Source organism: Rana temporaria, chromosome 2 (genome assembly GCF_905171775.1).
Source record: "Rana temporaria chromosome 2, aRanTem1.1, whole genome shotgun sequence".
Taxonomy (NCBI): Eukaryota; Metazoa; Chordata; class Amphibia; order Anura; family Ranidae; genus Rana; species Rana temporaria.
The window spans coordinates 20592441-20729751 of NC_053490.1; the positions used below are offsets into that span (position 1 = coordinate 20592441).

Sequence of the window (137311 nt, forward strand, 5' to 3'; positions counted from 1 at the left end):
AAAGCGACGCAGTGCCGAATCGCCAAAAGTGCTCTGGTCAGCAATATGGTCCGGGGCTTAAGTGGTTAAGATCATTTGGCAGAGTTGACATTACAAAAGAATCAAAAAGATGCCAACTTTGTACAGGCATTACTCACTGGGTCACTTAATTCTATGACTGGTATGCTTCACCTTCCCCCTGGAATAACTGGCACAGATATCACTTTGCACTCTGTGTATGTTACAGTCTGGGAATCCCCGTCATAATTTAGGGTCTGAGCAGTTCCTTATTACATCCTGGCGCCCTCCTCTCTGATAACGCACATCTCTGTCTTGTATTCTAGTTCTCTATTCAGCAGAAAAGCTTTGGTTCCAGGCCTTTCATGTCATTGGAATGTGTTCTAAAGTGCTTTTATAGTGACCAGGGCCAACTGACCAGCCAGTTCAAGAAAACAAACTGCTTGAGTTAAAGTGGAGGTTCACCCGGAAATGACCATTTTTAACATTAGATTGATGCTCATTTTGTGAAGGGGAATCGGGTATTTTTTTTAAAATCGAAGCAGTACTTACCGTTTTAGAGAGCGATCTTCTCCGCCGCTTCTGGGTATGGGCTGCGGGACTGGGCGTTCCTTCTTGATTGACGGTCTTCCGACAGTCGCATCTATCGCGTCACGATTTTCTGAAAGTAGCCGAACGTCGGTGCGGCTCTATGCGGCGCCTGCGCACCGACGCTCGGCTACTTTCGGACAGCTTAAAAAAAAAAAAAAAAACTAGCCGATTCCCCTAGACAAAATGAGCATCAATCTAAGGTTAAACATTTTTTTTAGGGTGAACTCCCGCTTTAAGATTGCCCAACTTGTGTGATGACATTTTGGCCCCTTTCACACGGGGCAGATCAGTAATGATCCGCCCCGTGAACCTCCACTTGCTCAGCGGGGATCGCTCCGTTGATCCCCGCTGAGCTGGCGGATGACAGGACGGTCCCCGCACACTGTAGGGACCGCCCTGTCTTTTATCCGCTCTCCCCTATGGGGGGGATTGGATTAACATGGACCGTCTGTCTGTGTTCATCCGATCCGCCAGACGGATGGAAAAGTCGTTTTTTTCCTCCGTCACACTTTGGCGGATCGGAGCGGGTCGGATGTCAGCGGGCATGTCATCACTGACATCCGCGGCTCCATAGAGGAGCACGGAGCCCCCGTTCAGGTCCGCCTAAAAAACTGGCAGGCGGACCTGAACGGGCCACCCGTGTGAAAGAGCCCTTTGGATGCCTTTTCTACCTGCATATTAACAAAATACATTTTATTAAAGGCCTCCAAATTGTATCTTTCTATACAACAAAACAAATTGGATGAATGTGGTGGAGAGAGAGCAGAATATGGCGTTTCAGATCTTCTGACCATGGAGTAGCTGTACCCTTCTTCATACTCTTGAAAAAAAAATGTAATCACATAAAAAGAGTTTTCCCACTATCTCCTTTTTCTTTATCAAATGCCCCATCTAGGTAGAATTGTTTTAATATATATATATATATTCGGGATTGCTTTATTGTAGTATCAGAAAAAACAAAAGGAAAACCAATTAAAATGAGCAGAACAAACAATAAGCAGATGATATGGCATTAAGGAGATATGCATTAAAGGGTGAGCCCTGCTATAGCTGCGTCACAGGTTTGGGGGCTTAAAAAAAAAAAAATCGCCTTGGCTTTCACTCTTCTTCCCTGCTGACAAAATGGGCTATGCAGGTTCTGATTGGTCGGTGCCACCTATGTGACGCCGCGCAATTGTAATGCTCCTAAACGTACCTCCTGACTGGGTATGTTTTGGTTGCAGGGATTTCTAAGCCCCGGACCTGTGATGGCTATAGCAGGGCCTCCGGCGGAGGCTCTTTCAGCCGTGTCCAATCACGGCTGATCACGATGTAAACAGGAAGAGCCGTTGATGGCTCTTCCTCACTCGCGTCTGACAGACGCGAGTAGAGGAGAGACGATCGGCGGCTCTCCTGACAGGGGGGGTTTGCGCTGATTGTTTATCAGCGCAGCCCCCCCTCGGATGCCCACACTGGACCACCAGGGAAGGGGGCAGTAAAAAAAAAAGAAAGATGCAAATCAGTGCCCACAAATGGGCACTGGGATAAACAAGTAATGTCCTCAGTGCCACCCCTCAGTGTCATCAGTGCCACCTCTCAGTGCCCATCCATGCCCAGTGCCCACCTATCTGTGCCACCCATAAGTACCCATCAGTGCCGCCCATGAGTGCCGCATACCAGCGCCGCCTATCAGTGCCCGTAATCAAAGAAGAAAACATACTTATTCACAAAAAAAATAACAGAAAAAAATAAAAACTTTATTTTTTTTCAAAATTTTCGGTCTTTTTTTAGTTGTTGCGCAATAAATAAAAATCGTAGAGGTGATCAAATACCACCAAAAGAAATCTCTATTTGTGGGAACAAAATGATAAAAAAAATTGTTTGGCTACAGTGTAGCACGACCGCGCAATTGTCATTCAAAGTGCGACAGCGCTGAAAGCTGAAAATTGGCTTGGGCGGGAAGGTGCGTAAGTGCCTGGTATGGAAGTGGTTAAAGCATGACATGTTAGATATCTGTTTACTCTGTGTAACATTATCTTTCACTAACTTTACGTTTTTTTTTTTTTTTTTTATTATTCATGAAAGTGTATTTTTTCCCCCAAAAAATCGCGTTTGAAAGACCACTGCGCAAATACCGTGTGACATAAAATATTGCAACGGTCGCCATTTTCTTCTCTAGGATCTCTGATTATATATATATATACACACACAGATTTTTACTTGTTAGCAACAAATGTCAGAAAAAGACTTGGGCTGCTTTCACATTGCAGCGTCGAGCCGCGGTGACGGTATAGCCGCGCTATTTGTAGCGCGGCTATACCATCGTGTTTACCGCGATATTCGGGCGCTAGCGGTGAGGTCTTAACCCCCGCTAGCGGCCGAAAAAGGGTTAATACCACCCGCGTTTTCCCATTAATTTCAATGGGAAGGCGCGGTATAGGAGCGGTTATCAAACCGCTCCTATACCGCGGTAAAGATGCGGCTAGCAGGACTTTTGGAGCGTTCCTGCTAGTGCACCGCTTCAGTCTGAAAGCCTTCGGGCTTTCACATTGAAGACTACAGGGCAGGTTTTTTCATGCGGTATAGCAGCGCTATTTTTAGCGCTGTACCGCATGAAAAACGCCCTAATGTGAAAGGGGCCTTAGGCATGGAGGGGTTAACCTTCCCCTTGGAATAACGGGCACGGATCTCACTTTGCTCTTTGAGCTCTGTTCATGTTCCAGTTCTTGAATTCCTCATCACGATTACAGATCACTTTAACTGTAAACAAAAGGTTTTTTTCCTGTCTGTGTTTCTGTTGAAGAATTTCCTTCACTCCGTGTCTATTAAAAAGGTTGTCCCCAGGACTCCGAGGGAACAGCTTTGGCTATAGATACGCTTTACGATGTGTAATGATAAAAATTGTACATAATCATTTGTCCAGTAAAACTGTTGGTACATTACGAATTGGACAAAATTGAATGCTCTCCTTCTATTTCCTGCTCAGGTTGAATGTTATTCATTCATTATAAATACAGTGGCCTGAGAAATGCAACAATATGACCACTAGATGGAATTGAGGATCTTACCAGACAGGTCAGGGATAAAGTTGTGGAAAATTATAAAGCAGGGTTCGGTTATTAAAAAATTTACCAAGCTTTGAACATCTCACAGAGCTCTGTTCAATCCATCATCCGAAAATGGAAAGAGTATGGCACAACTGCAAATCTACCAAGACATGGCCGTCCACCCAAACTGACAGGCCGGGCAAGGAGACCATTCATCAGAGAAGCAGCCAAGAGGCCCATGGTAACTCTGGAGGAGCTGCAGAGATCCACAGCTCAGGAGGGAGAATCTGTCCACAGGACAACTATTAGTTGTGTTCTCCACAAATCTGCCCTTTATGGAAGAGTGGCAAGAAGAAAGACATAAGAAGTTCAGTTTGCGTATGGGGGACACAGCAAACGTGGAAGAAGGTGCTCTGGTCAAATGAGACCAAAATGTAAAGTTTTGGCCTAAAAGAAAAACGCTATTAGGTAGATTCAGAGACAATAGCTTAACTTTGCGGCGGCGTAGCTTAGCCTGTTTAGGCTACGCCGCCGTAAGTTAGGTAGGCAAGTACATGATTCACAATGTACTTGCCTGCTAAGTTACGGCGGCGTAGCCTAAAGCGGGCGGGCGTAAGGGCGCCGAATTCAAATGTGTGTTGAGGGGGGCGTGTTTTATGTTAATAAGGCTTGACCTCACGTTTTTACGTTTTTTTTTTTTTACTGCGCATGAGCCGGGCGCCTACATTTCCCAGTGTGCATTGCGGCTAAGTACGCCATACGGGCCTATTGATTTCGACATTGACGTATACGACGTAAATCCCGGTTCACGGACGACTTACGCAAACAACGTAAAAAGTTCGAATTTCGACGCGGGAACGGCGGCCATACTTGACATTACTATTCCAACTAGGGCTAAGCTCTAACTTTACGCGGCCTATCTCTTACGTAAACGGCGTAAAAGTACTGCATCGACCGGGCGTGCTTTCGTGAATCGGCGTATCTCCTCATTTACATATTCTACGCCGACCGCAATGGAAGCGCCACCTAGCGGCCATCCAAAATATTGCAATCTAAGATAGGACGGCGCAAGCCGTCCTATCTTAGATATGTTTAAGCGTATCTCTGTTTGAGGATACACTTAAACATAAGTCGGTGTAGATTCTGAGTTAGGTTGGCTTATCTACTGATAAGCCGGCCTAACTCTTTCTGAATCTAGCTATATGTGTGGTGGAAAACTAACACTGCACATCACCCTGAACACACCATCCCCACCGTGAAACATGGTGGTGGCAGCATCATGTTGTGGGGATGCTTTTCTTCAGCAGGGACAGGGAAGCTGGTCAGAGTTGATGGGAAGATGGATGGAGCCAAATACAGGGCAATCTTAGAAGAAAACCTGTTAGTGTCTGCAAAAGACTTGAGACTGGGGCGGAGGTTCACCTTCCAGCAGGACAACGACCCTAAACATACAGCCAGAGCTACAATGGAATGGTTTAGATCAAAGCATATTCATGTGTTGGAATGGCCCAGTCACAGTCCAGACCTAAATCACATTGAGAATCTGTGGCAAGACTTGAAAATTGCTGTTCACAGACGCTCTCCATCCAATCTGACAGAGCTTGAGATATTTTACAAAGAAAAATGGATACAAATGTCCCTCTCTAGATGTGCAAAGCTGGTAGAGATATCCCCAAAAAGACTTGCAGCTGTAATTGCAGAGAAAGGAGGTTCTACAAAGTATTTACTCCGGGGGGCACCATACAAATGCACCCCCCACACTTTTCACATATTTATTTGTAAAAAATGTTGAAAACCATTAATAATTTTCCTTCCACTTCACAATTATGTGCCACTTTATTAATTAACAATATGGAAAGTAAATAAGAGAAATCCAAATCAAGTTAATATTTGGGTCTGATCATGGAAATATTCTAGAACATCGACGAGGGCATTGATCTCCTTTTTTAGACAATTTATTCTTAAACTGGTGGTGAGCTTTACATTTAGTTTACGGCAGGCACATTGAATTCCAAGTGTAATAGAGAAATGTTCTAGTGCTAACACGGGTTGTCGGTTCATACTAACATAGTTAGTGTATTTTCTTTTCTTTTTTTCTTACTTTCTTTTGGTTTTGATTTTTCCTGGCTGGTTAGTGGCCGGCCTCCTGTCCCGGAATACAGGACCTCTCTACTATGTAGTCCTAGATATACTCATTTAGAGACGGGTGTTAGCCACAGCGTTATGCACAAGCAAGCCTTACCTGTTCATGTCTATTGTTCTCATACAACTTGTAACTGTCTGTAATGGGGAACCTTCTTTTTTTTTTCCCATTGCTCCTTATATGTTTGTACTGTTGTAACTTTTGTCCTAAGCACTTATCACACCCAATGCCTGCCCTCTCATGGTCGTGGTCCGCTATTCCATCAGGGAGGTGTGTAATTGGCCCCAAAATTATTCTGCAGCAGGACAACGACCCCAAACATCCAGCCAATGTCATTAAGACCTATCTTCAGTGTAAAGAAGAAGAAGAAGTCCTGGAAGCAGGGCTGTCTTAATGAGTGGTCACACCTGGGCACAGCCCAGGGGCCCCAGCTGCATGGGGGGCCCTGCACTTTCCCCAAAGCAGCTGGTCCTTGAGCCCACGCTGCCCGGAGTGATGGATACACAGGAGGAGGCAGGCTGGCAGCGGTGCCCCATGCTGTGCAGAACAATACCTATTATTCACAGCCAGCAGGGAGGGCGGGGCCTGGAGCACCAGTGATTCTCTGACCTCACCTAATGCAGCTTGAATGATCGAGACTCGAAGGCTGCGGGGTAGGAGCTGGAGTGGGAGTCATCAGTACTGAGAGCCCACCTGAGAAAGTAGCATTGTGGATGGTGTCATGGTGAGCCCAGCTGTCCAGCACTGTTTGCAACGCAGGGCTTGGAATGCCCCGGAGGGATGCTCTCTCCTCCGCCCCTCCTTTCGCCTGCTTGATGGGTATAGATGAGTCCAGTGCTGGAGGTGGGCACAGGACCAAACGTTTACATGCACTGTATCTCCACTGGAAAAGGGGGTACTACATGGATGGAATAATGGTGCTGGGGGATATCAAGGGTGCATGGGGGAAAACATGGCTGGGGGGGGGGTATCGGGGGTAGCAATGATTGTGTGATTGTGGTATCTTGGGTGGCTATAATGCTAGAGGTATCAGGGATGTAGAGAGGCCACAGTGTAGGGGGTATCAGGGATGTAGTGGGGTCACAATACCAGGGGTATCTTATGGTATATGGTAACAGTGCTGGGCAAATAACTAGGGTGTAGAGGGGTCAGAGTGCTGGGGGGGATATCTGGGGTGTAGAGGGTCAGGGTGTTGGGGGGATATCTGGGGTGTAGAGGGGTCAGAGTGTTGGGGGGATATCTGGGGTGTAGAGGGGTCAGAGTGCTGGGGGGATATCTGGGGTGTAGAGGGGTCAGAGTGCTGGGGGGATATCTGGGATGTAGAGGGGTGAGAGTTCTGGGATGTAGAGGGGTGAGAGTGCTGGGGGGATATCTGGGGTGAGAGTGCTGGGGGGGATATCTGGGGTGTGGGGTGTAGAGGGGTCAGAGTGCTGGGGGGATATCTGGGGTGTAGAGGGGTCAGAGATCTGGGGGAGATTTCTGGGGTGTAGAGGGGTCAGAGTGCTGGGGGAGATTTCTGGGGTGTAGAAGGATCAGAGTGCTGGGGGGGAATTTGGGGTGTAGAGGGGTAAGAGTGCTGGGGGGATATCTGGGGTGTAGAGGGGTGAGAGTGCTGGGGGGATATCTGAGGGGTGAGAGTGCTGGGGGGGATTTTTGGGATGTAGAGGGGTCAGAGTGCTGGGAGGATATACGGGGCGTAGAGGGGTCAGAGTGCTGGGGGGATATCTGGGGTGTAGAGGGGTCAGAGTGCTGGGGGGATATCTGGGGTGTAGAGGGGTCAGAGTGCTGGGGGGATATCTGGAGTGGAGAGGGGTCAGAGTGTTGGGGGGATATCTGGGGTGTAGAGGGGTCAGAGTGCTGGGGGGACATCTGGGGTGTAGAGGGGTCAGAGAGCTGGGGGGATATCTGAGATGTAGAATGGTCAGAGTGCTGGGGGGATATCTGAGGGGTGAGAGTGCTGGGGGGGATTTTTGGGATGTAGAGGGGTCAGAGTGCTGGGAGGATATACGGGGCATAGAGGGGTCAGAGTGCTGGGGGGATATCTGGGGTGTAGAGGGGTCAGAGAGCTGGGGGGATATCTGGGGTGTAGAGCGGTCAGAGTGCTGGGGGGATATCTGGAGTTGAGAGGGGTCAGAGTGCTGGGGGGATATCTGGGGTGTAGAGGGGTCAGAGTGCTGGGGGGACATCTGGGGTGTAGAGGGGTCAGAGTGCTGGGGGGATATCTTGGGTGTAGAGGGGTGAGAGTGCTGGGGGGGATATCTGGGTTGTAGAGGGGCGAGAGTGCTGGGGGGATATCTGGGGTGTAGAGGGGTGAGAGTGCTGGGGGATATCTGGGATGTAGAGGGGTCAGAGTGCTGGGGGATATCTGGGATGTAGAGGGGTCAGAGTGCTGGGGGGATATCTGGGGTGTAGAGGGGTCAGAGTGCTGGGGGGATATCTGGGGTGTAGGGAGGTCAGAGTGCTGGGGGGATATCTGGGGTGTAGAGAGGTCAGAGTGCTGGGGGGATATCTGAGATGTAGAATGGTCAGAGTGCTGGGAGGATATCTGGGGTGTAGAGGGGTGAGAGTGCTGGGGGGGATTTCTGGGGTGTAGAGGGGTGAGAGTGCTGGGGGGGATTTCTGGGGTGTAGAGGGGTCAGAGTGATGGGGGGATATCTGGGGTGTAGAGGGGTCAGAGTGCTGGGGGGATATCTGGGGTGTAGAGGGGTCAGAGTGCTGGGGGGATATCTGGGGTGTAGAGGGGTCAGAGTGTTGGGGGGATATCTGGGGTGTAGAGGGGTCAGAGTGCTGGGGGGATATCTGGGGTGTAGAGGGGTCAGAGTGCTGGGGGGATATCTGGGGTGTAGAGGGGTCAGAGTGTTGGGGGGATATCTCGGGTGTAGAGGGGTCAGAGTGTTGGGGGGGATATCGGGTGTAGAGGGGTCAGAGTGCTGGGGGGATATCTGGGGTGTAGAGGGGTCAGAGTGCTGGGGGGATATCTGGGGTGTAGAGGGGTCAGAGTGCTGGGGGGATATCTGGGGTGTAGAGGGGTCAGAGTGTTGGGGGGATATCTCGGGTGTAGAGGGGTCAGAGTGTTGGGGGGGATATCGGGTGTAGAGGGGTCAGAGTGCTGGGGGGATATCTGGGGTGTAGAGGGGTCAGAGTGCTGGGGGGATATCTGGGGTGTAGAGGGGTCAGAGTGCTGGGGGGATATCTAGGATGTAGAGGGGTCAGAGTGTTGGGGGGGATATCGGGTGTAGAGGGGTCAGAGTGCTGGGGGGATATCTGGGGTGGAGAGGGGTCAGAGTGCTGGGGGGATATCTGGGGGTGTAGAGGGGTCAGAGTTCTGGGGGGATATCTGGGGTGTAGAGGGGTCAGAGTGCTGGGGGGGATATCTGGGGTGTAGAGGGTTCAGAGTGCTGGGGGGGATATCTGGGTTGTAGAGGGGTGAGAGTGCTGGGGGGATATCTGGGGTGAGTGAGTGAAGAACTTATATAGCGCAGCACATGCAAATTAAATCGCCTCTGGGCGCTCGTAGAGGGGTCAGAGTGCTGGGGGGATATCTATAAGATATATTATATGCTCAGGACAGCTTTGTTACTTTATGTAGTATTTTCCCATTTGCTGTACAGAATGACTGTTCATGTAGGTAATTAGGAGCTCCACCCAAAAGAGGAAGCTCTGCTTGTGTGCCTCCTACCTACTTGATGTCTGATTACCTGCGCTGCTTCCATTGTAGGGGCCCCAGAGCATTACTTTGCCCAGGGGCCCATGATGCTATTAAGACAGCCCTGCCTGGAAGTGATGGTTTGGCCCCTACAGAGCCCTGATCTCAACATCATGGAGTCTGTCTGGGATTACATGAAAAGCCAGAAGGATTTGAGGCAGCCGACATCCACAGAAGATCTGAGGTTAGTTCTCCAAGATGTTTACAACAACCTACCTGCTGAGTTCCTTCAACAACTGTGTGAGTCTACCTAGAAGAACTGATGCTGTTTTGAAGGCAAAGGGCGGTCACACCAAATATTGATTGGATTTGGATTTCTCTTCTGTTCATTTACTTTTTTTTTTTTTTTGTCAATTGTTGAATTGTTAAAAGTAAACTATTAAAGTATAACTAAAGGCAAAACTTATTTTTTCCCGTTTTGGATGGGGTGGTGAGGGATTAGAACACCTGTCAGTTATTATTGCTGTCTGTGCCCCCTTTAAGGAGACGCACCCCCTCACTATTTGTCCTGTGTAACATTATCGTTGAAAGTGAAAGTAAAAGAGAATCCTACATTTTGGGTTGTCTCCTAAAAAGTAATAGAGGGGAACATCTTCCAATGGGGACACTAGTTCTGGTAACCTGGGGATTCCCTTAATTTGCAAGAATTTACGAATTTTCAAATTTACGAATTCCGAATTTTCAAATTCCGACATTTAGAATTGACGACAGCGGCGGTTCGTCCATAGAGGGCGCTGGAGCGTCGCCCCCTCTGGCTCTCACCGCCACTGAGTCTAATAACATAGATTCATGCATTGCACGAATCTATGTTATTGTCGCCGCTGCCGCTGTTCTATTCAGATGGCCGGACATGAGGCGCCGACCATCTGAATAACGGCAGCTGGTTGGCTGTACGTAAATGCCTATCAGAGCCAGCGGCTCTGATGGGCTTTCCGAGTACAGCCCTCGGGTCCCCGGAAGCTTATCCTCGGAACGCACGGTGTGTGCGTTCCTTGGATAAGACTGAAAGGCGTCTCAGCAAATCAAGTTAGCCGGTTCTGGCTACCAGTAACCTGACTGGCTGAAGCGTCATCGAGGGCGGGAGAAGACGTCGAGGACGTGGATGGCTGACTCCAGTAAAGGTAAGTGCCAGGCTGGGGGGGGGGGGAAAGGGGCACAGCGGCGACAATGGGCACAGTGGCGACAATAGGCACGGTGGGGACAATTGGCACAGCGGCATGAATGGGCACAGTGGTGACAATTAAAGGGCACAGTGACGACAATTAAAGGGCACAGTGGTGACAATTGGCACATTGGCGACAATTAAAAGGCACAGTGGCGACAATTAAAAGGCACAGTGGCGACAATTAAAAGGCACAGTGGCGACAATTAAAGGGCACAGTGGTGACAATTGGCACATTGGCGACAATTGATGGCACAGTGGCTGTGTTTGATGGCATGGCACAGTGGCTGCATTTGATGGCATGGCACAGTGGTGCGAATTGATGGCACAGTGGCTGCGTTTGATGGCATGGCATAGTGACTGCATTTGATGGCATGGAACAGTGGTGACAATTCATGGCACAGTGGCTGCGTTTGATGGCATGGCATAGTGACTGCATTTGATGGCATGGCACAGTGGCTGCGTTTGATGGCATGGAACGGTGGTGACAATTGATGGCACAGTGGCTGCGTTTGATGGCATGGAACGGTGGTGACAATTGATGGCACAGTGGCTGCGTTTGATGGCATGGCACAGTGGTGACAATTGATGGCACAGTGGCTGCATTTGATGGGCACATTTTTGAATTTACAAATTCTCGAATTTCCGAAAAAAGAAAAGAAAAAACAAATGAAACGAAAACGAACCCATTTTTCAGCAGTGCACATGTCTACACGGTACCATGCTTGAATTCCCCGAGCTCCTTTTCACAAATGTTTGCAGAAGCCGTCCGCATGCCTAGGCACTTGCCCTTATACATCTGTGTCCATGGAGGTGATTGAAACACTTGAATCCAATGATTTGGAGGGGGTTACATAGTAGGCATAGGCGTGCGCACAGGGTGTGCCAGGTGTGCCTGGGCACACCCTAATTACCCTGTGTGGCATAGATTCAAGCTGTTAAACCTCTGATATTTCAGCAAAGCCCCCCCTATTGGCTCCTAAAAAAAATTGTAAAAAAATAATTAAACAAATAAAATGGTAAAAATAAAAAATAAACTACTGACACCATCCACTGCCCTAGTGACACTGTCAGTATATATACACATTCATGTGTTTGAGCTTTGAGGTGCACACTCCAATGCAATAGGCTGTGCACACCTACGATAGTAGGTGAGGTTGAAAAAAGTCCATCAAGTCCAACCTATGTGTGTGATTATATGTCAGTATTACATTGTATATCCCTGTATGTTGTGGTCATTCTGGTGCTTATCTATCGATGACGCCCTCCCCCCCCCCCCCCCCCTGCTGAGACCACCGCCTGTGTCCCAAAACTTTTGGCAATTTACACACAGCCTGCAGAAACTGTTTTATTTTAAAAAAAGTGGTCATTCCAAAAATCAAGTTCAAGTCAGCCTGATGCTTTATACGGAATTCTGAGTATGAAGGGATGACAGAGAGAAACCGGATTTTGGAGGGCGTCCAGAAAGGTCATTTTCAGATTTATTTATGGAAATATCGTCCCAGGAAACATTCACTCCACAATGTTTAGAAACAATGGCCTGGATTCAGAGAGCAATTGCGCCTGCGTAACCATAGTTACGCAGCGCAAATGCTGACTTGCTCCGGCGTTACGAATGCTCCTGATTCAGGAACATCGTAACGCCGACTGCAGCCTAAAATCTGCGTGGCATAAGGCTCTTATGCCCGCATATTTTAGGCTGCATTCTTGCGATGCCCGCTAGGGGGCGCTCCCATTGTGCTCAGTGTATAGTATGCAAATTGCATACTAACACCGATTCACAATGTTGCGCGAGCCCTGCGTACGCAAGTTACGTTGTTTCCGTACGGCGTCTTTAGCGTAAGGCTGCCCCTTCTAATAGTAGGGGCAGCCAATGCTAAAGTATACCCGTCGTTCCCGCGTCGCGATATTTGAATGTTACGTCGTTTGCGTAAGTGATTCGTGAATGGTGCTGGACGCCATTCACGTTCACTCTGAAGCAAATGACGTCCTTGCGACGTCATTTGCCGCAATGCACGTCGGGAAAGTTTCCCGACGGAGCATGCGCTCTACTCTCGGCGCGGGAGCGCGCCTAATTTAAATGATTCCCGCCCCCTACGGAATCATTTAAATTGCGTGCTCTAGCGACGGGCAATTTTGCCGGCGCGCCCTCGCAATTTACGGAGCTACTGCTCCGTGAATCGAGGGCAGCGGAGCAAATTTGTGGGGGCGCAGGGCAAAATCGTTGCCCTGCGCCTCCGCAAAAAAAGCGCAATTCTCTTTGAATCCGGGCCAATGCTCATGAAATACACATTTAGATGACAAGATGTGTTTCATTTTTCCAGGTTGCAAAAAAAAAAAAAGAAATAAAAGAAAAAATAGCCATTTGAACAACACGTGGACAATAAATATGCCGAGAGCACCACGTATTGGAGAGCACCACGTATTGGAGAGCACCACGTATTGGAGAGCACCACGTATTGGAGAGCACCACGTATTGGAGAGCACCACGTATTGGAGAGCACCACGTATTGGAGAGCACCACGTATTGGGGAGCACCACGTATTGGAGAGCACCACGTATTGGATGGCTACTAGCACCTTCATAGAGAGGAGACTCGTGGCAATCAGAGGACTTGCTGAACATGGAAGGCAGTGATCGCCTAGTCCCTCTTCACTCTCCCAGGCCGGAGCTTCGGAAATATGTACTCCAATAACAGGAAAGAGAGCAACATCCCTGAAATGAGAGGAAGTAAACAAAACTAGAATAGTGTCGGGTCAACTTTTTTATTATTTTAAACTTGACCTTTCGGTAACGCCGCACTTAAAGTGATTCTAAAGGAATCTTTATTTTTTATAAACACGTCATATTTATCTGCTTTGTGCAATGGTTTTGCACAAAGCAGCCCTGATCCTCCTCTACCTGCCCCCCACCTCCTCCTAAAATATGATACCCTGCCCCCAGCCCCTCTTACAATATGGTGCCCAGCTCCTTCTAAAATATGGTACTCTGCCCCCAGACCCTCTTACAATATTGTACCCTGCCCCCAGCTCCTCAAAATATGGTGCCCTGCCCCCAGACCCTCTTACAATATGGTACCCTGCCCCCAGCTCCTCCTAAAATATGGTGCCCTGCCCCCAGACCCTCTTACAATATGGTACCCTGCCCCCAGCTCCTCCTAAAATATGGTGCCCTGCCCCCAGACCCTCTTACAATATGGTACCCTGCCCCCAGCTCCTCTTAAAATATGGTACCCTGCCCCCAGCCCCTCTTACAATATGGTGCCCAGCTCCTTCTAATATATGGTACCCTGCCCCCAGCCCCTCTTACAATATGGTGCCCTGTGCCCAGCTCCTCCTAAAATATGGTACTCTGCCCCCAGCCCCTCTTCTTATATGGTTACCTGCCCCCAGCCCCTCTTAAAATATGGTACCCTGCCCCCAGACCCTCTTACAATATTGTACCCTGCCCCCAGCCCCTCTTAAAATATGGTACCCTGCCCCAGCCCCTCTTAAAATATGGTACCCTGCCCCCAGACCCTCTTACAATATGGTACCCTGCCCCCAGCTCCTCCTAAAATATGGTGCCCTGCCCCCAGACCCTCTTACAATATGGTGCCCTGTCCCCAGCTCCTCCTAAAATATGGTGCCCTGCCCGCAGCCCCTCTTACAATATGGTACCCTGACCCCAGCTCCTCCTAAAATATTTTACTCTGCCCCCAGCCCCTCTTAAAATATGGTACCCTGCCCCCAGCTCCTCCTAAAATATTTTACTCTGCCCCCAGCCCCTCTTACAATATGGTTTCCTGCCCCCACCTCCTCCTAAAATATGGTACCCTGCCCCCAGACCCTCTTACAATATGGTACCCTGTCCCCAGCTCCTCCTAAAATATGGTGCCCTGCCCCCAGACCCTCTTACAATATGGTACCCTGCCCCCAGACCCTCTTACAATATGGTACCCTGCCCCCAGCCCCTCCTAAAATATGGTGCCCTGCACCCAGACCCTCTTACAATATGGTACCTTGTCCCCAGCTCCTCCTAAAATATTTTTCTCTGCCCCCTGCCCCTCTTACAATATGGTTACCTGCCCCCACCTCCTCCTAAAATATGGTACCCTGCCCCCAGCCCCTCTTAAGATATGGTACCCTGTGCCCAGCTCCTCCTAAAATATGGTACTCTGCCCCCAGCCCCTCTTCTTATATGGTTACCTGCCCGAACCACCTCCTAAAATATGGTACCCTGCCCCAGCCCCTCTTAAAATATGGTACCCTGCCCCCAGACCCTCTTACAATATGGTACCCTGCCCCCAGCTCCTCCTAAAATATGGTACCCTGCCCCCAGCCCCTCTTAAAATATGGTACCCTGCCCCCAGACCCTCTTACAATATGGTACCCTGCCCCCAGCTCCTCCTAAAATATGGTACCCTGCCCCGAGCACCTCTTACGATATGGTACCCTGTGCCCAGCTCCTCCTAAAATATGGTACTCTGCCCCCAGCCCCTCTACTTATATGTTTACCTGCCCCCACCATCTCCTAAAATATGGTACTCTGCCCCCAGCCCCTCTTACAATATGGTTTCCTGCCCCCACCTCCTCCTAAAATATGGTACCCTGCCCCCAGCCCCTTGTACAATATGGTACCCTGCCCCCAGCCCCTTGTACAATATGGTACCCTGCCCCCAGCCCCTCTTACGATATGGTACCCTGTGCCCAGCTCCTCCTAAAATATGGTACTCTGCCCCCAGCCCCTCTTCTTATATGGTTTCCTGCCCCCACCTCCTCCTAAAATATGACACCCTGCCCCCAGCCCCTTGTACAATATGGTACCCTGCCCCCAGCTCCTCCTACAATTCTTGACATCTTATAACCCATGAAATACAGAAAACACTCACCAATAAGAGGTCCAAACCAGTAGACGATGATATACTGCAGGTAGCTGTGACCATGGCACAAGAAGACAACTGCAAAGGCCAACACAGGGTTGAAGATGGCTCCAGTCAGTGGTCCACCTTAAAGTCCATAAAACATTCCTGGATTTAGTACAGATTTAGTGCAAAAAAAACAATAGGTACCGTAATTAAAGGAAAATGGGGATGTTGTGATTCATTCGGTGCTGTCAAGTATTCAGAAAACTGATGTAAGAACTTTGGAAAACCTTGAAGCCAGAAGGTAAAAATGACAACTGACCCCCATGTGACCACCTGACAGAGCAGTGATGAGGAGGTTGTCATAAGAAACCATAGAGTGCTAAGGAGGACACGGGAGATGGGACATTCCCAGAGGTTTTGGTTTCTTTAGAATCTTCACCTGGCCATTCCTCTTCAATGCAGCGCCATTCGGCACGACGAGTGTTGAATATTAACGCAGGTACTTACAGGATACACAACTCAGAAGATTGAAAAGGTAAATTATTTCATTGGACAATAATATTATAAGTCCATTATTAATATTATAAGTGCATTATTGTATTGTATTCCAGGCATGTTATTTACCTGCAGACATCCAAAAATCCTGGGCTGGATTCAGGTAGATTTGCGCTTTTTTTACGGAGGCGCTGGGCAACGTTTTTGCCCTCCGCCACCGCAAATTTACTGCGCTGCCCTTGATTCACGGAGCAGTAGCTCCGTAAATTGCGTGGGCGCTCCGACAAAATGCCCGACGTAAGCGCGCGCAATTTAAATGATCCCGTAGGGGGCGGGAATCATTTAAATTAGGCGTGTTGCCGAGCGTAGGGCGCATGCTCCGTCGGGAAACTTTCCCGACGTGCATTGCGGCAAATGACGTCGCAAGGACGTCATTTGCTTCAAAGTGAACGTGAATGGCGTCCAGCGCCATTCACGATTCACTTACGCAAACAACGTAAATTTCAAATTTCGCGACGCGGGAACGACGGGTATACGTAGCATTGGCTGCCGCTGCTATTAGCAGGGGCAGCCTTGCGCAAAAAACGACGTACGCAAACAACGTAAACTGCGTACGCAGGGCTCGCGTAATGTTGTGAATCGGCGTTAGTATGCAATTTGCATACTATACGCTGACCACAACGAGAACGCCACCTAGCGGCCTGCGTAAGAATGCAGCCTAAGATATGACTGCATAAGGAGCCTTATGCCAGTCATTTCTTAGGCTGCAGTCGGCGTAACGAGGTTCCTGAATCAGGAGCATTCGTAACGCCGGCGCAGGTAAGCAATTGCGCTGCGTAACTATGGTTACGCAGACGCAATTGCTCTTTGAATCTACCCCCCTGTTACCAGACCATTCAATAATAATATTATACGTGCATTATTATTATTAATATTATAAGTGCATTATTGTATTCCAGGCATGTTATTTACCTGCAGACATCCAAAAATCCTGAGACTGCTGGGCACCGCCATCTTGGATGTGATGTCAGCTGCCCCAGCAAGCTCAATCAAGTGGCACTCTATAGTATTCCCCTTCACTCCGCCCCCAGCAGCTACATAAAAGGATTATGCAGGAGGGGCAGAGGAGCTAGGCCAGCACAGACAGTCGGTAGACTCTCCCAGAAGAGGAGAGGGCTATGCTGTGTAAGGAAAGGAAGGGGCTGTGCTAGGGAACAAACTCTTCCCGGAGTTTTTCAGATTGCCTATTGAATTTAGAGGCACATTGCATGTGGTTTAACCACTTCAGCCCCGGAAGATTTTACCCCCTTCTTTACCAGAGCACTTTTTGCGCCGCTTTAACTGACAATTGCGCGGTCGTGCGACGTGGCACCCAAACAAAATCGACGTCCTTTATTTCCCACAAATAGAGCTTTGTTTTGGTGGTATTTGATCACCTCTGCGGTTTTTATTTTTTGCGCTATAAACAAAAATAGAGCGTAAATTTAAAAAAAAATGCAATATTCTTTACTTTTTGCTATAATAAATATCCCCCAAAAAATCTATAAAAAAACTATTTTTTTTCTCAGTTTAGGTCGATACGTATTCTACATATTTATGGTAAAAAAAAAAAAAAATCGCAATAAGCGTATATTGATTGGTTTAGCAAAACCGTCTACAAAATAGGGGATAGTTTTATTGCATTTTAATTTTTTTTACTAGTAATGGCGGTGATTTGCGATTTTTATTGTGACCGTGACATTGCGACGGACATATCGGACACCTTTGACACATTTTTTGGGACCATTCATATTTATACAGCGATTAGTGCTATAAAAATTGCAGTTATTACTGTATAAATGTGACTGGCAAGGAAGGGGTTAACACTAGGGGGCGCTGAGGGGGTTAAATATGTTCCCTAATGTGTGATTCTAACTGTAGGGGAGGGGGACTCACAAGGGGAGGAGACCGATGTGTGTTCCTCTGTACTGGGAACACACATCGGTCTCCTCACCTGACAGGACAGCGGATCTGTGTGTTTACGCGCGTGCCCCCCAGACGGTCCTGACAGGACTGTAGATCACGCTCGCCCCCCAGACGGTCCTGACAGGACTGTAGATCACGCGCGCCCCCCAGACGGTCCCGACAGGACTGTAGATCACGCTCGCCCCCCAGACAGCCGTGAAGCCCAGGACATCATATGACGTCCACCCAGGATGGGTGATCCCATCTGTGGACATCATGACAATGGGCGGTAGGGAAGTGGTTAAAAAAGATCATTTATGGAAAGGAAACACTGCAAGTAAGCATTTTAAATACTTAGGGCCAGATTCACATAAGAGATACGACGGCGTATCTGCTGATACTCCGTCGTATCTGCTGATACTCCGTCGTATCTCTGTTTCTATCTATGCGACTGAATCATAGAATCAGTTACGCATAGATATCCATAAGATCCGACCGGTGTAATTGTTTTACACTGTCAGATCTTAGGATGCAGTACCGCGGCCGCCGCTGGGGGGAGTTCGCGTCGTAAATCAGCGTTGGGTATCCAAATTAGGAGTTACGGCGATTCCCGACGGATTTTCGCGTTGGCTACGTCGCCGCTAGTCTAGTTTCCCGTCGCAAAGTTAGTCGGTTTTTTTAGTGCCCTAACTTTACGCAGCAATCATATTGCTGTATAAAGTATGGCCGTCGTTCCCGCGTCGAAATTTAAAAAATAACGTCGTTTGTGTAAGCAATCCGGGAATACGGAATTACACTACGCGCGTCGCCGTTCGAAAAAATGACGTCACGGCGCGCAAAGCACGACGGAAATTACGAAACGGAGCATGCGCAGTAGGTCCGGCGCGGGAGCGCGCCTAATTTAAATGGCACACGCCCATTTAAATTGGCCCGCCTTGCGCCGGAGGATTTCATCGCAAGTGCTTGGTGAATCAGGCACTTGCGATGAAAACTTGCGGCAGTGTAAAGTATCTACGATACGTTACGCCGCCGCAGTTATATGTGAATCTGGCCCTTAAAGCGGGGGTTCACAAGCTCCCCCCGTCGCATAAGCTGCGTCACGATTGCCGAAAGGAGCCGAACGGCGGTGCGCAGGCGCAGTATAGCGCCGACTCACCGGCTTCTTTCGGCAATCGTGACGCAGCTTATGCGACGGGGGGAGCTCGTGAACCCCTGCTTTAAGTATTTAAAATGCTTACTTGCAGTGTTTCCTTTCCATGACGCAGCTTATGCGACGGGGGGAGCTCGTTTTTGGTCATCACGTCAATCACCAGCAAGTTAGGAACGCCCACTCCCGCGGGATTCGCAACCCGGAAGCCGCGGGTGAACTAGCTGTACCGAGGTATACAGCATAAAAAAAAAAAAATAGGCATAATTGTATTGTAATGTGTCGGGACATTGTAATACTAGAAAGTAGTTTTAGGGTGAACCCCCGCTTTAACTTCTCTGTGCGTTCTCTGCAGTTGTCTAAGTTGGTAACGGGGTCACATTGTTGTGGGGTCACATTGTTGTGGGGTCACATTGTTGTGGGGTCACATTGTTGTGTTGATCTTTTGTAAAGGACAATTATTATTTGTTTTAAATCTGTTTAATAATGTAGCTCTTCTAACTGCCAAGTACCGGCACACGGACCATGGACTTTGTTCTGATCACCAAGCTTTGGATTCCTTTGATTATTATTATTAATAATTAAACCATGTTTCTTTGTTTTAGCCAGAAGGAGATATAATGGAAATCTTCAGCGGCAAAAGCATTCATTCAGCCTCAAAATGATGCTAGAAAAAAATAATCATGATACATCAACAAATCCAAGAACAGCAACGGTACAAAGTAGAATCCTGTGTAACCTTTGTTCTTCTAAGCCTTCAGCTAACTTCATACAAATTACTCAGTGCTACATTTGCTAATAATTATGGAGGAGCCCTGGGGCCATCATAAAAAAAAAAAATACTAAATTCTGAGTTTCAAAGTCAGAATTCTGACCAGAGGGCCAGATTCTCAGAAGAGTTACGCCGGTGTATCTACTGATACACCGGCGTAATTCGAATTTCCCGCCGGCGTATCATTGTTTTGTATTCACATAACAAGATACGCCGGATTTAGGCTAGGATCCCACTGGTGTAAATCACTTACACCGTCGGATCCTAAATGCAATACAACGCCGACCGCTAGGTGGCGTTTACGTTCAGGTCTCATTTGTTTATGCAAATGAGCCTGATACGCCGATTCCCGAACGAATTTGCGTTGCGTAGCCGTCGCTTACGTTGTTTGCGTAAGCGTAAGGTTACCCCTGCTATATGAGCTGTAACCTTACGCCAGTCCGCCGTATGCCATGTTAAGTATGGCGTCGGGTCCGCGTCGTCTTTTCCCGTCGGGTAAGTCGTTTTCCTAAGTCGTTCTTGAATACGACTTTACGTCAATGACACACACGTCGGCGTCATTGACGTTTTCCGTCGAGAAATGGAGCATGCGCACTGGGCTATTTTAAGCCCGGCGCATGCGCAGTTCGATCGGCACGGGGGCGCGCTTAATTTAAATACAAGCCGCCCCCTTTGAATTACGCGGGGATACGCCGGGCCTTTTACACTACGCCGCCGCAAACTACAGAGCAAGTGCTTGAGGAATACGGCACTTGCTCCAGTAAGTTGCGGCGGCGTAGTGTAAATGGCTTACGCTACGCCCGCCGCAAAAGTACGAGAATCTGGCCCAGAATTCTGAGATTCAAAGTCAGAATTCTGAGATTAAATCTCAGAATTCTGAGTTTCAAACTCAGAATTACACAGAATTCTGTTTTTTAATCTCAGAATTCTGACTTTGAAACTCAGAATTTAGTATTTTTTTTTTTTAATGATGGCCCCAGGGCTCTTCCATAAATAATAACCTCACATCGAAGTCTCTACCTGAAAACAAAATCCTGGTTGGAAAAGGACTTGAACATGAAGATTCTGCATTTAAAGGAACACTAAAGATAATTAAAAAAAACAAACAAACATGTTATACTTACCTTCACTGTGCGGCTCGTTTTGCACAGAGTGACCTTGAACCCGGTCTTCTGGGGTCCCTCGGCGGCTGTCTCTGGTCCTCCCCGCAAGAACTAACCACCTTCATGAGAGCTCGCATGGTGGTTAGTTCTTGCGGGCGTGCTCCAGTGATACAGCCGGCGGCTATAGCCGCTCACTGTATCACTCGGCCCCGCCCCCTGCGCGCTGCATCATTGGATGTGATTGACAGCAGCATGAGCCAATGGCTGCGCTGCTTTCAATCAACCGATGAATGAGCAAGAAGCTGGCTGAGAAGCCTGCGCGTTCACGGCGCAGGACTTTCGAGGAGTCAGGTAAGTAAACGGGGGGCGCTAATCAACAGATGTTTTTTCACCTTAATAGAATGCATTAAGGTGAAAAAACTTTTACCTTTACAACCCCTTTAACCTGAAACTGATTTTTTTTTTAATAGAGAGGTGAAGGGTCAGCAAATCTGTTGGATTTTATTACTATTTGCATGCCCACTGGGGTGAATTCCCTTTACTTCCTTTCCTAATTAAAGGTTACCTCCATGTTTTATGATAGTATACTCACCAATAATACTGTCAAGGGATGTTGCTAAGATTATGAAAGACCCAGGGCACCCTGGGGCCACCGGTACGAGCAGTTCTGTGGTGTGTGTAGCCTACCTGCAGTACACTCTCTGCACACATATGCCGCAGTCCTTGTAACACATATGCTTTGTCCTGGGGTTTATGTGTGTCTACCATTTGTAAAAATTAAACTGCAGCTGCTACGCAAAATAATCGAGTGATTATAAACAGTGGTGTATGTGGGGATGGGTGCGCTTAATGATTAATACTCTATACATATAATTGGTACTACTATCATATATGTTAGATAAAGTGCATAAATACAACAACACCTAAGAGAATTACAATAGTGATACTAGTGCTCCAGCACAAAAAGTCCGCTATGGCAGTAATCCTACTGACATTGCAACAATGACATGTGCTGGGCCACACAAAATAAAGTCTTGTAATAGTTTAAAGTGCAATAGTGCATGAGTGATTCTTTAAACAAAGTCCATAACCAATCCTGGATGATTGAAGTCAGATGTGTGCTCAGGAAAATCACAGTGGGGTAGATTCAGGTAGGGCTGCGCACTCTTACGGAGGCGCAGCGTGCCGTTTTAACGATACGCCTCCGTAAATTACTTGCGCTACGCTTCATTCACGAAGCAGTAGCTCCGTAATTTGCGTGTGCGCTCCGTAAAACTGTCCGGCGTAAGCGCGCGTAATTTAAATGATCCCGTAGGGGGCGTGGATCATTTCAATTAGGCGCGTTCCCGCGCCGAACGTAGTGCGCATGCTCCGTCGGGAAACTTTCCCGACCTGCATTGCGGTAAATGACGTCGCAAGGACGTCATTTGCTTCAACGTGAACGTAAATGGCGTCCTGTGCCATTCACGATTCACTTACGCAAACGACGTAATTTTCAAAAATCGCGACGCGGGAACGACGGGTATACTTGGCATTGGCTGCTCCTGCTAATAGCATGAGCAGCCTTACGCAGAAACCGACGAACGCAAACAACGTAAAATGCGAACGCCGGGCGCGCGTACGGTTGTGAATCGGCGTGAGTATGCAATTTGCATACTCTACGCTGACCACTACGGGAACGCCACCTAGCGGCCAGCGTAAGAATGCAGCCCACGATACGACGGCATAAGAGCCTTATGCCAGTCATATCTTAGGCTACAGTCGGCGTATTGAGCTTTCTGAATACAGAAAAGTCGATACGCCGGCGCAAATTAGCAATTACGCTGCGTATCTATGGATACGCAGGCGTAATTGCTACTTGAATCTACCCCAATATTTTTAGATGGTTCCTTACCAGATGGTAATTCTCCTTATTTTGATACCAAAAAAGGAGTCATTTAACGCTTATACAGGTAAACCTGTGTAATCGGATGCGTCCTGACACATAGAAGTCTTGCAGTCATATGGATTCCAGTATGTGCATGAAAAAATAGGATAATGCGGTACTCATCCACGCACGTAATTTCGTCACTTCCTGTTCCGCTGGTTTTGACTACCAACGAGGTGGAGCGCACGCCCGGGACATACGTCCAGCGCCCAGGATCTGCGATCCTAAACAACCCACGCGATCAAGCCTCAGTGCCGGGTTTGGGGCACACCAAGCAGTAAGGCCCCGTACACACGACAGAGTTTCTCGGCAGAATTCACCGAGAAACTCGGTCAAAACCCGGATTCTGCCGAGAAACTCTGTCGTCTGTACAGTTTTGGCTCGATGGAGCCGCCGAGCAGCTCGTCGAGAAAATAGAGAACATGTTCTCTATTTTCTCGTTGTTCTATGGGAGAAGGCGGCCTGCCGAGCTCCTCGGCGGCTTCATCCCAGAACTCGACGAGGAACTCGACGTGCTTGGCACGTCGAGTTCCTCGGCCGTGTGTACGGGGGTGTGCAATATGGGAAATAGGAGAGAAGAATAAAAGATATCTTATTATCATTATTATGGAAATCGGCAATCGAGCGCTGATAGATCCCTAAAACGTGAGTGCTATAAAAATATGACATTGCACTGGAAGGATGTTGACCCTTTCACAGCTCATGCTTTTTTCCGTAATGTTCATGGTGATCTACCCAAATTCAAGCTGACATATAAAAGTAGAGCGTGCCCTAAGAAGGTTACCAAAATATGGCAACCATGGTTGGATGTCTCTGATGCTTTCTGGGGAGATGTCTTATCATCAAAGCTTAAAGGAGTTGTAAAGGAATTTTTTTTTTGCCTAAAATAAATGTCTGCAAGGTAGACAGACAGAATAGTGTAATGATTCTGTTAAAAAACGAGTAAACACCTATTAAATTCCTTCATCTATATCGCCTCCGGCATTCTAGTTTCTGTTCTCTCATTTACTTCCTGGTTTGCGGCGCTCGTTCATGTTAGAGCCACATTTCCCAGTATGCATTGCGGCACGCCCAGTAATTCACACCTCCTTGAGGTCTCTAACACGTAGAGAGCGTCCTGCCACACAGATGTAGTTCCCAGGAGGGGGCGCGCATGTCACTGACCCCCACAGTAAAGCCTCCCTTCACGGTGGTCAGTAAAATCAGACAAGCAGGAAGTGAACAGAACAGAGAAGAAATAGAGCAACTTCTGAGCAAAAACGAACAATGAGGAAGTGAAAAGAGGAATGTCTGCAGGTAAAGGATGCTTATTATGAAAAAAAAATGTTTTTCCTTTACAACGCCTTTAAAGCGGGAGTTCACCCATACATTTTTTTTCCCCCTTAGATTGAGGCTTGTTTTGTCTAGGGGAATCGGCTAGTTGTTTTAAAATCCGAGCAGTACTTACCGTTGTAGAGAGCGATCTTCTCCGTCGCTTCCGGGTATGGGTCTTCGGGACTGGGCGTTCCTTCTTGATTGACAGTCTTCCGACAGGCTTCCGAAAGGCTTCCGACGGTCGCATCCATCGCGTCACGAGTAGCCGAAAGAAGCCGAACGTGGGTGCGGCTCTATACTGCGCCTGCGCACCGACGTTCGGCTACTTTCGGAAAATCGTGACGCGATGGATGCGACCGTCGGAAGCCCGTCGGAAGACTGTCAATCAAAATAGGAACGCCCAGTCCCGCAGCCCCATACCCGGCGGAGAAGATCGCTCTCTAAAAAGGTAAGTACTGCTTCGATTTTAAATAAACTAGCCGATTCCCCTAGACAAAATGAGCATGCATCTAAGGTTAAAAATAGCAATTTCCGGGTGAACCTCCACTTTAATTAATCAGGTTCTCTCCACTGATGTAAATCGGTGTGGCATACACAAAGGGCTGTTATTTTTGCTTTGTATTGTATATTTCTGGTTTATTTGCCAAGTTAAAGTGTTTTAGGGACCGTGGCGCTGCTGTGTGGGGAATGTATGTGGCGTTGGTATGAATGTGTACGTGTGGATGTCGTTTGGGGTTCCCTTTTTTGGCACTGTGTATTTTTAAAATTCTGCTTATGACGCTCTCACCTCCTGGGAATCTTTATTTTCTTAAGTGTGCGAGAGCCTGGTGGGCATCTGATTCACTAGTGTTTGGGTTTCCCACAAACACGGTGTATAGAAGAGTAATGTCAATTATTTGCATTCCTCCTATGTATATTGAGTGCCAGAGTTGTTCTTTCTTTTTTTGTGTTTTATTTCTGTAAAATCGAAATAAACACCTAAAAGGTGGAATTGGGCTTTATTGTAGTAATAACAAACCCAGATAATTCAAATTATGTACCGTATTTATTGGCCTATAACACGCACCCTAACTTTGAGGCCGCGTACACACGGCCGAGAAACTCGACGGGCAAAACACATCGTTTTGCTCGTCGAGTTCCTTGTTCGCCTGTCAAAAAACTTGTCGAGCCAAATGTTCCCATTGCCCAAGAACATGCTCTCTTTTTGGCTCGACGAGTTTTCCGACGGGTTTCTCGGCGAAAAGTGTACACACGGTTTTCTCGGCAGAATACGCCTCCGATCGAGTTTCTTGCTGAATTCTGCTGAGAAAACCGGTTGTGTGTATGTGGCCTAAGAGGGAAGTTTCAGGGAAAAAACGCTCCACAGCCCCCTGCGTATAACACGCCGGCACAGTTTAACATCTATTTTCACGGTAAAAAAGTGTTATAGCCAATAAATACAGTATATATATTCTTGATGCATAAACCGAATTTACCTTCTACAAAAACCGCATTTCAGAATGATCAGTAGATCCTGAAATGCAGATAACTGAGTTAGACTTGACAGGCGGTGAGGTGACGGCGACGGGCAGAGTTTTGCTGATTTCCGCCATTACTAGTAAAAAAAATATATACCCCCCCCCCCCGGATTTAATTTGAAAAATCTGGTCACCTTACTATAGGAGGACCAAATTCCCCTCTCTCTCCACTGGCCACTGTTTTGCAGGGGACTATGGGAGGACCAAAATTCCCCTCTCTCTCCGCTGGCCACTGTTTTTCAGGGACTAGGGGAGGTGGATGTCAAGACAGATTCAGATAAGGCAGTTGTATATAAATATATACTTTGATTTTACATTGCTTAACTTTACATGGCTTAACTTTACATGGCTTAACCACTTGCCGACCGCGCACCGTCGAAATACGTCCACAAGGTGGCTCTGCTGGGCGAGAGCACGTAATATGACGTCCTCTCTCCCAGCCGCCACTAGGGGCGCGCGCGCGCCCCCCCCCGACTCCCGTGCGTGTGCCTGGCGGGCGCGATCGCCGCCGGGCACACGCGATCGCTCGGTACAGAGCGGGGACCGGGAGCTGTGTGTGTAAACACACAGCTCCCGGTCCTGTCAGCAGGGGAAATGCTGATCTTCGGTTCATACAATGTATGAACAGAGGATCAGTGTTTCCCCTAGTGAGGCCACCCCCCCCCCCACAGTAAGAACACACCCAGGCATACTTAACCCCTTCCCCGCCCCCTAGTGTTAACCCCTTCACTGCCAGTGGCATTTTTATAGTAATCCAATGCATTTTTATAGCACTGATCGCTATAAAATGCCAATGGTCCCAAAAATGTGTCAAAAGTGTCCGAAGTGTCCGCCATAATGTCGCAGTACCGAAAAAAAAAATCGCTGATCGCCGCCATTACTAGTAAAAAAAATATAATAAAAATGACATAAAACTACCCCCTATTTTGTAAACGCTATAACTTTTGCGCAAACCAATCAATAAACGCTTATTGGGATTTTTTTTACGAAAAATATGTAGAAGAAAACGTATCGGCCTAAACTGAGGAAAAAAAATGTTTTTTTATATATTTTTGGGGGATATTTATTATAGCAAAATGTAAAAAATATTCATTTTTTTCAAAATTGTCGCTCTATTTTTGTTTATAGCGCAAAAACTAAAAACCGCAGAGGTGATCAAATACCACCAAAAGAAAGCTCTATTTGTGGGAAAAAAAGGACGCCAATTTTGTTTGGGAGCCACGTCGCACGACCGCGCAATTGTCTGTTAAAGCGACCAAATCGCAAAAAGTACTCTGGTCTTTGGGCAGCAATATGGTCCGGGGGGGTAAGTGGTTAACTTTACAAGGCTTAACTTTACATGTTAAAGTATGGCCGTCGTTCCCGCTTCGAATTAAATTTTTTTTTTTTTTGCGTAAGACGTCCGGGAATACGAAACGCCGTAACTCACTTCGCCGTTCAAAAAAATGACGTCACATCGCGCAAAGCACGGCGGGAATTTCAAAACTGAGCATGCGCAGTACGTCCGGCGGGGAAGCGCGCCTAATTTAAATGGTACACACCCCATTTGAATTGGGCGGGCTTGCGCCGGACGTGTTTACGATACACTGTCGCAAGTTTACAGGTAAGTGCTTTGTGGATCAGGCACTTACACTGAAAACTTGCGCCGGTGTAACGTAAACGGGTTACGTTGCGCCGCCGCAATTGTACGAGAATCTGGCCCTTTATGTCTGGAAGAAGTAAATACTGGACTGCAAGGGTGGTGAATCCTGGGAAGAGGGCAAATGCAGGGGCACTGTATCCTGGAAAGCGGACATGCTCCTCCATACCACAAAGCAGTCAGTATTTACCAAGGATTCCAATGGGGTTCTTTTCAATTAAAAAAAAAAGTTTAATGAATTAGAGAACAGTACTACAGAACTTGCATGAGCCTCTCATAAGTTCACCCACTTGTCCTGCCCCCTCCCAGCCTTTTCCTTACCTGCATAGGCAATTCCGGTAATGGTCAGAGCCACCATATGAGGTTGCAGAGGGGCGCTGACCCTGGGAAGGGGGTGCAGAATCAGGAAGAGGCTGATAGCACAGGTCATCTCAACCAAGGCCCCAGACAGAGGAGATACTTGCAGGGGGCTCTCACAGTCCTTGCCCAGCTGGTGCAATGGTGACAGTCTCAGTGACCAGAGGTGGGGCATGAGCACCCAAGAAAGTCCAGCACCTGCAAACTGTGCCATCACCTCCAGAACAGTTTGTGACCCCTTTGCCAGGCCCCATAGCCACTGATTGACACTGCCACAGGGATTACAGGAGGCACCTTGGAAGGTCAGGCAGTGCAGGACAGTCAACAGGTAGATGAGGACCAGTACCAGCCAGAGCTCTATGTCAGTTTTAGTGCAGAACAGATTCATCTCCAGGGTACAGCAGCACAGCTGCACAGTGGACACCACTTCCAAGGCCAGTTCTAGCCCTAGACCTGCGGGCACAATCCTGTGGCATGCCCAGCGAAGCAACTCACATAGCAGCACTGTGCAGGCAACCAGGGCAGCAGATCCCAGTAGGAGCTCCGGAACATCCATCTGCTGAGTGCTTTGGTACAGTCCACTCTATCCCTGTTCTATTTTTTGGGTTTTGGGGCACAGTCCACACTAATCTTGTTCTTCTGCTGGGTTCTGGGGCACAGTCCACGCTACCTCCACTCTTCTGCTGGGTTCTGGGGCACAGTCCACACTACCTCCGCTATTCTGCTGGATTCTGGGGCATAGTCCACATTACCTCCGCTCTTCTGCTGGATTCTGGGGCACAGTCCAAGCTACCTCCGCTCTTCTGCTGGATTCTGGGGCACAGTCCACACTACCTCCACTCTTCTGCTGGATTATGGGGCACAGTCCACACTAATCTTGTTCTTCTGCTGGCGTCTGGGGCACAGTCCACTCCACACTACCTCCGCTCTTCTGCTGGGTTCTGGGTCACAGTCAACACTACCTCGGCTCTTCTGCTGGATTCTGGGGCACAGTCCACATTAACTCCGCTCTTCTGCTGGATTCTGGGGCACAGTCCACACTACCTCCGCTCTTCTGCTGGGTTCTGGGGCATAGTCCACACTACCTCCGCTCTTCTGCTGGGTTCTGGGGCACAGTCCACATTACCTCCGCTCTTCTGCTGGCTTCTGGGGCACAGTCCACATTACCTCCGCTATTCTGCTGGATTCTGGGTCACAGTCCACACTACCTCCGCTCTTCTGCTGGGTTCTGGGGCACAGTCCACACTACCTCCGCTCTCTTGCTGGATTCTGGGGCACAGTCCACACTACCTCCGCTCTTCTGCTGGGTTCTGGGGCACAGTCCACACTACGTCCGCTCTTCTGCTGGATTCTGGGGCACAGTCCACATTACTACCGTTCTTCTGCTGGCTTCTGGGGCATAGTCCACATTACCTCTGTTCTTCTGCTGGGTTCTGGGGCACAGTCCACACTAACCCTGTTCTTCTGCTGGGTTCTGAGACACGCAGTTCACACTACACCTGTTGCTATGTTGGGTGCAGAAGTCCAGCCCCCACTACCCCTGTTCCTTTTCTTGGTTCTGGGGCACAGTCTGCACTAGCGCTTTCCTCTGCTGGGTGTTTGGGCACACTCCACAACACTACCCCTGTTCCTCTGCTGGGATGCTCAGGCACAGTGCTCACTACCCTTGTTCCACGACTGGGTCCTAGGGCATAGTCTTTACTCCTCTGTTGTGTTCATGAATAACATCTGTCGTATTCCTGCACTTCGGCTGTGTGTAGACAAGTCTCCTCCGCTCTACTACAAACCTTCTTACAGCTCAGTGCATAGTCTACTCAAACTCCTCCTAGCTGCAGTAGCAAAGATTCCACTACTCAGTCTTCACCGCTGCTGAAGAAAGAGTTGTTTTCTGCTGCCCACTGCTGGTACTGTAGTTCTAGTGGATATAGTACACAGTATATATATATATATATATATATATATATATATATATATATATATATAAATAAATCATATTTATGGATGTTTTGTAGATTCTCAAGTCCATAATTCTGTTTATTGTACATTTGCTAAATTGAAAAAAAAAAAAGAAGGGGGGCAGCAGGGTAAGAGTTAATGCACAGAGAGTTCTTACTATGACACAGCAGAATGCAGAAAGTGCTTAGGTCATTGAAGAAAGCCTTGAAGACTACTACATCAATAATGATCTGTTAATGGGGGCTAAAGTGGAAGATTAACTTTGACCATGTGATCCCAGTGACAGGAACTTAAGCCGCGCATCAGATCAGACACGACGCCGCCTGCCGTTTCATCATCCTCCATCCACAATTTAAAGGAGAACTCCAGTCGGGATGCTAAAGAACCAGTAAACTTGAAGCCAGATTCAGGTAGAGTTACGCCGGCGTATCAGTAGATACGCCGTCGAAACTCCGAATCTGCGCCGTCGTATGTTTAAGCGTATTCTCAAATTGAGATACGCTGTTGCTAAGATACGACCGCCTGCGCCGTCGTATCTTAGCTGTCTATTTACGCTGGCCGCTAGGGGCGTGTACGCTGATTTACGCCTAGAATGCGTAAATCAGCGAGATACGCCTATTCACGAACGCACGCTTGCCTGTCGCAGTAAAGATACGCTGTTTACGTAAGGCGTTTTCAGGCGTAAAGATAAACCACCAAAAAGATGGCGCAGCCAATGTTAAGTATGGACGTCGGACCCGCGTCGAATTTTTAAATTTTTACGTCGTTTGCGTAAGTCGTCCGTGAATGGGGCTGGCCGTAATTTACGTTCACGTCGAAACCAACGAGTCTTTGCGGCGTAATTTGGAGCATGCGCACTGGGTTACGTCCACGGACAGCGCATGCGCCGAACGTTCAAAACGTCAATTACGTGGGGTCATGCCTTATTTGCATAAAACAAGCCCACCTCTTCCCAATTTGAATTAGGCGCGCTTACGCCGGCACATTTGCGCTACGCCGCCGTAACTAAGGACGCAAGTGCTTTGTGAATACAGCACTTGCCTCTCTAACTTGCGGCGGCGTAGCGTAAATACGATACGTTACGCCGGCTCAAACATACGCCGCCCTACGTGAATCTAGGTATTAAAGCGGAGGTTCACCCTAAAACAATTATATACCATTACATCCAGCACACTTCCGACATGTACAGTATGCTGGTATTTTTTTTATTTTTTTTCGCTGTACATACCGTTTTATAGTTATTTTTCTTTTCTCACTCCCGCGGGGAGTAGGCGTTCCTATGAAGAGGCGTAGATGATTGACGTGCGGATAAGGCGCGTCACACTTTCCGAAAATAGCCAAACTGGGACTCGGCTATATACGGCGCCTGCGCAGTCAGCTCTACGCGGCTCTTAGTCTGTGTGCAGGCGCCGTATAGAGCCGAGTCCCAGTCCGGCTATTTTTGGAACGCGTGACGCCCTTTATCTGCACGTCAATCATCTACGCCTCTTCATAGGAACACCTATTCCCCGCGGGAGTGAGAAAAGAAAAATAACTATGGGCCAGATTCACAGAAGAGATACAACGGCGTATCTCCTGATACGCCGCCGTATCTCTGAGATACGCTTGTCGTATCTATGCGGCTGATTCATAGAATCAGTTACGCATAGATAGCCCTAAGATCCGACAGGTGTAATTGACTTATACCGTCGGATCTTAGGATGCAATTCTAGGCCGGCCGCTAGGTGGCGATTCCATTGCGGTCGGCGTAGAATATTCAAATGACTACTTACGGCGATTCACGAACGTACGCTTTACCCGTCGCTCTAACTTTACATTGTTTCCGTCGAGATACGCCGCGTAAAACTAAGGCTGCCCTCTAGGTGGACTAGCCAATGTTAAGTATGGCCGTCGTTCCCGCGTCGAAATTTGAAAAATCACGTCGTTTGCATAAGTCGTCCGTGAATGGCGCTGGACGCCATTTACGTTAACGTCGAAACCAATGAGGTCCTTGCGACGTCATTTAGCACAATGCACGTCGAGTAATTTTCCCGACGGAGCATGCGCAGTATGTTCGGCGCAGGAACGCGCCTAATTTAAATGGTGCCCGCCCCATTTGAATTAGGCGGGCATGCGCCGAGCGGATTTACGTTACACCGCCGCAAGTTTACAGGTAAGAGCTTTGTGAATCAGGCACTTACGCTGTAAACTTGCGGCGGTGTAACGTAAATGGGATACGTTACGCCGCCGCTGCATAACACAAATCTTTGTGAATCTGGCCCTATAAAACTGTATGTACAGCGAAAAAAAAAAAAAAAATACCAGCATACTGTAGCTGTAGGAAGTATGCTGCATGTAATGGTATATCGATGTTTTTTAGGGTGAACCTCCTTTTTAAATTGATTCCATATCCAAGTACCTGCCCTTGATGTGTCACACAGTAGACAAATGACCACTTATCACAAAAATGTAAACAGATATGTGGAGCAAGATGCCTTCTTTGGTCCTCAGTCCTGGTCTGCAATTACAGTGCACACAGCAGACTAGCTGAAAGTAAACAAGCAGTGGCCCAGATTCTCGTAGATGGGCGTAAAACTGCGGCGGCGTAACGTATGTCATTTACGTTACGCTGCCGCAAGTTTTACAGGCAAGTGCTTTATTCACAAAGAACTTGCCTGTAAAGTTGCGGCGGCGTAACGTAAATCCCCCGGCGTAAGCCCGCGTAATTCAAATGAGCCGGGTAGGGGGGCGTAGAGCATTTAAATTAGGCTCGTTCATGCATTGCGCTAAACGACGTCACAAGAACGTCATTGGTTTTGACGTGAACATAAATGGTGTCCAGCCCCCATTCACGGACGAGTTACGCAAACAACGTAAAATTTTCAAATTGCGACGCGGGAACGACGGCCATACTTAAAATTGGAAACGCCACCTAGGGGGCATGTTTATCTTTACGCCGCGTATCTCTTACGAAAACGGCGTATCTTTACTGCGACGGGCAAGCGTACGTTCGTGAATCGGCGTAACGACTCATTTGCATATTCTACGCCGACCTCAATGGAAGCGCCACCTAGCAGCCAGCGTAAATATTGCACCCTAAGATACGACGGCGCAGGCATGTTTAAAGCGGAGGTTCACCGCTAAATTGCTATTTTTACCCTTAGATGGATGCTCATTTTGTCTAGGGGAATCGGCTATTTGTTTTAAAATCGAAGCTGTACTTACCTTTTTAGAGAGCGATCTTCTCCGCCGCTTCCGGGTATGGGCTGCGGGACTGGGCGTTCCTTCTTGATTGACAGTCTTCCGACAGGCTTCCGACGGTCGCATCCATCGCGTCACGATTTTCCGAAAGTAGCCGAACTTCGGTGCGCAGGCGCAGTATAGAGCCGCACCGACGTTCGGCTTCTTTCGGCTACTCGTGACACGATGGATGCGACCGTCGGAAGCCTTTCGGAAGACTGTCAATCAAGAAGGAACGCCCGCTCCCGAAGACCCATACCCGGAAGCGGCGGAGAAGATCGCTCTCTACAACGGTAAGTACTGCTCGGATTTTAAAACAACTAGCCGATTCCCCTAGACAAAATGAGCATCCATCTAAGGGGATCTAAGGGTAAAAAAACATTTATGGGAGAACCCCCTCTTTAAGTGTATCTCAGTTTGAGAATACACTTAAACATATGACGGGCTTAGATTCGGAGTTACGTCGGCGTATCTACTGATACGCCGGCGTAACTCTTTGTGAATCTGTGCCAGTGTTTATAATGACCTAGGGCTGTCATAAAGAAAATAGGAGGTAAGGGGTCTTGTATGTATATTGTCCCTGAATAATTCAAAAGATCTAATGTGTTTTAAAATACAGTTTTCCAGTTATTTGCGCTCCCCCCAATTTTTTTTGGGGGGGGCGCAAACAAACGGAAAAATACTGAAATTAAAAAAAACACATCAATTGCAGCCTCACTGTGCCCATCATATGCAGCCACTTGTGCCCATCATATGCAGCCACAGTGCCCATCAAATGCAGCCACTGTGCCCATCATATGCAGCCACTGTGCCCATCAAATGCAGCCACTAGTGCCCATCAAATGCAGCCACTAGTGCCCATCAAATGCAGCCACTAGTGCCCATCAAATGCAGCCACTGTGCTCAAATGCAGCCACTGTGCCCATCAAATGCAGCCACCGTGCCCATCATATGCAGCCACTTGTGCCCATCATGTGCAGCCACTTGTGCCCATCATGTGCAGCCACTTGTGCCCATCAAATGAAGACACTTGTGCCCATCAAATGAAGACACTTTCCCGACGTGCATTGCGCTAAATGACGTCGCAAGGACTTCATTGGTTTCGACGTGAACGTAAATGGCGTCCAGCCCTATTCACGGACGACTTACGCAAACGACGTCAATTTTTAAATTTCGACGCGGGAACGACGGCCATACTTAACATTGGCTGCGCCTCATATAGCAGGGGCAACTTTACGCGTCGCAAATCTTACGTAAACGTCGTAACTTCACTGCGTCGGTCGGGCGTACGTTCGGGAATTCGCGTATTTTGCTAATTTGCATACTCGATCGGGAAAACGACGTCGGCGACGCCTAGCGGCGGAAAAAAAAATTGCATTTAAGATCCGACAGCGTAAGAGCCTTACGCCTGTCGGATCTAATGGATATCTATGCGTAACTGATTCTAAGAATCAGACGCATAGATACGACGGGCGGACTCAGAGATACGACGGCGTATCAGGCGATACGCCGGCGTATCTCTTTTGAGAATCTGGCCCAGAGTCTTCAGAGTTTTCCCTTTACATCTTAATCCGCAGTGTTCTCCCTTACATATCAGTCTGTAGAATTTCCACCTACACTGTAAGGGCGAGCTCTGTGGAGTCTAATGTAAAGGGGAACTCTGATGTAAGGGGTGCTCTGGGAACCCTATATAAGGGGAACGCTCTGGGCTTTGGTGTAAAGGAGAACTCTGATGTAAGAGGATCTCTGCTCACCAAAGCTCCCTTTACATCAGAGTCTGCAGAGGCCCCCTTACATTAGTGCACTAACTCAGGCCCAGGAGAGAGGGTGGAGACTCAGTCACAGACGGGGGATGGATGGTGAGCTCACTCATCTCGGTGTGGAGGCTCAAACTTCGGCACCTTTCATTCAGGATATAGCTGCGGCTGCTGGTCTTCAAATTTCCCACCAACATCCCCCTGCACAGCACTGCGAGAGGCACAGCACTGCGAGAGGCACAGCACTGTCGGGGATTGAAGTGTGGGCGAGCGGACAAAGGAGGAGAGGGGCAGGGGGAGGGGCAGATCCAGCTCCCCCTCGGGGAGGAGGGGGGGGGGACTGTCAGTGCTGGGTCTGGGCAATGCGAGAGAGGGTGCAACAGACACTGCAGCAAGCAATCCTGCCTGGGAGCCACTGTCTGGGCTGTATAATGTGTCCGGGTATCAGGCAGTCTGAAACCCGGGCACATGATTCCAAACCGGGTAAAATCTCAGACAGGTGGCAACCCCAGCCACGCCTTGTTCTGCGCCAGTGATCGTCTCCACCCCTTATGCAAATGTTGGAGCAAAATGACAAAAAGTGGGTGTGGAAAGTCTATGACCGCTGGGCTGGGCAACCAGCAGAGCTGAAGCCAACATGTCATAGAAAACCCCAGGTTCAGTGCTGTCCCTGCTGTTCTGCAAAAGCCACATGTAGCGCCTGGTTACTGTCAGGTACCGGTGCTATTCTAAATCTAAGGGGGCATGAGAGAGTTAGTTAGCTCTCATCCAGTTGATTGGTTCAAATTGGGTCTCTGCTTTAGCTGGGCTGTGCTGTGGGCTCATTCTGTTGTTGCTGGAGCTACGGGTGGCGCCGGTGGAGCCCAGGCTAGGGTGCCTCTTGCCAGCAGCCAATCAGGAGGGAGTTTCCCTCGCGGGGCATGCTGGGAGAGGGTATTTCTGGAGCAGACGCCATGAGGCGCCCACCTTTAGGGTGACCACACATCACGGCTCCCCGGCGAGATGGCCTACCAGGCCGGGGTTGCGCGCGTGCCACGCGGTGTTCCTGGTTCCGGGACCAGGTTGGCCTGGAACATTTAAAGCTGTGGCGGGGCTCCAGTAATCGACTGCCCCCCCCCCCCAACTCTGAGCAGATCCCAAGCAAGTGTAGCTGTTCGGTGGGGAGTCCGTCTGAGGAGCGCCAATGAGAGGCTGGCGGTCCAACAGGGCCTAGACAATCCACCGGGGATCAGGGTAGCCAGAGACTGAGGGGGTGGATGTTGGCCACCTGTCAGTCGGTCAGGCGTTGCTAGAGGGGTGCGGTATGCACCGGGTGACACCCGCTAGAGGGGTGACACCATCCCGTTTTTATTTATTTTTTTAGGTGACATGCCCAGCCTGCCCTGTGCAATCCCAGCCTGCCCTGTACCACCCCAGCCTGCCCTGTGCAATCCCAGCCTGCCCTGTACCACCCCAGCCTGCCCTGTGCCACCCCAGCCTGCCCTGTACCACCCCAAACAGCCCTATACCACCCCAGTCTGCCCTGTACCCCCCCCCAAACAGCCCTGTACCACTCCAGCCTGCCCTGTACCACCCAGCCTGCCCTGTGCCACCACAGCCTGCCCTGTACCACCCCAGCCTGCCCTGTACCACCCCAGCCTGCCTTGTGCCACCCCAACTTGCCCTGTGCCACCCCAACTTGCCCTGTACCACCCCAATCTGCCCTATGCCACCATAACTTGCCCTATACCACCCCAACCTGCCCAATGCCACCCTAACTTGCCCTGTACCACCCCAACCTTTCCCATGCTTTTCCAACTTGCCCTATGCCACCCTAACTTGCACTATACCACCCCAACCTGCCCTGTACCACCCTAACTTGCCCTATACCACCCCAACCTGCCCTATGCAACCCTAACTTGCCCTATACCACCCCAAACTACCCTATATCACCCCAACATGCCCTATACCACCTTAACCTGTCATATACCATCCCACTACACCAACCTGCCACTATACCACTCTATACTACCCTAACCTGCCACTATACTGCCTTATACTATCATTTACAGGGGCTGGTTTGGGGTGCGCCCTGTGCCCGTGCGCTGCCTGCTTGGTGCTGGGCAGCCTAGACAGAGGGGGGGTGACACCATGTTTTACCGCACCAGGTGACACCAACCCTAGTGACGCCACTGCAGTCGGTAACCTAATTGGAACTACCTGAGGAAGATCTAGGCAAAGTCTACCGAGGAAAATAATCTCCATAATATAAGTTCTGAGGAGGGTCTGTGGCAGAGATCTGTTCCTCTCAAAGTTCCGAGTGATATTCTGGCTGCCAGGTCGGTGTGAGAGGCCTGTCCAGGTACACTATACCCACTCCGGCTGGAGTGGCGACAAAAGCAAAGTGTTGTCGGAAACCGGATTGTTTCTGCACCGTTACGCCTGGATCTGCTTTTCCTTCTCCTATTTCTCCACTCTCTACCTCAAGTTTTATTGTTTGCCATGTTGGGTAAAATAAAAGCACAAGAGAAGACACCCGCTGTTTGGACATTCCATTTGCTAAAGCTCTCATCATCTACCCTAGACGCTCACAGAGGTATCACGCCGTCCCAATCTATAACCAGCGGCTCCTTCGGGGGCGAGCGCTACACACAAAAGACACAAAGGGGTGTATTTGTTAATTGTAAAAATTGCAGAGCTATTCTTCCTATGAAACTGCATGGCGGCAAAACAAATGTTCTCAGGCTATTTTCTTTCCAGGTCAAATGTAATCATGTGTAGGACTCTGAAAATATCACATTATGGCCACTAGATGTAGGAATCTGAAACTATCACATTATGGCCACTAGATGTAGGAATCTGAAACTATCACATTATGGCCACTAGATGTAGGAATCTGAAACTATCACATTATGGCCACTAGATGGAGCTGACAATCACAGTAAACAAGCTTTAATCTTCTATGATTGTCAGCTCCATCTAGTGGCGATAACTCAGTATTTTCCTGATTCCTATGAATGAATACATTTCACCTGGAGAGAGAAAATGGCCCGAGGGCATTTGTTTTTGCTCCCCATTTGCACAGAATGAATGTACATGCAGTTTTACAGGATGGATAGCTCTGCAACGTAATAAATACTTAATAAATACATATTAACTACGTAATAAATACATATTAAATACGTAATAAATACATATTAACTACGTAATAAATACTTAATAAATACTTAATATATACATAATAAATATGTAATAAATATGTAATAAATACGTAATAAATACTTAATAAATACATAATATATACATAATAAATACATAATATATACATAATAAATACTTAAGAAATACTTAATATATACATAATATATACATAATATATACATAATAAAATATATAATAAATACGTAATAAATACTTAATAAATACATAATATATACATAATAAATACGTAATAAATACTTAATAAATACGTAATACTTAATAAATACATAATAAATACTTAATAAATACTTAAGTATTTATTAAGTATTTATTATGTATTTATTAAGTATTTATTACGGATTTTTTAAGTATTTATTATAAATTCATTATGTATATATTAAGTATTTATTAAGTATTTATTATGTATTTATTAATTATTAAGTATTTATTACAGATTTTTTAAAGTGGAAGTAAACCCTTCAATTTCATAGTTACAAAAACAGTTAACATTCCCGGTGATCTGACGTGCTGGTTCCATGTATCATGGAAGTTCCAGCGTATGCGCGAACTGATGCGCTGAGATGGTTCCAGCCATCGGGAAAGTTCCTTCAAACACTGCGCAGGTGCAAACTTGCTGACGGAAATCCCCGAACGGCGGCCGGCATCCAGGGCGACGTGGATTGTGAGGTAAGTGGCCAGTCGGCCTCACGTCCTCGCTGCGCTCGGACGGCTCGCTTCGCTCGCTCGGCCTCCTGGCTCTTTTTTTAACATCCTCCAATCCACGGGGATGTTAAAGAATGAGCCTGGATGCCGGGCGAGGTTCGGGGATTTCCGTCGGGAAGCTTGCGCCTGCGCAGTCAGTGGAGGAACTTCCCCCATAGGGGAACATTCAGGACAAGTCACCGGCATGCCGGAAATGCTAGCTGTCACATTTGTTTGTGCTCTCAACCAAACTGCCAAACCATCCAATGGCTGGTTTCATAACAGGTCACATGTACAGCATCATGGCAGTTGCAGATTAAACAGAGGTCAAGATGGCCGCTTCCTTGGGTGAAAACGATAGGAGGGTTTACTTCCACTTTAAGTATTTATTACGTATTTATTACGTATTTATTACGTATTTATTAAGTATTTATTAAGTATTTATTATGTATTTATTAAGTATTAAGTGTTTATTATGTATTTAGTATTTATTATGTATTTATTACGTATTTATTACGCATTTATTAAGTATTTATTAAGTATTATGTATTTATTAAGTATTTATTACGTATTTATTAAGTATTTATTATGTATTTATTAAGTATTAAGTATTTATTATGTATTTATTAAGTATTAAGTATTTATTATGTATTTATTACATATTTAATATGTATTTATTACGCATTTATTACGCATTTATTAAGTATTATGTATTTATTAAGTATTTATTACGTATTTTTTAAGTATTTATTACGTATTTTTTATGTATTTATTATGTATTTATTACGCATTTCTTAAGTATTTATTATGTATATATTATGTATATATTAAATATTTATTAAGTATTTATTAAGTATTTATTACGTATTTATTACTTATTTATTACGTATTTATTAAGTATTTATTATATATTTATTATGCATTTATTAAGTATTTATTAAGAATTTATTATAAATTTAATAAATGCGTAAAAAATACGTAATAAATACTTAATAAATACTAAATAAATGCGCAATAAATACATAAAAAATATGTAATAAATACTTAAAAAATACGTAATAAATACTTAATAAATACTTAATAAATACACCCTATAGCTTTGCAAGTGTGCATGCATGCATTTTTTTTAACTTACAATTTTAAAGTGGTTGCAATAAAAACTTGGTTCTGCTTTAAAACTTTTTAAAACTTTAATAAAAACATTTTTTTTTTAAATTGTAAAACTTTAAAAGCGAATACTTTTTGAAACGTGAATAACTGTTTTCATAAACAACGTTCTGCATTTTTCAATTTTTTTATTTAGCTTAAAAAAAAAAGAAAACATTTACAGTCATTTTTCAAATGTAGTTCCACATAGAAAATGTGCAGTACACAGTTTAAGGCACCATAGATCACACGAGCGTCCTACAATCAGTCTATGGAAATATCACACAGAGGCACGGAAGTGAAATAAGACTGTGTGCTCATAAGACACTTGGACGTATCACCCGCTGTGATGACCAATGCACAGTCTCCTGCATACATTCATATAACACAATGTTTATGTCTTTATTCCTAAAAGATAAGATATGAAAAGAAAAGTGATATGGATTTACCTGACGCAAGATTTGTAACTCTGTTTGGCTATTCTTGTGATTGCCACACCTCTGTGTCTATATGGCCAGGTAGGCAACACTACTAAGCCTCTACACCCCATGCATTAAGGCAATGTAGCACCAATGCGTTTCGCATACCTCCCAACTTTTTGAGATGGGAATGAGGCACACCTATCAGCAAATGTATGCAGGCATAAGCCACACCCCTTGCCACACATCCTTAACCACTTCGGGCCTATTCTGGCGCTCCTCTCCTACATGTAAAAATCATAATTTTTTTGCTAGAAAATTACTCAGAACCCCCAAATATTATATATGATTTTTTGATTTCACTCCCGCTGGCAGTCCCGATTTCGGCCGCGATTTAAGAGACATCTGTGCAGGTTTCTGCACAGATGTCAATTTAAATCACGGCCCGAAATCGCAAAAAGTAGTACAGGAACTACTTTTTGAAATCGGTGCAGCGCCGCAGATGCGGCGTCGCACCGATTAGGACGGTGTCATTGCCGACAATTGCCGGCAAATGCCGCCGATTTGAGATGCAATTTCACATGTGAAATCGCATCTCAAATCGAAGCAAATCGTACCCAGTGTGAAACTGGGCTCAAGGTGTATGTTTGGTATTTAACCACTTGCTTACTGGGCACATAAACCCCCTTCGTTTCCAGGCGAAATTTCAGCTTCCGGCACTGCATCGCTTTAACTGACAATTGCGCGGTCGTGCGACGTGGCTCCCGAACAAAATTGGTGTCCTTTTTTCCCCACAAATAGAGCTTTATTTTGGTGGTATTTGATCACCTCTGCGGTTTTTATTTTTTGCGCTATAAACAAAAAAAGAGCGACAATTTAAAAAAAAAAATATTTTTTTTTACTTGTTGCTATAATAAATATCCCAATTTTTTTTAAAAAAAACTTTTTTTTTCTCAGTTAAGGCCGATACGTTTTTTTCGACGTATTTTTGTAAAAAAAAAATAATAATCGCAATAAGCGACTGGTTTGCGCAAAAGTTATAGTGCCTACGAAATGGGGGATAGATTTATGTTTTTTTTTTACTAGTAATGACGGCGGTTTGCGATTTTTTTTGTCAGGGCTGCGATATTGCGACAGACGTATCGGACACTTTTGACACAATTTTGGGACCATTCACATTTATACAGCGATCAGTGCTATAAAAATGCACTAATTACTGTATAAATGTGACTGGCAGTGAAGGGGTTAACACTAGGGGGTGAGGAAGGGGTTAAATGTATTCCCTCATTGTGTTCTTACTGTGTGGGGGGAGGGGACTGACTGGGGGAGGGGACCGATGCTGTGTCCCCATGTACAAGGGACACAGATCGGTCTCCTCTCTCCCTCACAGCACGTGGAGCTCTGTGTTTACACCCCATCATTACACACAGAGCTCCACGTCCTGCTGTGTTTACCGACGATCGCGAGTGTCTGGCGGACATCGTGGCCGCCAGGCACTCGCATCGGCTCCCGAGCGATGCGCCGGGCACGTTGTTTCCCCGCTGCGCGCCCCCAGCGGCGCGCACGGGGAACAACAACAGCAGGACGTCCAGGGACGTCCACCCGGCAGTTGAGAGCCGCGCTGTGGACGTCTTTCGACCATAGCGCGGATCTCAACTGGTTAATAAACAGCTTATGCTCTGCATGTTTAACCCTCAACACCTGTGTGGCCTGTCTCGTGATTGAGGGGTTAAAGGCTGGTTATGGCGAATCTGCAGGCCGCGGGTGCGTTTGGAGGACAGGAGACACGGGTCTGGCGGAAGTGCCCAGCAGGGGTATCCGAGATCCGTCACAGTCTCCCTTTAGTTTGAAGAACAGTAAAGTGGCCCTGTGTTTAGAATGTTTGGATCCCCCTGACCTAGATAATGAGAACCATAAGTGACAAACCTTTCTCTGAATATGGTTCTGTTGTTTAGGTTGATGTGGCCAGAGTCTTTATTCTAACAGAGCAAATTTTGAGATGATGGGGTTGCTTTCCCAAAAAGGAAAGGATCTCCGTCTTGTAGGAATCCTCAGTATACATACTGTGACAGGAAGTCAGGTAAATCTGTGGGTGTTGTCACTGATGGGACATACATTTCTGCCTTGTTTACACGATACACAGATGGTTATCGGGCGTCGGCTACAAACGTAGCCAGAGAAAGGCTAAAGGCCGTTGAAAAACTTCAGCTGTTCAGAATGAGGCAATTAAGGCCTCTACAAGTAGCCCAAAGGATTACCACTGAATTGCTGCATCATTCCTAAGGCTTTGTGAGTAGGAGAGCAGCGTACTGAAAGTCTCCTGAGGAGGTGAGGAGACCATTGATTTTTCTGTGTGATAAAAATCAAAAGACTATTGTGTTGTGCTGTATGACCAGCACTGTCTACCCAGCAGTAGGCCGTGTTAGACTTCATAGATAGGTTCCTGTGTGGAAGGTAGACGCCCAGAGTGGCCAGGGTTTATTTTATGTTTGATTTTGTTTATGCTGTTTGGATGCTTGCAATTGTTTTCCAGCAAGATGGAAAAATAAACCAAAAACGTTGTTTTCAACCGTCTTCGACTGCCAGTCTGTATAAATTCAGTGTGTGGTGAACCCATCCAAGGGGTCACACACCCCGCTACCGAGCCAACCCCTTACAATACCAATAAGAATATGAAATATATGACTTTTTTTTTCATAATTGCGGGAATTCCCTTTAAGATGCTAAAACCTGGTAACACTATTATAAAAAGGCAAGCAATATAAAGACCCAAAGTGCTGGAGGTCTCAGCTACCCAAAAATGTTTGCTGCTATGTACTACAATCATAAAAAACAGGTACTTGTATTACTAACTGCATGTCCCCATTAAGATGTCCAAACCTGATACTGCATTATAAGCGGGACAGACAACCTGAGGATCCCCACCAGGACACACAAGCTGCAACATCCTGGGAGTTTTAGTGCCACAGGCACCAAAATGCCACTGCAGCCACCAAAACACAAATTTATCTTGAAAAACATGATACACCCTGTGCAAAATGTAGAAGGCCTTTTTATATATACATTTGACCTTCTAAATTTGGTTATTCAGATTTGCATAGGAACCAACTTAGTCCCAAATTTCACAGTTTATCTGGAAGTAAACAAAACACAGGGCCAGATCCACAAATATCCCGCGTAACTTAAATCTTCCGATTTAAGTTACACCGCCGCAAAATTTCTACCTAAGTGCCCGATCCACAAAGCACTTACCTTGAAATTTGCGGCGGTGTAACTTAAATGTGTCCGGCGCAAGGCGTGCCGAATCTAATGGGGCGAGTCCCATTTAAATTAGGCGCGCTCCCGCGCCGGACGTCCTGCGCATGCTCCGTCGGGTAACTTACCCGACGTGCATTGCGATAACAGACGTCGCTCCGACGTCATTTGCTTAGACGTTAACGTAAATGGCGTCCAGCGCCATTCACGGACGTCTTACGCAAACGACGTAGAGTTTAAAATTTCGACGCGGGAACGACGGCCATACTTAATAGGGCTTAGTCAAATAGGACTTAGCCCTATTTTTACACGGCGTAACTCGACGTAGATTTAGCGCGACGGGCCCGTCGGAACGTTCGTGGATCGCCGTAAGTGTTCATTTGCATATTCTAGGCCGGCCGCAATGGCCTCGCCACCTAGCGGCCAGCCTAGAATTGCATCCTTAAGATCCGACAGTGTAATTCAATTACACATGTCGGATCTTCTGCCTATATATGGTAAACTGATTCTGTGGATCAGTTCCATAGATAGCAATAACCCCCACAGGGCCTATTAGGCTCCAGGTACACGGAACGCTTTTACAAATGCTCCTAAATGATTCAACTTGACAGATAGTAACCCATGTTTAAAACGTCCATTTTGCTTCCTTATAAATGCCGCGTTTATCTGCGTTTGCGTTTAGAAGCGTTTCAATGAAATGCCCAAAAACGGAAAAACGCCTATAAACGAAACGCTGGTTACCGCGTTTAGTCGCGTTTGGCGTCTGAAACGTTGAAATCTTCTGCGTCTGAATCAATTTTTTGGCTTTCAAAGAAACGTTGTTAAACGCAACTGCCTAAAAACGGCAATAAACAAGACTGTGTGCATGGTCACATAGGATAACATTGAATGAGTTCAGGGGGCAGTTGAAAAAAGCATCCAACTTCTTCTGAAAGTTCGTTTAGCAGTGTCCCGTGTACATGGGGCCTTAAAAAAGATAGCTAATAGCTGGATTCAGGTAGATGTGTGCATTTTTACGGCGGCGTAGCGTATCGTATTTACGATACGCCGCCGTAAGTCAGAAAGGCAAGTGCTGTATTCACAAAGCACTTTGTGACTACGGCGGCGTTACGTAAATGGGGCCGGCGTAAGCGCGCCAAATTCAAATGAGGATGAGGGGGGCATGTTTTATGTAAATGGGTGGTGACCCGACGCGCATGCGCCGTCCGTGTACATATCCCAGTGTGCATTGCTCCAAAGTACGCCGCAAGGACGTATTGGTTTCGACGTGAACGTAAATTACGTCCAGCCCCATTCACGGACGACTTACGCAAACAACGTAAAATGTTAAAATTTCGACGCGGGAACGACAGCCTTACTTAACATTGACTAGGCCAGCTATTTGTTCGACTAACTTTACGCCGGAGAAAGCAGTACGTAAACTACGTAAAAAAAATGCGCCGGGCGCACGTACCTTTCTGAATCGGCGTATCTAGTCATTTACATATTCTACGCCGAACTCAACGGAAGCGCCACCTAGCGGCCAGCGTAAATATTGCACCCTAAGATACGACGGCGTAGGAGACTCACGCCGCTCGTATCTTAGCTTAATTTAAGCGTATCTGGTTTCCAGAATACGCTTAAATTTAGGACGGCGTAGATTCAGAGTTACGTCGGCGTATCTACTGATACGCCGGTGTAAAGCTACCTGAATCTAGCTATAAGACAAAGTCTGTTAAAAAAGTTGAGGAACACGTGTACCCTAAACTTCACGGCATTAAGAGGAAACCTATAAAAGCCATTCATTCAGGTCTTGATTGCACAAACTCCAGCCGTAGTCTAATCCTTTTTCATCCGTTCTGAAGATACTTTAGTCAGTCTGAATTTTGGAAGAATGTACTCCAAAAGCAAGAAGGAGATTGCCGCCCCTGGAACAAGATGGAAAAAACTTAATCTTTAGATAAGTAGTATAACAGTAGTAGTATAACATAACATGTACACCTTTTTTTGTCAAATTACATTTACAACTCTTTCTATTATTAAATAACAAAAAAACAAAACCTTTAACAGCCAGTCTGCCAACAATTGATATTTTCGATTTTGGGAAAATGATGGAGATTTTAAACTGCCTGACTGATTCTTATACAGGTGAAACTCTAAAAATTTGAATATTGTACAAAAGTTCATTTATTTCACTAATGCAACTTAAAAAGTGAAACTAATTTATGTGAGAGACTCATTACATGCAAAGCAAGATAGTTCAAACCGTGATTTGTCATAATTGTGATGATTATGGCTTACAGCTCATGAAAACCCCAAATCCACAATCTCAGAAAATTAGAATATTGTGAAAGGGTGCAATATTCTAGGCTCAAAGTGCCCAACTCTAATCAGTTAATTAATCCATAACACCTGCAAAGAATTCCTGAGCCTTTAAATGGAATCTCAGTTTGGTTCAGTAGGAATCACAATCATGGGAAAGACTGCTGACCTGACGTTTGTGCAGAAAACCATCATTGACACCCTCGATAAGGAGGGAAAGCCTCAGGCCCCGTACACACGAGAGGATCTATCCGCTGGAATTGATCTGCGGATCAGTTCCAGCGGATAGATCCGCTGGTGTGTACAACCCAGCGGATCTTTTTCCGTTGATTTTTTTCGGCCCGACCGATTTCCAGCAGATAAAAATTTCTTAGCATGCTAAGAAATCTATCCGCTGGAATCGGCTTCAGCGGATCGATCCGGTGGTCTCTACAGACTCACCGGATCGATCCGTCCGATTCCCTCCCTCGCATGCGTCGTAATGATTCGACGCATGCGTGGATATCCTTATATGACAGCGTCGCCGCGGCGACGGCGCGACACGTCATCGCGATGGGATTTCGGCGCGGATTTCGATCCGATGGTGAGTACACTCCATCGGATCAAAATCCGCGGAAATCCCCGAGAGGATTTATCCGCGGATACGGTCCGGCGGACCGTATCCGCGGATCAATCCTCTCGTGTGTACCCGGCATTAGAAGGTAATTGCAAAAGAAGTTGGATGTTCCCAAAGTCCTGCATCAAAGCACATTAATATAAAGTTATGTGGAAGGGAAAAGTGTGGAAGAAAAAGGTGCACAAGCAGCAGGGATGACCGCAGCCTGGAGAGGATTGTCTGGAAAAGGCAATTCAAAAGTGTCGGGGACGTCCTGTCAGAACAACTGAGCTACTATGCCGCCGTCAATTGACGGCGGCTGGTAGACAAGTGGTTAAAACATTTTTTTACCGCCGGACCTCCGCTTAAAGGAAGTGCTTGCTCTATGAAACCTGAATAAAATAAAAAATAAAAATATGTTTTACTTACCATAAATTGTGGTAATCTGCCTCTTCTGGGGTATGGGGCGTGCTGTCTTCTGGGAACTGTGTGTATCCCAGAGAACAGCCACCCATTCATAAAGCGCTGCACGAATCGCGTAGTAGGAAACGGGCAGTGAAGCAAGGCTCCACTGCCTGTTTCCCTTAGGCGAGGGTGGCAGCGCCGGGACCTGCCACGATCGAGGGATCGGCCTCGGGGGCGACATCGCGGGCGCCTAGGACAGGTAAGTGTGCTTATTAAAAGTCAGCAGAAATCGCGGCTGCACCTCCGCTTTAAGGCCCCATATCCACTATCCATTTTGACCCAACAACATTTGTCTCACCAATAAGCGGTCCGATCCAGTAAACAAAGATATTCTGCAAGTGGGTGTTCCCATGACACCAGAACACAATTGCGAAGGCGAGGGCAGGGTTAAAGACGGCGCCGGTCAGTGGTCCACCTGCAAAAAAACATAAAACAGACCTGGATTTAGTAAAGATTCACAACAAATATAAAGGAAGGTTGATAAAATATTTAGCAATTATCAAAAAAAATTTAACCGCAGTAGTATGGACAAACAACTCAACATACCTTCAGCTGTACAGACTCCTCATACTCTTCCTGGGACCTCAGCGTCGGGAGAAGCCAGAGCTGAGGAGGTAGGGTGACCACGTGTCCCGGATTGCCCGGGACAGTCCCGCATTTTACAGGTCTGTCCCGGGCACCTTCATTCCAGGACAATACAGTGTCCCGGAATGAAACTGATACAGCCACCCCCCCCCCCCCCCGGGCCAATCTGATGCCCCCAAAAAAGTCCGCCACATCACCGCTTTACTCACTGACAGTACTTGTCCTGGCCGGAAATGCCTGGAGAAGCACAATCCCGCCCCTTGCTTGTGATTGGAGAAATAATAAATCCCGCCTCTTGTGTCCAATCACTGTGCTGTGATTCGTTACAGCACAAGCTGATTTTTGGGAAGGGGGGGTGTCCCTGAATGGTAGTTTGGAAATGTGGTCACCCTATGAGGAGGAGCCTATTTGAAACTTCCCTCAGCACTCTCTCACACTACACACTACACTCTTTAGATCCGCGTAACCTATCTCAATTACTATAAGCCGCCGCAAGTTTTTGAGGCAAGTGCTTTATTCAGAAAGCCTGCCTGTAAATTTGTGGCGGCGTATCGTAAATCCCCCGGCGGAAATTCAAATTCCGCAGGTAGGGGGCGTGTAAAATTTAAATCAGGCGCGTCCCCGCGCCGTCCGTAAAATTTCCCAGCGTGCATTGCTCTAAATGACGTCGCTCGGACGTGATTGGTTTCGACGTGAACGTAAATTACGTCCATCCGTATTCGCGAACGACTTACGCAAACAACGTAAAAAAATTCAAAATTCGACCCGGGAACGGTGGCCATACTTAACATAGGATACGCCGCATATAGATTAGCCATGATTAAGCACTAATTACAAGTGCGAAACGCGTCGGCTGTCCTGGTTTTGTTGGTTGCAGTGACTGTGTGTGTACAGTTGAAAATAAAAGACAACTTTTTTTTTTAAAGGAGTTCTCTGACCTAAAACTTTTAACCCGGGTACAGCGGGGGTTAAAAGTTTTAGGTCAGAGAACTCCTTTAAGTCATTTTTGGAGTGCGGCTGTCCAGTTTTCTTTTCTCATTTTGATACGCCGCATATAGCAGGGGTAACTATACGCCGGAAAAAGCCGAACGCAAACGACGTAAAAAAAAAAAGCGGGCGGTCGTTCGTTTCTGAATCAGCGTAACTCCTCATTTGCATATTCCTTGCGTATACAAACGGAAGCGCCACCTAGCGGCCAGCGTGAGATTGCAGCCTAAGATCCGACGGTGTAAGTCTATGCGGATTCTATGAATCAGGCGCATAGATATGACGGCCGGACTCAGAGATACGACGGCGTATCAGGAGATAGAGCTCGCATGGTGGTCACTAATTGCGGGCGCGCTCCAGTGATACTGCGAGCGGCCATAGCCGCTCACTGTATCACTTGGCCACGCCCCTCGGAGCGCCGCATCACTGGATGTGATTGACAGCAGCGCCAGCCAATGGCTGCGCTGCTCTCAATCCATCCGCTTTAGCCAATCAGCGGCCAGGCTGAGCGGTGAAGAGGATCCCGGGACCCCGCGTGGGACTTTCGAGGGGTCAGGTAAGTATAAGGGGGGCACGGGGGGGCTGGCAGCATCAGATGTTTTTTCACCTTAATGCATAGATTGCATTGAGGTGAAAAACATTTTCCTTTACAACTCCTTTAATAGTAAATACCCATTCATCTAAAGTAACAGAACATATTCTTTTTCAAATGCTGCTTTATGTATTGACATTACTCCTTATGCCGCGTACACACCATCACTTTATGCGATGAAAAAAAACGACGTTTTTAAAAACGTCAATTTCAATAACCATGTGTGGGGGAAAACGTTGTTTTATGTCTTGTGAAAAACGACAAAAAAAAATTGAAGCATGCTTCAATTTTATGTGTCGTTTTTCAAAACGTCGTTTTTTGTGTCACAAAAAATCACCGCGTGTAGGCTAAAACAACGTTTTTAAACCCGCGCATGCTCAGAAGCAAGTTATGAAGCAAGCTTCAATGGAAAAGAGTGCTGAACGTAACCGCGCTTTTCTAGAGCATTTTGAAAAAACGATGGTGTGTAGGCAACGTCCTTTTTGAAAATTGAAGTTTCAAAAACGTCGTTTTTTTTCATCACAGAAAATGTCGTTTTTTTTCATCTCATAAAGTGATGGTGTGTACGCGGCATTAGACCCAGTCTGTCTGGACAGTATGGTCACCTGCTGACTTGGCATCATCCACACCTGACAGTATGATCACCTGCTGAATCCACATTGGACAGTATGATCACCTGCTGACTTGGCACCATCCACATTGGACAGTATGATCGTCTGCTGACTTGGCACCATCCACACTGGCCAGTATGGTCACCTGCTGACTTGGCACCATCCACATTGGGCAGTATGATCACCTGCTGACTTGGCACCATCCACATTGGGCAGTATGATCACCTGCTGACTTGGCACCATCCACATTGGGCAGTATGATCACCTGCTGACTTGGCACCTTCCACATTGGACAGTATGATCGTCTGCTGACTTGGCACCATCCACATTGGACAGTATGATCACCTGCTGAATCCACATTGGACAGTATGATCACCTGCTGATGTGGCACCATCCACATTGGACAGTATGATCACCTGCTGACTTGGCATCATCCACACCTGACAGTATGATCGTCTGCTGACTTGGCACCATCCACATTGGACAGTATGATCACCTGCTGATTTGGCAACATCCACATTGGACAGTATGGTCACCTGCTGACTTGGCACCATCCACACCTGACAGTATGATCACCTGCTGACTTGGCACCATCCAAACTCAACATCCAGTTCAATACAACACAGAAAAGATACATACTGTATAATGTAATTTGGCTAGAACAGGAGAGGGAGCTGTGGGAAGACATTAGACAGCGTTGTATCGTACTTGGATCTCCCAGCGGTGCCCTATAGAGGTAACAGAGAGCAGCCGCTGCACAGGAAGCAGCTTGTAAGGCTGGATTCACACCTTTGCATTTTTAGTGCTTTTTGCATTTTGTAGATTTGCACTTCAGTCCATTTAACATGGTTTCCTATGGAACACAATCTGTACTGCAAATCTGCAAAATGCAAAAAGCACTGAAAATGCATAAGTGTGAATCCAGCTCGTGTTAGTGAGCAGTACACATAAATGCACTTATTTCTAGAGTTGAACGGCATTTAGGGCCAGATTCAGGTAGAAGTGCGGCGGCGTAACGTATCGTAGATACGTTACACCGCCGCAAGTTTTCATCGCAAGTGTCTGATTCACAAAGCACTTGCGATGAAAACTATGCCGGCGGCCTCTGGCGTAAGCCCGCGTAATTCAAAGGGGCGTGTGCCATTTAAATTAGGACCTACTGCGCATGCTCCCTTTTGAATTACCCGCCGTGCTTTGCGCGACGTGACGTCATGTTTTCGAACGGCGACGCGCGTAGCGTAATTCCGTATTCCCGGACGGCTTACGCAAACGACGGTAATTTTTAAATTTCAACGCGGGAACGCCGGCCATACTTTAACATGGGCTGTGTAAAGTTAAGGCACCCAAAACGATGACTAACTTTGCGACGGGAAACTAGACTAGCGGCGACGTAGCGAACGCTAAAATCCGTTGTGGATCGCCATAACTCCTAATTTGCATACCCGACGCTGGTTTACGACGCGAACTCCCCCCAGCGGCGGCCGCGGTATTGCATCCTAAGATCCGACAGTGTAAAACAATTACACCTGTCGGATCTTAGGGATATCTATGAATCAGTCGCATAGATACTCTGAGAGATACGACGGAGTATCTGATATACTCCGTCGTATCTCCACTGTGAATCTGGGCCTTAATTTCTAGAGAGTGCTTTTTATAATTATTTTTATTGTGAAAAAATACAAAGACCCGCGGTATGCCAAGCATGCAACAATACAGTTCCAAATTGTGCATGTCAGCAAAATCTGAAAATTCTTTCCAGTAATTCTTTCACCCTGCTAGAAGCCAAGCGCGTGTCTAGAACAGCAAATAACAGCGGGGCATGAAGGTGCAAAGTACAAATATCTGTAACCCCTGGACTACATTGTCAGCTGAGATAATTCCATACAGACCATACTATACACTGTACAGCAAAAAATGTACTGCCAGCAAAAGGCCGGGTTGGGTTTGTTGTGGGGCGCTGGCGCATCACATCGACTTGCATTATTGCAAGCCCCTTCACTTGAATAGCAAAAAAAAAAAAAGGTTTGTGTACTATTTTTTGCAACGCGCGGTAGTACATCACTTTATGGCGCATTGCAACACACATTCAATGGCAAAGCATGTTGGGGCGCCATTAAGAAGCGCACCAATGCATAATTTGGGAGGTGGCACCAGCAGAAAAAGGTGACTTTGCATTTTCATGCAAGGTCTACTGTAACATTTAACCACTTGCTTACTGGGCACATATACCCCCCTCCTGCCCAGGTGAAATTTCAGCTTCCGGCACTGCGTCGCTTTAACTAACAATTGCGCGGTCGTGCGACGTGGCTCCCAAACAAAATTGACGTCCTTTTTCCCCCACAAGTAGAGCTTTCTTTTGGTGGTATTTGATCGCCTCTGCGGTTTTTATTGTTTGCGCTATAAACAAAAAAGAGCGACAATTTTGAAAAAAAAATACAATATTTTTTACTTGTTGCTATAATAAATATGCCAATTTAAAAAAATAAAAACATATTTTTTTCTCAGTTTAGGCCGATACGTATTCTTCTACATATTTTTGGTAAAAAAAAAAAAAAATCGCAATAAGCGCAAAAGTTATAGCGCCTACAAAATAGGGGACATAATTATTATTTTGTATTTATTTTTTTACTAGAAATGGCGGCGATCTGCGTTTTTTATTGGGACTGCAACGTTATGGCGACATTATGGCGGACACATCGGACACTTTTGACACATTTTTGGCGCCATTCACATTTATACTGCAATCAGTGCTATAAATATGCACTAATTACTGTATAAATGTGACTGGCATTGAAGGGGTTAACACTAGGGGGTGAGGAAGGGGTTAAATGTATTCCCTGCATAGTGTTCTAACTGTAGGTGGAGGGGGGGTGACTGGGGGAGGTGACCGATCTGTGTCCCTATGTACAAGAGACACAGATCGGTCTCCTCTCTCCCTGACAGGACGCTGTCTCTGTGTGAGCCGGCAATGAGAGATAATCTCATATGTTTACATATGAGATCATCTCTCATTGGCCGCACAGATCGCATCGCAAACAGCCACTCTGATTGGCCGTTTGCGGCGATCTGTAATTGGCTGTGTCCAAGGGACACGGCCAACACAGAGTTTCCCCGCTGCCCGCTCTGGAGCGCGCACGGGGAACGCCCAAAGGGGCGGGCGTCAATTGACGTCTAGTTGGATTTTCAGATCCGCGCTGTAGCCGTCATTCGACTATAGCGCGGGTCTCAGGAGGTTAAAGGGGGTTGTAAAGGAAAACATTTTTTTTTCATAATAAGCATCCTTTACCTGCAGACATTCCTCTTTTCACTTCCTCATTGTTTGTTTTTGCTCAGAAGTTGCTCTATTTCTTCTCTGTTCTGTTCACTTCCTGCTTGTCTGATTGTTACTGACCACCGTGATGGGAGGCTTTACTGCGGTGGTCAGTGACGTGCTCGCCCCCTCCTGGGTACTACATCTGTGCGGCAGGACGCTCTCTACGTGTTAGAGACTTCAAGGAGGTGTGAATTACTGTGCATGCCGCAATGCATACTGGGAAATGTAGTTCTTACATGAACGAGCGCCGCAAACCAGGAAGTGAATCAGAGAACAGAAACTAGAATGCCGGAGGTGATATAGATGAAGGAATTTAATAGGTATTTACTCGTTTTTTAACAGAATCATTACACTATTCTGTCTGTCTACCTTGCAGACATTCATTTTACAAACCCTTTACAACTCCCCCAAAGGCATTTTTACAATTCGGCACTGCGTCGCTTTAACAGACAATTGCGCGGTCGTGCGACGTGGCTCCCAAACAAAATTGGCGTCCTTTTTTCCCCACAAACAGAGCTTTCTTTTGGTGGTATTTGATCACCTCTGCGGTTTTTATTTCTTGCGCTATAAACAAAAATAGAGCGACAATTTTGAAAAAAATGAAATATTTTTTACTTTTTGCTATAATAAATATCCCTCAAAAATATATATAACATTTTTTGTTTCCTCAGTTTAGACCGATACGTATTCTTCTATATATTTTTGGTAAAAAAAATCGCAATAAGTGTTTATCGATTGGTTTGCGCAAAATTTATAACGTTTACAAAATAGGGGATAGTTTTTTTGCATTTTTATTAATTATTTTTTTTTTACTACTATTGGCGGCGATCAGCGATTTTTTTTGTGACTTGCGACATTATGGCGGACACTTCGGACAATTTTGACACATTTTTGGGACCATTGTCATTTTCACAGCGAAAAATGCATTTAAATTGCATTCTTTATTGTGAAAATGACAGTTGCAGTTTGGGAGTTAACCACAGGGGGGCGCTGTAGGAGTTAGGGTTCACCTAGTGTGTGTTTACAACTGTAGGGGGGTGTGGCTGTAGGTCTGACGTCATCGATTGTGTCTCCCTATAAAGGGGATCACTCGATCGATGCGCCGCCACAGTGAAGAACGGGGAAGCCGTGTTTACATACGGCTCTCCCCGTTCTTCAGCTCCGGGGAGCGATCGCGACGAAGCGGCTATAAACGAATAGCCGCGTCGTCGTCCTGGATCGGCGCGGGAATCCGCCCGCCGCACGCATCGGGGGGGGGTCCCGATCGGACCCTCCACCCGCTAATAGGCAAGGACGTATATATACGCCCATCTGCCTGTCCGTGCCATTTTGCGGACGTAAATAGCCGTGCGGCGGGCGTTAAGGGGTTAATATTGCCTTCTAGCATTTCAGCTTTATGAGAGATTAGCGGTTCTGATTGGGTGAAGGAAGAGTCATATTCCGTCCTCTGCTAGGTTTCAAGAGACAGCTTTGATTTTCCTTGTACAAGTAACATTGATTCTAAATATCTGGCAAGTGTAAATTTCCAGGCCGATGTGTAGAATATTCTGTAGAATCTGTATACAATGTACGTTGCCAGATCATATCCTATCCACTTATGTACAGAGGGGTTTGCATAGCCTGCATCTCATGAGATATTCCATTTATACTTGATTACCTTTATTTTTTTGTCATATCTGCTAATCTGTTAAACTAAGTTTTTGGCAGACGCTGAGAAGGTAAACCCCCTATGGGCTTTCCTGTGATTTGCAGACTCTGAAATCTCTGCAGTGGCATGAGATATATTTTTTATGCTAATGTGTCTGCAGTCTCTGATCATCTCCTGTAGTTTGTCTGTAGTCTCTGATCATCTCCTGGTGTATGCCTGCAGTCTCTGACCATCTCCTTTATTATATCTGCAGTCTCTGACCATCTCCTTTATTATATCTGCAGTCTCTGACCATCTCCTTTATTATATCTGCAGTCTCTGACCATCTCCTTTATTATATCTGCAGTCTCTGACCATCTCCTTTATTATATGTGCAGTCTCTGACCATCTGCTGTAGTATGTCTGCAGTCTCTGACCATCTCCTGTAATATCTGCAGTCTCTGACCATCTCCTATAATGTGTCTGCAGTCTCTGACCATCTCGTGTATTGTGTCTGCAGTCTCTGACCATCTCCTGTAGTGTGTCTGCAGTCTCTTATCATCTCCTGTAGTGTGTCTGTAGTCTCTTATCATGTCCTGTAGTGTGTCTGCAGTCTCTTATCATGTCCTGTAGTGTGTCTGCAGTCTCTTATCATGTCCTGTAGTGTGTCTGCAGTCTCTTATCATGTCCTGTAGTGTGTCTGCAGTCTCTGACCATCTCCTGTAGTATGTCTGCAGTCTGACCATCTCCTCTAATATATCTGCAGTCTCTGATCATCTCCTCTAATATATCTGCAGTCTCTGATCATCTCCTCTAATATATCTGATCATCTCCTCTAATATATCTGCAGTCTCTGATCATCTCCTGTAGTATGTCTGCAGTCTGACCATCTCCTCTTAGGCCGCGTACACACGGTCGGTCCAAACCGATGAGAGTGGACCGAAGTTCAGTTTCATCGGTCCAAACCGTCCGTGTGTACGGCCCATTGGTCTGTTTTCCTTCGGACCAAAATTTTAAAACTTGCTTTAAAATCGAACCGATGGACCGCTGACCGATCAGTCCAAACCGATGCTTAGTACAGAAAAGCATCGGTTCAAAACCCGCGCATGCTCAGAATCAAGTCGACGCATGCTTGGAAGCATTGAACTTTCTTTTTTTTCAGCACGTCGTTGTGTTTTACGTCACCGCGTTCTGACCCGATCGTTTTTTGAACTGATGGTGTGTACGCACATCAGACCATCATGCCACTTCAGCGGTGAACCGATGAAAACGGTCCGTCGGACCATTCTCATCGGTTTCGATCGACCGTGTGTATGCGGCCTAATATATCTGCAGTCTCTGACCATCTCCTGTAGACTTTGCAGTGTCTGACCATCTCCTGTAGTGTGTCCGCAGTCTCTGACCATCTCCTGTATTATATCTGCAGTCTCTTATCATCTCCTGTAGTGTGTCTGCAGTCTCTGACCATCTCCTGTATTGTGTCTGCAGTCTCTGACCATCTCCTGTATTGTGTCTGCAGTCTCTGACCATCTCCTGTATTATATCTGCAGTCTCTTATCATCTCCTGTAGTGTGTCTGCAGTCTCTGACCATCTCCTGTATTGTGTCTGCAGTCTCTGACCATCTCCTGTATTGTGTCTGCAGTCTCTGACCATCTCCTGTATTATATCTGCAGTCTCTTATCATCTCCTGTAGTGTGTCTGCAGTCTCTGACCATCTCCTGTATTGTGTCTGCAGTCTCTGACCATCTCCTGTATTGTGTCTGCAGTCTCTGACCATCTCCTGTATTATATCTGCAGTCTCTTATCATCTCCTGTAGTGTGTCTGCAGTCTCTGACCATCTCCTGTATTATATCTGCCGTCTCTGACCATCTCCTCTAATATATCTGCAGTCTCTTATCATCTCCTGTAGTATGTCTGCAGTCTCTGACCATCTCTGGTAGTATATTGGTCACCACTGCCCGAGGCCCCCAAGCATGTTATCAGCACTGAAAGAAACCTGAAGCAACTTTTCACCAAGAAAGTTTCCCCAGCTGTCAGTAATTCCTTATGTCAGAATAGATCCAGGTCAGTCTTTAGCAGAATATCTAAGACACAGCGGAACATGAAACGTGAAGATCTGCAGAATGTATGTGAGCGGCCAGAACAGAAGTGTGAAGTGTGTGTGAGTAATGCACGCAGTCTTGTGCTTCTGCAAACCCCATTATAGAATTATAGAACTTCACAGACTATTGAGGGTGACAACACCCCTCACACCGCGCAAGTCTTCAGTCTCTAAGGGCCAGATCCTCAAAAGGGATACGCCGGCGTATCTGCTGATACGCCGTCGTATCCCTGGCCCAGATTCAATAAGCAATTGCGCCTGTGTAACCATAGGTTACGCAGCGCAATTGCTTACTTGCTCCGGCGTTACGAATGCTCCTGATTCAGGAACATCGTAACGCAGACTGCAGCCTAAAATCTGCATGGCATAAGGCTCTTATGCACGCATATTTTAGGCTGCATTCTTGCGTTGACCGCTAGGGGGCGCTCCCATTGTGATCAGCGTATAGTATGCAAATTGCATACTAACACCGATTCACAATTGTTGCGCGGGCCCTGCGTACGCAAGTTACGTCGTTTCCGTACGGCGTGCTTAGCGTAAGGTTGCTCCTGCTAATAGCAGGCGCAGCCAATGCTAAGGATACCCGTCGTTCCCGCGTCGCGACGTTCAAATTTTACGTCGTTTGCGTAAGTGAATCGTGAATGGCGCTGGACGCCATTCACGTTCACTTTGAAGCAAATGACGTCCTTGCGACGTCATTTGCCGCAATGCACGTCGGGAAAGTTTCCCGACGGAGCATGCGCTTTACGATCGGCGCGGGAACGCGCCTAATTTAAATGATTCCCGCCCCAGGCGGGATCATTTACATTGCGCGCGCTTACGCCGGGCAATTTTGCCGGCGCGCCCTCGCAATTTACGGAGCTACTGCTCCGTGAATCGAGGGCAGCGGCGCAAATTTGCGGGGGCGCAGGGCAAAATCGTTGCCCTGTGCCTCCGCAAAAAAAGAGCAAATCTCTTTGAATCTGGGCCCCTGTTTCTATCTATGCGGCTGATTCATAGAATCAGTTACACATAGATATCCATAAGATCCGGCAGGTGTAATAGTTTTACACTGTCGGATCTTAGGATGCAGTACCGCGGCCGCCGCTGGGGGCATTTCTCGTCGAAATTCCGCGTCGGGTATGCAAATTAGCACTTACGGAGATCCACGAAGCTTTTTCCCTTCGTGAAGTCTCCGTAAGTTTTTAGTTTGCAAACGCAAAATTAGGGCTGCTTTTACAAAGTGTAAAGTTAGTACACCATGTAAAAGTAGACCCTTCTTTCCCGCGACGCTGTCAAATTTTTTTTTTCATATTTTTTTTTCCCGCCGCATCTCTTTTTTTTCCCGACGCAACTTTTTTTACCCGGCGCGATTCACAAAACTCGGCGCAACGTAACTTCGCGCAAATCGCGTCGGGAGCATGCGCAGTACGTCCGGCGCGGGAGCGCGCCTAATTTAAATGGGACTCGCCCCATTAGATTAGGAGCTCCTTGCGCCGGACGGATTTAAGTTACACCGCTGAAAATTTCTAGGTAAGTGCTTTGTGGATCGGGCACTTAGGTAGAAATTTTGCGGCGGTGTAACTTAAATCCCCAAAATTAAGTTGCGCTCGCTGTACGTGGATCTGGCCCATTGTCATTGATATCTTCTTACTGCTCTATAGTCGAATAATGGACACCGATCATTGGTGCGTCTCACCCGGACCTACCTCCTTCTACAAGGTGGTCTGACCATCACACTAATGTAGATGCTGTTTTTATATTTTTACCTTCCATGGAATCACTTTAGTAATAAATTGATTATTTAGGTGTGTCTTCCTTTTTTATAGTTTTGTTAAATCTAAAGGAGATCATACAAAGATTGTACATACAGGGCCAGATTCAGATAGAGATACGACGGTGTATCTCTGAGTTCCGTCGGTCGGATCTATGCGCCTGATTCATAGAATCAGTTCCGCATTGATCTCCCTAAGATCCGACAGGTGTAAGTGACTTACACTGTCGGATCTTAGGCTGCAATCTCACTCTGGCCGCTAGATGGCGCTTCTGTTTGTATACGCGACGAATATGCAAATGAGGATTTCCGCCGATTCAGAAACGAAGGACCGCCCGGCGCTTTTTTTTTACGTCGTTTGCATTTGGCTTTTTCCGGCGTATAGTTACCCCTGCTATATGAGGGGTAGCTAATGTTAAGTATGGCCGTCGTTCCCGCGCCGAGTTTTAAATTTTTACGTCGTTTGCGTAAGTCGTTCGCGAATACGGCTGGACGTAATTTACGTTCACGTTGAAAGCAATGACGTCCTTGCAACGTCATTTAGAGCAATGCACACTGGGAGATTTTATGGACGGCGCATGCGGCGTTCTAGTAAAACGTAAAAAACGCGGGGTCAAGGGAAATTTAAATAAAACGCGCCCCCTACATCCCCATTTGAATTACGCGGCCTTACGCCGCAACACATACGCTACGCCGCTCTAACTAAGGACGCAAGTTCTTTGTGAATAAAGAACTTGCGCCCAAAGTTAGAGCGGCGTAACGTATCGGAGATACGTTACGCGGGCCTGACAGATACGCCAATGTATCTGAATCCGGCCCATAGGGCTAGATTCAGCATTGATTTACGCCGGCGTATCTATAGATACGCCGCGTAAATTCAAAGCTGCGCCGGCGTATCTTCTTTCTGTATTCAGAAAGCAAGATACGTCGAAATTAGCCTAAGATCCGACTGGCGTAAGTCTCTTACACCGTCGTATCTTAGGGTGCATATTTACGCTGGCCGCTAGGTGGCGCTTCTGTCGTTTTCGGCGTAGAATATGCAAATGACCTAGATACGCCGATTCACAAACGTACGTGCGCCCGGCGGAATTTATTTACGTTGTTTGCGTAAGGCTTTTCCAGTGTAACGTTTCTCCTGCTTCTATGAGGCGTACGCAATGTTAAGCATGGACGTCGTTCCCGCGTCGAATTTAGAATTTTTTACGACGTTTGCGTAAGTCGTTCGCGAATAGGGCTGGACGTAATTTACGTTCACGTCGAAACCAATACGTCCTTGCGCCGTACTTTGGAGCAATGCACACTGGGATATGTACACGGACGGCGCATGCGCCGTTCGTAAAAAACGTCAATCACGTCGGGTCACCAACCATTTACATAAAACACGCCCCCTCATACTCATTTGAATTAGGCGCGCTTACGCCAGCCTCATTTACGCTACACCGCCGTAACTTAGGAGGCAAGTGCTTTGTGAATACAGCACTTGCCTTTCTGATTTACGGCGGCGTAGTGTAAATACGATACGCTACGCCGCCGTAACAATGCGCCCGGCTACCTGAATCTAGCCCATAGTTTATATTCAGCCTTAAAGTTTTACTAAACTCAGTAAAATGTGTCTGTATATGCGGTAAAGCATGCTTGTTATACTCACTGGGGAACCTAAGGGGTTAATACTCTGTATTGTGTAAAAAGGCGGTATGATCCTGTCTTCTCTGATCCTCCCCTTCTTCCACTGTCCCCAGTCAATCTCCTGATAGAACAGAGTCTTGGAGTCACTCTGCACATGTTTAGTTTGTGTGTATTGCTAGAGAGTTTGTGTTTTTTTTTTTGGGGAGAGTGCATGTGATCAGCACAGGGCCAATCAGCACTATCCAGACAGAGGGTCAGGGGTCATGCAGCCTCAGAGGAAAATGAAAACTCCTCCTACAATAGGCTGACCAGACGTCCCTGGTTTCCAGGGACAGTGCCGGACTGAGGACACTGTCATCAGAGCCAGTCTGTCAGGCTGCATAGATGGGCACTGGTGAGGCTTCATTGCTGGGCACTGGTGAGGCTGCATAGATGGGCACTGGAGAGGCTGCATAGATGGGCACTGGTTAGGCTGCATAGATGGGCACTGGTCAGGCTGCATAGATGGGCACTGGTCAGGCTGCATTGCTGGGCACTGGTCAGGCTGCATTGCTGGGCACTGGTCAGGCTGCATTGCTGGGCACTGGTCAGGCTGCATTGCTGGGCACTGGTCAGACTACATTGCTGGGCATAGGTCAGGCTGCATAGATGGGCACTGATGAGGCTGCTATGCTGGGCACTGGTTAGGCTGCACAGATGTGCACTTGTTAGGCTGCATTGCTGGGCACTGGTCAGGCTGCATTGCTGGGCACTGGTCCGGATGCATAGATGGGCACTGGTCCGGATGCATAGATGGGCATAGGTCAGGCTGCATAGATGGGCATAGGTCAGGCTGCATAGATGGGCATAGGTCAGGCTGCATAGATGGGCACTGGTCAGGCTGCTATGCTGGGCACTGGTCAGGCTGCATTGTTGGGCACTGGTCAGGCTGCATAGATGGGCACTGGTCCGGATGCATAGATGGGCATAGGTCAGGCTGCATAGATGGGCATAGGTCAGGCTGCATTGCTGGGCACTGGTCAGGCTGCATTGCTGGGCACTGGTCAGGCTGCATTGCTGGGCACTGGTCAGGCTGCATTGCTGGGCATAGGTCAGCTTTCAGGTGCACACCCTAATGCAGCAGGCTGCGCACACCTATGCAGCACACTTGTCCAATGCCGAGATATTTGCTGTCTATCATAGGTAGGAGCCGACCCAGGAGGGGGGACTTGTGTGATGGCTGACGATTCAAATTAAAGCTGTCACAGCAGGTGATGCCGACCTGTGTGATGATCAGGCCAGCTCTCCTTCTCTTCTCTCTGATCCCCTGCATTCGTGAGGCTGCATTGGATGGGCACTGGTGAGACTGGATAGATGAGCACAGGTGAAGCTGCATTGGATGGGCACTGGTGAAGCTGAATTTCTGGCCACTGGTGAGGCTGCATAGATGGGCACTGGAGAGGCTGCTATGCTGGGCACTGGTTAGGCTGCATAGATGGGCACTGGTTAGGCTACATTGCTGGGCACTGGTCAGGCTGCATTGCTGGGCACTGGTCAGGCTGCATTGCTGGGCACTGGTCCGGATGCATAGATGGGCACTGGTCAGGCTGCATAGATGGGCACTGGTCAGGCTGCATAGATGGGCACAGCTGAGGCTGCAAAGATGTGCACTGGTTAGGCTGCAAAGATGTGCACTGGTTAGGCTGCATTGCTGGGCACTGGTCAGCCTGCATAGATGGGCACTGGTGAGGCTTCATTGCTGGGCAATCGGTCCCCGGAGCTGAAGAACGGGGAGAGCCGTATGTAAACACGGCTTCCCTGTGCTTCACTATGGCGCTGCATCGATCGAGTGATTCCTTTTATAGGGAGACACGATCGATGATGTCATTCCTACAGCCACACCCCCTACAGTTGTAAACACACACTAGGTGAAGCATAACTCCTACAGCGCCCCCTGTGGTTAACTCCCAAACTGCAACTGTCATTTTCACAATAAACAATGCAATTTAAATGCATTTTTTGCTGTGAAAATGACAATGGTCCCAAAAATGTGTCAAAATTGTCCGAAGTGTCCGCCATAATGCCGCAGTCACGAAAAAAAAAAATCGCTGATCGCCGCCATTAGTAGTAAAAAAAAAAAATAATTAATAAAAATGCAAAACTATCCCCTATTTTGTAAACGCTATAAATTTTGCGCAAACCAACCGATAAACGCTTATTGCGATTTTTTTTTACCAAAAATATGTAGAAGAATACGTATCGGCCTAAACTGAGGGAAAAAAACAAACGTTTTTTATATATTTGGGGGATATTTATTATAGGAAAAAGTAAAAAATATTGAATATTCTTCAAAATTGTCGCTCTATTTTTGTTTATAGCGCAAAAAATAAAAAACCGCAGAGGTGATCAAATACCACCAAAAGAAAGCTCTATTTGTGGGAAAAAAAGGACGCCAATTTTGTTTGGGAGCCACGTCGCACGACCGCGCAATTGTCAGTTAAAGCGACGCAGTGCCGAATCGCAAAAAAGGGGCCTGGTCCTTTACCTGCATTTTGGCCCGGGGCTTAAGTGGTTAATGACTTAATCGCAACGGCTCAAATTCGCAAAAGAATTCGCAGCAGTGTGAACCCAGCCTAACAGGCCAGATTTTAAGAATTACCTTGGGGAGATGCAGACTAGAATACTGCAGTCACTGAGCAGCAAATGATGTCACCTGTTATCTTGCATACCTGGCCTGTTAGTGGGTCCTGAGGACAGGAGTGAGGAACCGCTGCCCTACACAGAGCGGATCCAACAATACTAACTGCCTATGAAGACATGTCTATAAGACACTGGGGTAGATTCAGAGAGCAATTGCGTCTGCGTAACCATAGTTACGCAGCGCAATTGCTTACTTGCGCCGGCGTATCGAATGCTCCTGATTCAGGAACCTCGATACGCCGACTGCAGCCTAAGATATGACTGGCATAAGGCTCTTATGCCGTCATATCTTAGGCTGCATTCTTACGCAGGCCGCTAGGTGGCGTTCCCGTAGTGGTCAGCGTAGAGTATGCAAATTGCATACTCACGCCGATTCACAACCCTACGCGAGCCCTGCGTACGCAGTTTACGTTGTTTGTGTACGTCGGTTTTTGCGTAAGGCTGCCCCTGCTATTAGCAGGGGCAGCCAATGCTACGTATACCCGTCGTTCCCGCGTCGCGTTTTTGAAAAATTACGTTGTTTGCGTAAGTGAATCGTGAATGGCGCTGGACGCCATTCGCGTTCACTTTGAAGCAAATGACGTCCTTGCGACGTCATTTACCGCAATGCACGTCGGAAAGTTTCCCGACGGAGCATGCGCACTACGTTCGGCGAGGGAACGCGCCTAATTTAAATGATCCACGCCCCCTATGGGATCATTTAAATTGCGCGCTCTTACGCCGGGCATTTTTCAGGAGCGCCCACGCAATTTACGGAGCTACTGCTCCGCGAATCAAGCGTAGCGCAGGTAATTTACGGAGGCGCAGCGGCAAAACGGTGCGCTGCGCCTCCGTAAGAACTGCGCAAATGTACCTGAATCTACCCCACTATTGCTGGTGACCCTTCTGTACTAAATCCTGTGCTGCGCAGAATATCATACTACAAATTTGCTTTAGAAAAACCAACAACTGAGTCGATGAATGGAAAACACTCCTAAAAAGCACAGTGAGATCCCAACCTCCAAACAACAAAATACTTCAGGGGGAGGGGGGGGGGTGTATTTATCAACCAATAATGTCTTTTGAACATGGATGGCCCTGCAGTTACGCCCGGAGATAACAAAGTCCTGCGTGTTTTTGAAGTTGTTTTCGTTGTTTTCCCAGATAAATGTGTGGCCAAGTCAGTACAGGTCAGACCTGTTTATCTGCTATAGTCAAAAAGTAAGTACACCCCATGGAAATCATTGACCTTTTCAACATATTTGATCAGGCAAACATTAGTTCCTCATTCAAACAGTGCCTACAGATAAAAGGGATATATACTCGAATAAGAACACAAAAAAAAAAAAAAATTGTCAGTTCAACAATTTTGTTCAACAAAAACTCAATAAATATAATAGTGTAATATGGGAAAAGTAAGCACACCCTTGGCATCAGAAGCTGGTATTGTCCCTTCAAGCAAATATTACAGTAGCTGATGAAGAATGTATGGTTGACCTGATGACTGCAATGACCCTGAAGCAACAGAGCAAACTCATAGCATAACATTTCCATCATCAGGCTTCACAGTTGGCATGAGGTTCTTCTCTTTGGTTTGCAGCAAACCTGTCTACTGTGACCAAACAACTCTATATCCGCGTACACACGACCATTTTTCATGTCATGGAAAAAAACTAAGTTTTTCTCGATGTGATTCTTGTCAAGCCTCCCTTGCATACACATGATCGTGGAAAAAAAATGCTCGAGCAAAGCGCGGTGACGTACAACACGTACGACGGCACTATAAAGGCGAAGTTCTATTCAATTGGCACCACCCTTTTGGTTGATTATGCAAATTTCCCTCTCGTCCGAGACCAAGGACGAGAGGGCCTCCGTGATAGGCAAACACTGAACACAGTGTGTCCTGGGAAGCTGAGTGTTCCGCCTATCACAGAACAGCAGAAGGAGGGGGCGTGGCTTTTGAAAAAATGGACGGCCGCGGTCTGACAGATACTGCATGTCTTAGGATAAGGGATCGTCAAGACATGCAGTGACACAGTGAGGCATGTAATGGGGCACAGTGAGTCTGGCATGTAGTGGCACAGTGAAGCATGTAATGGGGCACAGTGAGTCTGGCATGTAGTGGCACAGTGAGGCATGTAGTGGCACAGTGAGGCATGTAATGGGGCACAGTGAGTCTGGCATGTAATGGCACAGTGAGGCATGTAGTGGCACAGTCTGGCATGTAATGGTGGCACAGTCTGGCATGTAATGGCACAGTGAGGCATGTAATGGCACAGTGAGGCGAGGCATGACTAGTGGGAAGGGGGTCATCTTATACGGCGAGTATATCCCAAAACCAACATTTTAGCTGGAAAATTAGGGGGTCGTCTTATACACCCAGTCGTCTTATACGCCGGCAAATACGGTAATTTTCCCCAGAATTGTGGGAAAAAACAACAACTTCAAAAAACTCCCCAATGCCTCTTAATAAATACCTTGGAAATGTCTACTTTCCAAAAAGGGGTCATTTGGGGGGTATTTGTACTTTCCTGACTTGTTAGGGTCTCAAGAAATGAGATCGGCCGTCAGTACATCAGGTGTGATCAATTTTCAATGGATTTGTACCATAGCTTGTAGACTCTATGGGCCAGATCCACGAAGCGCGGCGCTTCTTTCCGGCTGGCGTAGTGTATCTCAGATACACTACGCCGCCGTAACTTACATCGTATTTCCCATATTCTTAAAGAATTTGCGCCGTAAGTTACGGCGGCATAGTGTATCTGTGTCGGCGTAAGGGCGCGCAATTCAAATGGGTGAGATGGGGGCGTGTTTTATGTTAATACGTCTTGACCCGACGTAAATGACGTTTTTTCTGAACGGCGCATGCGCCGTCCGTGGGGGTATCCCAGTGCGCATGCTCGAAATTAACCCGCAACAAGCCAATGCTTACGACGTGAACATCATTCTTCGCAAAGCCCTATTCGCGAACGACTTACGCAAACGACGTAACATTTTCAAATTTCGACGCGGGAACGACGGCCATACTTAACAATGGCTACGCCTCATATAGCAGGGGTAACTATACGTCGAAAAAAGCCTTACGGAAACGACGTAAAAAAATGCGCCGGCCGGACGTACGTTCGTGGATCGCCGTATCTAGATAATTTGCATACTCGACGTGGAAATCGACGGAAACGCCACCTAGCGGCCAGCGTAAATATGCACCTTAGATCCGACGGCGTACTATGACGTACGCCAGTCGGATCTACCGCAGCTTCAGGCGTATCTTGTTTTGTGGATACAAAACAAAGATACGCTGGAGCAAACTATAAGTTACGCGGCGTATCAATAGATACGCCAGCGTAACTTCTTTGTGGATCTGCCCCTATATCTTTCACAAAGACCAAATAATATACACAAATTTGGGTTATTTTTACTAAAGATATTGTAGCAATTTTGCCCTAAATTTATAAAGAAAAATTCCTTTTTTTTTTTTTAATGTTTTGCTCTTTTTATGCTTATATTGCAAAAAATAAACAACTCAGCAGTGATTAAATACCACCAAAAGAAAGCTCTATTTGTGAAAAAAATTATGATAAAAATTTTGTTTGGATACAGTGTAGCAGGACTGAGTAATTGTCACTCACAGTGTGAGAGCGCTGAAATCTGAAAATTGGTCTGGGCAGGAAGGGGGTAGAAGTGCCCGGTATTGAAGTGGTTAATACACCTCCCATACCGGTAGAATTGGTACAATCACTTTCTGATGGTAGGTACATTTTGACACCAACTATAATGCCCTGTACACACAACCGTTTTTCTCAGCAAGAAAAAAAAAACAAAGGGCCAGATTCTCGTAGAACTCCGGTGGCGTAACGTATCGTGTTTACGTTACACCGCCGCAAGTTTTCAGCGTAAGTGCCTGATTCTCAAAACACTTACCTGTAAACTTGCGGCGGTGTATCGTAAAGACGTCCGGCGCAAGCCCGCCTAATTCAAATGGGGCGTGTACCATTTAAATTAGGCGCGCTCCCGCTCCGAACGTTCTGCGCATGCTCCGTTCGCAATTTTCCCGACGTGCTTTGCGCGAAATTACGTTGCCCCGACGTGTTTGTGAATGGCGACGTGCGTAACGTACTTACGCCGTACTTACGCCGAAAAAAAAAAAAATTTAACTCGAAGAACGACGGCCATACTTTAACATGGCTGGTGTAAAGTTAAGCAATGAAAAAGATTGCTTAACTTTGCGACGGGAATAAAGGACGTTACGCACGCGAGTCGGTTCGTGGATCGCCGTAAATGCTAATTTGCATACCCGACGCTGGAAAACGACGCAAACTTCACCTAGCGGCGGTCGAAGTATTGCAGCCTAAGATCCGAAGGCGTACGAAGCCGTAAGCCTGTCGGATCTTAGCCAAAAGCCGTCGTATCTTGTTTGTGAATCACAAACTAAGATACGACGCGGCAAATTTGAAAATACGCCGGAGTATCAGTAGATACTCCTGCGTATTTGTTCTGTGAATCTGGCCCAAAGTTTTTCCAGACGGGATTCCTCTCAAGCCTGCCTTGCATACACACGTTCAGGCCAAATACCGTCTGTCCAAAGCGCGGTGACGTACACCACATACGACGGCACTATAAAGGGGAAGTTCCATTCGGATGGCGCCACCCTTTGTGCTGCTTTTGCTGATTTCGTGTTAGTAAAAGTTTGAGAGACGATTCACGCTTTTCAGTCTTTGTGCTTTTCAGTCCGTTACAGCGTATCGAATGTGCTATCTCCATTACAAACGCTAGTTTTACCAGAACGAGTGCTCTGTCTCATAACTTGATTCTGAGCATGCATGTTTTTTTTTTCCCAAACGGGAAAGCATACACCCAATCGGTTTTCCAGACGGGAAAAAGTCCGCCGGGAATCCCAGTGGGAAAAAAGAAAGCATGTTCTCTTTTTTTCGTGCAGTTTTCCTGCCGCGTACACACGACCGTTATTCATGTCATGGAAAAAAACATAATTTTTCTCGATGTGATTCTTGTCAAGCCTGCCTTGCCTACACACGATCGTGATAAAAAATGCTGGAGCAAAGCGCGGTGACGTACAACACGTACGACGGCACTATAAAGGGGAAGTTTCATCCGATTGGCGCCACCCTTTGGGCTGATTATGCAAATTTCCCCGTCTCAGAACTTGCTTCTGAGCGTGCACGTTTTTTCCCCCTCTCGTTAAAGCCTACACACGACCGTTTTTCACGATGACATCCATAACTTTCTTTCTGAAGGCCTCAAAGAGCTCTGTTGATCTTGGCGTGATTACACAAATGTCAATAGCAAAGAACACAAAGCATTATACAATATGTCTGAATTATAAATAGGACAGGTTCCACCTGTATACTCCCGAAGGAGGATCTGATCATTGGCAGCTAATCCGGAACACCCAAATTCTAATTTCATGGATAGGAAGCCGTGATAAATGTAGGGGTGCACTTACTTTATCCATATGACAAATCTGCATTTTTTGTGTTAGATCGGGGGTCTTCAAAATTTCTGAACAGATATCCACTGCACTGTCCCTCAAACTTTGAGGGGGGGGAGGAGCGGACTGTAGTCAGTGGGAGGAGAAAATGCCTAATGCTGCGTACGCACGATCATTTCTCGGCATGAAAAAAACGTTGGGGTGGATTCAGTAAGCAATTGCGTCTGCCTATCCATAGTTACGCAGCGCAATTGCTAAGTAGTGCCGGCGTAACGACTTTTCTGTATTCAGAAAGCTCGTTACGCCGACTGCAGCCTAAGATATGACTGGCATAAGGCTCTTATGCCGTCGTATCGTAGGCTGCATTCTTACGATGGCCGCTAGGTGGCGTTCCCGTAGTGGTCAGCGTACTCACGCCGATTCACAACCCTACGCGCATTTTACGTCGTTTGCGTTCGTCGGTTTCTGCTATTAGCAGGGGGCAGCCAATGCTAAGTATACCCGTCGTTTCCGCGTCGCGATGTTTGAAAATTACGTCGTTTGCGTAAGTGAATCGTGAATGCCGCTGGACGCCATTTACGTTCACGTTAAAGCAAATGACGTCCCTGCGACGTTATTTGCCGCAATGCACGTCGGGAAAGTTTCCTGACGGAGCATGCGCACTACGTTCGGCGCGGGAACGCGCCTAATTTAAATGATCCACGCCCCCTACGGGATCATTTAAATTACACGCGCTTACGCCGACCATTTTTACGGAGCGCCCACGCAAATTACGGAGCTACTGCTTCGTGAATGAAGCGTAGCGCAGGTAATTTACGGAGGCGTAGCGTTAAAACGGTACGCTGCGCCTCCGTAAGAGTGCGCAGCCCTACCTGAATCTAGGCCGTTTTAAAAAATATGTCATTTAAAATGATCATGTGTGGGCTTCACATCATTTTTCAGGTTCTGAAAAACGCCAAAAAAAAATTCGAACATGCTGCATTTTTTAACGTCGTTTTAAACAATGTCGTTTTTCGGGTTGTAAAAAATGATCGCGTGTGGGCTAAAACGATGTTAAAAAACCTGCACATGCTCAGAAGCAAGTTATGAGACGGGAGCGCTCGTTCTGGTAAAACTACCGTTCATAATGGAGTAAGCACATTCATCACGCTGTAACAGACAAAAAAGCGCGAATCGTCTTTTGCTAACACAGAATCAGCTAAAGCAGCCCCAAGGGTGGCGTCATCTGCATGGAACTTCCCCTTTATAGTGCCGTCGTACGTGTTGTACGTCACCGCGCTTTGCTAGAGCATTTCTTAAAAATGATGGTGTGTGGGCAACGTTGTTTTATTGATGAAGTTGGAAAAACTTCGTTTTTTCAACATGCTGAAAAACAATCTCTCAGGCTTGGTGGTCAGTGGGAGGAGGAATAGTGCCCCATCACTGTCCCATTATTGGTATCAGTAGGAGGAATAGTGCCCCATCATTGGTGTCAGTGGGAGGAATAGTGCCCCATCATTGGTGTCAGTGGGAGGAATAGTGCCCCATCATTGGTGTCAGTGGGAGGAATAGTGCCCCATCATTGGTGTCAATGCAAGTAATAGTGCCCCATCATTGGTGTCAATGCGAGGAATAGCGCCCCATCATTGGTGTCAATGCGAGGAATAGCGCCCCATCATTGGTGTCAATGCGAGGAATAGCGCCCCATCATTGGTGTCAATGCGAGGAATAGCGCACCATCATTGGTGTCAATGCGAGGAATTGTGCCCTGTCATTGGTGTCAGTGGGAGGAATAGTGTCCCATTGTTGGTATTCACAGAACTAATAGTGCCCTATTTTTGGTGTCAGTGGAAGGAATAGTGCCCCATCATTGGGGTCAGCGTGTTAGCGGGAGAAAAGGTGTCCCATCATTGGTATCAGTGGAAGGCATAGTGCCACATTATTGGTGTTCGGGGAAGGAATGGTGGCCCATGGTTGGTGTCAGTGGAAGGAATGGTGCCCCATCATTTTTGCCAGTAAGAGGAATAGTGCCCCATCATTGGTGTCAGTGGGAGGAATAGTGCCCCATCATTAGGGGCCAGTGTGTCAGCGAAGAGAAATAGGGTCCCATCATTGTCGTCAGTGGAAGGAATGGTGCCAGATTATTGGTGTTCAAGGAAGGAATAATATCCCATCATCTGTTTCAGTGGAAGGAATAGCGCCCCATTGTTGGTGTCAGTGGGAGGAGCAGTGCCCCAGTGTTGGTGTCAGTGGGAGGAGCAGTGCCCCAGTGTTGGTGTCAGTGGGAGGAGCAGTGCCCCAGTGTTGGTGTCAGTGGGAGGAGCAGTGCCCCATGGCCCTAATAAAGGTAACAGTTTGGAGACAACTGATTTAAATGATGAGAATAAGTATAGAATGTACATTTTGTGTGTCATTTGTTCACATCGATCTCCCTTCTCTGTAGGCACTATGTGAATCAAGAGCCAATTCTTAGAAGAAAACCTGTTAGAGTCTCCAAAAGACTTGAGACTGGGGCGGAGGTTCACCTTCCAGCAGGACAACGACCCGAAACATACAGCCAGAGCTACAATGGAATGGATTAGATCAAATCATATTCATGTGTTAGAATGGCCCAGTCACAGTTCAGACCTAAATCATATTGAGAATCTGTGGCAAGACGGGAAAATTGCTGATCACAGACGCTCTCCATCCAATCTGACAGAGCTTGAGATATTTTACAAAGAAGAATGGATAGAAATGTCCCTCTCTAGATGTGCAAATCTGGTAGAAACATCCCCAAAAAGACTTGCAGCTGTAATTGCAGTGAAAGGCGGTTCTACAAAGTATTGACTCCGGGGGGCGCCATACAAATGCCCCCCACACTTTTCACAGATTTATTTGTAAAAAAAAAAAATGAAAACCATTTATCATTTTCCTTCCACTTCACAATTATGTGCCACTTTGTGTTGGTCTATCACATAAAATCCCAATAAAATACATTTACGTTTTTGGCTGTAATATGACAAAATGTGAATCATTTCAAGGGGTATGAATACTTTTTCTAGGCACTGTAGCTTAAACAATTAAAATGTAAAGTCTAGCTAAAGAGTAGGAAGTTATAAAATGCAACCCATGGCCCGGATTCAGATACAAGTTACGACAGGGTATCTCCAGATACGCCGTCTTAACTCTGAGTGTGCGGGGTCGTATCTATGCGCCTGATTCATAGAATCAGTTACGCATAGATTTCCCTAAGATCCGACCGGCGTAAGTGTCTTACACCGTCGTATCTTAGGCTGCATATTTACGCTGGCCGCTAGTTGGCGCTTCCGTAGATTTACGCGAGGAATATGCAAATTAGGTAGATACGCCGATTCAGAAACGTACGTCCGCCCGGCGCATTTTTTTTACGTCGTTTACCTAAGGCTTTTTCCGGCGTATAGTTACCCCTTCTATATGAGGCGTATCCTATGTTAAGTATGGACGTCGGGCCAGCGTCAAATTTTCCGTCGATTACGTTGTTTGCGTAAGTCGTTCGCGAATAGGGCTGGGCGTAATTTACGTTCACGTCGAAAGCATTGTTTTTTTGCGGGTTAATTTGGAGCATGCGCACTGGGATACGTTCACAGACGGCGCATGCGCCGTTAGCCAAAAACGTCATTTACGTGGGGTCAGCCTTCATTACCATACAACACGCCCACTGCATGGAGAATTTGAATTCCGCGGGCTTACGCCGGACCACATACGCTACGCCGCCTTAACTTAGGGCGCAAGTTCTTTCTGAATACGGAACTTGCGCCCTAAGTTACGGCGGCACGTATCTGAGATACGTTACGCCCGCCGATAGATACCCAATTGTATCTGAATCCGGGCCCATATGTCTAAACATAAGATCAAGCCGGCAACTCAGTGACATCGAAATATAAAAGACTTTGGACTAGATTCAGATAGCCCGCCGTAACTTAGTGAGGCAGGTTCTGTATTCACAAAGAACCTGCACCCTAAGTTACGGCGGCGTAGCGTAAATCTGCCGGCGTAAGCGCACCTAATTCAAATTGTGAAGAGGTGGGCGTGTTTTATGGAAATAAAACATGACCCCACGTAAATGATGTTTCTAAGGAATGGCGCATGCGCCGGCCGTGAACGTATCCCAGTGCGCATGCTCCTAATCACGTCGCAAATAGTCAATGCTTTCGTCGTGAACGTAATTTACGCTAAGCCCTATTTGCGAATGACTTACGCAAACGACGTAAAATTCGACGCTGTCCCGACGTCCATACTTAACATTGGCTATGTCTCATATAGCAGGAGTAACGTTACAACGGAAAAAGCCTTACGCAAACGACGTAAAAAAATTCGCCGGGCGCACGTACGTTTCTGAATCGGCGTATCTAGCTCATTTGCATATTCTACACTGAAATCAATGGAAGCGCCACCAAGCTGCCAGCGTAAATTTGCACTCTAAGATACGACGGCGTAGGAGACTTACGCCGGTCGTATCTTAGCAACATTTAAGCGAATCTCAATTTGAGCACACACTTAAAGTTGCAACGGCGCGGATTCGGACTTACGACGGCGTATCTACTGTCGTAAGTGTTACTGAATCTAGCCCTTTATTGGCTGCATCGTCAAAAGCAGTACCTGGGTGCCAAAGCATTTCGGCCATCAGGCCCAAGTCATAACATTGTCATTGCTATGACTAAGGCCTGACAGCCGAAACACATTAGAACCCATGTACAAATAATTTTTGTTTCCATTGACTTCTATGGGGAAACTCGCTTTGATATGCGAGTGCTTTGGATTACGAGCATTCTCCTGGAACGGATTATGCTTGTAATCCTAGGTTCCACTGTACTGATTTTGACCATGTAGCCAATAAAGGCCCAGATTCAGGTAGAGCCGCGCAATATTTGCGTGGGCAAAGGGCAACGATTTTTGCTCTGCGCCCACGCAAATATTACGATTTGCCCGCGATTCACGGAGCAGTAGCTCCGTAAATTGCGCGGGCGCTATGCTAATTTGCCCTGCGTAAGGGCGCCTAATGTAAATGATCCCGCCGGGGGCGGGAATCATTTAAATTAGGCGCGCTCCCGCGCCGAGCGAACAGCGCATGCTCCGTCGGGAAACTTTCCCGACGTGCATTGCGGCAAATGACGTCGCAAGGACATCATTTGCTTCTAAGTGAACGTGAATGCCGTCCAGCGCCATTCACGAATCACTTACGTAAACGACGTGAAATTCAAATTTCACGAGCGGGAAGGGTGGCTATACTTTAGCATTGGCTGCGCCTACTATGAGTAGGAGCAGCCTTATGCTAAAGTCGCCGTACGGAAACTCCGTACCTTGCGTGCGCAGGGCCCGCGCAACTTTTGTGAATCGGTGTTAGTATGCAATTTGCATACTAAACACAGATCACAATGGCCGCGCCCCCCAGTCGTACTCATGTCCTTAGATGCCGAAAAAGCATTTGACAGAGTCGACTGGGGGTTTATGATGGAAACTTTACAAAATATAGGCCTGGGACCAAGGTTCATGAAATGGGTAAAGAACCTGTACAGCCACCCGACGGCAAGGGTGAAGGTCAATGGGAGTGTGTCATCTGTGTTCAACATGGAAAACGGAACCAGACAGGGGTGCCCGCTCTCACCTCTCCTATATGTAATAGCCTTGGAACCGTTGTTAGCAAAAATCCGGGAAAACCCGGGGATAGGAGGGGTGAGAGTGGGAGATGAAGAACACAAGGTGGCGGCGTATGCGGATGACATACTCCTATATCTGACCAAACCTAGAGTATCTCTCCCTAATGTTATAAAGGAAATAAAAAGATATGGAGAACTTTCAAATTTTAAAATAAACCCGATAAAAACGGTAATCTTGAATCTGGGGATAGAAAAAAAAGAAGCAGAAGAACTACAGAAAGAGTTTCCATTTACATGGGAAAAAGAAGCTATAACGTACTTGGGTATAAAAATTACATCTAAAGTTGAAAAACTCTATTCGGCCAACTTTGTCCCCTTAATTAACGACATTAACCAAGACCTGAAAAACCTAGCAAAAAAACATATCTCCTGGATAGGCAAGATTAATGCGTTTAAAATGATGATTTTACCAAAGATAACATACAAACTTCAAATGCTCCCAATAAAAATACCGCAAAGCTTCTTTAAAGTAATTAAAACAGTAATTTTGAAATATATATGGGCAGGTAAAAAGGCTAGATTAAGCTATTCATTGTTGAGCAGGAAAAAAAAAGGAGGGGGGATGGGGCTCCCTGATATAAAAAGATATTATTTTGCTGTAAACTTAGCCAGGCTGGTAGAATGGACAAACGCACATACACAAAAAAAATGGGTACGTATGGAAGAAATATTAAGTAGGACACTATTAAACAGAAACGTATGGATACCACCGAAAATGAGGGAATTGAGCACGAACACACACAACATAACAAGGAACGTATTTAGGATATGGGACACAATATTTAGACGGGAAAAATGGGAGTATAACTCCCCATTAATCCCATTAGCAGGCACAAATTTTTTTCCACCAGGTAACGGAACACGTTTTGGAAAACACTTAGGGGAGAAAAAATTAAAAGATATTGTTACACGGGGAAAAATTAAACCTAGACAAGAGATAAAAATAGGGGAAAAGGAACAAAGCATGAGCGAATGGGAGTATTTGCAGTTAAAACATTTTGTGAGCACGCTACCACAACCAATTAGGGAAGACAAGACACTATACCCAATAGAAAAAATATGCAGCATGGACAAGCCCCTGATACACGGTATATCAAAGGTATACGGGATACTAACAGAACTCGAGACCCAGGAAGCATTGCCCTTTTTAGAAAAATGGGAAAGCGACATTGGTAAAAAAATTGATAAAACCCAAATGATAGGCGCAGTATATAACCATGCTGCGGACATTACTACCATAGAAGCAAACTATAAATGTATGGTGCGATGGCACATGACCCCATCAAGAATGAATAAGATCCACCCTAGAAATTCAGAGCTATGTTGGAGAAACTGTAAACAAAAAGGAACAACGCTACATATATGGTGGGACTGCCCGAGAATGCAGGAATTTTGGAAAGAAATCTTGAAATACATTGTAGAAATAACAGGAGAGACGATTCTATGTAGCCCGCTGACCTGTTTGTTTCACGGAACTGAAAAAACAAAAAAACAATATGGAACAACTCTGGTCCCAGTGTTGTTAAATGCAGCTAAGGCTCTGATCCCCAAAAATTGGCTACACCCAAAGAGGCCATCAATTAAAGAGTGGATAGAAAGGGTGGAATATATAGAAGAGATGGAGTATCTTGCCTGCAGAGAGTTAGGAGAAGAGGACAAAAACAGGAGGGTTTGGGAAAAGTGGAAAGTGTTTAAATCCACAGAAAAGTTCGTCCAGGGAACGAAAGAAGCAGAAAGCTGAGAAACCATAAAGAAGATTGCATGGCACACAGATCCGGGGGGGGGGGGGGGAGGAGGGGGGGAAAGGAAAAGGGGGGAGGAAAAAGGGGGAAAAAAAAAAAAAAAAAAAAAGGGGGGGGATTAATTATGATATGCTAATTATGATATGCTATCAAAGAATGCAGTTGGATTCGTTAAGCGGGAAAATACTAACCTAACAGTTTAAAAATGTTAAATCCGTAATGTCAAAGAAAAAAAGAAAGAAAAAAAAAAAAAAAAAAAGGGGAAAAAGACAAAAACCCACGAATGATGCGAAGCCGCAAGAGAGACGCTAAGGGCGGGCGAACCGTGAGCTAGTCTCTCGGCTATATGTGAGCAGAGTCTGACGTGAAAAAAAAAAAAAAAGGAAAAAAAAAAAAAAAAAAAAAAAAAAAAAACAATGGCCGCGCCCCCTAGCGGCCAACGCAAGAATGCAGCCAAAGATATGAAGGCATAAGGAGGCTTATGCCTGTCATATCTTAGGCTGCAGTCGGTGTAACGAGGTTCCTGAATCAGGAGCACTCGTTACACCGGAGCAAGTAAGCACTTGCGCCGCGCAACCTATGGTTGCGCGGGCGCAAGTGCTTCTTGAATCTGGGCCAAAGTCTTTTATTTTTGGATGTCACGAAGTTGTCGGCTTGATCTTACTTTTGACTGTTAGGCCCTGTACACACGGCCTGGGAATCCGTTCAGGAAAAAAACTTTGGTTTTCCTGAAGGGATTTCTGGCAAGCTTGTCTTGCAAAGCCGTGCATACAGACGGCCATTCAAAAGAACCGCCTTTCTTTTGAATGGCAAGAACGCGGTGACGTCATTGACTACGACAAGCCGGCGCTCGTCACATTCGATGCCGTCGCCGCCATCTTGCTACACCCCACACTAAACTTGTATGCTACGCGCATGCGTCAAACTCTTATCGAGCATGCGCGAGTTTACCTGGGACAGGTAAGCATACAGACGACCAGTTTTCTCGGCAGGAAACACTCTGCCGGGAATCCCGACGGGGAAAATAGAGAGCAGGGTTCTCTATTTTCCTGTCGGGATTCTTGGCTGTTTTCCTGACGGGAAAGCTGCTAGGGAGCATACACATGGCCGGGATTCCCGGCCAAATGCACTCCTGACAGTTTTCCTGCCGGGAAAACCGGTTGTGTTTACGAGGCTTGACACTAATGTCCCGTACACACGATCGGAAATTCCGACAGCAAAAGTCCGATGTGAACTTTTGGACGCAAATTCCGGACTTTTGCTGTCGGAATTTCTGCCAACAAAAGATTGAGAGCTGGTTCTCAAATTTTCAGATGGAAAAAATTCCTATCGGAAAAACAGATCGTCTGTAGCAATTCCAACGCATGCTCGGAAACAATTCAATGCATGCTTGGAAGCATTGAACTTCATTTTCTCGGCTCGTCGTAGTGTTGTACGTCACCCCGTTCTTGACGGTCGAAAGTTCAGAGAACTTTTGTGTGGCCGTGTGTATGCAAGCCAAGATTGAGCGGAATTCCGTCGGAAAAAACATCCAAGGTTTTCCCGACGGAAAATCTGATCGTGTGTATGCGACATAAGTGTGGAGTCACTAAGCCTGATCACCGGTTTTTCCAGCCCTAGGTCAGGTTATGGTTGTGTAGTGCTGGTTACTCTCTGTCACCCAATATGTCTATACTGTATTCTTCTAGTCTAACAGGTTTTCAGGCACTGGGGGTTGGAGTATGAGGTTCTTAGGTAGCTTCCAGAAAGGAACTAAGCAATGTGATGATGCTCACCCATGGTCCAATGAAGGAGAGCTACAGCAGTCTTGTGATTTCTTATTGGACGTGGAATTCACAAGAATGGTTGACCAGAAGTGTAGCACTACCCCCTCCTTGGTGAACTTGAGGAAAAGTCTCTGCCACAGACCCTCCTTGGTGAACTTGAGGAAAAGTCTCTGCCACAGACCCTCCTTGGTGAACTTGAGGAAAAGTCTCTGCCACAGACCCTCCTTGGTGAACTTGAGGAAAAGTCTCTGCCACAGACCCTCCTTGGTGAATGTCAGGGAGACACCTCTGCCACAGGCCCTCTCTGATTTGTAGTTATGGAGGCAATCCTCCTTAGGTGAATTACGCCTGGATCTCCTTCAACTTGTCGCCCAGGTACCGACTGACAGGGGATCAATCCTTCAGTGTCCGGCTACCTCGATCCCCGGTGGTTTGTCGAGGCCCTTTTGGACCGCCAGCCTCTCAATGGCGCTCCTCAGACGGACTCCCCACCGAACAGCAATACAGCTTGGGATCCTCAAAGGTGGGAACCCAGTCGCTCACTGGGTCCCCGTCGCTGTTCAGACGCTCCAGGCCATTGTGGCCCTGAAACCAGGAACACCGCGTGGCACGCAAGCCCCAGGCCAGGTAGGCCATAACGCCGGGGCGCCGTGATGTGGTCACTCTAAAGGTGGGTGCCACACTCGAAGAAGAGGACCCAGAACCAATGGCGTCTGCCCCATAAATACCCTCCCCCAGCATGCACAGCGAGTAGGGGTGCAACGGATCACAGTTGATCTGTGATCCGAACGGGTCACCCCCTTCGGATCGGAACACACTGTGATCCGCGGATTGCCACGGCTCTGGAGCTAGGCCGAAGCTGCGGCCTTTCCTAATGTTACGGCGGCGGCTCCGGAGCTAGGCCGAAGCCGCAGCCTTTCCTAATGTTATGGCCGCGGCTTCGGCCTACCTCCGGAGCCATGACCATAATGCTAGGAAAGGCCGCGGCTTCGGCCTAGCTCCGGAGCCGCCGCCGTAACATTAGGAAAGGCCGCGGCTTTGGCCTAGCTCCGGAGCCGCGGCCATCTTGGTACACCCGGCGGCGGCCCTCCTCTGTTTACACCCACAGAGGAGCCCGCACTCGTGGGACACACCGCTCGTCTGTCGGTACTAGCTGGGGGGGGGTCACTGTACTGAGAGGAGGGGGGTCACTGTATTGAGAGGAGGGGGGTCACTGTACTGAGAGAAGGGGGGTCACTGTACTGAGAGGAGGGGGGTCACTGTACTGAGAAGGGGGGTCACTGTACTGAGAAGGGGGGTCACTGTACTAGGAGGGGGGGGGTCACTGTACTGAGAGGAGGGGGGTCACTGTACTCTGATTGGCTGCTGGGAAAGAGCACCCAAACCTTGACTCCACTGCTGCCATCTACTGCACTGGGGTTGGAAGAACACCCCAGCACAACAGAATAAGCCCACAGCACAGCCCAGCTGAGACAGAGACCCTGTTTAACCCCTTAACGCCCGCTGCACGACTATTTAGGTCCACAGAATGGCACGGACAGGCAGAAGGGCGTATATATACGTCCTTGCCTTCTAGCGGGTGGGGGGTCCGATCGGGACCCCCTCCGCTGCGTGCGGCAGGCGGATTCCCTCGAAGAGCGATCCGGGACGACGGCGTGGCTATTCGTTTATAGCCGCTCCGTCGCGATCGCTCCCCGAAGCTGAAGAACGGGGAGAGCCGTATGTAAACACGGCTTCCCCGTGCTTCACTGTGGCGGCGTATCGATCGAGTGATCCTTTTTATAGGGAGACTCAATCGATGACGTCACTCCTACAGCCACACCCCCCTACAGTTGTAAACACACACTAGGTGAACCCTAACTCCTACAGCGCCCCCTGTGGTTAACTCCCAAACTGCAACTGTCATTTTCACAATAAACAATGCAATTTAACCTGTTCCTTACCGCACCATTGACAAATGACGTCCGCAGGAACCCTTCGTCTTACAGAGTGGACGTCATATGACGTCCACCGCGTCTCACTGCTCCTGCGGCCCCCTGGGGGCTCGTATTGCGGCGATCGGGGAAGAGGCGTGTCCCCCGGACACAGCGCAACCCCGCACAGCACATCCCATCCCCGATCCGGAGCCGTTCGTGCCGCTCTTCGGTTGTTTATGTGACCGGCTGCATTCCATCACAGCCGGTCACATTGCATCCTTCCGTCTTGCATGCCGCTCGTGCGCGGCCCCCGGGGGCGCGCACGCGCGGCGATCGGGGACGAGGCTCGTCCCTTGGACATAGCCCAGCCCCGATCAGGGTAAAGAGCCAATGAAATTTGGCTCTTTACCACGTGACCGGCTGTGTCCAATCACAGCCGGTCACAAGTGTAAACAAAGCAGACTGTAACTGCTGTTGCTGTGTCTTTCTCCTCACACACCGATCCTGTGTGAGGAGAAAATCTGAAACAGTGAGTTACAGTGCAATTGTAAAAAAGTGTCACCTACTGTGCCCAGATTGTCCCCCCCTGGAATAAAGAGTACCTGTCACCCCTCCATCAACAGTACCAGAGTACCTGTCACCCCTCCATCAACAGTACCAGAGTACCTGTCACCCCTCCATCAACAGTACCAGAGTACCTGTCACCCACCCCAAACAAAAGTACCTGCACCCCCCCCCCCCCCCATCAAGAGTACCTGTCACCCCACCATCAAAAGTACCTAAGTACCTGTCACCCCACCATCAAAAGTACCTAAGTACCTGTCACCCACCCCAATCAAAAGTACCTGAGTACCCGTCACCCCCCCATCAAGAGTACCCGAGTACCGTCACCTCCATCAGGAGTACCGTCACCTCCATCAGGAGTACCCGAGTACCGTCACCTCCATCAGGAGTACCGTCACCTCCATCAGGAGTACCCGAGTACCGTCACCTCCATCAGGAGTACCCGAGTACCCGTCACCCCCATCGGGAGTACCGTCACCTCAATCAGGAGTACCCGAGTACCGTCACCTCCATCAGGAGTACCCGAGTACCGTCAACCCCCATCAGTAGTACCGTCACCTCCATCAGGAGTACCCGAGTACCGCCACCTCCATCAGGAGTACCCGAGTACCCGTCACCCCCATCGGGAGTACCTGAGAACCGTCACTTCCAATCAGAAGTACCTGAGTACCGTCACCTCCATCAGGTGTACCCGAGTACCCGTCACCCCCATCAGGTGTACCTGAGAACCGTCACCTCCATCAGAAGTACCCGAGTTCCGTCACCTCCATCAGGAGTACCCGTCACCTCCATCAGGAGTACCCGTCACCTCCATCAGGAGTACCTGTCCCGTGAGCCCAGCAGTCCTTGTCGTGCAGCCCTGTCCTACAGCCAGCCACCATGTCCAAAAGATTTTACACCACAGAACAGGCATACCAAGTGTATGCAGTATATCTGAATCAGAGGAGGAAGTAGTCCGTCCAAAAAAACGACGGACTGAACCCCAGGCAGCTACCAGCAGAGCCGGACACCCCAATGGCCAATCAGCAAATGCCAATGGCGCTAGACCCCAGGAGGAGAGGCCAAGTACAAGCACTTCTAGACCCCAGGAGGAGATGCCAAGTACAAGCACTTCTAGACCTCAGGAGGAAAGACCCAGTACCAGCTCTGAAATTCCACGCCAAAGAATTAGGGCCCAAACCCATCTTCCGGATGCCTTGGCCAACCCATTGTGGCTGCCTTCTAGCACAGGGTCAGCCACAATCCCCCCTTTTACAGCACAGCCAGGTGTGCAGGCCAACACCGAAGGTTTCTCTGAAATAGATTATTTTAATTTATTTTTCACTGATGAGTTACTTCACAGCATCTTAGACCAAACAAATGTTTTTGCACATCAGTTCATTGAAACCAACCCCAACTCATGCTATGCCCGCCCCTTTGTATGGAGACCCCTAACAATCCAGGAGCTTAGATTGTTTTTAGGCCTTACGCTAAACATGGGGCTTACAAAAAAAAATGAATTACATTCATACTGGTCTAAAAAGCCCATCCACCATATGCCACTTTTTTCTTCTACAATGCCCAGGTCCCGCTATGACATGATCATGCGGTTTTTGCATTTCAGCGATAACTCACAGTGCCCCCCCCCGAAATCATACGGACTTTGATAGATTGTATAAAGTTCGCCCCCTAATTGATTTTTTTAACAAGAAGTTTGCCGAAGTTTACATCCCGGAACAGAACATCTCTGTGGACGAATCCCTGGTCCATTTCACAGGCCGGCTGGGAATCAAACAATATATTCCCAGTAAAAGAGCGAGGTACGGCTTGAAGCTAAACAAGCTCTGCGAAAGCTCCTCCGGCTATGTGAATGCCTTTCGTGTGTACGAAGGCAAGGACTCCCAGCTCCAGCCCCCTGAGTGTCCATCGTATATGGGAATAAGCGGGAAAATTGTATGGGAGTTGGCATTCCCACTTTTCCAAAAGGGGTATCACATATACATGGACAATTACTACACCAGTCTGCCCCTTTATCGCCACCTATTCCTAAATAAAACTTTGGCCTGTGGTACTGTACGTAAAAACAGGAAAGGCTTCCCACAGTGTCTAGTTACCACAAGGCTACAAAGGGGGGAATCGGCAAGCCTGAGGAACGAAGAAGTTTTGGCCCTGAAGTGGAGGGATAAGAAAGACGTTTACGTCATGTCCACCATCCATGATGACACCTCAGTGGAAATTCACAGGAGACGCCGCACCGTTCAAAAGCCTTACTCTATCAGCGAATACAATAAATTCATGGGGGGGGGTGGATTTAAATGATCAAATGCTGCAGCCCTATCTCTCAACACGCAAGTACCTCTTTTGGTACAAAAAAATTGCAATATACTTGATCCATATGGCCCTTTATAATGCATATGTCACTTACCACAAAACAACGGAAATGCCCATCCCCTTCATCAGATTTATTGAAAAAATTGTCACTGCCCTGATCTATCCGCAAGTCTCCCCCCCAGAAAGCATTCGCTCTGATTGTGTCAGCAGATTGCACGAGCGTCATTTTCCTGAAAATATTCCACCATCAGCAACCGGAAGAAGACGCCAAAAAAAATGTCGGGTTTGCAGCAAAAGTGGAATTAGGAAAGACACCAGTAACTATTGCCCCGACTGTCCCAGCCAACCTGGCCTATGTAACGGAAAATGCTTCAGACGATATCACACTCTCGAAGACTATTAACCAAAATTTCTAATAGACTGCCATTTCCCCAGTTTCAAATTATGTGCTGATTATTTCCCTGCTGCCTCAACCAACCAACCTAATGCCTCAACTCAACTGACCCTGGCCTGTTAATCGACTATGCCTCTGCCTGCCGTCTGCATTGTTTATCCGCCATTTTTCTGCCTTTCACGTGAACTGACCCTGGACTGTTTCTCGACTATGCCTCTGCCTGCCGTCTGCATTGTTTATCCGCCATGTTTCTGCCTTTCACGTGAACTGACCCTGGACTGCTTCTCGACTATGCCTCTGCCTACCGTCTATTTATGCCTTTTACCTGCACTGACCTCGGCTTGTTGACCATGTTTTTGCCTGCCCCTTGGACTGATCTTTTACCCTGCTACACAGGGGTCTCACATATGTGAGGGGCCCCAGAATAGTGTTCGGAGTTCAGAAAACCAGTTTTTGGTTTTCTGTGTTCCCAGAACAGGGTCTGGTTGCCCGGAGGCTTCAAAGCGATTTGGGTGGGAGAAGCCTCTACCCCTGTCCCCATTCTTCCCTGACCGAGGCCCTAAACTTGATGGTCCTGCCTGCTGCCTGGACTTTGGCTGCACTAACCATACCTCTGACTGCACTATGGACAGTATTCCTGTCTGCTGCATGGACGATCCTTTCGCTGCTGCTGACCGCATCTGCCTGCTACCTGGACCGATGCACTCCTCTGTGGACCACTGCACTACAAAGACAGCAGGTAATCTTTCTTTACTCTTTACTCAGAAGAATGTATTTTGGTTTATAATTGGTATGTACAGTACATGCTATGGGTTAGAAATATGAAGGACCTTCAACAATGTCATAGGTTGGCAGGAATTTGTGTGTGTAATTTATGCTCCTAGAACGCCTGTAGGTGCTACTTCAATGTTGGACCTCTGTATATGGCCAGGCTGTGTAAAAGTCTCACACATTTGGTATCGTTTTACTCAGGAGGAGTAGCAGAATGTATTTTGGGGTGTCATTTTTGCTGTGTACATGCTATGTGTTAGAAATATCTTATAAATTGACAACTTTGTGTAAAAAAAAATGTGTTTTCATTTTTTTCCCCATTTTCCAAAAACGTCTGGAAAAAAAATGAACCGTTCAAAAGACTCATTATGCCTCATATATTATACGTTGGGGTGTTAGCTTTCCAAAATGGGGTCACTTTGTGGACAATTCCATTGTCCTGGTGCTCCAGGGCCTTCAAAAGTGTAACATATGGTTGAGAGATTAGATGTGTAATTTATGCTCCTAGAACACCTGTAGGTGCTACTTCAATGTTGGACCTCTGTATATGGCCAGGCTGTGTAAAAGTCTCACACATTTGGTATCGTTTTACTCAGGAGGAGTAGCAGAATGTATTTTGGGGTGTCATTTTTGCTGTGTACATGCTATGTGTTAGAAATATCTTATAAATGGACAACTTTGTATAAAAAAAAATGTGTTTTCATTTTTTTCCCCATTTTCCAAAAACGTCTGGAAAAAAATGAACCATTCAAAAGACTCATTATGCCTCATAGATTATACGTTGGGGTGTTAGCTTTCCAAAATGGGGTCACTTTGTGGACAATTCCACTGTCCTGGTGCTCCAGGGCCTTCAAAAGTGTAACAGGTGGTTGAGAGATTAGATGTGTAATTTATGCTCCTAGAACGCCTGTAGGTGCTACTTCAATGTTGGACCTCTGTATATGGCCAGGCTGTGTAAAAGTCTCACACATTTGGTATCGTTTTACTCAGGAGGAGTAGCAGAATGTATTTTGGGGTGTCATTTTTGCTGTGTACATGCTATGTGTTAGAAATATCTTATAAATGGACAACTTTGTGTAAAAAAAAATGCGTTTTCATTTTTTTCCCCATTTTCCAAAAACGTCTGGAAAAAAATGAACCGTTCAAAAGACTCATTATGCCTCATAGATTATACGTTGGGGTGTTAGCTTTCCAAAATGGGGTCATTTTGTGGGAAGTTCCGTTGTCATAGTGCTCCAGGGCCTTCAAAAGTGTGATAGGTTGTCATCTAATGAGATGTGTAATTTCTGCTCCTAGAACTCCTGGAGGCGCTACTTACATGTTGGGCCTCTATATGTGGCCAGGCTGTGTAAAAGTCCCACACATGTGGTATCACTATACTCAGGAGAAGCAGCAGAATGTATTTTGGGGCGTCATTGTAAGTTTGCATGTGCTGTGTGAGAGAACTAACTTATTATGACAATTTTGTCATAAAAAAAACAAATCTTAATTTTCCCAAGAATTGTGGGAAAAAAAATACAACTTAAAAAAATTCACCATGCCTCTTACTAAATACCTTGGAATGTCTACTTTCCAAAATGGGGTCATTTGGGGGGTATTTGTACTTTGCTGGCTTGTTAGGATCTCAAGAATTAGATAGGACGTCAGTACTTCAGGTGTGATCAGATGTGATCATTTTTCAATGATTTGCACCATAGCTTGTAGACTCTATAACGTTCACAGAGACCAAATAATACACACTAATTTGGGTTATTTTTACAAAAGATATGTAGCAGTATACATTTTGGCCCAAATTTATGAAGAAAACATTTTTTTTTGCAAAATTTTAAGATAGAAACGAAAAAAAAGTGTTTTTTTTTCGAAAATTTCTCTCTTTTTTTGCTTATATTGCAAAAAATAATAAACCCAGCAGTGATTAAATACCACCAAACGAAAGCTCTGTTTGTGAGAACAAAATGATAAAAAATTTGTTTGGATACAATGTAGCATGACTGAGTAATTGTCATTCAAAGTGTGAGAGCACTGAAAGCTGAAAATTGGTCTGGGCAGGAAGGGTATATTAATGCCCTGTATGGAAGTGGTTAAATGCATTTTTTGCTGTGAAAATTACAATGGTCCCAAAAATGTGTCAAAATTGTCCGAAGTGTCCACCATAATGTCGCAGTCACGAAAAAAAATCGATGATCGCCGCCAATAGTAGTAAAAAATAAATAATTAATAAAAATGCAATAAAACTATCCCCTATTTTGTAAACGCTATAAATTTTGCGCAAACCAATCGATAAACGCTTATTGCGGTTTTTTTTGTTTACCAAAAATAGGTAGAAGAATACGTATCGGCCTAAACTGAGGAAAAAAAAAATGTATATATGTTTTTGGGGGATATTTATTATTAGTGTTGCTCACGAATATTCGGCTTGAATATGGCATATTCGAGTATTCGCGAATATATCGAATTTCACGGCCAATATTCGCTATTCCGAATATTCGCATTTTTCAATTTTATTTTTAAAACAGATCACATCCTAGTGATCTCCATCGACGTCTAAAAGCATTGCTGGTATGATTAGAGACACTGGGCCGAGTAGCTGAAGCGATCATTTTATATTGCCGAATATTCGCAATGCGAATATTCGGCAATAGGAATATTGCGCGATTATTTTCTCCGCCCTTCTTTTGCATCAGAGTTCTCCTACCACAGTTGTTAAAATTTTGCTATCATTTTTGCATCCGCATTAGCGCAATTTCGCAATATTGTTTTTTGGATAAAATGTCATGAATATTCGATTTCAGAATATTAGCGAATACTTTTTCCGCCCTTCTTTTGCATCGGAGCCAATCAGAGTTCTCCTACCACAGTTGTCGAAATTCCGCAATCAATTTCGCATTTGCGAAATTTCGATAATATATCACGAATATTCGATTTCAGCATGAGCCAATCAGAGTTCTCCTACCGCACTTGTCGAAATTTCGCAATTATTTTCGCATTCGCAATAGCGAAATTTCGCAAAAATGTCATTTGGATTAAAATATCACGAATATTCGATTTTAGCAAATATTTCTCGAATATTCGGCTATATATTCGTGATATATTGCGAAATCGAATATGGCGTATTCCCGCTCAACACTATTTATTATAGCAAAAAGTAAAAAATATTGAATTTTTTTCAAAATTGTCGCTCTATTTTTGTTTATAGCGCAAAAAATAAAAACCGCAGAGGTGATCAAAAACCACCAAAAGAAAGTTCTATTTGTGGGGAAAAAAGGACGCCAATTTTGTTTGGGAGCCACGTCGCACGACCGCGCAATTGTCTACAGACCAGGAGGACAAGAAAGCTCAATGCTCAGCACTTCTCTTCAGTTGAGATGAACTCTTACCTTCATAGACGATGACAGTGATGGCCGTAGCCACAACGTGTGGTTGGAGAGGGGCACTGACCCCGGGCAACAGATGTAGTATAAGGAACAGGCTCAGGGAACAGGTCATCTCCACCAAAACCCCAGACAGGGAGGTGATCTTCAGGAAGCTCTCACAGTCCTTGTCCAGCAAATGTAGTGGTGATAGTCCTAGTGACCAGAAATGAGGCATCAGAACCCGGGACAGTGCAGCGCCCGCAAACTGCGCCAGGACACGGAGAGGGGTGTGTGAACTCCGCACCAGTCCCCGGAGCCATTGGTCCAAACTGCCACAAGGGTTACAGGTGGCTCCTTGGGAGGTCGCACAGTGTAGCACAGTCAAAAGGTAGGTGAGAGACAGGGACTGCCAGAGCTGAAAAGTAACCTTAGTGCCCAGGAGTACATTCTCTCTGGTGCAGCAACAGAGCTGCAGAGTGGACACCACTTCCATTGCCAGATCCCGTCCCAGACCAGCGGGCACTGCCCTCCGGAATATCCATCGGAGCAACTCACACAGCAGCACTGTGCAGCCCACCACTGCCGCAGAGCCCAGCAGCAACTCCATGGTGCCCATTATCTACTGGGTGCAGGGGCACAGTCTGTGATATCTCTGATCTTTTGATGGGTACAGGGGCACAGTCTGTGATATCTCTGATCTCCTGATAGGTACAGGGCCACAGTCTTCTTATGGGTACAGGGGCATAATCTATAATATTTCTGATGGGTACAGTCTATAATCTTCTGATGGGTACAGGGGCACAGTCTGTTATATCTCTGCCCTTCTAATGGGCATGGTCTGTACTAGTATCTCCGCTTTTCTTATGGGTACCGTCTACAATCTTTGATCTTCTGATGGGTACAGTGTGTAATATCTCTGATCTTCTGATGGGTACAGGGGCACAGTCTGTTATATCGCTGCCCCTCTAATGGGCACGGTCTGTAATATCTCAGTTTTTCTGGTGGGCACGGTCTGTAATATCTCCGGTCTTCTGATGGGTACAGTCTGTATTATCTTTGATCTTCTGATGAGTACAGTTCGTAATATCTCTGATCTTCTGAGGGGTACAGGGGCACAGTCTGTAATATCTCTGTCCTTCTGATGGGCACAGTCTAATATCTCCACTCTTCTGATGGGCACATTCTAATATCTCCACTTTTCTGATGGGCACAGTCTAATATCTCCACTCTTCTGATGGGCACAGTCTAATATCTCCACTCTTCTGATGGGCACAGTCTTCAAAGTTTCTGATGGGCACAGTCAGTAATATCTCCACTCTTCTGATGGGCACAGTCAGTAATATCTCCACTCTTCTGATAGGCACAGTCAGTAATATCTCTGCTCTTCCGATGGGCACAGTCTGTAAAATTTCTGATGGGCACAGTCTGTAAAATTTCTGATGGGCACAGTCAGTAATATCTCCACTCTTCTGATGGGCACAGTCAGTAATATCTCCACTCTTCTGATGGGCACAGTCAGTAATATCTCTGCTCTTCCAATGGGCACAATCTGTTATATTTCTCATGGGCACAGTCTGTAAAATTTCTGATGGGCACAGTCAGTAATATCTTTGATCTTCTGATGAGCACAGCTTCTACAGAATGCTTCTCTTGGCTGCAGCTTTCACTACAACTCCTCTTGTGCCCAGTTCAGGGGTAAAGTTTTCAGTAGTGCTGGGATCAGTGCCAGTCCTCTTTCTCTGCTGGGCACAACGCCTGTCCTCCTCCTCCTATGACGGACACAAGCACCCCTCCTGTGCTCCCAGCAGCTCCATGCTCTCCTCCTGCAGTCCTCCCCAGTAGTAGCTCTGATCCTACCAGCTGCACAGTCCCATTCACTGCAAGCAATGTGTGACAAGGCAAGAGGGGGGTGTGTGGGTGACTTCATAGTCACATGACCGGTGGGTGGGGCCACGCTGTGCAGAGTATATAGCAGCATGCTCTCCATGGATTGTGTGTACTTTTAGAGCGGATCCTTTAACCTTTTCATCACCAGGCAATTTTTTATTTTTTTTTACATTTAAATGCATGCTACCAGGTTACCTGGTGATCACACTTATATTAGACCTCAGATCAGCCCCATAATACGCTAACAGAGCTGCACTTGGCACGGGGCACTTTCTGAAACTCAGCACTTTGATACAGAGAATACAGCCACATATGGACTTTTATATATATTGGGCCAGATTCACAGTCTGTTAAAACGCCGCGTAAGTTCTGTGATGCGCCGTCGTATCTATGCGCCGTATTCAGGGAACAATATACGCCTGAATTTTGCCAAGATACGACCGACGTAAGTCTTCTGCGCCGTCGTATCTTGGGTGCATATTTACGCTGGCCGCTAGGGGCGCTTCCGTTGATTTACGCGTCAAATATGTAAATGAGCTAGATACGCCGATTCACGAACGTACTTGCGCCCGTCGCAGTAAGCTACGCCGTTTACGTAAGGCGTACGTCCGGCGTAACGTTACGACTCATAATGCAGGTGTAAGTCATGTTAGGGTATGGACGTCGGAACAGCCGTCGGATTTTACGTCGTTTACGTAAGTCGTCCGTGAATGGGGCTGGGCGTAAGTTACGTTCACGTCGAAAGCATTGAGCCGACATATCATAGGGAGTATATGCGACGTGATTCTGAGCATGCGTGCGCATGCGCCGTTCGTACGGCCATGCATTTACATGGGGTCACGATTCATTTTAATACAACATGCCCACTACCAGCCTACTTTGAATTACGCGGGCTTACGCCGGCCCATTTACGTTACGCCGGCGCACATATGGGAGCAAGTGCTTTGTGAATACTCAGCTTGCCTCTCAATGTTACGTCGGCGTAGCGCATATGAGATGCACTACGCCGGCACAAAGATGCGCGGAGCTACGTGAATCGGGCCCATTGTATTCACTTGTATCTAAATCAATATTAATTATCGTTTTTTAATTGCATATCACTTTTAGTGCACGTATTGGATAATTTATTTATTTCATATTTATATATTTATTCAAATATCACTATTCATTTTTCTCACTAATATCTGTGGCCCAGATTCAGGTACGACTTGCGCTTTATTTGCGGAGGCACAGGGCAACGATTTTGCCCTGCGCCCACGCAAATATTTTGCGCTGCCCTCGATTCACGGAGCAGTAGCTCCGTAAATTGCGAGGGCGCGCCGGCAAAATTGCCCGGCGTAAGCGCGCGCAATGTAAATGATCCCGCGGGGGGCGGGAATCATTTAAATTAGGCGCGTTCCCGCGCCGATCGTAAAGCGCATGCTCCGTCAGGAAACTTTCCCGACGTGCATTGTGGCAAATGACGTCGCAAGGACGTCATTTGCTTCAAAGTGAACGTGAATGGCATCCAGCGCCATTCACGATTCACTTACGCAAACGACGTAGATTTTAAATATCGCGACGCGGGAACGTGGGTATCCTATAGCATTGGCTGCGCCTGCTATTAGGATGTGTAACCTTACGTGAAACCCGACGTACGCAAACTACGTAATTTGCGTACGCAGGGCTCGCGCAACGTTGTGAATCGGTGTTAGTATGCAATTTGCATACTATACACAGATCACAATGGGAGCGCCCCCTAGCGGTCATCGCTAGAATGCAGCCTAAAATCTGCGTGGCATAAGAGCCTTATGCCACGCAGATTTTAGGCTGCAGTCGGCGTAACGAGTTCTCTGAATCAGGAGAACTCGTTACGCCGGCGCAAGTCAGCAATTGCGCTGCGTAACTATGGTTACGCAGGCGCAATTGCTACCTGAATCTGGGCCTATGATTTTATTAAGGTAGCGCCATTTCTACTTCCTAATTTATTCATCCATTATTCCTCCTTGGTGGAATAAACACATCGAGGCAGCTGCTGCTTTATAAAATTCTTGATTGGGCGTCAAACCCCACACACATTTATAATTTATATTTATATTCCTTTCTGGAACTACACTGGCAATATATTTTCTGTTTCTATTGCGCGGATTCATTTATCACCTCTCCTAGTGGTTTTGCTTCGCTATTGGAGTGCCATTATCCCCATCCCCTCCTATTACAAAGCTTCTTTCCCTACCAGCACAAATCCCCCAATACCCCCATGGCAGTCGATAGGGCGTATCATGGTGCCCCCTGTCAGTGGCACTGGTGTCCGGGTCTCAGGTAGAGGGAAACCCGGGCACAGCATTCTAAACCCGTACTGTCCGGGTCAAAACCGGACCGGTGACAACCCTATGTATGGGTGAACAGCATTACATGCACACTGTCTATATTTGGGGCCGTACACAGGGCCGACTTTAATGTTGATTGGACCCTGGGCAAAAAGATTCTTGGGGCCCCCCCCCCCCCATGAAATTTTGCTCTCCACCTGCTCTGAGACATACAATAAATATCAGCTAGACTTAAATTCAGTTTACTAGATCAGATCAGGCAGTGATTGCGATTAGTTGCCAGAAGTTACAGCATATCATTACCACTCACTGACTGGTTGCTAGAGGTTACAGCACACATTACTACTCACTGATTAGTTGCTAGTGGTTACAGCACATGATTTCTTCTTGTTGATTGGTTGCTAGAGATTACTGTACAGTAATACTGCTCACTGATTGGTTGCTCGAGGTTACAGCACATCATCTCTTCACTGCAGAGGGGAATGATATACATATGAATGCCGCCTTTATTTACATATGAATGCTGCTGGGCCTCAGCTATTTACATATGAATTCTCCCGATATTTAAAATATGAATGACGGTTATTTACATGTAAATACAGGGTCTGCAGGTGAGTCATCAGGGCAGAGCTGGGCAGTATTAGTAGCAGCACTTCGCACTGAGATATCAGGACACAGCACAGGACTAAAACTTCAAGGGAAAAGGGAATTTAAACTGGGATAGTTGGCAAGTATGAGGCAGCTGCTTTGGGCCCCCACAACAATGAAAGGGCCCAGGGCAGCTTTCCCTTTTGCCCTGCCCTAAAGACGGCCCTGGCCGTACACCTGCACCCACACACCTGGGGGGGTCCTGACATGTAGGCTTTATGGGGCCCCATAACAGCAGCCTTGTGCCCCCATTAGGGCTTAGTCATAGAGACAGGGAAGGGCAAAGGAGGGCTTCTTATATACACATACCAACGAGCATTATGGGGAACCTGGTACATCTCAAGGCATTATCCGTAGTATGTGCCAGCAATGTATTGCATAGCAATAACTGTTCGATCCTCAAGTAGTATACCAGGGCTACAATTTAAAATCTACATAAAAATGACAACAAAAATTTAAATATTCATGAAAATATGCATACACCCAAACCCCACCTTGTATACAGAATTTTAAAAACCTACATTTTATTAAGCCTTCTTTTAAAAACATTAGGTGCCAAAAAACTATTAAAGCGGTGGTTCGGCGGGATGTGGGTTTTTTTTTTTTTTCTGTAATGTGCAGCACTTACCTTTCCTCCTTCCCTAACAGGGTGTCCCACACGTCCAGCCGTCCGATGCGCTGTTTTTCGCAAAAAGATAACTTTGATTTGCATGCGATGGACGTTTCCATCTTGCCTGTGGGCATACTGAAGCCGACGGGGTCTTCTTCCGGGATCGGGCGAATGCTGGCCTCCCAGCATTCACCGCTCGATCCCGCGCATGTGCAGTGTTGACGGCGAGCGTCGCCGTCAACACTGCATGGTTGCTATAACAACGGCTGGCGTCAGAAGTTCACGCCCCGTTGTATTACCTTAGCTATCAGCTGCAGCTCCATACATTCACTGAGCAGTCACATGACACCCTTCAGGACTCAGCTGACCGACGAGATGTCGCGCGAATACAGAAGAGCGCGTAGACAGATGAGGTCAGAATTCTGAGTGACAGGATGGGGGAGAAGGGACGAACACGCCCATTCCCCGCGGGAGATAGTGATTGACAGATCACTACAGCGAGCGAAGAACGGGTAAGCAGCGCGCAAAAAAAAATAAATAAATTTGTCAGTGCATTATTTTTGCAGGGGAGTCCATTTGATAACAACATGTAAAAGAGGGTGAACCACCGCTTTAACTAAGTCATATACTAAAGGTGTAGCCTAAACATCACAAGAAGAGATTCAACAAACAATAGTCATAGACATCACAAGAAGAGACATGAAGGAAATGATATGTAAATACTGTAATATTGAAAAACTATGGGCCAAATCGTCAAAAGAGATACGACGGAGTAATTGCTGTAACGCCGTCGTATCCCTGTTCCTAACTATGGAACTGATCCACAGAATCAGTTTTCCATAGTTAGGGAGAAGATCCGGCATGTGTAATTGAATTACACTGCCGGATCTTAGGATGCAGTACCGCATCCGCCGCTGGGGGCATTTCGTGTCGAAATGCCGCCTCGGGTATGCAAATTAGCACTTACGGAGATCCACAAAGCTTTTCAGCTTCGTTTTTTCTCCGTAAGTATTAAGTTGCATGTGTAAAATTAGGGCTGCTTTTACAAGGTGTAAAGTTAGTACACCATGTAAAAGCAGACCCTTCTGTCTAGCGACGCGTTTTTTTTTCGAATTTGAATTTTTTTTTTCACGCCGTATCTTTTTTTTTTCCCGACGCAACTTTATTGACCCGTCGCAATCCACAAAGCCCGGCGTAACGTAATTTCGCGCTATGCACGTCGGGAAAATGACGTCACGAGCATGCGCAGTACGGCCGGCGCGGGAGCGCGCCTTATTTAAATGGGAATCGCCCCCATGAAATGAGGAACGCCTTGCGCCGGCGGAATTTAAGTTACACGGCCAGAAATTTCTAGGTAAGTGCTTTGTGGATCGGGCACTTAGGTAGAAATTTTAAGGCAGTGTAACTTAAATTAGAATTTCGCCGTTACGCCGGGTCTTTGTGGATTTGGCCCTATATCAGCATTAGACATGTGCACAGAATTTTTTTTCGTTTTTTTTTGTTCTGTTTCGTATCGTTCCGTAGGTTCGTTCCCGTTCGTTTTTCGTAAGACGCCCGTTTTCCTGTTCATTCCCGTTAGTTTTTCGTACGACGCGATTTTTTCGTATTCCGATCGTTTCGTATTTTGGTTACCGTTTTATTTTCGTACATGCGGGATGGTTCGTTATTCTGTTTAATTCATGTTCGTTACTTGTTAGACAATAATTTTCGTGAATTTTCGTAATTTTGTACTTTCGTAAATATATCGCGGGATTCGCGGCACTTTCAACACGCGGCTCATCCATATTAACTATTGTTAAGTCCCATACACTTGGTCAGACTTTTTTAACAACAAACATAAAAACGATCGTTTTACCGAACGTTCGTTCGTTTTTAAACTCCATCAGAAAACCATTTTTGGGTTCCAGGTTCAAAAGTCTGGCCAACTGATCTCCCTTCAGACGAAAATCCACAGAAAAGTTTATTTGGCTTTACTGTACTACTGTACTCAGCACAAAAGAGAAGCTGCTTCACTAACTAACTACACTCACTGCCCATTCAAAAAAACGAAAATTACATCTTATAACAAAAGATTTGCATTCTGTATTTTGAAACCAAATTACGAACAGAAAAAAGGAATTCAGAATACAGAATACAAATCTTTTGTTAGATGTCATATGAACATACAAACAGAAAAAGGAATCAAACAAAATACAGAATGAAAATCTTTTGTTAGATGTCATATGAACATACGACTGAAAATCAAAATACGAACAGAACAAGGATTCAAACAAAATAAAGAATGCAAGTCTTTTGTTATAGATGTCATATTCGTTCTTTTGCCGTTTTCGTCGGATCGTTCGTTCGTATTTGCGGTTGTTCGTTATGCGACTCATTCGTAATCCCGTCGTTTTCGTATTTTGGTGCTTACATTTTTTCGTATGTACACATTATTCTGCGGGTACGAAAATGAACATTTTCGTACGAAAATAACATTCGTACGAACGGGAATGCACATATCTAATCAGCATGATCATATAACTATAACAATATACAACCATATGTAGCACTACCCCCGAAGGAGCTGCTGGTTTGATTTGGGTGGCATATTACCTCTAATTCTCCGCCGTCTAGGGTACTGGATGAGAGTTGTAAGAAAGTCAATGTCCACACTGTAGGTATCTTTTTCTGTGCTTTATTACCCAATGGGGTAAAAATGGTAAAAGTAGTATTAGATGGGAACTAGAAGAGGTGGTAGGTAATGGATTCAGGCGAATAATTGGGTTTCGGAAACAGTCCTGCTTCCAACTTTCGTCGCAACTCTAGCCAGAGTGGGTATAGTGCATCTGGATAGGCAGCTCTCACTGGACCAGCAGCCAGAGTGTCACTCGGAACTTTAGATAAGTCTCTGCCACTTCCCAAAGGTGGAGATATTCTCGGTCCAAAATCCTTCTCAAACTGGATTAAGCACCCGATCTCCCTTAAACAGTTTTAGTAATCTCGGGACTGATAGGCTATCATCGTCCAGCCTCTCAGAAACGGTGTCCTGCGATGAAGCAGTAGGCCTCTCCTGGGATACCAGCCTCGTGCTCGCTGTTCCCTCAGACAGGTTCTTCATCGGTCGGCTTCCCCCCTCGGGACGGACAGCACAGGACAACTCTGCAACCGCAGACTCAGTCTACACACTGAGCCTACCAGGTAGATTATTTGCTCCGGACCAATGTGGTCCCGGAGCCAGGAACACTGAAACACACACACCCCGGCCAGGAGGGCCACACACGGGGGTGGTGGGACGACTGCCCAGGCGGATGGCGGCGAAGACGACTCCAAACCAATGGGTTCCGCCCCATAAATACCCTTCCCCAGCATGCACAGCGAGGCGATCAACCCTCCTGATTGGCTGCCCAGAAAGGCTTGTCTACCTTCAAATAGTCCCAAACGACATCTCTGCACCATTCCTCCCGATTCTTCACAATTTCTTTCATGAGATCCTCGGGCACATAAGGGAACTCCCATCCATAATCAAGGGCCACCTTCTTGATGATGATCCTTTGCAGACGAGCAAGCTTGGGTAGCGTGCGGGAGTGTCCCAGTCCTGGCATAATGCAGGTATCAGGAGACCTTTTCAAAACAGGCAATACAGATGGAGGTACAGCAGTCTCTTTAATGGAAGCACCTTTCTCTACTGTGACCTCCCATCTTGTTTGCGTGGTATCCCCAAAATCCATCTGAGAGCATGCTCTTGAATTGCGGGCAGTCGCAGCACGGAACCCTTTGCCCCATGTCAATTCGGGCAGCTCCGATTCGAACCACTGGTCATCCTCCGCAGGCAAACAAGTGCGCACAACTTTTGAATTACTGTCCCTGGCCTGCTTACCAGTCTTCCGTTTGGCCTCGACAGGGCAACATCCTCCCTGGAGCCCAATCCTGGTATGCGCCAGACTCGGCCTCGACCACAGCCGTGGGAGGCCTTCATGTATCCCACCTTCTTAAATGCAAAACAAGAGGGCACCATTGCCGTGCACGTGGTCTCCATGGTGGCATCCACTTTCGCGGCGAGCACAGTTCTCTCACTGGTATCAGTCACTCACAGTGGGGGATACAATTGGCGTGGTGATTGAAGTCAAAGTAGCAGTAGTACTAGTAGTAGTAGCAGCAGGCCAGGGAGTAACTTCCTCCGCAGTCACAGTCCCTATAACCCAGTCTACCTGATAAGCGTGGGGCGACTCTGTGGGCTGATCCACTTGAAAGAGGTACTCACCGCACCTCGCACATCGGACGGATGGTTGGATCCGGATCATTAGCTCTGTGCACCTGGGGCAAGACACGCCGACTACCTCCACGCTGCCAATTGTGTACAGCACGAACCGCCCCCGCGTCTTCATGCGAATTCCAGTGTCCGTCATGGAAGCTCCGGTGAGGACAGGAATCGGGTTAACTTCCGTGAGAGGCATGATAGGCCTCAGCCTCTCGAATGGCGTTGGATACGCGGACATACTGGCATGATCTTCTCTCAAATCACACTGTCCTTTGGCACCAAACTCGCCCACATCTCACGGAGGGGTGGGTAACTCCTCCCACTTCAAGTTCTTTTCTGGGCACGTTGCTGGGACACGTCACTCTGCTGCACGTGCGCCCAGAACTTTTCAACACTTGACCTTAACCCCTTCTTCACCAGCACAGTGACACCTTGACAATTTCAGACTCTCAATGGCGGAATAAAACACTCAGTTCAGTTGCCAGAGGTAACAGCCAATCCCGGACGAGCCCCCATGTGTAGCACTACCCCCGAAGGAGCTGCTGGTTTGATTTGGGTGGCATGTTACCTCTAATTCTCCGCCGTCTAGGGTACTGGATGAAAGCTGTAAGAAAGTCAATGTATCTTTTTCTGTGCTTTATTACCCAGCGGGGTAAAAATGGTAAAAGTAGTATTAGGTGGGAAGATAGAAGAGGTGGTAGGTAATGGATTCAGGCGTATAACTGGGTTTCGCAAAGAGTCCTGCTTCCAACGTCAACTTTCGTCGCCACTCTAGCCAGAGTGGGTATAGTGCATCTGGATAGGCCGCGCTCACCGGACCAACAGCCAGAGTGTCACTCGGAACTTTAGTAAAGTCTCTGCCACAGACCTTCCCAAAGGTGGAAATATTCTCGGTCCAAAATCCTTCTCAAACTGGATTAAGCACCCGGATCTCCCTTAACCACTTAAGCCCCGGACCTTTAGGCAGCTAAATGCCCAGGCCAGGTTTTGCGATTCGGCACTGCGTCGCTTTAACAGACAATTGCGCGGTCGTGCGACGTGGCTCCCAAACAAAATTGGCGTCCTTTTTCCCCCACAAATAGAGCTTTCTTTTGGTGGTATTTGATCACCTCTGCGGTTTTTATTTTTTGCGCTATAAACAAAAATAGAGCGACAATTTTGAAAAAAATGCAATATTTTTTACTTTTTGCTATAATAAATATCCCCCAAAAACATATATAAATTTTTGTTTTCCCTCAGTTTAGGCCGATACGTATTCTTCTACCTATTTTTGGTAAAAAAAATCGCAATAAGCGTTTATCGATTGGTTTGCGCAAAATTTGTAGCGTTTACAAAATAGGGGATAGTTTTATTGCATTATTATTAATTTTTTTTTTTTACTACTAATGGCGGCGATCAGCAATTTTTTTCGTGACTGCGACATTATGGCGGACACTTCGGACAATTTTGACACATTTTTGGGACCATTGTCATTTTCACAGCAAAAAATGCATTTAAATTGCATTGTTTATTGTGAAAATGACAGTTGCAGTTTGGGAGTTAACCACAGGGGGCGCTGTAGGAGTTAGGGTTCACCTAGTGTGTGTTTACAACTGTAGGGGGGTGTGGCTGTAGGACTGACGTCATCGATCGAGTCTCCCTATATAAGGGATCACTCGATCGATGCAGCGCCATAGTGAAGCACGGGGAAGCCGTGTTTACATACGGCTCTCCCCGTTCTTCAGCTCCGGGGAGCGATCGCGACGGAGCGGCTATAAACGAATAGCCGCGCCGTCGTCCCGGATCGCTCCCCGAGGGAATCCGACCGCCGCATGTAGCGGGGGGGGGGGGTCCCGATCGGACCCCCCACCCGCTAGAAGGCAAGGACGTATATATACGCCCATTTGCCTGTACGTGCCATTCTGTGGACGTACATATACATGCGGCGGTCGGGAAGTGGTTAAATAGCTTTTGTAATCTCGGGACCGATATGGAATTTTTAAAATAATTTAATTTTTATTAGTAATGGCGGCGATCTGCGACTTTATTTTATCGTGACCTGATTACTGTGTAAATGATACTGGCAGGGAAAGGGGTTAAACACTAGGGGGCAAGGAAGGGGTTAGGTGTGTCCTAGGGAGTGATTCTAACTGTAAGAGGGCTGGGCTACAAGTGACATGACACTGATCACTGCTCCCGATGACAGGGAGCAGTAGATCACTGTCCTGTCACAATGCAGAACAGGGAAATGCCTTGTTTACACAGGCATCTCCCCGTTCTGCAGCTCCGTGAGACGATCGCAGGCACCCGGCGGACATCAAGCACGCGGCAGGGGCGCGCGCCCGCACGGCGCCAAATTCAAAGGGATGTACAGGTACGTCCCTTTGCACAGCGGTGCCATTCTGCTGACGTAAATCTACATGCGGCAGTCGGCAAGTAGTTAAGGCACATGTGCACTGGGGCAAACTGAAGCAATGGCACCTATGCACGGTTGCTTCAGTCCATGTGCTGTTACCGGCGGCTCCCGTGCGCATGCGTGGGAGTGACATCATCACGGCTTCGGCCAATCACAGCGCAAGAGGCGCCATACCGGAAGTAAGCCCCGGGTGAGATATCGCAGGTAATTGGAGGTAATACATAACGAGCTAGTATGTAATGCATACTAGCTCATTATGCCTTTGTCTTGCAGGGTTTTTTATTTTGGGTTTACAACCACTTTAACATACTGCAATGCTGAATTGCTCCTGGTTTGTGTATGTGTGCTCCCATGTATGTGTGCTCCCATGTATGTGTGCTCCTATGTATGTGTGCTCCTATGTATGTGTGCTCCCATGTATGTGTGCTCCCATGTATGTGTGCTCCCATGTATGTGTGCTCCCATGTATGTGTGCTCCCATGTATGTGCGCTCCCATGTATGTGTGCTCCTATGTATGTGCACTCCCATGTATGTACGCTCCCATGTATGTGTGCTCCTATGTATGTGTGCTCCCATGTATGTGAGCTCCTATGTATGTGCGCTCCTATGTATATGCGCATCTACGTATGTGTGCTCCTATGTATGTGTGCTTCTATGTATGTGCGCTCCCATGTATGTGCGCTCCTATGTATGCTCCCATGTATGTGCGCTCCCATGTATGTGTGCTCTTATGTATGTGCGCTCCCATGTATGTGCGCTCCTATGTATGCTCCCATGTATGTGCGCTCCCATGTATGTGTGCTCCTATGTATGTGCGCTTCTATGTATGCGCACTCCTATGTATGTGCGCTCCCATGTATGTGTGCTCCCATGTATGTGTGCTCCTATGTATATGCACTCCTATGTATGTATGTGCGCTCCTATGTATGTGCGCTCCTATGTATGTGAGCTCCTATGTATGTGCACTCCTATGTATGTGTGCTCCTATGTATATGCACTCCTATGTATGTGTGCTCCTATGTATGTGCGCTCCTATGTATATGCGCTCCTATGTATGTGTGCTCCTATGTATATGCACTCCTATGTATGTGTGCTCCTATGTATGTGCGCTCCTATGCATGTGCGCTCCTATGCATGTGCGCTTCTATGTATGTGTGCTCCTATGTATGTGTGCTCCTATGTATGTGTGCTCCTATGTATGTGTGCTCCTATGCATGTGTGCTCCTATGCATGTGTGCTCCTATGTATGTGCGCTCCTATGTATGTGCGCTCCCATGTATGTGCGCTCCCATGTATGTACGCTCCCATGTATGTGTGCTCCTATGCATGTGTGCTCCTATGCATGTGTGCTCCTATGCATGTGTGCTCCTATGCATGTGTGCTCCCATGTATGTGTGCTCCTATGCATGTGTGCTCCTATGTATGTGCGCTCCTATGTATGTGCGCTCCTATGTATGTGCGCTCCTATGTATATGAACTCCTATGTATGTGTGCTCCCATGTATATGAGCTCCTATGTATGTGCGCTCCTATGTATATGAACTCCTTTGTATGTGTGGAACTTTTTCCCCTCGGCGAGCCTCTCGTATTTCTACAAGTGATAACTCTGCCGCCATATGGAGAGGCTTCCCTCCTTCCAAAACAGAACAACCTTTAGCTCTGCAAACTCATACACATTTTTCTCTGAGGCGGCATCCATTACATATTAGATTCCATTTCATTTACGGGGTTAATTTAAAGTGGATCTGTAACATTTCACTCATCCTAAATAAAAAACTGTACATAAAAAAGAAATAAAAAAAAGTTTCAAAGTATCAAAAATATATTAGTCCTTGAGCTGCAGTCCAGTAGACATGTGCAGAACGAAAACATTTGTTTTGTTTCCATTCGTAATTTACATACATTTTATTTCATTCGGAATTTGAATTTTAGAAGATGGTTATATTCTTTCTATTCTTGAATTGTCTACTCTATTCTTTTCTACTCTATTCAATTTCAAATTTAGGAAAAACGGTTATATAGTTGTATATATTAACAATATGTAGAAGAACTGAGGGAAAAAAAATGCATATCTTTTTTGGGGATATTTATTATAGCAAAAAGTATTATATATATATATTGGGCTGGATTCAAGAAGCAATTGCGCCTGTGTAACCATAGTTACAAAGGCGCAATTGCTTACTTGCCCCGGCATAACGAATGCTCCTGATTCAGGAACCTCGTTACGCCGACTGCAGCCTAAGATATGCGCGGCATAAGGCTCTTATGCCCGCATATCTTAGGCTGCATTCTTGCGATGGCCGCTAGGTGGCGTTCCCGTTGTGCTCAGCGTATAGTATGCAAATTGCATACTAACGCCGATTCACAACGTTGCGCGAGCCCTGCGTACGCAGTTTACGTCGTTTCCGTACGGCGTTTTTCGCGTAAGGCTGCCCCTGCTATTAGCAGGGGCAGCCAATGTTACGTATACCCGTTGTTCCCGCGTCGCGAAATTTCTAATTTATGTAGTTTGCGTAAGTGATTCGTGAATGGCGCTGGACGCCATTCACGTTCACTTTGAAGCAAATGACGTCCTTGCTCTACGATCGGCGCGGGAACGCGCCTAATTTAAATGATTCCCGCCCCCTACGGGATCATTTAAATTGCGCGCGCTTACGCCGGACATTTTGCCGGCGCGCCCATGCAATTTACGGAGCTACTGCTCCGTGAATCAAGGGCAGCGCAGTAAATTTGCGGGGGCGCAGGGCAAAAACGTTGCCCTGCGCCTCCGCAAAAAAAGCGCAAATGTACATGAATCCAGCCCATTGTTTTTTTGTTTATAGCGCAAAAAATAAAAACCGCAGAGGTGATCAAATACCACCAAAAGAAAGCTCTATTTGTGGGGAAAAAAAGTATGTCAATTTTGTTTGAGAGCCACGTCGCACGACCGCGCAATTGTCAGTTAAAGCGATGCAGTGACGAATTTACTCAGTAAATTTCTGTGCTATCCGCCATACAGGTGAAACTTGAAAAATTTGAATAAAGTTCATTTATTTCACTAATGCAACTTAAAAGGTGAAAGTAATATATGAGAGAGACTCATTACATGCAAAGCAAGATAGTTCAAGCCGTGATTTGTCATCATTGTGATGATTATGGCTTACAGCTCATGAAAACCCCAAATCCACAATCTCAGAAAATTAGAATATTACATGCAATAAAACAAGGATTGTACATAGAACAATATCGGACCTCTGAAAAGTAGAAGCATGCATATGTACTCAGTACTTGGTTTGGGCCCCTCAATGCGGCGTGGCATGGAAGCGATCAGCCTGTGGCACTGATGAGGTGTTATGGAAGACCAGGATGCTTCAATAGCGGCCTTCAGCTCTTCTGCATTGTTCCGTCTCATGTCTCTCATCTTTCTCTTGGCAATGCCCCATAGATTCTCTATGGGGTTCAGGTCAGGCGAGTTTGCTGGCCAATCAAGCACAGTAATCCCACGGTCATTGAACCAGGTTTTGGTGTTTTTGGCAGTGTGGGGGAGGTACCAAGTCCTGCTGGAAAATGAAGTCAGCATCCCCATAGAATAAAGTGGCAGTGCTTTTGCGCTAATACGGACCCTTAATGAGTACTAACCTAAACAAAATAAATTAAGTGCTGCACAACCTAAAGTGTTTACAATACACAAATGCAGAAATAAGATAAAATGGGATTCTGCGCAACCTATCACACACACATGGTAAGTGAAAAATGCAAATACGTGAAAAAAAACACAGTAAATGATATACATAAGAGAGCTCACAAGCTCAATATACGGATAAACCGACAATTAAAGTGCAAAGAGTCCAAAAAATAATAATAATAATAAATAAATTAAATAAAATATTAAATAAATGAGTGAAAAATGCCACCATTAGCAAATGCTAGAGTGACACTGTGCAAAACAGTCATATACATGATTAAATAAAGAAGCTGCCGAGATGGAGCTGCTGATGTTGCTAAATATCCAATTATTCAGATAAGAAGTGTTGACAGATGGATGTAATAATCCCTCCCTGGGCTCCCGGGACTCTTACCTCCAAGCCAATGGTTAGGTGCATCCACTATAGATCTCACTGACAGTCCTCTGTAGATGATCTCAGCCAGTCCTCCCTAAACGCCGATAACCATATCCTCGACCAGTCCAAACAGTACTCGGACCCGAACAGGAAAAGAGGAAACAAAGGAAGGGGCTCCAATCGTGAAATACGTAAACTCAGGGAAATTTTAATAAAGAAAAACCTGTGCTTATATTAAATACAAGAAATCAGTGCAGCAAAAATTTAAAATGAGCGGCGTTCACAGCGCCAGCATACGTCACTCCAGGTGTACGTCCTCCCGTCCAATCCCTACGCGTTACGACACGGGATCACGTGTCTTCGTCTGGGAAGACACGTGATCCCGTCTGCGGAAGGAAGCATGAAGTGCTCCAAAATCTCCTGGTAGACGGCTGTGGTGACCCCGGACTTAATGAAGCTCAGTGGACCAACACCAGCAGATGACACGGCTCCCCAAATCATCACAGACTGTGGAAACTTCACACTGGACTTCAAGCATCTTGCAGTGTGTGCCTCTCCATTCTTCCTCCATACTCCGGCTCCTTGGTTTCCAAATGAGATACAAAATTTGCTCTCATCAGAAAAGAGGACTTTGGACCCCTGAGCACCAGACCAGGTGTGTTTTTCTGTAGCCCAGGTAAGACGCTTCTGACGTTGTTTGTTGTTCAGGAGGCTTGACAAGAGGAATACGACATTTGAAGCCCATGTCCAGGATCCGTCTGTGTTTGGTGCTCTTGATGCACTGACTTGTTCCCAACACTTTTGAACGGCCTTTTCCTGACAATCCTCTCCAGGCTGCGGTCATCCCGGCTGCTTGTGCACCTTTTTCTTCCACACTTTTCCCTTCCACATAACTTTCTATTAATGTGCTTTGATACAGGACTTTGGGAACATCCAACTTCTTTTGCAATTACCTTTTGAGGTTTTCCCTCCTTATGGACGGTGTCAATGATGGTTTTCTGCACAACTGTCAGGTCAGCAGTCTTTCCCATGATTGTGATTCCTTCTGAACCAAACTGAGATTCCATTTAAAGGCTCAGGAACCCTTTGCAGGTGTTATGGATTAATTAGGTGCTTAGAGTGTGACACTTTCAGCCTAAAATATTGCACCTTTTCACAATATTCAAATTTTCTGAGATTGTGAATTTGGGGTTTTCAAGAGCAAAATTTGCTCTCATCAGAAAAGAGGACTTTGGACCCCTGAGCACCAGACCAGGTGTGTTTTCCTTTAGCCCAGGTAAGACGCTTCTGATGTTGTTTGTTGTTCAGGAGGCTTGACAAGAGGAACACGACATTTGAAGCCCATGTCCAGGATCCGTCTGTGTGTGGTGCTCTTGATGCCCTGACTCCAGCCTCAGTCCATAATATTCAAATTGTCTGAGATTGTGGATTTGGGATTTTCATGAGCTGTAAGCCATAATCATCACAATGATGACAAATCACGGCTTGAACCATCTTGCCTTGCATGCAATGAGTCTATTAGCTAGATTCAGAGAGAGTTACGCCGGCGTATCAGTAGATACGCCGACGTAACTCTGAATCTACGCCATCGTAAATTTAAGCGTATTCTGGAAACCAGACACGCTTAAATTAGGCTAAGATACGAGCGGCGTAAGTCTCCTACGCCGTCGTATCTTAGGGTGCATATTTACGCTGGCCGCTAGGTGGCGCTTCTGTTGTTTTCCGCGTCGAATATGCAAATGAGCAAGATACGCCGATTCACGAACGTACGTGTGCCCGTCGCAATTATTTACGCCGCTTACGTAAGACATACGCCTGCGTAAAGATAAAGCTGCTCCCTAGGTGGCGTAGCACATGCAAGGTATGGACGTCGGAACAAGTGTATCTTTTTACGTCGTTTGCGCAAGTTAGGGCTGTGCGTAAGTTACGTTCACGTCGTAGGCAGTGTTCGACGTATCTTAGGCATTCTATCCGTTCCTTCAAAACGTCATTTACGTGGGGACATGCTTAATTTCCCAAAAACACGCCCACCTCTTCCTCATTTGAATTAGGCGCGCTTACGCCGGCACATTTACGCTACGCCGCCGTAACTTAGGATGCAAGTGCTTTGTGAATACAGCACTTGCCTCTCTAACTTGCGGCGGCGTAGCGTAAATACCATACGCTACGCCCGCACAAAGTTACGCTGCCCTACCTGAATCTGGCCATATGTCATATATTAGTTTCACCTTTTAAAGGGGTTCCAAAGTTACAATTTTTTTTCCTAAATAGCTTCCTTTACCTTAGTGCAGTCCTCCTTCACTTACCTCATCCTTCCATTTTGCTTTTAAATGTCCTTATTTCTTCTGAGAAATCCTCACTTCCTGTTCTTCTGTCTGTAACTACACACCGTAATGCGAGGCTTTCTCCCTGGTGTGGAGTGTCGTGCTCGCCCCCTCTCTGGGACTACGGGAGAGTCAGGACAATCACTAACACGCAGCTCCTTTCTCTATCTGCAATGTAGAGTGTCCTGACTCTCCTGTAGTGTAATGTTTACCATTACAACCCCTTTAAGTTGCATTAGTAAAATAAATGAACTTTTGACCAATATTCTCATTTTTCGAGTATCACCTGCAGTTCCCCCCAGAAGTACTCCAGTTTTGGGCAGGACCAAACAACAGGAAATAATGTCCCTCTTTCCTCCCGACACCTCCAACATTTGTCCGGGATCCTCGGGGAGAATTTATTAAGTAATGAGGGTGTACAGTACCATCTTGTCATTATTTTAAAATTAGTTTCTTGGGTTCTTGTAGATATTGAAGATTTCAACGCAAGATTTACTATCTGCCTACGTTGTGCCTGGGTGAACGTCCTGTCTAATGTCATTTCCCCCTTCCCTATATATGGAGGGACATAATCCTCTTGGGGGGGCAACCAGTAGTGCATACATTTGTGAGATATAGTGTATAAAGGGAAAAGTGGATATTTATGATATGCAAATAATTCTAACACATAAAGGCAATTCCATTTTTTTTTTATTTGAAAAAGTTTTTTTGACATTCGTAGATTCACTTTGTTAAACTCGCATTATAACAATGTTTTCTTAGGGTTGTCCCAATACCACTTTTTTAAGACCGAGTACAAGTACCGATACTTTTTTTCCAAGTACTCGCCAATACCGATACTTTTTTTTAATCTCATGTGACAGTGGCACATGTGTCAGTAGTTTTTATTTTTTACAATTATTTATTTATTTATTTATTTTTTTACATTTTTTTACAATTGTATTATTTTTTCCAATTAATTTTTTTATTATTTATTGCAATTTTTTTTATCAGCCCTGTTGGAGGGCTTTGGTGAGATATCAGGGGTCTTAACAGACCCCTGACATCTCCCCTTTGAGACAGGAAAAGGGACTAGGGACACATATTCCCCAGTCCCTTTCTCAGCAGCCTCAGCTGCACTGAAAGTGAATGGAGAGAAGACAGCGGCTCCTCTTCATTCATAAACTGAAAAATTGTAAACACAGTTTACGATGTTTCAGTTATGTGAATGGACACTGACTCTGTACATTCTGAACAGTAAGGAGCCGGATTTACCGGCTCCTACCTCCGCTCTCCATCCTGACAGATCGAGGAGGTGGAGGAGGAGCACGGAGGGGGGCGGCAGCATGGAGGGGGACACGGAGGGAGAGAGCAGCATGGAGGGGGACACAGAGGGAGAGAGCAGCATGGAGGGGGACACAGAGGGAGAGAGCAGCATGGAGGGGGACACGGAGGATGACAGCAGCATGGAGGGGGACACAGAGGGAGAGAGCAGCATGGAGGGGGACACGGAGGGAGAGAGCAGCATGGAGGGGGACACGGAGGGAGAGAGCAGCATGGAGGGGGACACGGAGGGAGAGAGCAGCATGGAGGGGACACGGAGGGAGACCGCAGCATGGAGGGGGACACGGAGGGAGACCGCAGCATGGAGGGGGACACGGAGGGAGACAGCAGCATGGAGGGGGACACAGAGGGAGACCGCAGCATGGAGGGGGACACGAAGGGAGACCGCAGCATGGAGGGGGACACAGAGGGAGAGCGCAGCATGGAGGGGGACACAGAGGGAGAGAGCACCAGGGAGGGGGACACAGAGGGAGAGAGCAGCATGGAGGCGGACACAGAGGGAGAGAGCAGCATGGAGGCGGACACAGAGGGAGAGAGCAGCATGGAGGGGGACACGAAGGGAGACCGCAGCATGGAGGGGGACACGGAGGGAGACCACAGCATGGAGGGGAACACGGAGGGAGACCACAGCATGGAGGGGAACACGGAGGGAGGGAGACAGCAGCAGAACGAATGGGGACTGGAGGAGGAATGCTAATTTATTATCATAAATAGTCTTGTACATGCTGATTTTCAACCAACACGTTTCTTGGAGCCAACTTCACTTTTTCATCTAATAGTGAGAACAATCTCATATAAAGTGTTCGGTTTCAAATGCCGCTTTATGCATTGACATACTTCCTTCGACCCAGTCTGTCCGGACAGTATGGTTATCTGATGACTTGGCACCACTTGGCAGATCGATTCTTCAAAAAAATACAGAAGAATCCAACAAAATTTTACTTCAGATAATTGCAGTATACAGAATGTTTTTCAGTCTGAAGCATAGGTGGGGTACACCTCCTCCATGATTCCCTCCACCAAGTGTGGGTCACATGGAAGGCCAACCCTGGGGTGGGTTCTTCTGGGCTATACTAGGTACCTTGACTAGAGTCACGTGCCTTACACATGGGGCACCTTTAATTGTGCCATGCACACTTGAGCATTAAACTGTCCTTCAGTAACTCTCTCATCACAGTGTCAATCAGTGGTGTAACTAGAACCTTCAGGGCCCCGATGCAAGAAACCATGAAGGGCCCCCCTGACCCCCGGACAGGGCTCTTTTCTCCGAGTTCGGTGGCGGGACAACAGGACCCGGTCGCAAATGGGTGGCTGCATATAAAGGAACCGATTTCTCCATTTCCCCCTGCTTCTCCTCCTCTCCCTCCCGCAGGCATTCATCGGCTGCAGGAGGAAAATGGAGAGATCGGTTCCTCTATGTCAGTGTTTCACAATTTTTTTGCAGTCAGGGCACCCTTGAAGTATGTGTTAGATATGAAGGGTTAAATGGCGCTGCCTACTCTTGAAAGGTAAGAGGGGGGGGGGGGAGTGAGTAGGGTTGCCAACCGTTCCGTAAAATACGGAATCGTACCGTATTTTCAACACAAAAGTGCTGTTCCGTATCAGACCGATACGGAACGCACTTTGTTCCGTTTTCCGCGGTACCGGTACCTCAGTTCGTCACTCTGTGTGCGTCGCCGTCGGCGCTCCGCGTCCCCTCCCCTCCGCAGCCTTCTGACCAATGCCGTGCCGGATGACGTCGTGACGTCATCTGGCACGGCACGGCATTGGTCAGAAGGCCGCGGAGGGGAGGGACTCCGAGCGCCGACGCACACAGGCAGTCATTGCTGGTCACACTCACAGGCAGCTCACAGGCATTGGTCAGAACCGCGCAGGGGAGGGGACGCCGACGCACACAGGCAGTTATTGGTCACACTCACAGCTCACAGGCATTGGTCAGAAGGCCGCGGAGGGGAGGGGACGCCGACGCACACAGAGTCAGTCATTGGTCAATGGTCACAGCTCACAGGCATTGGTCAGAAGGCCGCGGGGGGGAGGGGACGCCGACGCACACAGACAGTCATTGGTCAATGGTTGGTCACAGCTCACAGGCATTGGTCAGAAGGCCACAGACAGTCACTCATCACAACAACCCCCCCCTTACTTTTTCCGCCCGGCGCCTGCAGTGATGATGACAGAGAGAAGAATTTTAAAAATTACTACCTCCTCCGAGCAGCCAGCAAAAAAGAAAAGAGCGCAAAAATACAGAATTGAATGGGAAAATGACTACCCGTGGCTGGAATGCGTGAGGGACAATGAATACAAGGCCAATTGTACCATATGCCGTCGCGTTTTTTCTATTTCTCACGGCGGAGTGTGTGATATTAAGCAGCACGCAGCAGGAGATAATCACAAGAGGAGCGAGAGGCTGCGGGCACAGGAGGGAACGATGTCGAGGTTCCTTGTTCATCAGACGTCTCCAGAGGCTGATATGGTAGGCTATGTGTAATTATGTGGATTTTTAAAACTCAAATATAGTTGATAATATTTAAAGAGATAGTACAAGTTTAGCCTAACATTCCATCTGTCTACCCAGTGTTCCCCCTTGTGTTCCTGTGATGTCCCACTCCCTCATAATGTGTCAATCATTTCTGAATCCTGATGGGTTTCTTAATATGGTACATCCCCGCCCCGCCCCTGCCCCGCCCATGCCCCCGCCCCCTCCCATGTTCCTTATTTCAATTTCAGAAAGTTGGCAACCCTAGGGGTGAGACGAGTACAAAGTCCCAGAAGCAGACTTTGGACTTTATAACAGAAACAAAAGAAAAATGTATATTTTTTTCTAAATTTACGGTCTTTTTTTTATTCGTTTAGCAAAAAATAAAAACTGCAGAGGTGATCCAATACCACCAAAAGAAATCTCTATTTGTGGGAAGAAAATGATAAAAATTCTGCTTGGGTACAGTGTAGCATGACCGCGCAATTGTCATTCAAAGTGCTACAGCGCAGCGCAGAAAGCTAAAAATTGGTCTGGGCAGGAAGGGGGTGTAAGTGCCTGGTATTGAGGTGGTTAAGTATGTAAACAAGATACCCTTTGAAATGTTCAATTAGGTTAACAGAACATACCTCACACACCTATGTAGTCTTCCATAGGATTAACACATCAAGGGGTCGCCTTTCTATCTCTTCCGATCATTCTTATTTTCTGTCTTATTACTTTCTTATGTTATATCCCAATCTTAAAAATATAAAAAGTCCTACAAGGTCCTAAGCCCTAAGCACCCATTAGCTCCGCAAATGTCATTGAATGTTTGAACTCTATCCACTTAGACCAGGTCTTTTCATATTCCTCTAAACCAGTGGTTCTCAACCTTTCTAGTGCCGTGACCCCTTGATAAAATTTCCCAAGTTGTGGGGACCCCCAACAGTAAAATAATTTTCGGAGCATGGGTTCGGAGCATTTCGGAGCATGGGTTGTCAGCACCCAAGGCAAGACAAGTAATTTGCGCCCCCCCCTCCCCCCCCAGCCCACGGACATTTAGCGCTCCCTGAGTCTCTTCCACTTATACAGTATTCAAACCCCTTATGGTATATTTTACGATGTACCACTCTCTTTGTTTCCCTTTTATCTCTCTCTATCCTCATTTCTTGCTTTTTTCCCCATATTCCTCGCTCTAGCCGTCTTTCTTGTTCTGTCTCTTATCTCTTATTCTTTCTCCCCCTTTTTCTTTGTTCCTCCCTCCGTTTTCACATTCCTCACCAGTCAGCTGCCCCCCACCCATGCCGTGAACTGAATGGACGGCTGCAAAGAGGCTGAGTGGGTGGCCACAGGCTCCAGGAACAGCCCAGCTGGGCACCCGCAAAAGTGGTGTGGGCTTCAGAAACAGCCCAGGATTCGGTGACCCCTGGCAAATTGTCATTCGACCCCCAAGGGGGTCCCGACCCCCAGGTTGAGAACCACTGCTCTAAACCGTCTATGTCCCCTAACCTTAAAAATTCTAAATTTTGAATGGAATTAATTTTATTGCATCATTCTTTAATGCAGGGGTGGCCAACCAGTGGCCCGGGGGCCACATGTGGCCCGCGGAGCCCTCTGATGTGGCCCGCGACCTCCTGCTCTGTAATGGTGGGTTGGCAAGCCCAGATCACAGGTTGCCGACCCGCCATACCACAGCATCAGTGTTGTGAATGAAGCTGGTGGTAGAGGAAGAAAGCGGCTGCGGAGCAGAGTCCCATAAGCCGATGCTTCCTCTACAGCGCCGGTACCCTTTCGTCTGGGCGGATCGGAGGGCCATAGCGTAGCCATGACCTGTCATCCGCCCGCTCTGCTCATTGTGGCCCTCGACTTATTACCATTTTGCTTAAGTGGCCCTTGCTCTTCAAAAGGTTGGGCACCCCTGCTTTAATGGATGGGCCTTCCCTATCTTGCCAGTGACTGGCAATCAGGCTTTTAGCAGCTGTTAGCATATGGGGTAATAGACTTTTCTGATATTGTTTCATAGGTAATTTAATCCGTTATCCATTATTTCGGTGATTAAATGTCTAATCCTTCTCCAATACAATTTGATTTTTGGGCATTGCCACCAATATATGAGCCATATCTCCGATCTGTCTGCATCCACGCCAGCACAATTCTGAGGCTTCTTTCTTATATTTGTGAGCCTTGTCTGGGGTAATATACCACCGCATCAGACATTTATAATTTAATTCAATTATTTTACTATTTGCTGACAAGGTATGCACTCTTCTCCAAATTTGTTTTAACTCTAAAGTGCTCAGAGAGGATCCCAATTCCTCCTTCCACTTTTTAATATATGGTGGAATGTCCAATTGATCTACTTCTATTACATTTTTATAGATCTTAGGCCCCATACACACGACCAAACATGTCTGCTGAAACTGGTCCGTGGGCCAGTTTCAGCAGACATGTTCGGTCGTGTGTAGGCCCGAGCGGGCCGAATTCCAGCAAACATTTGCTTGACGGGCCTTTTCCCAGCGGGCAAATATTCCTGGACTTGTTTTAAAACCGTCCGCTGGAATCCTGCCCGCTCGGACATGTTCGGTCGTCTGTACAGACCTACCGTACATGTCCGAGCGCCCGCCGTCCCTCGCATGCGTCGAATGACTTTGACACATGCGTGGAAGCATTTAACTGGCAGGCCCGCCCACGTCATCGACGCGGCGACACCGCGGACACGCCCCGCGTATTGTTTACGCGCGGATTTCTGTACGATGGTTAGTACAGCCATCGTACAGAAAGCCCCGGCCAGACATGTACGGTGAAAACGGTCCGGCGGACCACTTTCATCGTACTTGTTTGGTCGTCTGTACACGGCTTAAGAGATAACTCCTCTCCCTGCTTCTCCTAGACTGATTCTCTCGAGGGGGCGTAGGTTTTCCGCAGATCTACACGGCTGTGGGAGAGACTCAAAAAAATGAAGGGCTATAATAATTGAGGTAGAAAAGTTTAAAAATAAAAGTAAACAAAATATATACTTGTTCCTTTTGGAAAAATAAAAATCCACATGGCGGGTAAATGAATGGCGGGCAAGCCTCGCAAATGGTTTAGTCTGAAGTGGAAAAAAAAAACACATCAAGGGGTCATCGGCTGCCCCTTTTATATGTTAAAATTGAGTTGGCTTGGACAACTCAACTGAATTCCTGGTCAATATGGTATTGTAATATAATATCCTACATAAATCGGCCAACATATTACAACACCCTGCACTATACAAAGACACGGGGCAAAACCCACAGCCCAAAGTGTAAAAGTTGTTTGCATGAACCTATGCTTATCTTCCAGCAGAGGGCGATGTATAATCATTTTTATATTTGCAGCAACATAACTGCAAGCTAAATGCCGGGATGGCTTCTGTTATTTTATACTCTTCCTCTAATATCTTGTCTGGGTTATTTCTGTTACTCACATAATAAAATACTTCATCCAAATGGGTTCTGGAACAGAAACAGATCATAGTAACCATGGTTTGCTATCACCTGGTGTGTGTCATATCAGGGGAAGAGTTCATTTAGTTGCCTTAACAAGTCTTTGTATGCATGTATGTACTGTATGTTTCGAACACCGTTAAAGTCTATGGGACTCGAACGTGAGAAATCAAAAGTGCGAATTTTAAAGGCTACAATGCAAGTTATTGTCCTAAAAAGTGTTTGGGGACCCGGGTCCTGCCCCAGGGGACATGTATCAATGCAAATTTTTTTTTTAAAAACAGACGTTTTTTCGGGAGCATTGATTTTAATAATGCTTAAAGTGAAACAATAAAAGTGAAATATTCCTTTAAATTTTGTATCTGGGGAGGGGGGTATGCCTGTAATGTAGCACCTGTTTCCTGTGTTTAGAACTGTCCCTGCACAAAGTGTCATTTCTGAAGGAAAAAAAGTCATATAAAACTACTAGCCATGAATTGTCATTGACAGAGAAAAGTCACTGAAAAAAAACGACAGCCCCCCCCCCCCCCAGTCCATTACCAGGCCCTTTGGGTCTGGTATGAATATTAAGGGGAACCCCTGCCATTTTTTTCAATGATTTATCTGTATTGCCGGGACCTGACAATTCATTAATAACACAAGTAGTTTTAAATTACTTTTTTGTGCAGGGAACCAAAATAAAAAATAAAAAATAAATGCGTGGGGGTCCCCCCAAATTCCATATCAGGCCCTTCAGGTCTGGTATGGATATTAAGGGGAACCCCGCGTAATTTAAAAAAAATGGCGTGTGGTTCCCCCATTTTAAGGGGAACTCCGCTCCAAAATTAAAAAAAAATATGGAGTGGGGTTCCCCCAAAAATCCATACCAGACCCTTTATCCGAGCACGCAACCTGGCAGGCCGCAGGAAATGAGGGGGGACGAGAGAGCGCCCCCCTCCTGAACTGTACCAAGCCACATGCCCTCAACATGGGGAGGATGCTGTGGGGGTCTGTGACCCCCAAAACACCTTGTCCCCATGTTAATGGGGACAAGGGTATCATCCCCAATACCCTTGCCCGGGGGTTGTGGGGTCTGCGGGCGGGGTCTTATCATAATCTAGAAGCCCCCTTTAACAAAGGGGACCCCCAGATTGAGGGCAAAAAAATATAGTTCTAAACACAGGAAACATGAGCTACTTTACAGGCATATTATAGACACCCCCCAGGTAAATTTAAAGGAACATTTCACTTTTATTGTTTCACTTTAAGCATTATTAAAATACCTCCCAACTGTCCCTGATTTTGAGGAACTGTCCCTGATTTGGAGCAATGTCCCTCATTCTCCTAATTGGTCCCTCATTTTGGTCTGATCTATATATAGTTGTATATAAAATGCACTTTTTATCTATCAAAAAGTGTTTCCCAGTGCTAAACCTTTCATCTGATTTCTAAGTTGCTGCATTTGTAAATTCCAAAAGCCAATATAAAGGAATAGTAGTGGTAAAAAAGCACTTGTGGGTTTAACCAATCGTATGTTTTTGTACAATTCTCCTTTAAGTGGGCGTGGTAAGGGGTGTGTACTTTTGTGCCTGCATACTTTTGCTGATAGGCGTCCCTCATTCCAATCTCAGAAAGTTGGGAGGTATGTTAAAATCACTGCTCCCGAAAAAACACCAGGACCAAGGTCCTCAAACACTTTTTATGACAATAACTTGCATATTATGCTTTAAAATTAGCACTTTTGATTTCTCCCATAGACTTTTAAAGGGTGTTCCGTGGCTTTTCGAATTTGCAGCGAACACCCCAAATTGTTCGCTGTTCGCCAAACATGCGAAGAGCCAATGTTCGAGTCTAAATCACGTTCGACTCAAACATAAAGCTCATCCCTGTATGTATGTATGTACTGTATGTTTGTAGCGTATGTACTGTATGTATGTACTGTATGTAGCATATGTACTGTATGTATGTACTGTATGTTTGTACTGTATGTAGCGTATGTACTGTATGTTTGTACTGTATGTATGTATGTACTGTATGTTTGTAGCGTATGTACTGTATGTATGTACTGTATGTATGTATGTACTGTATGTTTGTAGCGTATGTACTGTATGTTTGTAGCGTATGTACTGTATGTATGTACTGTATGTTTGTAGCGTATGTACTGTATGTATGTACTGTATGTATGTATGTACTGTATGTTTGTAGCGTATGTATGTACTGTATGTAGCGTATGTACTGTATGTATGTACTGTATGTTTGTACTGTATGTAGCGTATGTATGTACGTACGTATGCACGTATGTAGCATTACCATAAAGTGAGAAGAAAAGAGGGCATTTTTACGATGCTTACAAATGATAATGAAAACCATATATTTAAAATGATATAAAGGTGTTCAGTATTTCATCATGACGGTGGTCATAAGGCAAGTGTCCAGCTTAAACAGAGGTTTCATATTCGTATATTATCCTGACATGTTTCGCTTTCGCCTAGTAGCTTCATCAGGGGTTATATATACGAATCAGTCAAAGAGTGCATAAGACTGTACAAGGATACAAAAAACACAATTAATACAAAATATCCAAAAAACACACAGGTAAGTATCATGATATGTCAAAAAGTATATATATATATATATATATATATATATATATATATATATATATATATATATATATATACATATACATACATACATACATACATACACACACACACACACACACACACACACACACACACACACACACACACACACACACACACACACACATATACATATACATACACACATCATTATCCAAAGCCCGCCTCAAAGGGAGGAGAGCTTACCACGCCAAGCTTCTCAGAAGTGGCCACTGCCAGAGGTGGGGCCAGCTGATCCAAGATAAAGAGAGCCCTCCCACTGCCACCAATCATGGGGCGCTATTCCTTTACTGACACCAATGTTGAAACATTATTCTATCACTTGAACCATATAAATAGGTTGCTTTTTTTTTAAATCTTACAAGGCTACATAAAAACCTGATCTTAGTAAGTAAATATGGGGATTTGGTCACACCATTTGGCCATTCTGTGCTTAAAGGGGTGGTTCACCCTAAAAACTACTTTTTCTTATTACACTGCCCCCCCACATTACAATACGATTAAGGCTATTATTATTTTTTTCATGCTGTACATACCTTTGTACAGCATATTCACCCGTGGCATCCGGGTTGCGAGTCCCGCGGGAGTGGGCGTTCCTAACATGTGTGTGATTGACGTTTTGCCCAAAAACGAGCTCCCCCCCGTCGCGTAAGCCGCGTCACGATTGGCGAAAGGAGCCGAACGGCGATGCGCATGCGCAGTATAGCGCCGACTCGCCGTTCGGCTCCTTTCGCCAACCGTGACGCGGCTTACGCGACGGGGGGGAGCTCGTTTTTGGGCAAAACGTCAATCACACACATGTTAGGAACGCCCACTCCCGCGGGACTCGGAACCCGGATGCCACGGGTGAATATGCTGTACAAAGGTATGTACAGCATCAAAAAAATAATAAGAGCCTTAATCGTATTGTGGGGGGGCAGTGTAATAAGAAAAAGTAGTTTTTAGGGTGAACCACCCCTTTAAGCCCACCACTGCATCAAAGTTACCCCATTTTCAGTGGGTTCTACACTATTCATAGAATGAAAGATAAATCCCACTTATCCAAACCATAGGAGATACTCACCCTTTAAGAATTAGTAAGGGGGTCTGTGTAATGACAGGTGGCAGAGGACACATCGTTCCGACAAGTTGAGATAACTTTACCGGACTTGAAGAAAATCGCAACAGTTACAGAGGGAACTTTGTGAAATGACCTTGTACAGTCTGTGAGGCCAACATTTCTGTCTCCTGTCCTTCTAATGATTAATGTAAAATGTAACAATAAATGTCCAATTTTCAATCAAGTGGAAACAATCTGTGTCCTCATGTAAATGATCCTGCACCACGGGGGGCATTCTGTGGGAATACGGCATAATCACCATATGTTCTGCAGATTAAGGCCCGGATTCACAGAGAGCGGGCACACATTACGCCGCTGTAGCGCATATCAATGTTCGCTACCCTGACGCAGTGCAGAGAGGCAAGCATGGAATTCAGGATGCCAGTGCTCCCAAAGCTGCGTCGGCGTGGCGTAGATTTCGAAGGCGCAGGCCGGCGTAGGTGGAAGTGGGCTTATCCCATGCAAAGCCATGCAAATGAGGCGTGACCCCATGCAAATGATGGTTTGAGAGCCAGACAAGTACGTTGAGCGAACTGCGCATGCGTCGTGTCATGGACGCATTCCCGTGCGCATGCTCATAACCACGTCAGGACAACTACCTAAGATACGCTGGATCACTGCCTACGCCATGAACATAACCTACGCCCAGCCAAACACACGTCCAACGTAAACTACGTAAAATACGCCGGCTTGTATTCCTTGGTGCAGACCTTTGCATGTCTGCTGCTGGGTTACACCTCCTTTATGGGGCTTAAATTTACGTCGGACTTACAACTTACGCGCACCTCTCGTAGCCTGCGTCGGGCACGCACAGGTTCGTGAATCGCCGTATTTTCCTCATTTGCATATTTGAATGGCTAATCAATGGCAGCGCCACCATGCGGCCATCGTAAATGTGCGCCCACCCTACATCGACGTAGGCAAGTTACGTTGGCGGGATTAAGCCTGTTTTTAGGCGTATCTTATGCCTCGTTTCCACTAAGCGGATCGGTTCGGTTCGGTACGGTACGCTTTTTTGGGTGTTTCCATTATGAAAGCGTGCCATAAAAGCGAACCGTACCGGACCATTCTGGGTCCTGCTTCAGATGTGGGGCCATAGAGAATGGAACGGTTCCATTAGGGCGGACCTACAAATACATCTCACTGATTGGTGGATGTGCTAGGCTTTTTTTCTAAACCTTGCATGGTCCCGGATGGTCCGATTTGCAGTGGAAATGCTCTGCAGAATAGACCGGTCCATTCTAACCCGTTCCATTCTAAGCGACCCGAACCGATCCGCTCAGTGGAAACGAGGCATTAGTTTGTGGGTCCGGCGCACATTTGCACTACGTCAGCGTAAAGTGATTTACGTTGGCGTAAGTGCTTTGTGAATCCGGGCCTAAATGTTGTTAATTAGAAAAAAAAAAAAGTTGAATGGGAAAAATACTGCATTACGGCCACTAGATGGAGCAGAGGAGCATGCTTAAAGGACTTGTAAACCCATTCTATGCATTTAAGGTGAAAAAGCTTCTCCCCAGAGCCCCCCCCCCCCCTTTTACTTACCTAAACTCCATCGTTCCAGCGACAGGGATGAGCAGAGCAGCTCCAGCTGCTGTCTCGGGTCCTCATTGGCTGAATAAATAGCAGCAGGAGCCACTGGCTTCCGCTGCTGGGGGGGGGGGGGGGTCTGCAGCAGCAGGACTTAGGAGCGTGCCTGCACAAGTGCCCCCTTGGAAATCGGGTCTCCGAGGGGGCACTCGAGAAGAGGAGGAGCCAGGAGTGCCGCTGGGGGACCCCAGTAAAGGAGGATCGGGGCAACTCTGTGCAAAACCAACTGCACAGAGTATAACATGTTTGTTATTTAAAAAAAAAAAAACCTTTACAACCCCTTTTAACCACCTGAGGCCCGCGCTATAGCCGAATGACGGCTTCAGCGCGGACCTGAAAATCCGTCAATTGACGTCCGCCCCTTTCCTCGTTCCCCGCGCGCGCTCCGGAGTGGCCGTTTGGTAGGTGATCTGTGCGGCCAATGAGAGATGATCTCATATGAGATCATTTCTCATTGCCGGCTCTCACAGAGACAGCGTCCTGTCAGGGAGAGAGGAGACCGATCTGTTTCTCTTGTACATAGAGACACAGATCGGTCACCCCCCCCAGTCACCCCCTTCCCCCACAGTTAGAAACACTATACAGGGTACACATTTAACCCCTTCCTCACCCCCTAGTGTTAACCCCTTCAATGCCAGTCACATTTATACAGTAATAAGTGCATATTTATAGCACTGATCGCAGTATAAATGTGAATGCTGCCAAAAATGTGTCAAAAGTGTCCGATGTGTCCGCCATTATGTCGCAGTCCCAATAAAAATCGCAGATCGCAGCCATTACTAGTAAAAAAAATAATAAAAAAAAATAATTCTGTCCCCTATTTTGTAGGCGCTATGGGGCAGATTCACGTAGATCTGCGGCGGCGTAACGTATCGCATTTACGTTGCGCCGCCGCAAGTTTTACGGGCAAGTGCTTGATTCACAAAGCACTTGCCTGTAAAGTTTCGGCGGCGTAGCGTAAATTCCCCGGCGCAACCCCGCCTAATTCAAATGATCCGGGTAGGGGGCGTGGATCATTTAACCACTTAATCACCAGGCCTATTTTGGCACTTCTCTCCTTCATGTAAAAATCACAATTTTTTTGCGAGAAAATTAATCAGAACCCCCAAACATTATATATTTTTTTTAGCAGACATCCTAGGGAATAAAATGGCAGTCATTGCAATACTTTTTGTCACACCGTATTTGCGCGGCGGTCTTAGAAGCGCACTTTTTTTGTGAAAAATTCTTTTTTTTTAATTAAAAAATAAGACAACAATAATTTTTGCCCAATTTTTTTATATATTGTGAAAGATAATGTTACGCCGAGTAAAATGATACCCAACATGACACGCTTAAAAATTGCGCCCGCTCGTGGCATGGCGTCAAACTTTTACCCTTAAAAATCTCGATAGGCGACGTTTAAAAAATTCTACAGGTTGCATTTTTTGAGCTACAGAGTAGGTCTAGGGCTAGAATTATTGCTCTCGCTCTAACGATCGCGGCGATACCTCACTTGTGTGGTTTGAACACCGTTTTCATATGCGGGCGCTACTCGCGTATGCGTTCGCTTCTGTGCGCCAGCTCGTCGGGACGGGGCGTTTTTAAAAAAAAAAAATTTGTTTTCTTATTTATTTTTATTTATTTGTATAATTTTTTACACTGAAATAAGAAAAAAAAAATATCACTTTTATTCCTATTATAAGGAATGTAAACATCCCTTGTAATAGAAAAAAGTATGACAGGTCCTCTTAAATATGAGATCTGGGGGTCAAAAAGACCTCAGATTTCATATTTAGGCTTAAATGCAAAAAAAAGAAAAAAAAATTAAACTGTCATTTTTTCAAATGACAGAAAAAAAAAATGTTGCTTTAAGACGCTGGGCGGGACTGACGTTTTGACGTCACTTCCGCTCAGCAGAGCTATGGGGACGGGTGGGGGCGATTTTTCCCTCAGTCGCATCCCCACACAGGTGCCGAACGGTCCCGATCGCCTCCGCCGCTACCGACGGCTCCGGTAAGCGGCGGAGGGCGCGGGAGAGCGGCGGGAGGGCCCCTCTCCCGCCACCGATAACGGCGATCTTGCGGCGAATCCACCGCGGAGACCGCCGTTATCGTTTACAGGACCGTCGGCACTAAAGATGGATACCTCAGTTGTGGCAGCAGCTGCTGCCGTTACCGAGATATCCATCTTTAAAGTGCCGCCGTTAAAATACGTAAGGCGGTCAGCAAGTGGTTAAATTAGGCGCGTTCCCGCGCCGAACGTACTGCGCATGCGCCATCCATAAAATTTCCCGACGTGCATTGCGGTAAATGACGTCGCAAGGACGTCATTGGTTTCTACGTGAATGTAAATGGCGTCCAGCGCCATTCACGGACGACTTACGCAAACGACGTAAAATTTTCAAATTGCCACGCGGGAACGACGCCCATACTTAACATTGGATACGCCACCTAGGGGGCATGTTTATCTTTACGCCGCGTATCTCTTACGGAAACGGCGTAAATTTACTGCGACGGGCAAGCGTACGTTCGTGAATCGGCGTAACGACTCATTTGCATATTCTACGCCGACCGCAATGGAAGCGCCACCTAGCGGCCAGCGTAAATATTGCACCCTAAGATAGGCATGTTTAAGTGTATCTCAGTTTGAGAATACACTTAAACATACGACGGCTTAGATTCGGAGTTACGTCGGCGTATCTACTGATACGCCGGCGTAACTCTATGTGAATCTGGCCCTATAACTTTTGCGCAAACCATTATTGCAATTTTTTTTTTTTTTAGAACAAAAATATGTAGGAAAATACGTATCGGCCTAGACTGAAAAAAATGTTTTTTTTTTAAGAAAATTGCGATATTTATTATAGCAACAAGTAAAAAATATTGTATTTTTTTTCAAAATTGTCGCTCTATTTTTGTTTATAGCGCAAAAAATAAAAACCGCAGAGGTGATCAAATACCACCAAAAGAAAGCTCTATTTGTGGGGAAAAAAGGACCTAAATTTTGTTGGGAGCCACGTCGCACGACCGCGCAATTGTTTTTATCGTTTGCGCTATAAACAAAAATAGAGCGACAATTTTGAAAAAATTCAATATTTTTTACTTTTTGCGATACTAAATATCCCCCAAAAATATATAAAAAAAAACGTTTTTTTTTTTCCTCGGTTTAGGCCGATACGTATTCTTCTACATATTTTTGGTAAAAAAAATCACAATAAGCGTTTATCGATTGGTTTGCGCAAAATTTATAGCGTTTACAAAATAGGAGATAGTTTTATTGCATTTTTATTAATATTTTTTTTTACTCCTAATGGCGGCGATCAGCGATTTTTTTCGTGACTTTGCGACATTATGGCGGACACATAGGACAATTTTGACACATTTTTGGGACCATTGTCATTTTCACAGCAAAAAGTGCTATAAAAATGCACCGATTACTGTGAAAATGACAATTGCCGTTTAGGAGTTATCCACTATGGGGCGCTGTAGGGGTTAAGTGTGACCTCATCTGTGTTTCTAACTGTAGGGGGTGATGCTGGACGTGTGACGTCAGTGATCGTCTTTCCTTATATCAGGGAACAGACGATCACTGACATTGCCACAGTGAAGAACGGGAAAGGTGTGTTTACACTCACCTCTCCCCGTTCTTCAGATCGGCGGCGATCGGGTCCGCGGCTCCTGTGGACGCGGAGCTTCGGACTGGGTCGCGAGCGCGCCGCCGGCACTTAAAGAGGACGTACCTGTACGTACATGTGCCCAGCCGTGCCATTCTGCCGACGTATATGTGCTGGAGGCGGTCCTTAAGTGGTTAAAAAAAAAAACACAATTGAATGGGGAACATACTGCATTATGGCCACTAGATGGGGCTGAGGAGCATGCTTATGTCACATGATACTCAGCACCATCTAGTGGCCATAATGCAGTAGTCTTCATATTACAGTAGTACCTTGGATTACGAGCATAATTCGTTCCAGAAGCATGCTTGTAATCCAAAGCACTCATATATCAAAGCGAGTTTCCCCATAGGAATCAATGGAAACTCAGATAATTCATTCCAGTGTCACTGCTAGTGTATGCAGTACCTCATGTGGCCAGAGGTGAGGGGGCGCCGGAGACACACAAAGATGCTCAGAGATGCTCGGAGACACTCGTGATGCTCAAAGACCACTCAGAGACGCTCGGACACACTCAGGAACGTGTCCCCGAGCGGCTCCGAGCATCACCGGCGCCCCCGCACCTCTGGTCAAATGCGGTACTGCACACCCCAGAGGCTTGAATTCTGCTTGCCTTGCAAGACATTGCTTGCAATTCAAGTCTGGGTTTAAAAAAATAAAAACAACGGCTCGTATTGCAAAACGCTCATAAACCGCGTTACTCACAATCCGAGGTTTTACTGTACCTAAATTCTTTGCAGATAAAATATTATTCATATTAATAAATAAATAAAATACACAATTCAATGGGGAACATACTGCAATAATAGGATTTTTTAATACAGCTTATCTGTAAAATCCTTTTCTTGGGAATACATTACGGGACACAGAGCCTTAATTACTTAATCACTTAAGGACCGCCTCCTGCACATATACGTCGGCAGAATGGCGCAGCTGGGCACATGTACTTACAGGTACGTCCTGTACTAGTACCCAGCCGTGGGTCGCGGGCGTGCGCCCGTGGCGCGCTCCCGCCACCCGGTCCGAAGCTCCGTCACTGGGACCGCGGGACCCGATCGCCACTGGAGTACCACGATCGGTCCCCGGAGCTGAAGAACGGGGAGGGCCGTGTGTAAACACGGCTTCCTCGTTCTTCACTGTGGCGGCGCATCGATCGTGTCATCCCTGTTATAGGGGGACACAATCGATGATGTCACACCTACAGCCACACCCCCCTACAGTTGTAAACACACATTAGGTGACACATAACCCCAACAGCGCCCCCTTGTGGTTAACTCCCAAACTGCAACTGCCATTTTCACAGTAATCAGTGCATTTGTAATGCATTTTTTGCTGTGAAAATGACAATGGTCACAAAAATGTGTCAAAACTGTCCGAAGTGTTCGCCATAATGTCGCAGTCATGAACAAAAATGCTGATTGCCGCCATTAGTAGTAAAAAAAGAAGAATTAATAAAAATGCAATAAAACTATCCCCTATTTTGTAAACGCTATAAATTTTGAGCAAACCAATCGATAAACGCTTATTGCAATCTTTTTTACCAAAAATATGTAGAAGAATACGTATCGGCCTAAACTGAGGGAATTTTTTTTTTTTTTTATATATTTTTGGGGGATATTTATTATAGCAAAAAATATTGAATTTTTTCAAAATTGTCGCTCTATTTTTGTTTATAGCGCAAAAAAAAACCCCGCAGAGGTGATCAAATACCACCAAAAGAAAGCTCTATTTGTGGGAAAAAAGGACGACAATTTTGTTTGGGAGCCACGTCGCACGACCGCGCAATTGCCAGTTAAAGCGACGCAGTGTCAAAATCGCAAAAAAGGGGCCAGGTCCTTTAGCTGCATTTTGGTCCAGGTCTTAAGTGGTTAATGGGTTATGTAGTCACCACAGGTGATTGGACACTGGCAAACCAAAAAAGGTAAACAGCGGGCGCACTGCTGTACATTCGCTGATTACTTAGGGAACCAAATACATTGCTTCCCAAACACTGACCCGCCTCTCAGCCAATCAGGTTGCTCAGGTCTGGTTACCTGGCACCTGATTGGCTGCAAAGGGTGAGCCAACTCATTATTGAACCCTACGGACTAATAGCTGGATTGAAGTAGCCCGCCGCATCTTTGCGGCGGCGTAGCGTATCGTATTTACACTACGCCGCCGTAAGTTAGCTAGGCAAGTACTGTATTCACAAAGTACTTGCCTGTTAAGTTACGGCGGCGTAGCGTAAATGCGGCCGACGTAAGCGCGCCTAATTAAAATTAGGCTGAGGGGGCGTGTTTTATGTTAATGGGGGGTGACCTGAAGTGATTGAAGTTTTTTAGGAACGGCGCATGCGCCATCCGTGTACATATCCCAGTGTGCATCACAGCAAAGTACGCCGCAAGGACGTATTGGTTTCGACGTGGACGTAAATTACGTTCAACCCTATTCACGGACGAGTTACGCAAACAACGTAAAATTTTCAAATTTCGACGCGGGAACGACGGCCATACTTAACATTGGCTACGCCACCTAGGGGGCATGTTTATCTTTAGGCGGCGTATCTCTTACGGAAACGGCGTATCTTTACTGCGACGGGCGGACGTACGTTCGTGAATAGGCGTATCTAGTGATTTACATATTCTACGCCGAACGCAATGGAAGCGCCACCTAGCGGCCAGCCTAAATAATGCACCCTAAGATACGACGGCGCAAGCCGTCGTATCTTAGATAGGTTTGAGTGTATCTCAGTTTGAGAATACACTTAAACTTAGGTCGGCGCAGATTCCGAGTTAGGTAGATACGCCAGCCTAACTCCCTGTGAATCCACCTATAAGACTGGGATGTCATTAAAGTTCATGTGCGTGTAAAGACAGGCGTCCCGATACTTTTGGTAATATAGTGTAAATACCTGTAATAAATAAATACGGTGTAAAGATACTGAAAGGCCCACGTTATCTCTGATAGTCCTGTGAGGCTCTTCTGGGCAGAAGGCGCAGCCCTGCGGCATTCCTTCGGACGCCATATGTGCCCAGGTTGAGAGAGGTCCAAGAGGAAGACAAAAGGAACATTCATGCTGAGAGTGTAAGCGGGGAATTCCCCGGCTGTGAGTGAATGCGCGTCTCCCGGCCCGTGAGCGGCTCGCAGGAATTCGCACGCCGGCTCTGTGCCAAGGGAGCTTTTATAGGTAGTGGAAGAACCGAATGGCCCCCTCCTTCCCGGTGACACAACAGACGCTGCGGATCCCGGGAGCGAAGATCGCGCTGGGGGTGTGCGCTGAATAAAAATCCTAATAAGAGCGACGATGTGATGTCCTCAGAGTGGGAAGTCACACCTCGTTACGGGTCACGCTAATTGAGTGCGAGGATTATCACCGCCGCTCTGCCAAGAAAAACTGACGCTGGTTTTTATTTTTAAGACGCGTTCACTAAAAAGGGAAACTATCCGCATTTTCCTGATCAGAAGTTCCAATCATTATTGTAATATTCACTCGATAAGATCACTCCACTCATAAGTCAGGATTTCTAGTTATTGGTGGGCCAGAGAGGCGGAGCCAGTCCACAACTTCTAATGTGTCTTTATACTCCAATAGAGTCTTCTCCCGCCCACCTAAGAGTTATGGATCTTCCCGCCCACTTTGGGGCTTTCCCATCCTGTCTGTTACATTCTCCATAATATAAAATGAATTACAAAAAGTACTGTAGTGATGGTGGGAACCCCTCATAATGGGCACAGCAGGTGTACAGACCCGGGAACTCAGCACAGGGATGGTGGGAACCCCTCATAATGGGCACAGCAGGTGTACAGACCTGGGAACTCAGCACAGGGATGGTGGGAACCTCTCATAATGGGCACAGCAGGTGTACAGACCCAGGAACTCAGCACAGGGATGGTGGGAACCCCTCATAATGGGCACAGCAGGTGTACAGACCTAGGAACTCAGCACATGGATGGTGGGAACCCCTCATATAGAGAATTGGAAGAAACTATTTGGGTGGAAGGGGGTAACTCTCCAGCATCTACCAAACACCCCCAATCCCTTCTCGCCCTGTGTGACCCCAAACACCCCCCAATCCCTTCTCACCCTGTGTGACCCCCAAACACCCCCCAATCCCTTCTCACCCTGTGTGACCCCAAACACCCCCCAATCCCTTCTCACCCTGTGTGACCCCCAAACACCCCCAATCCCTTCTCACCCTACGTGATCCCCAAACACCCCCCAATCCCTTCTCACCCTGTGTGACCCCAAACACCCCCCAATCCCTTCTCACCCTGTGTGACCCCAAACACCCCCCAATCCCTTCTCACCCTGTGTGACCCCCAAACACCCCCCAATCCCTTCTCACCCTGTGTGACCCCCAAACACCCCCCAATCCCTTCTCACCCTACGTGATCCCCAAACACCCCCCAATCCCTTCTCACCCTGTGTGACCCCCAAACACCCCCCAATCCCTTCTCACCCTGTGTGACCCCAAACACCCCCCAATCCCTTCTCCCCCTGTGTGACCCCCAAACACCCCCCAATCCCTTCTCACCCTGTGTGACCCCCAAACACCCCCCAATCCCTTCTCACCCTGTGTGACCCCCAAACACCCCCCAATCCCTTCTCACCCTGTGTGACCCCCAAACACCCCCCAATCCCTTCTCACCCTGCGTGACCCCCAAACACCCCCAATCCCTTCTCACCCTGCGTGACCCCCAAACACCCCCCAATCCCTTCTCACCCTGTGTGACCCCCAAACACCCCCAATCCCTTCTCATCCTGTGTGACCCCAAACACCCCCCAATCCCTTCTCACCCTGTGTGACCCCCAAACACCCCCCAATCCCTTCTCACCCTGTGTGACCCCCAAACACCCCCCAATCCCTTCTCACCCTGTGTGACCCCAAACACCCCCCAATCCCTTCTCACCCTGTGTGACCCCCAAACACCCCCCAATCCCTTCTCACCCTGTGTGACCCCAAACACCCCCCAATCCCTTCTCACCCTGTGTGACCCCCAAACACCCCCAATCCCTTCTCACCCTACGTGATCCCCAAACACCCCCCAATCCCTTCTCACCCTGTGTGACCCCAAACACCCCCCAATCCCTTCTCACCCTGTGTGACCCCAAACACCCCCCAATCCCTTCTCACCCTGTGTGACCCCCAAACACCCCCCAATCCCTTCTCACCCTGTGTGACCCCCAAACACCCCCCAATCCCTTCTCACCCTACGTGATCCCCAAACACCCCCCAATCCCTTCTCACCCTGTGTGACCCCCAAACACCCCCCAATCCCTTCTCACCCTGTGTGACCCCAAACACCCCCCAATCCCTTCTCCCCCTGTGTGACCCCCAAACACCCCCCAATCCCTTCTCACCCTGTGTGACCCCCAAACACCCCCCAATCCCTTCTCACCCTGTGTGACCCCCAAACACCCCCCAATCCCTTCTCACCCTGTGTGACCCCCAAACACCCCCAATCCCTTCTCACCATGTGTGACCCCCAAACACCCCCCAATCCCTTCTCACCCTGTGTGACCCCCAAACACCCCCCAATCCCTTCTCACCCTGTGTGACCCCAAACACCCCCAATCCCTTCTCACCCTGTGTGACCCCCAAACACCCCCCAATCCCTTCTCACCCTGTGTGACCCCAAACACCCCCCAATCCCTTCTCACCCTGTGTGACCCCCAAACACCCCCCAATCCCTTCTCACCCTGTGTGACCCCCAAACACCCCCCAATCCCTTCTCACCCTGTGTGACCCCCAAACACCCCCCAATCCCTTCTCACCCTGTGTGACCCCAAACACCCCCCAATCCCTTCTCACCCTGTGTGACCCCCAAACACCCCCCAATCCCTTCTCACCCTGTGTGACCCCCAAACACCCCCCAATCCCTTCTCACCCTGTGTGACCCCAAACACCCCCCAATCCCTTCTCACCCTGTGTGACCCCCAAACACCCCCCAATCCCTTCTCACCCTGCGTGACCCCAAACACCCCCCAATCCCTTCTCGCCCTGTGTGACCCCAAACACCCCCCAATCCCTTCTCACCCTGTGTGACCCCAAACACCCCCCTAATCCCTTCTCACCCTGTGTGACCCCCAAACACCCCCCAATCCCTTCTCACCCTGTGTGACCCCAAACACCCCCCAATCCCTTCTCACCCTGTGTGACCCCCAAACACCCCCCAATCCCTTCTCACCCTGTGTGACCCCAAACACCCCCCAATCCCTTCTCATCCTGTGTGACCCCCAAACACCCCCCAATCCCTTCTCCCCCTGTGTGACCCCCAAACACCCCCCAATCCCTTCTCACCCTGTGTGACCCCCAAACACCCCCAATCCCTTCTCACCCCAAACACCCCCCAATCCCTTCTCACCCTGTGTGACCCCAAACACCCCCCAATCCCTTCTCACCCTGTGTGACCCCCAAACACCCCCCAATCCCTTCTCACCCTGTGTGACCCCAAACACCCCCCAATCCCTTCTCACCCTGTGTGACCCCCAAACACCCCCCCAATCCCTTCTCACCCTGTGTGACCCCCAAACACCCCCCAATCCCTTCTCACCCTGTGTGACCCCAAACACCCCCCAATCCCTTCTCACCCTGTGTGACCCCCAAACACCCCCCAATCCCTTCTCACCCTGTGTGACCCCAAACACCCCCCAATCCCTTCTCACCCTACGTGATCCCCAAACACCCCCCAATCCCTTCTCACCCTGTGTGACCCCAAACACCCCCAATCCCTTCTCACCCTACGTGATCCCCAAACACCCCCCAATCCCTTCTCACCCTGTGTGACCCCCAAACACCCCCAATCCCTTCTCACCCTGTGTGACCCCCAAACACCCCCAATCCCTTCTCACCCTGTGTGACCCCCAAACACCCCCCAATCCCTTCTCACCCTGTGTGACCCCCAAACATCCCCCCAATCCCTTCTCACCCTGTGTGACCCCAAACACCCCCCAATCCCTTCTCACCCTGTGTGACCCCCAAACACCCCCCAATCCCTTCTCACCCTGTGTGACCCCCAAACACCCCCCAATCCCTTCTCACCCTGTGTGACCCCAAACACCCCCCAATCCCTTCTCACCCTGTGTGGCCCCCAAACACCCCCCAATCCCTTCTCACCCTGTGTGACCCCAAACACCCCCCAATCCCTTCTCACCCTGTGTGACCCCCAAACACCCCCCAATCCCTTCTCACCCTGTGTGACCCCCAAACACCCCCCAATCCCTTCTCACCCTGTGTGACCCCAAACACCCCCCAATCCCTTCTCACCCTGTGTGACCCCCAAACACCCCCCAATCCCTTCTCACCCTGCGTGACCCCAAACACCCCCCAATCCCTTCTCGCCCTGTGTGACCCCAAACACCCCCCAATCCCTTCTCACCCTGTGTGACCCCCAAACACCCCCCAATCCCTTCTCACCCTGTGTGACCCCAAACACCCCCCAATCCCTTCTCACCCTGTGTGACCCCCAAACACAACCCAATCCCTTCTCACCCTGTGTGACCCCAAACACCCCCCAATCCCTTCTCATCCTGTGTGACCCCCAAACACCCCCCAATCCCTTCTCACCCTGCGTGACCCCCAAATCCCTTCTCACCCTGTGTGACCCCAAACACCCCCCAATCCCTTCTCACCCTGTGTGACCCCCAAACACCCCCCAATCCCTTCTCACCCGTGTGACCCCAAACACCCCCCTAATCCCTTCTCACCCTGTGTGACCCCAAACACCCCCCAATCCCTTCTCACCCTGTGTGACACCCAAACACCCCCCAATCCCTTCTCACCCTGTGTGACCCCCAAACACCCCCCAATCCCTTCTCACCCGTGTGACCCCAAACACCCCCCTAATCCCTTCTCACCCTGTGTGACCCCAAACACCCCCCAATCCCTTCTCACCCTGTGTGACCCCAAACACCCCCCAATCCCTTCTCACCCTGTGTGACCCCAAACACCCCCAATCCCTTCTCATCCTGTGTGACCCCCAAACATCCCCCAATCCCTTCTCACCCTGCGTGACCCCCAAATCCCTTCTCACCCTGTGTGACCCCAAACACCCCCCAATCCCTTCTCACCCTGTGTGACCCCCAAACACCCCCCAATCCCTTCTCACCCGTGTGACCCCAAACACCCCCCTAATCCCTTCTCACCCTGTGTGACCCCCAAACACCCCCCAATCCCTTCTCACCCTGTGTGACCCCAAACACCCCCCAATCCCTTCTCACCCTGTGTGACCCCAAACACCCCCCAATCCCTTCTCACCCTGTGTGACCCCCAAACATCCCCCAATCCCTTCTCACCCTGTGTGACCCCCAAACACCCCCCAATCCCTTCTCCCCCTGTGTGACCCCCAAACACCCCCCAATCCCTTCTCACCCTGTGTGACCCCAAACACCCCCCAATCCCTTCTCACCCTGTGTGACCCAAACACCCCCCAATCCCTTCTCACCCTGTGTGACCCCCAAACACCCCCCAATCCCTTCTCACCCTGTGTGACCCCCAAACACCCCCCAATCCCTTCTCACCCTGTGTGACCCCCAAACACCCCCCAATCCCTTCTCACCCTGTGTGACCCCCAAACACCCCCCCAATCCCTTCTCACCCCCAAACACCCCCAATCCCGTCTCACCCTGTGTGACCCCCAAACACCCCCCAATCCCTTCTCACCCTATGTGACCCCAAACACCCCCCAATCTCTTCTCACCCTGTGTGACCCCAAACACCCCCCAATCCCTTCTCACCCTGTGTGACCCCCAAACACCCCCCAATCCCTTCTCACCCTGCGTGACCCCAAACACCCCCCAATCCCTTCTCACCCTGTGTGACCCCCCAATCCCTTCTCACCCTGTTTGACCCCGAATATCTCCCAATCCCTTCTCACCCTGTGTGACCCCAAACACCCCCCCAATCCCTTCTCACCCTGCGTGACCCCCAAACACCCCCCAATCTCTTCTCACCCTGTGTGACCCCCAAACACCCCCAATCCCTTCTCACCCTGTGTGACCCCCAAACATCCCCCCAATCCCTTCTCACCCTGTGTGACCCCAAACACCCCCCAATCCCTTCTCACCCTGTGTGACCCCAAACACCCCCCAATCCCTTCTCACCCTGTGTGACCCCCAAACACCACCCAATCCCTTCTCACCCTGTGTGACCCCCAAACATCCCCCCAATCCCTTCTCACCCTGTGTGACCCCAAACACCCCCCAATCCCTTCTCACCCTGTGTGACCCCCAAACACCCCCCAATCCCTTCTCACCCTGTGTGACCCTAAACACCCCCCAATCCCTTCTCACCCTGTGTGACCCCCAAACACCCCCAATCCCTTCTCACCCTGTGTGACCCCCAAACACCCCCCAATCCCTTCTCACCCTGTGTGACCCCCAAACATCCCCCCAATCCCTTCTTACCCTGTGTGACCCCCAAACACCCCCCAATCCCTTCTCACCCTGTGTGACCCCAAACACCCCCCAATCCCTTCTTACCCTGTGTGACCCCAAACACCCCCCAATCCCTTCTCACCCTGTGTGACCCTAAACACCCCCCAATCCCTTCTCACCCTGTGTGACCCCCAAACACCCCCAATCCCTTCTCACCCTGTGTGACCCCCAAACACCCCCCAATCCCTTCTCACCCTGTGTGACCCCCAAACACCCCCCAATCCCTTCTCACCCTATGTGACCCCCAAACCCTTCTCACCCTGTGTGACCCCAAACACCACCCAATCTCTTCTCACCCTGTGTGACCCCCAAACACCCCCCCAATCCCTTCTCACCCTGTGTGACCCCCAAACACCCCCCAATCCCTTCTCATCCTGTGTGACCCCCAAACACCCCCAATTCCTTCTCACCCTATGTGACCCCCAAACCCTGCTCACCCTGTGTGACCCCAAACACCACCCAATCTCTTCTCACCCTGTGTGACCCCCAAACACCCCCCCAATCCCTTCTCACCCTGTGTGACCCCCAAACACCCCCCAATCCCTTCTCATCCTGTGTGACCCCCAAACACCCCCCAATCCCTTCTCACCCTGTGTGACCCCAAACACCCCCCAATCCCTTCTCACCCTGTGTGACCCCCAAACACCCCCCAATCCCTTCTCACCCTGTGTGACCCCCAAACCCTTCTCACCCCAAACACCCCCAATCCCTTCTCACCCTGTGTGACCCCAAACACCCCCCAATCCCTTCTCACCCTGCATGACCCCAAACACTCCTCCAATCCCTTCTCACCCTGCGTGACCCCAAACACCCCCCCCCAATCCCTTCTCACCCTGTGTGACCCCCAAACACTCCCCAATCCCTTCTCACCCTGTGTGACCCCAAACACCCCCCAATCCCTTCTCACCCTGTGTGACCCCAAACACCCCCCCCAATCCCTTCTCCCCCTGTGTGACCCCAAACACCCCCCAATCCCTTCTCACCCTATGTGACCCCCAAACCCTTCTCACCCTGTGTGACCCCAAACACCACCCAATCTCTTCTCACCCTGTGTGACCCCCAAACACCCCCCAATCCCTTCTCACCCTGTGTGACCCCCAAACACCCCCCAATCCCTTCTCACCCTGTGTGACCCCCAAACACCCCCCAATCCCTTCTCACCCTGCGTGACCCCCAAACACCCCCCAATCCCTTCTCACCCTCTGTGACCCCCAAACACCCCCCCAATCCCTTCTCACCCTGCGTGACCCCCAAACACCCCCCAATCTCTTCTCACCCTGTGTGACCCCCAAACACCCCCCCAATCCCTTCTCACCCTGTGTGACCCCCAAACACCCCCCAATCCCTTCTCACCCGTGTGACCCCAAACACCCCCCAATCCCTTCTCCCCCTGTGTGACCCCAAACACCCCCCAATCCCTTCTCACCCTATGTGACCCCCAAACCCTTCTCACCCTGTGTGACCCCAAACACCACCCAATCTCTTCTCACCCTGTGTGACCCCCAAACACCCCCCCAATCCCTTCTCACCCTGTGTGACCCCAAACACCCCCCAATCCCTTCTCACCCTGTGTGACCCCCAAACACCCCCCAATCCCTTCTCACCCTGTGTGACCCCCAAACACCCCCCAATCCCTTCTCACCCTGCGTGACCCCCAAACACCCCCCAATCCCTTCTCACCCTGTGTGACCCCAAACACCCCCCAATCCCTTCTCACCCTGCGTGACCCCCAAAAAAAACCCAATCCCTTCTCACCCTGCGTGACCCCCAAACACCCCCAATCCCTTCTCGCCCTGTGTGACCCCAAACACCCCCCAATCCCTTCTCACCCTGTGTGACTCCAAACACCCCCCAATCCCTTCTCACCCTGCGTGACCCCCAAACACCCCCAATCCCTTCTCACCCTGTGTGACCCCAAACACCACCCAATCTCTTCTCACCCTGTGTGACCCCCAAACACCCCCCCAATCCCTTCTCACCCTGTGTGACCCCCAAACACCCCCCCAATCCCTTCTCACCCTGTGTGACCCCCAAACACCCCCCAATCCCTTCTCACCCTGTGTGACTCCAAACACCCCCCAATCCCTTCTCACCCTGCGTGACCCCCAAACACCCCCCAATCCCTTCTCACCCTGTGTGACCCCAAACACCCCCCAATCCCTTCTCACCCTGTGTGACCCCAAACACCCCCCAATCCCTTCTCAGCCTATGTGACCCCCAAACACCCCCCAATCCCTTCTCACCCTGCGTGACCCCCAAACACCCCCCAATCCCTTCTCACCCTGTGTGACCCCCAAACACCCCCCAATCCCTTCTCCCCCTGTGTGACTCCAAAAACCCCTTACATCAGAGTCTCCCCTTACACAAGGGCCCCCCTTACACCAGAGTCTCCCCTTACACCAGGGCCCCCCTTATATCAGAGTCTCCCCTTACACCAGGGCCCCCCTTACATCAGAGTCTCCCCTTACACCAGGGCCCCCTTACATCAGAATCTCCCCTTACACCAGAGTCTCCCCTTACACAAGGGCCCCCCTTACATCAGAGTCTCCCCTTACACCAGGGCCCCCCTTACATCAGAGTCTCCCCTAACATCAGAGTCTCCCCTTACACCAGGGCCCCCCTTATATCAGAGTCTCCCCTTACACCAGAGTCTCCCCTTACACCAGGGCCCCCTTTACATCTGAGTCTCCCCTTACACCAGGGCCCCCTTACATCAGAGTCTCCCCTTACACCAGGGCCCCCCTTACATCAGAGTCTCCCCTTACATCAGAGTCTCCCCTTACACAAGGGCCCCCCTTACATCAGAGTCACCCCTTACATCAGAGTCTCCCCTTACACAAGGGCCCCCTTTACATCAGAGTCTCCCCTTACACAAGGGCCCCCCTTACATCAGAGTCTCCCCTTACACCAGGGCCCCCCTTACATCAGAGTCTCCCCTTACACCAGGGCCCCCCTTACATCAGAGTCTCCCCTTACACAAGGGCCCCCCTTACACCAGAGTCTCCCCTTACACCAGGGCCCCCTTATATCAGAGTCTCCCCTTACACCAGGGCCCCCCTTACATCAGAGTCTCCCCTTACACCAGGGCCCCCCTACATCAGAGTCTACCCTTACACAAGGGCCCCCCTTACATCAGAGTCTCCCCTTACATCAGAGTCTCCCCTTACACAAGGGCCCCCCTTACATCAGAGTCACCCCTTACATCAGAGTCTCCCCTTACACAAGGGCCCCCCTTACATCAGAGTCTCCCCTTACATCAGAGTCTCCCCTTACACAAGGGCCCCCCTTACATCAGAGTCTCCCCTTACACCAGGGCCCCCCTTACATCAGAGTCTCCCCTTACACCAGGGCCCCCCTTACACCAGAGTCTCCCCTTACACCAGGGCCCCCCTTACATCAGAGTCTCCCCTTACACCAGGGCCCCCCTTACATCAGAGTCTCCCCTTACACCAGGGCCCCCTTACATCAGAGTCTCCCCTTACACCAGGGCCCCCTTTATATCAGAGTCTCCCCTTACACCAGGGCCCCCCTTACATCAGAGTCTCCCCTTACACCCTGGCCCCCCTTACAGAGTCTCCCCTTACACCAGGGCCCCCCTTACATCAGAATCTCCCCTTACACCAGAGTCTCCCCTTACACCAGGGCCCCCCTTACATCAGAGTCTCCCCTTACATCAGAGTCTCCCCTTACACAAGGGCCCCCCTTATATCAGAGTCTCCCCTTACACCAGGGCCCCCCTTACATCAGTCTCCCCTTACACCAGGGCCCCCCTACATCAGAGTCTCCCCTTACACCAGGGCCCCCCTTACATCAGAGTATCCCCTTACACAAGGGCCCCCTTACATCAGAGTCTCCCCTTACATCAGAGTCTCCCCTTACACAAGGGCCCCCCTTACATCAGAGTCTCCCCTTACACCAGGGCCCCCCTTACACAAGGGCCCCCCTTACATCAGAGTCTCCCCTTACATTAGAGTCCCTATCAGTGTCTCCCCTTACATCAGTGTCCTCATCAGGGTCTCGCCTACATCAGAGACCCCCCCACTTACAGAGTCCCCCTTACATCAGAAGGAAACATAAAATCTTGCAGTGGGCTGGATCCGGCCCCCGGGCCGCAGTTTGGAGACCTCGGCTTTAAAGGGAAGTTTTATTTGAACAGAAACCTTCCAATGAGAATTATTAGACGGAGTTCCTGCAGCGGGGAAACAACCTTTCCTGTCATCCTATAAACACATGCTGAGATATTCATGGAAACACAAAGATGAGGTATTGATGGTCGGACCTGTCGGGTCCTGTCAGCTCGGGTGAGGACGGGGAGAAGGAATATTAATCCCCCCGATCTTCATGTCTTGTAGAATTCTCTCGCAGGTTATCAAGGAGGTGAGATCACCAGAAAAATAGACAATGACCTCACCCCCCTCCCCTCACAGGCTGGGGGGGGGATGGGCAATGGGCCTGGTATTTGTCTTTTTTGTGGGACAATAAAAAGAGAATCATACATTTTACTCGGCACGGACCTACGACTAGGCTGAGATGAGGTCATCAGTTTGCTGCAGGCAGGAAGAAGCATTGCCTCAGTCTCCTCTCCTCTCTATCATTGATCACACTGTACATTGGAATTCAAATCCATATGAGTTTTCTCAAATTCCATTCTAATTCAAATGTATTCTATTCCAAATTAGAATTTCGGAAGATGGCTATATTCTTTCTATTCTATTCTTTTCAAATGTATTCTATTCTTTTATATTCAAATGTATTCTATTCGAATTTATGATTATGCTATATTCTATTCTTTTCTATTCTGTTTGATTCTATTCAAATGCAAATTTATTCTATTCTAAGTTTGAATTTCAGAATATTTTTTTTAATTCTGTTTTATTTTTTATTCTATCCGATTCCTTTATTTTATTTTCTATTTTACTTTATTCTGTTCTTTTATTCTCTATTCTATTTTGTTCTGTTTTACTCTACTCTTTAATTTTCTATACTGTGCCTTTTTTCTATTCTTTTATTTTCCATTCTGTTCTTTTTTACTCTATTAAATTCTATTGTTTGATTTTCTATTATATTATTTCCTATTTCTTTATTTTCTATTCTATTTTACTTTATTCTGTTCTTTGATGTTCTATTCTTTTTTGTTCTGTTTTACTCTATACTTTAATTTTCTATACTGTCCCTTTTTTTCTATTCTTTTAATTTCTATTCTGTTCTTTTTTACTCTATTATATTCTATTCTTTGATTTTCTATTATGTTCTTTCCTACTCTTTAATTTTCTATTCTGTCCCTTTTTTTCTATTTAATTTTTTCCATTCTGTTTTTTGTTACTCTATTCTTTGATTTTCTATTATATTCTTTCCTATTTCTTTATTTTCTATTCTATTTTACTTTATTCTGTTCTTTGATTTTCTATTCTTTTTTGTTCTGTTTTACTCTACTCTTTAATTTTCTATTCTGTCCTTTTTTTTCTATTTAATTTTTTCTAGTCTGCTCTTTTTTACTCTATTATATTCTTTGATTTTCTATTCTATTCTTTTGTATTTCTTTATTTTCTATTTTACCTGATTCTGTTCTTTGATTTTCTATTCTTTTTTGTTCTGTTTTACTCTACTCTTTAATTTTCTATTCTGTCCTTTTTTTTTCTATTTAATTTGTTCTAGTCTGTTCTTTTTTACTCTATTATATTCTATTCTTTGATTTTCTAATATATTCTTTCCTATTTCTTTATTTTCTTTTATATTTATTTTATTCTGTTCTTTTTCTATTCTATTTTGTTTTATATTCTATTCTGTCCCTTTTTATCTGTTCCATTTTTTTCTATTCTGTCCCTTTTTTTTCCTATTCAATTTTTTCTAGTCTGTTCTTTACTCTATTATATTCTATTCTTTGATTATCTAATATATTCTTTCCTATTTCTTTATTTTCTTTTATATTTATTTTATTCTGTTTTTTTTCTATTCTATTTTGTTTTATATTCTATTCTGTCCCTTTTTATCTGTTCCATTTTTTTCTATTCTGTCCCTTTTTTTTCCTATTCAATTTTTTCTAGTCTGTTCTTTTTTACTCTATTATATTCTATTCTTTGATTTTCTAATATATTCTTTCCTATTTCTTTATTTTCTATTATATTTTAGTTTATTCTGTTCTTTTTCTATTCTATTTTGTTTTATATTCTATTCTGTCCCTTTTTATCTGTTCCATTGTTTTCTATTCTGTTCCTTTTTTTTCCATTTAATTTTTTCTAGTCTGTTCTTTTTTACTCTATTATATTCTTTGATTTTCTATTATATTCTTTCATATTTCTTTATTTTCTATTTTACTTTATTCTGTTCTTTGATTTTCTATTCTTTTTTGTTCTGTTTTACTCTACTCTTTAATTTTCTATTCTGTCTTTTTTTCTATTCAATTTTTTCTAGTCTGTTCTTTTTTACTCTATTATATTCTATTCTTTGATTTTCTAATATATTCTTTCCTATTTCTTTATTTTCTATTATATTTTAGTTAATTTTGTTCTTTTTCTATTCTATTTTGTTTTATATTCTATTCTGTCCCTTTTTATCTGTTCCATTTTTTTTCTATTCTGTCCCTTTTTTTTTTCTCTATTCAATTTTTTCTATTCTGTTCTTTTTTACTCTAAAATATTATATTCTTTGATTTTCTAATATATTCTTTAGCTCCTATCAGCTCCATCTTGGACCTGTGCTTGCGCCCAAAAACACACCTCCTCGTTATTATTTTATGTTTTTTTTTTATTTCACAGAAAAAAAAGAAGATGTACACCAC

The 137311-nt window shown here is 47.1% G+C and overlaps 2 protein-coding genes across 3 annotated transcripts; both read right to left on the reverse strand.

Annotated features, from left to right (window-relative positions):
* Positions 1-12828: 12828 nt before the first annotated feature.
* Positions 12829-29539, reverse strand: LOC120928892 (aquaporin-11-like). 2 transcript variants are annotated; one of them, XM_040339955.1, is made up of 4 exons: positions 28895-29539; positions 27651-28520; positions 15496-15612; positions 12829-13340 (listed from the first exon to the last, which is right to left on the reverse strand). In XM_040339955.1, the coding sequence occupies exons 2-4, from the start codon at positions 28240-28242 to the stop codon at positions 13267-13269; spliced, it is 783 nt and encodes a 260-aa protein (XP_040195889.1). In that variant the 5' UTR covers positions 28243-28520; positions 28895-29539; the 3' UTR covers positions 12829-13266. The 2 variants fall into 2 exon arrangements, with proteins under 2 accessions (XP_040195889.1, XP_040195888.1); XM_040339954.1 differs by having other exon boundaries at positions 27651-29539.
* Positions 29540-44949: 15410 nt separating this feature from the next.
* LOC120928893 (aquaporin-11-like) lies at positions 44950-88350 on the reverse strand. The gene is made up of 3 exons (XM_040339956.1): positions 86480-88350; positions 46980-47096; positions 44950-45227 (listed from the first exon to the last, which is right to left on the reverse strand). Exons 1-3 carry the CDS (start codon positions 87069-87071, stop codon positions 45139-45141), a joined length of 798 nt encoding a protein of 265 aa, XP_040195890.1. The 5' UTR covers positions 87072-88350; the 3' UTR covers positions 44950-45138.
* Between the last annotated feature and the right edge of the window lie 48961 nt (positions 88351-137311).

Coding starts and splice junctions, on each gene's coding strand:
- LOC120928892 (XM_040339955.1), bottom strand. CDS start 28,242: ATGGATGTTCCGGAGCTCCTACTGGGATCTGCTGCCCTGGTTGCCTGC. Junction 15,613..27,650: donor TACCGGAATTGCCTATGCAG/GTAAGGAAAAGG, acceptor ATGGACTTTAAG/GTGGACCACTGACTGGAGCC. Junction 13,341..15,495: donor CTGGTTTGGACCTCTTATTG/GTGAGTGTTTTC, acceptor CTCTCATTTCAG/GGATGTTGCTCTCTTTCCTG.
- LOC120928893 (XM_040339956.1), bottom strand. CDS start 87,071: ATGGGCACCATGGAGTTGCTGCTGGGCTCTGCGGCAGTGGTGGGCTGC. Junction 47,097..86,479: donor CACTGTCATCGTCTATGAAG/GTAAGAGTTCAT, acceptor GTTTTTTTGCAG/GTGGACCACTGACCGGCGCC. Junction 45,228..46,979: donor CTGGATCGGACCGCTTATTG/GTGAGACAAATG, acceptor ATCTTGTTCCAG/GGGCGGCAATCTCCTTCTTG.